This window comes from Coptis chinensis, chromosome 6, assembly GCF_015680905.1.
Source record: "Coptis chinensis isolate HL-2020 chromosome 6, ASM1568090v1, whole genome shotgun sequence".
Lineage (NCBI taxonomy): Eukaryota > Viridiplantae > Streptophyta > Magnoliopsida > Ranunculales > Ranunculaceae > Coptis > Coptis chinensis.
In genome coordinates this window covers 81,390,562-81,507,029 of record NC_141461.1, presented here as the reverse complement: position 1 = coordinate 81,507,029, position 116,468 = coordinate 81,390,562, and the positions used below count along the sequence as shown (strand labels likewise).

At 35.9% G+C, this 116,468-nt stretch overlaps 7 protein-coding genes, 1 long non-coding RNA gene and 4 pseudogenes across 13 annotated transcripts; 7 read left to right on the top strand and 5 right to left on the bottom strand.

Annotated features, from left to right (window-relative positions):
• Nucleotides 1-2,779: 2,779 nt before the first annotated feature.
• On the top strand, nucleotides 2,780-4,688 carry LOC147494783 (uncharacterized). Its single transcript, XR_015200199.1, has 3 exons — nucleotides 2,780-2,911; nucleotides 3,849-4,008; nucleotides 4,484-4,688. It is a non-coding gene; the product is annotated as an uncharacterized LOC147494783 (long non-coding RNA).
• A 2,229-nt stretch (nucleotides 4,689-6,917) lies between these two features.
• Nucleotides 6,918-8,239, top strand: LOC147494782 (hevamine-A-like; annotated as a pseudogene).
• A 1,218-nt stretch (nucleotides 8,240-9,457) lies between these two features.
• LOC147494781 (ribonuclease 3-like protein 2) lies at nucleotides 9,458-10,828 on the bottom strand (annotated as a pseudogene).
• A 9,272-nt stretch (nucleotides 10,829-20,100) lies between these two features.
• On the top strand, nucleotides 20,101-20,884 carry LOC147494780 (putative RNA-binding protein ARP1; annotated as a pseudogene).
• A 7,741-nt stretch (nucleotides 20,885-28,625) lies between these two features.
• On the top strand, nucleotides 28,626-34,781 carry LOC147494779 (uncharacterized). The gene is given in 6 exon segments (XM_086569274.1): nucleotides 28,626-29,282; nucleotides 30,122-30,393; nucleotides 33,057-33,188; nucleotides 33,290-33,406; nucleotides 34,103-34,124; nucleotides 34,127-34,781. Coding segments are annotated over 5 exon segments (867 nt in total). The 5' UTR covers nucleotides 28,626-29,282; nucleotides 30,122-30,126; the 3' UTR covers nucleotides 34,456-34,781.
• Nucleotides 34,782-36,366: 1,585 nt separating this feature from the next.
• On the bottom strand, nucleotides 36,367-37,290 carry LOC147494778 (uncharacterized). The gene is made up of 2 exons (XM_086568241.1): nucleotides 36,765-37,290; nucleotides 36,367-36,626 (listed from the first exon to the last, which is right to left on the bottom strand). The coding sequence occupies exons 1-2, from the start codon at nucleotides 37,288-37,290 to the stop codon at nucleotides 36,367-36,369; spliced, it is 786 nt and encodes a 261-aa protein (XP_086424367.1).
• Nucleotides 37,291-48,681: 11,391 nt separating this feature from the next.
• Nucleotides 48,682-54,629, top strand: LOC147494777 (receptor-like protein EIX2; annotated as a pseudogene). Its single transcript, XR_015199534.1, has 7 exons — nucleotides 48,682-48,730; nucleotides 49,777-50,102; nucleotides 50,145-50,589; nucleotides 50,703-50,826; nucleotides 51,680-51,689; nucleotides 52,407-52,478; nucleotides 52,566-54,629. The product of XR_015199534.1 is annotated as a receptor-like protein EIX2 (transcript).
• Nucleotides 54,544-61,142, bottom strand: LOC147494776 (RNI-like superfamily protein). Of its 4 annotated transcripts, none has more exons than XM_086569271.1 (4): nucleotides 60,880-61,142; nucleotides 60,196-60,373; nucleotides 55,498-55,907; nucleotides 54,544-55,392 (listed from the first exon to the last, which is right to left on the bottom strand). In XM_086569271.1, exons 2-4 carry the CDS (start codon nucleotides 60,229-60,231, stop codon nucleotides 54,834-54,836), a joined length of 1,005 nt encoding a protein of 334 aa, XP_086425397.1. In that variant the 5' UTR covers nucleotides 60,232-60,373; nucleotides 60,880-61,142; the 3' UTR covers nucleotides 54,544-54,833. The 4 variants fall into 4 exon arrangements, with proteins under 4 accessions (XP_086425397.1, XP_086425398.1, XP_086425399.1 ...); XM_086569272.1 differs by having other exon boundaries at nucleotides 60,196-60,366; XM_086569273.1 differs by having other exon boundaries at nucleotides 60,192-60,373; nucleotides 60,880-61,141.
• Nucleotides 61,143-62,569: 1,427 nt separating this feature from the next.
• On the bottom strand, nucleotides 62,570-72,942 carry LOC147494775 (putative DEAD-box ATP-dependent RNA helicase 48). The gene is made up of 11 exons (XM_086569269.1): nucleotides 71,967-72,942; nucleotides 70,294-70,400; nucleotides 68,115-68,170; nucleotides 67,806-68,030; nucleotides 66,808-67,014; nucleotides 66,632-66,718; nucleotides 65,896-65,991; nucleotides 65,569-65,784; nucleotides 63,949-64,131; nucleotides 62,808-63,241; nucleotides 62,570-62,610 (listed from the first exon to the last, which is right to left on the bottom strand). The coding sequence occupies exons 1-10, from the start codon at nucleotides 72,887-72,889 to the stop codon at nucleotides 63,011-63,013; spliced, it is 2,331 nt and encodes a 776-aa protein (XP_086425395.1). The 5' UTR covers nucleotides 72,890-72,942; the 3' UTR covers nucleotides 62,570-62,610; nucleotides 62,808-63,010.
• A 2,820-nt stretch (nucleotides 72,943-75,762) lies between these two features.
• LOC147494774 (NAD(P)-binding Rossmann-fold superfamily protein) lies at nucleotides 75,763-83,459 on the top strand. 2 transcript variants are annotated; one of them, XM_086569268.1, is made up of 6 exons: nucleotides 75,763-75,923; nucleotides 77,381-77,537; nucleotides 78,961-79,148; nucleotides 80,957-81,080; nucleotides 82,209-82,339; nucleotides 83,088-83,459. In XM_086569268.1, exons 1-6 carry the CDS (start codon nucleotides 75,900-75,902, stop codon nucleotides 83,217-83,219), a joined length of 756 nt encoding a protein of 251 aa, XP_086425394.1. In that variant the 5' UTR covers nucleotides 75,763-75,899; the 3' UTR covers nucleotides 83,220-83,459. The 2 variants fall into 2 exon arrangements, with proteins under 2 accessions (XP_086425394.1, XP_086425393.1); XM_086569267.1 differs by lacking the exon at nucleotides 75,763-75,923 and adding an exon at nucleotides 76,991-77,296.
• Nucleotides 83,460-85,905: 2,446 nt separating this feature from the next.
• On the top strand, nucleotides 85,906-94,541 carry LOC147494773 (NAD-dependent malic enzyme 59 kDa isoform, mitochondrial-like). The gene is made up of 19 exons (XM_086569266.1): nucleotides 85,906-86,241; nucleotides 86,743-86,839; nucleotides 87,303-87,421; nucleotides 87,517-87,684; nucleotides 88,799-88,927; nucleotides 89,117-89,177; nucleotides 89,936-90,039; nucleotides 90,131-90,214; nucleotides 90,298-90,404; nucleotides 90,522-90,624; nucleotides 91,338-91,451; nucleotides 91,599-91,664; nucleotides 92,123-92,195; nucleotides 92,320-92,406; nucleotides 92,504-92,558; nucleotides 92,642-92,713; nucleotides 93,185-93,247; nucleotides 93,559-93,673; nucleotides 94,191-94,541. Exons 1-19 carry the CDS (start codon nucleotides 86,083-86,085, stop codon nucleotides 94,266-94,268), a joined length of 1,854 nt encoding a protein of 617 aa, XP_086425392.1. The 5' UTR covers nucleotides 85,906-86,082; the 3' UTR covers nucleotides 94,269-94,541.
• Nucleotides 94,542-97,354: 2,813 nt separating this feature from the next.
• LOC147494772 (transcription factor TCP9-like) lies at nucleotides 97,355-98,944 on the bottom strand. The gene has a single exon (XM_086569265.1). It carries the CDS (start codon nucleotides 98,661-98,663, stop codon nucleotides 97,551-97,553), a length of 1,113 nt encoding a protein of 370 aa, XP_086425391.1. The 5' UTR covers nucleotides 98,664-98,944; the 3' UTR covers nucleotides 97,355-97,550.
• Between the last annotated feature and the right edge of the window lie 17,524 nt (nucleotides 98,945-116,468).

Here is a 116,468-nt window from a genome sequence, read left to right as displayed (position 1 = left end):
TGGAATCTACATATACTTTTGGTAACTTATTAATCACCTTTTCATGGCTTTCCTTTAAAAATTTTGTAGCCACTAACCATAACTTTGCTGAATGATTGACCATAACATGGTCCAGGGATGTACTAACTCATGAAAGTCGTCAACCACTTTTTCTTTCTTTGGGCCTAATGGATGACGTGCTCCAGTAATCTAAGACAAAGGTGAATGTACTAAAAGATTTTAGTCATGGCCCCTGTGCCCCTGTCTCTCCATTCTCTCCAGTTCGATCTGAAAATCTCAGTAAGTTTTGCACCCTCACGTGCATTGAAACCAGTCTGGATTTTAGACTTAGTCATACGAACCTCTTAGTGTAGGCCATAGTCGAAACCCAACCCAACACAACCTCAAATTTACAATCAATGCCAGTTATGTGTTTGACTGTTTGTGGAGGGATCCAAATCACAAAGACAATCCTCGAAATGCAGGGTACCATTTGTGTTAAACTAGTTTTCGAACCCGTCCTACGAATGGGTGTCGTTATATTAAATTATTCTAAAAAATATTAGCAACTATACATAGCTATGAGATATGAAAATTATTTTAATCACTCATTCAAATTAAAAGGGAAGCAGCAGACTTGGGATAGCTATAATTGTGGTTTGATGATTGGGGATAGCTCTTAAACTCCATTTGTACACAAAACCTTGGCTAAAAAATGATTACATTTATTACTAAAAATATGATTCCATATATGTAAAAATGTCTGATAAGTCATCTCATCTCCAAGATCGAACATATAATTACGTAGAGAGAATCATAACTCTACCATTCCCTTTTTATAATTGCATTTAGATAATCAATATCTTCTTTCAGACTCTGAATTTCTTCTTCCTGAATTTGTATGCACTAATTTCTAAGCATGTCGTTCTTTTCTTCAATCTCAAGTTTGTTGCAAATTTCTTCTATTTCTTCGTAGTTATAGTCTACTACTTCAAAGCCTATCTCAACTCAAGCTTGAGAAAAATCAATTGTTTTCTTCGATGCTAAATTTTCCTCAATCTTCTCGAAGTTATTGAATTTCCTTCAATTGGTGATTGTCTTTGATGTTCAAGATTGGAACGCGTCAATTAATATTTGACATCTCAGATTGATTTTCTCCCAATATTTCGTTGGAAAATTCGGGTCGCTATCTTTAATATTTTGGTGCAAGGCATCAAATCGATATCTTTGAATTTTAGAGGGATAAGTTTTTTAAATTGAATTTGCTGCATCAATTTATAGATCAATTTATTGTTAGTAAAACACTTAAAAATTACAATTAACCAAAAAAATATGAATGTTAAATTTGTTTACCTTTTTATTGAATTTGTTGAGACTCGAGTACCGTTCTTTATTCTCCTTGATCATGAGTTTGGTATTGTCTAAAATAATATTTCTAATATCTGTACTGGATATTCCACGACGTGCTTCAATTCTTCCAACCTAAACTTTAAAAAGTTAGTAATATAGAACATATGAAAAATCATATTAAATAAAAAAAAACTTGCCTCTATTCGTTGTTTGATATTCATTGATTTCTCGAGGAATTCGATTCTTTCTTGTTGTTCTTTGAAGAACTTTCGCTTGATTTTCAACTCCTTAAAGTTGTAGTCAACAACTTCGAATTCATTAAATTTTTGTGTAAATTCAATTGCCCGTCTTGCTACAGTGTTTTCAGTCTCTTCAATGGATTTTGATGGTACTCCTTTAAAACTTATGATTTCAGACGCACCTTCCACACCAACTACATCATTTCTCACCATGACGCTTGCATTGTACGTTTCGTTATGTAATGAACTTTCGTAAACAGGTTGATCCAGATTTAGTTTTTTCATTATTTCTTCCAGCATAGGTTTGAATGACACTTCAATCCCTCATGAATATTATTCTGTTCTCATCTCCATAGTGATCCTTTTATGTGTTTTTGTATAAGATAGCCAAGAAAAAATGTTATGTTCACATTGTAGTAAGTAGAAGATTATTTTTTTAATCGAAATAACTAAATGTAGCAATACCTATTCATACAACTATCTGTTCGAATATTTATGCTTAATTCATGGATTAAAATAACACATGTTAACTAATATTATTTAAAAATCTAATAAGATTGAATTTTTTTTATTGGAATGTGTACCTTTTTTTTTTTTAGTAGCTCTGAATCCTTGTTTATGATGATAAGTTTTCTTAAAATTATTTTACTTGTGGCATTATTGTGGTGTATTTATAGGTTTAAATTGATTAGGGTTCCCTATTTGATTAGAAGTTTAGTTTGTGTATTATTCTAACTTCATGTATATCTATAATTGTACTATTCGGCTAATGTCGCAAATATGGTTTGGTGTCTTTAACTTGGGCTTAAGCCCATTATATTTTTCACGTATAGACTTGAGGATTTTCTTTTCTTTTTCATGTTTGAGGTTGGTTATTTCAACATACCACTTGATTTCACGTCTAAATCTCTTAAATTAAATACAAATGTGGATATGGACTGTGCTGCTGGAAACGAAGGTGAAGCTGTTGTATTTGCTTTGTAATTATAACACAGATATGAAATTATTTTTGCCGTTTCTCATCTAGTTGGAACATACCGTAGTGCAATTCTTCGTATTCTATAACATCTAGTGAAACTGTTGAACTCATCGCTAAACTTTAGCAACTTCTAGTACTATGTACTTGTTTAATCTATTTGTGAGATCTTGTTTAACAGTAAGAACAATCTTAAGGTTAGGACAGATGAGTGCATGAGGCATAACTGATATATATATATCATTTTCAGAATTGTTTTTTGGGCATGTCAGGTTGGTGTGATTGGGAATTTGGTCCACTCATCCCCAAACATAAAGAAGGATGTTCTAGTTGCCGGTGCTTTACAAACTGTAATTGGATTACTAAGGTACTTCTTCATTGCTATACAGAGAGACATATTTTCAACATAGATAGGTAACTTGGAATATGGAAAATCACATGTTTAAAGATTCTCTGCTTATGCAGTTATATGCGGAGTGTGATCACATTTTAGTCGTGTATGTGGGCTTACCTTCCTTACTATTGAAATTTTCAGTTAATTTAGTTTGAGTAGTGATATTGAAAATCTTGAAATAACATTGGAACTGCGCATTCATGATTTCTGTCTTAATATCTTGAACTTTGCTATATGAAGTACAATGTATGTCAGCTAAGTTAGCTAGGTCTCTTGGATCTTGCTGTTAGCAATGAGCCCCCTACAAATGTTAATAAAAATAAATAATAATAATAATAATAATATTGGGGAGTTTCAACATATTGATTCACCTTTATAATGTTCTTTTGTTGTTGATTAGATGAAGGTAATTTTCTTTTGCCAAATACTACTGCATCATGTTCTATTAAACTTCATATTAATCATGATCACTATTCAATTTTTAGTTGGTCTTGTTTCTCAAGAGGAGATTTATGTTCTTTGAAGAAGTTTGCATCGCCTGTAAGTGAAATTTATATTAAAAAAGAATTGATATTGATGATTTGATTATTGTACCTTCTGCATGTTACTCTTTGCTTCTTAATTTACTATTCTTACTGATTTTCATGCCTTGATTTTTATTGGTAGCTTTTATTGGCATGACAACAACAAAGTATACCTGAAAAATGTCAACTTGGAGAAATGTTGTATATGTTGTTAGGAATTAATAACCGTGTCTCATGCCTATGAACACCACAAAACATTTAAACCTTCTTGAATGAAACGTCAAAATTTTAATAACTGTTTAGTTTTTAGTTTGTTTTATTTATTATTATTTTAGTTTGAGTTTTATAAAATAAGGAGTCCGCCTTTTTTTTTATTTCATTTGTAGAGGAAAGGGGGTGGCAACCAAAATGGTTTAGGAAGGACAATGTGGATGATTGCTATCGTTATGAAGGTGGATACTGGGAAGCAAGAGAAACAAAGAAATGGCATGATATTCTGGATATATTTGGGCAGAGTAACGATGCTTCTCCATGTGTAGATGAAAAGTAAGAAACCATTTGGCTTGGCACTCTGAAACTTGCTGTGTTTTAGTTGCTTCCCCTGAATTTTTTATCTACATGGTCTGGAGAGTGGTCACTTAGTTGTACGTGAGCTCCCCACATGTAAGCTATCTTGAAGAGATTCTATCAGTAGTAGTAATTATACTTGATGGTCCATTTCTAGATAGTATCTCCTACCACGTGATATTTTGTTACTTTAATGTATTTATTTATTATTCACACACAGTCACAATAAATATAGTTTTCCTCTCCCTCCTAATCAGTGTTTGATGGATATAGAATTTTGTGTTTCCCTGTATTTATTTTATGTTATTTTAGTCTTTAAGCTAATCGTTGTAGGAGTTGGTTTTGTTTTGATCGCGCATGAATTTATTCTTCATATTGTGCTAAACAGGATCACGATTTTCCTTTTCAAAGTTAGATTAGATGCGTAGTCAATTTTTGTTGGTTCCCTTTCAAGGAACAATTTGCTCAGATTTGAGCACCTTTTAATGTGACACCAGTATTATATGCCTGGTTTTCACCCTGGTGGACCAAGGCTACCCCCTCCACAGTTGTATTTTGGCCAAGGTGGTCCTGGCTTTTTGCCTACAACGGCTTATGGCTTCCAGCAACAATTGTTACCTGGGATTGCCCCTAACTATATAGCTCCATACCATCATCAAAGACCAAAGACGGCTGTCTGAGGAGGATGGGTGCGAGGAGAAGTAGAACCTCCCGACAGATGCAACAGGTGAGTTAACTTTTTTGTTTTTGATTATTTTTTTCTTTTTCGTGCTGTCAGTTGTCACAAACTTGTGTGGGGGTTATAGTGTTGTACTGTGACATTGATAGTATTATATGAATTACATTAAAAATTATGAAATAATAAGTTATAAAAACAACTAAATTAGTAAATTACTTACCCGCTAAGCTTTTCCAAACCTTTAACGTTTTGCAAATCCATCATAAGTTCATGCGGCTTGATTTCAAAAACTCTAGCGACAATTTCGGGAAATCGGCGTGTGTATATCCGGGAGCAATCTTGTCAATACATTTTTGAACTTCAGGCCATTTAGGATTGCAAGTAAAAGTTATGAATAGATCGGAGATCCATCCCATCGACAAATCGCAATAGCGTCTTGATAGTTTTGCAGCATATAACGTGGACCTCCGGTGAAAGAAGATGGTAGAACTATTCGCCTTCCAACAAAACCTGGTTTTGAATCTCCAGAAAGTACTGCATCAACTAATCCTTGATAAAGCTCAGCATGAATAGTCTGCTGGTTATTTCTAACCCAATCAACTCTAATATGTTCTACAACACAGTAAGAATCAACAATAAGTTGTTGTTTCAAGCATCCACCAAGAACAATTGTTTTTCCTTCTTTTAGTCTCATTTGCAATCTAAAAGCGTAGAACTCCCTCATGCTTATGTTTGTCCTTTTCCTAACTTTGACATTATTCCGATAAGGGATATCAATCCTGTACCCGTCTTCAGCATGAGGAAACAAAAGAGGATATTGCATGGCCATGAAACTTGGGTGCAATTCATTTATTCTTTTCAAGCCATATCCTTTTTTGTCCACCACAATATCACGGAAATTGCTAAATTCACTCTCTTCCTCAACAATAAGTGCAGCAACTTCAGATGATGTCGGCATGTTATAAAGTCTCCCATCCTTTTGTCTTGTACTAATAAGCTTTATACTGAAATCACCTACTTCAGACTCTTTAAACCTGTCCCTTGCCATTCTATAAGTCTCAGTAAGTTTGTTTGTATTGTTCAACATATCTATCAGTCCCTTCACAATATCTGGATCCAACTCTTCTTTAGATCCGTTTTTCAAAATTTTCTTACTAAGAGAGTACATTCTGTTCACAACTTCATTATCAGTATCATATATGTAAAGTTGGGAAAACTTAGGGCGTAAACCTTCAGGTGGAAGCAAGGTGCCAATTTTGTGGTGGTTTTGGCCTTTTATCTTGTAGACGTAATGACCATGACCATTGTTTATTGATTCTTGAACATCACCTCCTGTTGATGTGAAAGCAAACATGTTGTTATATACTCTGATATTTCTCATAAACTTTTTGGATCACGGAGCGAATTGCGATCCATAAGCTCATTTAAAAAATCAGGTGTATCTTTCAAAAAAGGTAGCTGAACTTTCCCTCCACCGCAACATATAGAAAACTTTGGATTTTTAGGATTTTTCGTTCGGTCATTCCTTTCTTCATACCAAACAATGGCATCACAGTAAGGACACACCGATGTTGGTTCTCCAAAATCCAACGGTTGGAAACAACGCCCTAAATTAAAATGAATATTAAAAATTATAACTAATAATATAAAAAAATAAAATAATATTAAAAACTATAACTAATAATATTAAAAATAAAATAATATTAAAAACTATAACTAATATAATACTAACTTTCATGCAAAACTTCACTTGGTTTCTCATTGGAAACTTCAACTTCCATATGGTCATTGGTATCGTTTTCATCTTCTACTTCTGAATCATTCCCACTTATTTGAGAATTGTAGTCATCGTCACTTTCTCCAACACCGTCTGGTTGATATAGGTGATTTTTTCGGGCATAATGGTTGTCATCACTTGTTTCACCATCACAATTAACATAACCATGAGTTTCAACTGGTTGGATTTCTCTATTACTCAATATACGTCTTCTTTTATATCGGCTATTTTTGGCTTTTTCATTATTTGAATGCGGTCCATCCACTGTATAAGAATAAAACATGTTAAGTACAAATCAAAGCCAAGTAACAATGAACAATGAAGAATGTCTTACCAATTTCATTAGGAAAAGGCTGTGAAGGAAAAAATCCATCAAGTTGATGTTTAATGGATGTAGCATCTGCATCAAAATTAAACAACATTATAATTATAATGGAAGAAGAAAGGATTTTTGGTTACTTGTCCATTAATAATTAAACAAATATTTTTAAAAGAAAAAGACTTATACTTATGGATATTCAATAGTAGATCGTTCTATGTCTTGAATAGAGGTATTGTCATTATGATTTGAACCGTGTTGATCTTTTTGAATTTGATTCGACGGTTCTTGAACCAATTCTTTATGTTATCTTCCGAAATTTGACCATGTACTGACAGCTGAGTTGTCAAAAGTTTGATTTCTTCCTTAGTATAATATAAACTCTTTTGATTAAATGCACTTTCAAGTATGTGAAGGTGCATCGTTGTTGGTGACTATCACTTTCTTGCAAACATAGTTACCTAGTAAGAACTTAGAATCATGTTGGTGTGAAAGAAATAATGTCGTTCATTGTTAATGTGAAGTTGCTAAGAGAACTCGAGATGGTGCTTTCTATATAATGGGGATATATTGAAAGAAGACTTGTATAAATAACACTTAGAATTTCAAGAATTGGTCGCAGCTTTTTTCTCCTGATTTGAAGATTAATATATAAAGGAATCTCCTTATTTGAGGAGTCTCTCGCTGAAAGAAGACTTGTAGAAAGAACTAATTAGGACTCTTCAAATTGTGTATAGATTAGGAAACTAAATTAGAACTCTTCCCTATTAAAAAAAAAAATCTGACAGGTGCTGACATTAAAACTTGTCAAAGCAATGGTATTGAAGTGATTCTTTCTATAGGAGGTGCTTTTGGGAGCTACTCTCTTGCGTCCTCTGATGATGCTAGGCAAGTTGCCACATACCTATGGAACAACTTCTTGGGTGGGCAATCCTCATCCTGCCCAATTGGAGATGTTGTTTTGGATGGAATGGATTTTAACATTGAAGGATGTTCAAACCTATATTGGGATGACCTTGCTAGGTACCTCTCCGGATATAGCAAGAAAGGTAAGTACGTGTATTTGACTGCTGCACCACAATGTCCATTTCCTGATGCTTGGGTTGGGGGTGCCTTGACAACAGGCCTTTTAGATTATGTTTGGGTGCAAATTTTCAACAATCCCCCTTGTCAGTATGCCACAGGAAGTATTACCAATCTTGAAGATGCATGGAAGCAATGTACCACATCCATCCCTGGTGCTCAAATATTCTAAGGACTACCTGCTGCTACTCAGGCAGCTGGCAGTGGATTCATTCCTGTCAACGATCTCACATATTCTGAAGTGCTTCCGGCTATCAAAGGGTCAAGGAAGTATAAAGGCGTCATGTTGTGGTCCAAGTACTATAACGGCAGACCATGGCACAACCTTAATGGCAACAATACTTCCAGATAGGAGTGTAAAAAATAACCGTTGACCCATCATCCGGTAGGGTATCCGGTCTTCACCCGCCACCCAAACCCGCACCGACCCGAAAACAAACCCCCCCCCCCCGCCACCATTTTTACGCGGTCGGGATATGGGTGTAGGTTCTATGCTCAAACCTGACCCGTCAAGCCGCCCGACCCGCACCGTGTCAAAAGTCGTTGACCCAACCCCATTGACCCGCACAATTTCAAGACTCTAACTCTAATATTTTTGTATTTTGTTTATTTTTTCTTTTAACTTTTGTAGGAATTTGGGAGATATGAACACAAACTTATGAGTTCAACATCAATTTCAAATATTCAAGTTTGAATATTGGGCAAATATCAAAAGTTTAAATTCAACTTTCAAATTTTGGAGAAGATTAATCATTCATCTTTGTATTAATTTCGAATTCTTTTAATTTATATTTTATTGTTTTGTACCATAGATTCTCGCTCCCATTTTCATTTTATCATGCTATGGAAAATAATCAATTTATAAATGATAAATCACGAGAAAAAAGTTTCAAATTTACAGATATGGTTTTGGGTTTTAGTTCAAGTTTTAGTTTATTTTTGTTTATTTTTAATTGATTGATTATATTTTTTTTTTCTCTATGTTGTGAATTGGAAATATATTACTTGTAGAATTAAAAAGTTTTTTTCTGGGTGAAATTGGGTTAAAATGATAATTTCCACTCGATCTGGATGACCGCCCAAAACCCCACCCTAAAAGTGACCCAACAGGTCGGGTGATGGTACTAAGACATGATACTTCAACCTGCCCCGCCCCGTTGGTGACCACTGGGTTTGTATCCTCTAGACCTGCCCCAACCCGACCCATCATTATTTGACCCGCGGTTGACCCGGCCCGCCCAGTATTACACCCCTACTTCCAGATGATCAGCCATGTCAAATTTTGAGTGGACATAAATATTTTAAATACTCAGAACGCTCAATTTACACGTTAACCATGCATTATGGACTCTGCCATTAACGACTTTATTATGCAAAATAGAGTTTCGAATATCTTTTACAATTTGTTTCAAATGAGACTTAAGTGTAAGTATCTTTGTTTCCAAAATCTGAGTTTCTTTGTCTCTCATGTGGGCGTCTTTTCCCAGTACTAAAAATTTTGGAAAGTTTTGTGTAACTATTGTGAGCCCCAAATCGTAGCAGATGGGGTAGCCATTTTAGAAAGTCACTGTTAGCTTAGTAGGCTGTGAGATCTGTCAAGTTCCGCTCTTCCCACTTGATCCTGCAAAGCCCGAGGAAGAGCTTTTCGGGGAACTCTTAAAACTTGATTGCAATGTGTGAAGTATGTCATCTGCAAAAGTAAAATAAATAAAATGCAAATACACAGGAGGTGGAATAGGAGGATGAAGGCCATTATCTTTTTAATTAATGAAATAGATCGTGGAAAATGTTTGTACTTATTATCTATGATGGTCCAATATCGTTAATTTTCAAAATCGAATTTACATAATAAGTAGAATGACTCGGAATCTTAAGACCTTAAATTTGTCTACATAATAAACAAACTTGATAGGAAACATTACAATATGATCCTCCTTGTATAAGATCCCATAAGATTCCACTCCCTTTAGCAATTCACAACTGTCGTCAGCCAAAATTAGCATAGACTTGGAAATTAACATTTTTTCCAAAGCTGCTTTTGCTGCACTAAGCTTCGATGTCTCTTTCTGCTCTGAACACGCTGAAGCCAAAAGCTTCCCATCCACCAAAATATTGGTAATATTATTTTCCCCATTCCTCCAATGTTTAATATCAACATTTTTGTCCTGTTTCTGACAAAGCTCATAAAGCATTGTGAGTGGTTGTTGTAGATTTTCAAGCGCAACGATAGGCTCCAACAGTGGACTAAAGACCTACCATAAACATTACATAACTTTATAACTAACAAAAAACAAAAACATCATCTTCAAAAACTCAGAGTAACTTTTTACCTCCCACATAAACTTCAAATCAAATTTGGCATCCACGATATCTGAAGCAAAGAACGGATTCGGACGATATCCGCTAGAACTTTTGGTGTTTTTAACTTTCCTCCATACGCTGAGATCTCGCAAGCTTGTTATTCTTTTTTAATTGCTAAAGAAAATTCATTAACCTACCAAACCAATATACAAACCTGAATATCAGAGCATGATCAAACCAAATATTTAAAGTTTAAAACCAACAGAATATTCTTAGCTTGTGTACCTTTGCATCAAGAGAAGGGCCATTGTGCCTAACAAAATGAAAAAGGCCATGTTGGACTGCAACGCGAGCAAACTTTTCCGTGTTAATATTGGAAGCACAAAGAAGCCAGAGTTAGTCCTGATCAAGATCAGAGTATGTGATATATACGAAATTTGCAAAAGCAAGCCCCAAAGCAGCATCACCAACGAATTCTAAACATTGGTAAGAATGTAAGATGGCGATGAGTCAGTAAAAGAAGAGCGAGTTAATGCTTTTGCCAATAGTGACTTGTCAGAGAACCTATAATTCAGAATCTGCTCAATTGCTTCAATTTCCTGATTTATCATATAGAATGGTGTAGTTTGAATTACTTACATTCCTAAAGAAGCAACCTCCAGTACCATCATAGTTGTATACTTGTTGAGTACTTCCCAGCCCACTGGTCACCAAGTTTCCCTTTACCACTATAGAACCTTGTCCATTCTGCACATTCTTGAGTGCCCAGGGAGACATTCGCGATTGAAGTGTAACTGCCATTTCCTTGGTCAACATTCTCATTGTACAAATAAAAGGGGAGGTTTTGGAATAATCTGGCCTTGTAGATATGAGATGAGAGTTTGGAATCAATGCTGTAGTTAGAGTTAATTGTTTGACTCACAATTTGCAAACTTCCATTTTCTCCCATCTGCATAAAGTTTGTGAAACTGAATTCTTGGAAGGAATGTGTAACTACCTTTCCATGATACGACTCCACCCATCCACTTGAATAGATAGACCTACTTGCCTTAGTCAGGAAAGTCCCATCTAGACCACTAAAGTTTGAAACCAAAGACACCGCAGGAGTTGGACTCTTGTATTCGATCAAATTTCCCTTAGTTTCCACCCTCTTACTGTCCAACCATATATGCAAATTCACGTCAATGTACCACACATCCAAAGCATTTGTAACACCAAATCCAAACTTATGTTCCATTCCATCCAAAATTCTCCCCAGAAAAGGAGTAACTTCAATGTCGTAAGAAGGAAGATCAAATTAAGGATTAACCCCTCCGGTATAGATCACAGTAAAAGGATAAACAACACCAACTGCCTTACCATCAAGACTGATCAAAACTTCTCTAAAAGGTTCATTCCCAGCCAAACCCGTAAGATTATTGGCAACTATATAATCATTTAAGATAATAGATTATAGATGGATTACTACTGCAAATGAAAGAAGAAAAAATCGTCTTCAGAGATGACCTGTTTGGAAGAATGAGAGATGTGGATTTTGGATGGTTTAAGGGTTTAACTTTTTGAGGTCTGCGATAAAATTTGATTTTTCTCTCCTGATTTCTCGTAATCTCCCTGTCGACGTGGACACCTTTAGAATGCCCGAAAAGGGACTGCTATTTTTGAAACAACCATCTCAAGTCCAATGAATCCATTGAAACCAATCACAATTCTTATAAACCTTCTTGTCATTCTGAAATTCCTCTATATTCTTTACCAAAAAAAAAAGTTCCGTTCCATCATCTTCTCTCCTGAAACATCCTCTCGTCTATAAATTTAGCAAATGGTTCCTTCCTCAAGCAGTAAGGGTCGTATCGATGGTGTATGTTCTTAAAAAATGGAGTGTTTTTCGTAATATAACTTCATTATAGCAATTTAACCAAGTTTCCCCAGTGTAGAAGTTTCTCTATATTTTGATGTAAGTTTTGAACACCCGATTAATCTGATTACACGCCTTGAGTTAAAGTGTTCAAACTTCAATATGTGCAATTAAGTAAGGTCACAATTATGTAGTGATGCAAGTTAACCAAAATCCCAATGTAGGAAAAGAAAAGAGTAAGCAAACTTGTTTTTACCTCGTGATTCATGGACACATGACCACCATTATAAAGTTAATTCTCGATAGATTAATCTTCATAGGATGGGAGAGGAAGAAAGATGAAGGGTTTTGGGAAGGAAGAGGTACGGTGGGTTATTTGTATATGATGTTTAATCAAGAATGTTTCTTACTTCCTATTTAGTTTTTTTCACGCAGTTTGTTTCACCATCACTTGCTTCACGCAATTGTCGTCAGTATGAGGAAAATGAGCACAATAACAATCTTAAGTGCCATTTTCTCAGTGAGCATTAAAAACTGAAGCAGAAGTCTAGTGAACAGACAACCAACATAAAATAAATGAAAAAAACATTGACAGATTCATAGATATAAGTACCTTTGTGGCTCATTGCTAAGGCTGAGTAGGTAACGAAGATATCTGATTTTGTCACTTCAAATGATCATATGGTTCAGTACCACCCATAGAAATTAATTAAGGTGGAAGAAAGAAAACATAAGTATATAAGATGAACACACAGAGCTATCAGTTTCATAAGTTCCTTAGCTTGCATAGTATGCATTCTTGCATGACTGACCATGCAAGATATCTTTTTCACATGAATAATAAGTGGTAGTTACTTGTAAGACGCCACTTTCTAGCTTTGGGATGGAAACGCGTCTCACCTTGTGCACAACATGCACCCTGCTTCTTGCAGATTTGAAGTTCAAATTAAATTTGAAAACCCCACTCTTTCTTCCAACATATCCCCATGCACATTATCTATGATGTGTTATCTGAAGGTCAAATGAGTTAAAAACATTATAAGCTTTATAAGAATTGTGGGATGGCTAGAATAGATGTAGTGGCTTGATAATGGTAAAGAAGTATTACAAACTCTGTGTCAAGAAAGGATTCTACTATACACTTATCCAAACACCACAAACTCAGTTTGACAATTTCGAGTACCTCATTTAGCAATATAATATTTAAAAAGGAGAAAGGAGAAAGAAGGTACCTGGTGCTTTGATGAGAAAGATAATAGAGAAAGTGATGAATGAAGTTATAAGTTGCTTAATTATAAAGTTAGATTGTGTAACACATTGATGTTTACCTTTACCTTTGAAGAAGGCGTGAAGAAGATGCAAGATGAGGAGATGGGTGGATTTATATTACACTATAAGAAGAATTACAAATAGTTTAGTTACAAAAATGAATAAAAGAATTTGGGTGTCTTAGAGCTAACAAATCATATATTTGTGGTAGCACATTCTGGGGGTAAGCCTTGAGGGAATCCAACTGCTGTGAGAACCATCCGCTGTTCTTAGACGCTGAGGCAAAGTTTCTATAGGAAGCTGCGAGTTAAATTGATGCTAGGGGTTCGCAGAGAAAGAGAAGAGAGGAGAAAGAGAATAGAGACGTATTTTTCGGGTTCGCGGAGAAAGAGAAGAGAGACGTATTTTTAAGAATAGGCAAACATTAGGTTTCGTTTCAGGGAAGACGAACCGTAGGGAAGAGATGGAGTAAACCCAAAAAATAGTTACGTAGGGTTTAGTGTTTTGTTCGCCTTTATTTCCGGTTTAGTCTCCTGATTTCTCTTAATCCCCCTGTCTACGTGGATGAATTTTTTGGCTCTCCCTATTTTACCATAATTAGTTTTGCCCACATGGACACTCTCAAAACTCTCTCTCAATTGATGAGGGGAGAGCTATCTTTATATATATATAATAGCAGTCCCTTTTGCTGTGCTATGAGGGTGTCCACGTCGGCAAATTTTAAGTACCCTATTTTACTCACGAGAAATTAGGAGAAACCACCGATTTAAACTCCGAAAATTGATCAAACCTAAACCTAAAAAACCCCTTGATTTAAACCAAAAACCCCTCGCCATAAAAAAAAACAATTCCTCACCATAAAAAAAACCTTTCGTATTAGACAAAATCGAATTTAAATACTAAGCGAGAGACTCTCTTCAAATCAGTCTCTTTTTGAAGAAAATCGCTTCATTGAGCTTTCTCTATTTGAGACCCAGGTATTGGTTAATACTCCTCAAGGCATATTAGAGATATCTTCAGGGTTGCTTGGGAGGCACAATATCTACAATATCGTTACTGCTGTAGCAGTTGGAATTGTTGTGGGAGCACCATTGGAAGGCATTGTTCGAGGTATTGAGGAGGTCGATTCAGTTCGGGAAGGTGTGAATTGATAGATGAAGAACATGCATTTGGAGTAATTGTAGACTATCGCATACTCGATGCTTTGTCTAGACTACTTGACACAGTGAGGGGAGTTGAGCCCATTAGTCTATTAATAAGAATATTTTTTGTTTGCAAATCAAAATTTTCAGAGTTGATTAGGACGGAAAGAGGAGCTAATCGATTGGCGGTCTGTGGTTTTGACAATCTCTTGCAAATAGAATAAGGTAAGAAAGATATTGTCGTACAATGTGATTTTCTATGCTTTTGAAATCTTTCATGTGTATTTATATAATGTATTTGATATTTTATTATTTTGGAACATTGTCGTTGAGGTTCATCTATGCAATGGCTTATTATCCATGCTATTTAAGATTTGTGGTCTAAGCCATTGAATGTAGATTAGGGAAGACAAGTAGTTTGGATTAATTTGTTAGATTTGTCACCGTACACATGTTCAACTATAACCAAATTTGTGGAACATGCTTTTTTGTTAAGGTTAGAATTGATATGTGATATCTCAACATATTCACTTGTATAGAAGTACCTGCAATAAGGATACCCATTGAATGCATGCGTTGTTGTTATATTCTCTATTTGTTAATAGCTATGTTACAAGGACTACGCCATATTTTAAAAATAAACTGTGACGGATCCATGTGTCCGTGTTGGACACTTCTCGGACACATTGTATGTGAGATTCCCCAGGTTTTTATATATCACCGTGTGCATATGGACACACCTATCCGTGTCATTCTATCCGTGTCATTGTAACTTCAGTTAATAATAATCTTCAAATTATATCTTACCGTCAAAAGGCAATTCCAACTGCGTGTAAGAAGCAATGCTTTGACATTGAATTTTGATTGATATGTAGTGTCAGTTTCTTTGTTTGTATAACACACATGATAATGCATTGATTCCTTTTCATTGTAAAACCTGCTGCTGATGACAAAAAAACTAACATTGTTTCGTTCTCTTTTATGAGATGCACTTCCAGTCATCATCTTACAAATATGCAGTTGTTGAGCCTGTTTTTGTATCCAAATGGATAGTAAGAAGTTCATGCAGTTGGTTGAAGAGAAAAAGAAGCTCACTTGAAATGGGAACAAAAGCTTGAAGCCGCTGTAAAGGCAAAAGCTGATCGTGAAGCAAAGGACTGATGATGACAGAAGTGACAGCAGTGGTAGGGAAAGAAGGCTGAAGAAAAGGGCCCACAAGAAGTACCGAAAATAGACTCTTCATCCCACTGTGAGAAGGGAAAGGATAAGAAGTCAAGGCGAAAGCTTAAGAAATGCTCATCAAGTTCAGGTAATGACAGCAGCAATGATGGTTATGAGAGTGACTCACAGGAAGGTCAGAGGAGAAAGAAGCGAGTCTGGAAGAAGAGTCACAAAGATCGGGTTTTGAGATCAAACTCCAGCTCTTCGGACTTTCCAAGTGATCATGTTAAAGGCATGACCAAAAATGGTCATGTAGCAAGGCACCAGAAGAGGAAGCACGACATAAGGTCTCAAGATCTGATTCTAGCCCTTCATATTATACCAATAATCATGACGCGGCGGGGATGGGAAAAAGAAAGAGACATGGATCAAGACAAAGACAAAAGAAAAGCAGTCATCGATTCGGACACATCAAGTGATGATGGTGAGGATGTGTCAAGGGATACTCATAGAAGAAGGCATCACAATAGGAGGCAGAAGCACCAGTTTTCTCTTCTTTTCGAGACTTACAGCTGTCGATGGAAGATGGAAAAGGTGGTGGTATTTTGATGAAGGATTTTGTTAGCTGTAATTCATCCAATAATGACGGCTTATAGTTCTTGGCTTCTTAAAAATGGGATTTCTCTCTCTTTGGTTCTTGAAGTTCTCTTTCTCTTGAACTATTAGTGAAGCAGAGTGTTTGTTTGTATGATGTGAAACAGAGAAGCATACATGTTAACACTGCTGCTTTAAGGTAATACAAAGCAAGAATTTGTTGAATGTAACGTGGAATAGGTGCCAGATGGAATTCTCTTCTGGGTCCATTATATAGAGACCCATCATATTATAGGTTTCCTTTTTTCTTTTCTCTTGCATTTTCCTTCTTAATTAGGACATTATTAACTAAAACACAGCCAAATGTATTAGACAGAACATATAAATTTTTATCATTTTTCTTAGAAGTAGTCAAGTAGATAAAGTAATTGGTTTATAATAGGGAACAAGTCAAAAGGAAGAGAATGATCTTTACTAAGGGAAAATAAAGAAAATGATCATCCCAAAATGAAGTGTATTAAGAAATGTTAACTGTGGGCCAACAAATCCCAAGTTACCATGTCTTCCAAGCTATTTATGGTACAAGTCTCCTGTGGGCATGATCTTGATCCGCAGTATCCTAGAAAATGACAGCAATTCGACTCAGCACCCTTCTTTATGTACCATTTGTTTTCTCTATTTTGTAGGCAAATGCCATGCTAAGAAAACTATAACAACAACATTCCTTGATAGTAAAAGAAAACATGAGCTTTGTTGTAAAAATGAACACATCACAGTTGTTAAAACGCTAAAGAAAGTTGGAAATTACTGGAGGCCATATCTTAGGACAACTTCGCATTATTGTCAAGGAATGCGCTTTTGCCAGCTTTAACAGAGATTTTAAGGTGTTTCTCGATAAAGACAATGGACTTAAAAAAGTAAATTAAATAAATGAAAGGTGGATGAGAATCCATATCCAAGTTCTTGCGTATTAGGAATTTCGCATAACAAGATAACAAGTCTAAACTCTTGAAGTTTTAATTGGTGAAATACTGAAATTAACGATGGGTTTATTTCTCTTCTTCACTTCTTCCCCCACAACGAATCTCCGCCACTCCAAACCCTTTTTTATTATTTAGGGGGAAAAAATCAAAAAAATCCCAACAAACAAATAAAATAATTCTACAAGCAACAAGTTTAACATAGCAAACCAAGGCGAACGAAAATGTAAGTTATTTCTATGCGCATTTATCTTTTTCCCGTATTCCTTCAAAACATTTTATCTTTGTATTTTCTCATTTGAATCTATTTTAATTTACTAAAATATAATTGTTAGTCAATAACTTTTTTTTTTTTTTTCAACACAAAAATTGGAAATTTTGTTTATATCTTTGCCAATTAAGAGATAGATTAGTGGAAGAAAATAAAACCATACATACTTCACTTACTAAGCTCATCTGAGTCTGTTTTTGGGTACTGTTTGTTTTCTTTTTGACTTAATTTGCCTATTTTGGAACCAAATATTTACCTTTAATGATTGTCTTATACGTTGGAATCAAGAAAATGTATTATATTCTACTAATTCTGAAACCAAGGCAAATGCAAAGTGTGAGCTTAGTTTGCTCATTCTACTAATTTTCGTAGGTTAATTAATTTGCACCTTGAAATCGTTTTTTAAATTGAATCCAATCTAAATGATATTTTTTTTCTATATCGATTTTTATTGAGCTTTGTGTGATATTTTAAATTGTATGTAAACTTATAGTCATATTTTGATGTAAGGTGTATATATCCAGTTTTATTTTAATAATGTTTTTCGAGACTTTTTTTGGTTTTAGACAAGCTTAAAACTTAATGATATGATTACTTTCACTGATTTTTGTATGTACAGACCATATAGTCAGTTGATTGCAGTAGTGCAACAAGGAACTAATGAGTCAATTGTTAAGTACCCTATTTACTCACGAGAAATCAGGATGGATTAAGAAAAAAACGGAGAAAAAACTAGCGAACAACTTAAAAAGTTTGCAAAACCCACCGAATCTTTGTTTCGTTTTAAAACACCGAAAGAATGATATCAAAAGGACCGGACTGATCAAATAGATTGACCGTAATTCACATACCTTCTTTATCCCATATCTGCAAACGCTTGCTCCTGAAACACCAAAACATCAAATCCCCAATAACATTCTATAAACGTCTCGAGCCACGAAGGATTTTTAGAACCCTAAAAATGTTATTCTCCCTCCCTCTGCAGCGATCACTCCATTTTTCAAGTCTCCCATCTAATCATCTAATCAATGACTATCATTATTTTCAGAGACCTTCTCTAAATTCTTAATCTACCTTGCCGAAGATTGGTTCTGAAAAGGTCGAGAATGAGCTCCATTAGGTACGAATCCATCAAAGTTTTCAGTCCTGTAATACACTATTTTTCACCTTAACTCCTTGACCATTTTCTTCCAATATAACAAGAAGCACAATTTATAACTCCATAATGCCAAGAAGTAAACATGGCTACTTCAAAGCTTGAGTTTCCACCAGTCACCACTTCGTCTCCTTTGAACATCTCAGACTTTGATCACACCCCTTCTTACTGGTAAGCCTTCTTTCTTTTTGCATGTGCGTTTGTTGTCGTTGTTGTTGTTGTATTTTTGAATGCTGGGTTTGGTTTGTTATACAGTGAGGAGAATGTATACATGCTTTGCAAGAAGCTAAGTGAAATTGGTGTGTCAAAAAATGATGGGTTTGACCTCTTTGTTGCTTTTATCTCCAATGATCACAAACAGGTATATGATCTCATCCTCTATATTCCCTGTTTTATTAATATATATATATATATCAATGCCTCAAAGGAAATTGATCATAGACTTAGTACCGGACTTTTTCCTGTGCTTATTAACATCCAATATAGAGAAAGAATTTTTTTTTATGTAAGTCAGCTTTTGAAGTTGGAAATGAAAAACGTAGCCTATTATATTTTCTTATAATTGAGCCTATTACATTTTCTTATAATTGAAAGGATAAGCCTATAATACTTGAAAAGAGAAAGAACGGGTACAAGACCCTTCTTTATATGACTAAAGCGGAAATAAAACTTTCATAGTTTCATGGGGTGAACAAAACAAGAAAACCCACCGAAACTATCTTTTGGGTTTACTCCATCTCTTCCCTTTCGTCTTCTCTGAACCCCTATGTTTAACTCCAATTACCCACCCCTATTTATTCAAAGGAAAAAAAAAACGAAGGGTTTGGCGTTTTAGATTCTCTCCCATTCGATGACAAAGATGAATTTTTTTTTTTTTTTTTTCACACGGTAAACATAATCTTCATAGACTCTCCTAAGCATAGAAGGTTCAAAGAGGTGATATAGAATCAATGGCCCAAGCCTACCAATTTTTGAGAAAGGTACAAAATCTTGCTACAAGTTTTTGAGTTCTTCATAATATAAAAAAAAAACACTGAAATTTCATTTTTCCCTCCCTCGAAGTTGAGTTTTTAGTGGTTGCTTAGTCACTTTGAGTTCCTCTCACATTCAGGTCTACATTATATAATAGCAAATCCCTTTTCAAGCTCTCTCGAGGTCATCCCACATCAGCAAATCTTAAGTAGCCAGGGGGATTAAGTACCCAGGGTTGTTACGAAAAATCTAGACAACTAAATAAGAAAGTGTATTAGCAAAACCCACTAAACCTTCGTTTCAAATATCTCAGGTATGTATCTTAGCTTTCACTTTTTGTTTTAATCGATCTCATAGAAGAATAGCAATCAACAATAAAACAAAACCCAACCTTCATCAAACACTCCAAAGTCTCTCACAAAAAAAACTCTCTGAAGAAGAAAAATCAGTCTCCTCTTCCTGTTATTAATATGGCAAGTTTTTTCTATTGCTTTTGTTTTTGTTTTCGTTTCATGGCTTATCAATCGATTCCAGATCCATCGAGCTCCAGTTCTGGCTTTCATCTCTTCAATTCCCCTTTTGGAGATACAACCTATACCAAGGTCTTTGTTGGGGATTGGCTTGGGAGACCCAGGCGAGACCATGTGTTGTTATTTTGACCCGGTTCAAGACATCCTCGAGGCTGTTGTCATTACTAATAGGATCACTAGAAGATCCAAAGGCTATGGTTTTGTCAGTATTCCTTTGTTTTTATTTTAAACAATTGATTGACTTATTATTCTTCATTTTGCTAAAAAAAATTATTTATTTAGGTGACTTTTCATGATCCCGAAGTTGCCAAGAGAGCCTGTCTTGACCCAAGTCCCTTATTATTGACGAGACGAAAATTGCAATTTGGCTTCACTTGGACCTACCTACCTCCATCCATCTTTTATGGTAATCTTATGTCCTCCTTATTATTTCGTGATTACTAAATGGAAGGCTCAAAAATGTCATTTATGTGTAAAATGTATACGATAGGTGTTTGAGAGTCATCTCAGAACTAATTCTCTTTTTCTATCATTTAATTGCTACCCTTACAGTATGTGTAAAATGTATAGGTACAATAGCTTTTTTTGCATTCCGTGTGGCACGTATAATTTTATGTTTCTGCTATTTCCCCTAGGGCATTTGAGGGCAATGACCCCTTACTTTGCAAGTGGGCAAAGCTCGAGGCCTTACATTGGAAGCCCCAGTTACCACCAACCAGTCACTTACAACTATCAACAAGGGTTTGCACACCCTCAATATGGGTGAGTAGTCTTCTCCAGGATCTCACACTATTCACGATTCACTTTGATGTCAAACCTTGAATAAACAAAGAATGTCTATATTGTACATATATAAATGCATTACACTATATTGTTATCAATAACATCTATATGAACGTATTACATTATATTGTATAGTAAGAAAGGTCAAAACAATAATGGGAAAGGTTAAAAAAGGGTGGGAAAGAAGATATACAGAGATAAGCAATAAGTTATAGGAAAATCTCTTCCTCCAAAAACTCAGGACCAGCACATAACCAATACAATAATAATGTTGAAGCTGTAAAAACACTTCTTTGACATTGTGGTGTCTAATTTATGATCGTAGCCAAAATAAAACAGGCTTATAACCTTGAAGTTTTACTACGTTGAATTGTTGGTCTGAAATCTGATTTACAAAGTTAAATGTTTAGGACAATAGGACTTGCATCGTACCCTGCCTTTATACAAGTTTGTTTGCATTAGAAATTAATTTTCTCTATAGGTTATTTAATGATAGTGGACCTTCATTAAATTTACATAGGGTGGTGTCAATGAGATATGGCTAACAATTTCAAATGTTGATTTCAAGAGGAGCTTAAATGATTTAGAACCGGTTCCTTTAGGAGGTTCTATTATCTGAGTTTCCTTAGCTCGGGCCAAATTAATACCCGACCGAAGTTTTTTAGATAATGAGGTTACCGTGTTTCTATTCCATGAATAATAGTAAGCTTCCTTTTTACTAACTTAATCATTTGATCAGTCTGAGACCTTTTTTTTTACTACATAAAAGTTAGTCGTTTCTTATAAACTAAGATTTGGTTATTCTCGTGGGACTTGGAATTGGTTAGTTTAAGAACCTAATAAAGTATAGGAGAACCTCTCCTGTTTGGGACAATTAATTTGAACCTTGCTAAGGATTTAATGATTTGTTGCTCTCCGCACCATTGTACTTTGATGATCGATATGCTTTTATATACCGTTTTGCATTGAGCTTTACGTGTTATATTAAAATGTCAATTTGGCATCATAAGCTCCATCAATTATTTATCTCAGTATCCCGAGAGCTTAATATAAATATTATTTATCTGTTCGTCGAATGACTTTTAGGAAGTATGTATGTGATTCATGATTGTATGAAAACGGTGGCTACTGAGTGACTAATGTGTTGGGAATCATTTGCATAGTTTTAAGACTTATTGCATCATATTTTAATAGTCAATGTTATTGCAGCTCAAGTCGATGAAGGGATTATTACCTGGGAAGTTATGAACATGATACTGTGCTGATTCCTCAAGGTGGTTTCATGTTTGTCCTGCCATTTATTTTAGGTAGCCTATAATTTGAGTTTTCTTTGATATATTTCAGGCTCAAAAAATCCTTACGATAAGTAGAATTTTGTTTTAAGGTTTTGTTCTAATGAAGTTTCTTTGTTAGTTTTACTTCTATTGGTCTTCTTTTCTTTTGCTTCATCCATCTGTTTTAAAAGCTTATTGAGCACACACTTATAACTTCGATTGGATTGGTACACTTGATAATGATTATAGAAAACAGTGTTTTCATTTGGGTTAAATAGGATTTGACCGCAAAGCATCATAATGAAAAACTTTGTTATCTCAAATCAAACCCTACGCTAATTGATTCCCCACCTCAAATCCTATTGGGGCCATCTGTTGTTTTGTCTCAATCACTGCTTCTGAAAGTACAATAAACTTAATTATCGGTATTAAATTTTCCTATCTTTTTGGTGTTTACCTCGTGCGATTCTTGGATGACAAGGCTATTCGATCACTTTATGCCATAGACATTTTAATTATTTTCTCTTTTACTAATTCTAAATGTAACAGTCTTCATAAACTTGAACAGCTGTCCGTTCTGCAATTCTGGAATTTCGTCGGGAAAAAGAGTTAAGTTCTTGCCGAGAATCAAATAGAAGAAGAGAAAGGTTTGAACAGGTTTGTCCTCTCTTTTTTTTTTGTCTATTTGGTAGTTTGGTTGGTAATGTAGATTATATAGTGGACAATATAATATAGTGGGATGGGATGGGCCAAGTGTGCAATTGCAAATACACCGAAAATATATACAGCAGATAAGTGCCCCCAACTAAGCAAACGGGAACCCCCTCGCCTAAAAAGAAGAAGAATAACAATCAGTTGAAATGAACTCCTAACAAAACACTAGATGCTCAGTTTCATTCTCTTTTGTGCAGGACAAGTTAAGTTGTGGTGATCTCTCAATGTATTTCTCAAGAGGTAAAGGTGTTTAGTTTCCTTTTGTAGTTACTGACAGCGTAGTTATCAATGTATGTTGTTCAGATTTAAGTATGTATGCAGTATGCTTACTTTGTACAAATATCTAAGAGTTGCAAGGACCAAATCTGAGAGAAATGGATTCAGCAACCATAGAGCAATGACCATTAGGTATTTGTTTTGTATAATATTGTAATTTGGTGACATTGTTTGTTCTTTAAAAACTTTTTATTTTGTGATTCATGTAGAGGAGCTTATTCTGTAATAGTAGGAAGTCACGTTAGTTTACTCTCAATCTGGTAAGGACAAGTTCTGTAATGTTAGCTAAGGACAACTTGAGACATTCGTGTGAATTATGAATTTGCTTTCTTTAATTTGGTTGTCACCGTCCAGGTATGCAATCACAAGTGCGTCTATCAATCTGAGGGTCAAATTTTTAGAAGAGTTGATAACATTCTTTATCTTACATTACAATTTAGGAAAACTGATTTTTAGGATGTGGTTGAATGGTAATCACTTCACTTATAATTTAATTAAATTAAATCCTTTCCATCTCATTCAAAGAGTACAGTATATTAAACCCTGTAAATGAGTTATCTAAAGTCAAACATTCTTGAAAAAGGTATGCTATTATGTCTATCACCTTTGATAAGCTTATATTGTCCCATATTCTCCTACGGTAAATGAAGTAAAAAATTATATGTTAGTTCTTTGTTTCTTATGTTACTCCGTTGAAAGGCATCGAATCTCCCTTCTCTATATCTTCATGTCTCCTTGCTTGACTTTTGAATTGAATTTGATGTTTTGAATTGATGGTGTTTAAAATGAAGGTAGCACTCCTCCATGGCTCCATCTCTTCAACCGCCATCATAATCACCATCTTATGTTGAACAACAACTACCAAACCCATTTCTCAATTAAAGGTAATCTTCAATGCCCATTTTTCAAATATTTTAATTAATGTAGTTTCAGTTATTTGAAATATCCGTTCTCCAATGTCATTCCATCTTACTCTAATGTCTCTGTAATCGATCTGTCCCCATAACTAGAGTTTAAACTTATGGTATTCTTGAAAAATCTGATAATGAGAGTTTACTTTGTCGGATTCTTTCATAGGCTTATACATTATTATTTCTAAGGTTTTGTTTAAACCTGAAACAATGAGAAGTGAGACTTGCTAAAACTTATTATATTCAATAGAAATGATAGTAATAATTAAAAAAATCGATAAGAATCTCCACTTAGGCAAAGCCTAGGTGTTTGTGGATAGTCCACCGCCTCACCTTGATAACGCCTTTGACAACATATTTGGGGAGAGGTACTCTCATTTTTATCTATAAAGCTTTTCGGTATATGATTAATTACTGCTAACACAGAGAAACCTCTATTTTTTTATGTGAGTTACCATCTCACTCTTTTTCTTTTAAGAATGGGATACTGGATTAAGATGTTTTGAATAAACTGTGTGTTTGCCTTATAATACAATTTTTTTTGCATCTCTTTTAGTTTTGCTTAACGAGTGGAATGTCTTATTTATATTCTTTTACAAATAGTTTTGGAAGAAGATGATAACTTATTTTGGCGTTGGTTTCAGGTTGCTTGCTCTGTCCACTTCAAGTACAAGTCAAGCTGTTCAAGTACGTACAAGAAGAATGAAGCAATTTCTTGAGCAACTCATCGTCGCTTCTTAGATTCAGGTTTCTTTCGGCAAAGGCTAACTAATCGGGTTCTTCTTCTTCAAAGGTAAACATCTTTTATTTCTTGATATGTTTTTATGCCATTGTCAAAAATATTATCAACTACAAAAAAAAAAAAAGGGCGTGTAGAAAATTAACCATTAGCACAAGGTATAGCTTGAACATAATGAAGTGGAATGTACAATGTTTTTTGATTCGTGAACAGTGAACCCATGATGCATGAGAAGCACAAAATGTAAAAGGTATATACACAGTAATTTATCTTTGGTTTCACTCACTAAGTGTAGATTACACAAGGCCTCTGAGTTGCTTCTCATTGGTCTGTGTAACACAATGTGTTTTCCCTTACTAAGCAAACTTGATGGCGAGGGACTAAGAGCTGAATTTCTGACCAATATAGATATGTTTGACGTATCTCCAACATAAATGGAAGCATTTTCAATTAAAATAAAACTTTTAATAATAACTCTTTAATACACTGCATGTCTTATCTCATCTTATCTCATCTAGACGTATGTGTTGTTATTCAAGTCACTTTAGACTAGGAAAGGTTGCCTCACACCCTAATAGTTTGAGTTGTCCAGTTTTTTTTTTTTTTTTTTAGAGCGTAATTGGATAACTATACACTAATATTTTTTTCTTTAGAGCGTAATTGGATAAGTTACACTGATAGGCTGATATATAGGCTAATACTAGGTTCTTACTTTTGTGCTATATACTTCTCTAATGGATATGGTTCTCTATCAAAGTTTAGGTTCCACTCAACATACGGGCTTGGAAAATTAGAGATAAGCTTTGATAGTCTTTAAGCCAGCAACAAATTGTGTTAGCTATGTTTTAGCCTCTTGCTTGAAGACAACTATCTTAATCTAAAACTTTTCTTTCAATTGTTCGCAGAAGATTGAAGAGTAAGCCCTCTGTTATCACCATTAAAACCTTAATCGCTCTCACTCTCCGATAATCAATTTATCAGGTAATCTATTGAAAAGCTAAGGGTTCATTTACATTTGCTTACAAGGTCCAAGATGTTTTGACTAGAAAGTTTGGAATATTTATTAAACCATATCAAACTATGCTTTCTACACTTTTCGCAGTTTTCTCTTCTACCTTTCGGTCTCTCGACACACCAGTTACACACTCATTTTACAATAAATTAGGTATGGTTTTTTTGAAACCCATATATGTATTTGTCTTTGAGTATTTCAAAGATAATGACAATAAAAAACATAGACATGAACTTGGATTAGGAAAATATTATTATACTTATATTGAAGTAGATTTGCACAAACAGTATTTCAACTTTTTTGATGGTGGTATTTCAACATTTAGTGGTGCTCGAGGATACACAATTGGTTTTCCGCGTAATGTGTCTATTTTGTGGTTAAATAAGAAGTTTGAAAAATCGGGATAACTAAATAAGAAGTTTTTGTACATCTTAGTACTTACCTATCTTTTAGGAATTAAACTCTTTTTGGAAACGGAGAAATCTATACGTATCTTTTAGGAAATAAACTCTTTTTGGAAACGGAAAAACCCACATGAATAGCGACCGAACAAAGAATCAGACAGTTATATGCTTACAAAGAGATCATACCACTGTTTTCTGTAACTCTGTAAGGTATTTTCTAATGCTTCAATATTCAAACGCTCAACTATTTGTAGTCTGAACCATTAGTATTAGTGTTGGTATTATTGATTTCTCTCTCGGACTACCCCACCTTGAAAGCAGCATCTCGAGCTCTGAATGCTCTGTGTTGATATATACTCCTGTGGTCTGTGTTGATTACTGTGGTTTGTGTTGAACACTTAGAATTACTACCACACCTTGAAAGCAGCATCTCGAGCTCTGACTACTAAAAAGTGTAATGAAAGCACCATGTCTTGAAAATCAAGTCTCTGGAGTTAACAACATAGCAAAAATTCAGCCCACATCTAGCTGCATGACAATGAATCATATAAATAAGTATAAACAGGGAGAATGTAACAAAGTAATAGTGTAGCAATCACAACTACAAGTAGTACCTATTGCAATAGAATTTCAGCACTCCAATATGACCCAATTCACGCTCTAGAAATATCTCTAAGGATACAACACGTACTCATACAGTTGATAGTATCAACCTTAATCTAGAAAACCTACATGGTTCCTCAGTAAAAACTGGCTCCAAAAATTTGAGCAAAGCCAATCATGTTTACAAAACAATTCATATTTTTTTTGGTTAATTGTAATTTTCAAGTGTTTTACTAACAATAAATTGATCTATAAATTGATGCAGCGAATCCAATTTCGAAAACTTATCCCTCTAAAATTCAAAGATATGTTAATGCACTGCACCAAAATATTAAAGATAGATTACCCAGAATTTTGCAACGAAATATTGGGAGAAAATCAATACAGATGTCAAATATCAATTGACGTTCCAATCTTTAATTAACATCAAAGACAATCACCAATTCGAAGGAAACTCAACAACTCGAGAAGATTCAGAAAATAAAGCATCAATGAAAGCAATTGATTTTTTGCGAAGTGAGATAGGCTTTGAAGTAGTAGACTATAACTACGAAGAAATAGAAGAAATTTGCAACAAACTTGAGATTGTAGAAAAGAACGACATGCTTAGAAATCAGTGCATACAAATTCAGGAAGAAGAAATTCAAAGTCTGAAAGAAGATATTAATTATCTAAAGGCAATTATAAAGAGGGAATGGTAGAATTATGATTCTCTCTACGTAATTATCTGTTCAGTCTTGGAGATGAGATGACTTATTAGACATTTTTACATATATGAAATTATATCTTTAGTAATTTTTAAATCAAGCAATTTTCTATATGATTTCTTTGTGCGTTGTTACAACTCATTTTTCCCAATCACTTATTTCCCAATTCCTTTACATAAAACCACAATCACTTATTTCCCAATTCCTTTACATAAAACCACCAAATATAGCTGATAATGGATGTAAATTTTAAAAGATTAACACTTTTTTGCTAAACAGCAAGAAACCATTACTAAATGCTCGATCTTAATTTATTCATAATGTAGCCCAGTATCATTCTCTAATAATTAGATTGAAGCAATATTACGTGACAGCTATTTCAACTTAAGGTTACTTCAGCATCTCTTTCTTCAACGTGAGAGATATACTGATTAATGATATTCATAAGAATCACATCAAAAATTTAGTGTAACCCAATATAATATTCATATATTCATATGTCATAGCTATCCACATCAAAAATTAAGTAAAAACTAATATAATATTCATATCTCATAGCTCTACAACTCTACATAGTTACTATAATTTTCATAATAATTTAATATAACGGCACCCGTTCATAGAACGGGTTTGAAAACTAGTAATATATATATAGAGATTGTTAATAAACACTAGTACCATACTACCAATGCTTGTTGACTGAGTTCACTCTTATAAGCGGCCCATTATTCTCGTGTGCAAAATGATCCATTGTAAAAGCCTTTTTACAAAAGCCCATTTCTTTACAAAGAAAGTATCAGTCTGATTTTTACAGTTACCAGCAGAAGTTAAACACTCGACCAATCAAGAAAAAGCCTCACAAACTATCTTGATTCTTTTTTACTGTCTTACTTCATATTTTGAATTACTAATTGGTTATTTAAGTCATTACCATTCTCCAGAACTATATAAATTGGTAAAAGAATCTGCTAATATTTTGTTTCTTGTTACTTATAATAATCAGTGTTTATGATTATTAGAGTTATAACTAATCTTTATTTTATCGAGATTGGAAGGTTCTTGTTTATTTATATGGGAGGTGACTTAAAATAATAAGTGACGTTTTATAGCAGAATGTTTGCTGTTGTTGTCCTTATTTTTATAACTCTTATTGATGTTGTCGCTGTTGGTGACATGCATCATGATCTTGTGTATTAGGAATAAGATATAAGCCTGTTTCTAACTCATCTAGGAATAGGGCTTAGGTTTTGTTTCCTATTTAGAGTTCAATTAGAATTCATATAAAATACATATTAGCGAATATTCTCTCAGTTTTAAGGTTTTTATCTAAACTCCTTTTTATTTTCTATCAAATTGGGGGTTTAATGAATTAGTAGTTGTTCTGTTGATTGCTGATTCCACTTTCTAATCAAATTACACTTCAGTGTGTTTCTTTGTTTCTATCCCATACTTGACTTTTTCCATTAAGATTTGCTGAACAGAGTTCCTGAATCTGAGTAATTTACTAAGTTTTTGGTTATGCCTGATTCGTCTAGCTTTTGTGTACTCATACTTTATCAATTGAGAAGAGTAGATAGCAACAGAGAAAGACTGATCGAAAGTTAATACTTTGTATCAGATCCAACAACATTTTCTTCCGGACGCGGATTAGAGATTCGAAGAGAAGAGAGGGCAGCTGACTGGTGTGGCTTTAAGGAATTTTATCAAACAGCGTAACAATAGGCAAATCAAAGGGCTCTGGGTAAGTCAATATGTGATCAGACTAAATTTTTTGAGTTTTTGCTTTAAATAAAGTAAACCTGCAATGCCTTGTGTAAACTGCATGATAAAAAACCATCCCTGTTCGACTATTTTTCATTTAGTGATGGGATTATCCAACGGTGAAATAAAAAAAATTAAGCCCAGCATATAATTTGAATCTATATACCAATAATTATGGCATTTGTACAGCTATACCACTAACTTGCTTTAGTGGAGAAACACTTATAATATGAACACATGCATTTTGTTAGTTGTTTCCAAATAGAGTTGCCATGTCCTGGGATTTCTGAGAGGACATTTTCCTGGAATTCAGGAAAAACTGGAGTTCTTGAAAGTTCAAACTGACTGAGATATGTACAGTCCACATCACTTAGGAAACCATTCAAACTACCTGGTTTGGTGTCGAAATATGAAAGATGAGCGGCCAAAGTCGCTTACATTATCTTAAAAGCAATATTTTTCCCTCCTCTAATTAGCCAAGAAACAGTGATATTATTAATATCGGCTACCTGAAATGGCTTTCCTAGCTGTTTAAATGGAATGTCGCCACAGCATTTTGTATTCCTGCATCCAGGAAAATATCTGATTGTCAGTTTAAAGGATCCCTTTTTGTATTAATTGAATTTTCCGATGATGAACTTCTTCCTCTTTTAAGTATTTTTTCCAATAGCGAACAACATGTGATCATATATGTGTATTACTGTATGTATGACGTATTAGAGCCCTGTTCTTGCTTGTGCAGTTGAATGATATGTTTTTCTAGTATTCTGAGTCTAGGTTCTCTTCATATTTTGGTACTTGATAGGTAAACCTTTTCAGGTCCGATGGTTTTAGAAGAGAGGCTGAGTAAGTTCCATAAGCAGCAACAGAAATGCATATCAACCCTAACCAGTATCAGAGCTAGGGCAGGTTCCTCCAATGCTGCACAACATCGAATAGAAGCATCTGCAACTATTTCAGATTCTGTTCCTGCGAGATTTAGTCATGCTATTAAATTTTCACATGATACTGCAAGACTTCAACAGATCAACAGCATACGGAAATCCCCTGTGGGGTCTCAGATAAAGCGTGTTATAGCTCTGCTACTGGTGGTATGGAGCTTACTTAACCTCTTTTTGTGAAGTATTCTGATGTTTCTCTCTCTCTCTCTCTCTCTCTCTCTCTTCTCTTTTTTTTTTTTTTTTAAAGTATTCTGATGCTCGTCTTTTCTTCCTTATAACTGCTTTTCCTTTTGCATTTCCCATATCCCTCTTCCTCCACATAACATTGATTTGTAGATGTCCTTACCCAGCATGTACAGTCCCCATCAACCCTTATAGGCTATTAAGTATAACCTACACTCCTCGAGGTCGAGGCATAATCTTGAGCCAAATGGTGATCTGACCACTTTTTTTTTTTTTTTTTTTTTTGGTAAGGTGAAAATAGATTAACAGTAAAAAAGGAAACAAAAGAATTGTTCTAGATCATGCGGAGCACTCTCTCAGTTACAAGCTGTGCCATCCATAGATACATCTATCTAGGAAGACTGACAAAATCTAGAAAATTGTTTTGGATTTTCCCATTTGAACAACCATGGTGGCTTTCCTACAAACAGCATATACTCATCTATAGCTAATCCAGCTCCAGACTTTGTTAATGTTTCCAGAAATGAAAGAAGTCACAGTTGAGCTAGAATCAGATTCAACCCAAAGATGTGTGCACCCTTTAGTAAGAGCAATCCCCATCCCTTCCAACACTGCATGAGCTTCCTTCATCTCTGTCTATAGTTCCATTGTTCAGCCTTTTATAGTAGGTAAAGAGATAAATTTACCTTCAAAGTCTCTGTAACAGACACAATTCCAGATGTACCTGGACTTCCAAAAACCACCAGTTGGAAACCAATAGCATTTTTTTACTTGTGGTAGTTGGTTCAATCTTGGAATGACAGCCCAATTTTGCAGCACTTGCTCCTCCCAGCCAAGGGCGGACCCAAAGCATGGATAACAAGGCCTATAGCCCCCCCCCCCCATGATAGAATACCTATGTTCTAGATGATTCTAGAATACTATTATTAGTAGTTAAGTTATTTCTTAATTTGTGTCAAATTAGAATTAGTATTAGTGGGTGTTTGGTTCTCATTTTTTCAAAAAAGTATTTTTTCTTAAAAAACACTTTTATGAAAAAGTATTTATTCTAAAAACAGTTTTTCAATAAACATGTTTGGTTGTGACTTTTCTTAAAAGCTATTTTATCAAATCAGATTTCACACTATGTTTCTCGATATATTTTGGCATATCATTGGCATAAATCACTAAAGTCTAAAACATCCGGGAGTTCATTTGCCTTTAGCTCCAAAAGTGTTTCCTTCAAAGAAAAATAGTTTTTAACTTAAAAACAAGTTTTACCTAATTATCATAAAACAAGTTTTTGGGACCAAAAAGTGTTTTTTGGATGAAAAACTATTTTTTTTTTAAATAGAAACCAAACACATTTATTTTTTCAAAAAATGTTTTTTCACTAATAAACACTTTTTAGCAATAAATAAATAGGATCCAAACACCCCCTTAGTTTCTATTTTGTATTGCTTAGAGTCCAAGAAACCATATCTATAAATATGGTTTCTCTAGTATTTTTTGAACCAACCCATTATGATTATTATGAATTGAATTACAATCAAGAATTCTCTCAATTGATTTATCTTTGTTTATTATCTATCTTTCTACTCCTACTCTTCGTCTCCTTCTTAGTTATTGTTTTTGTTTGTCTAAATCTCTTATCTTTCTTCTTCACTTCTCTACTAATCAAGATTTCCTAATCTCTTTCTTTCAAATCACTACTTCGTTCTACGTTAACCACCAACTTTCTCGGAGGAAAGGAAAAAAAAAAACTATATCTATACTAATACTACCAAAATTACTATATATACCAACTATGTACTATATATCCTATACTAGCGAGCAGTTTTCTAGTAAAATAAAGAACACGTTTTATGCTAGTGTGTCTCCTCTTTCCTAACCTGACATCCAAGAGTGAAGAAAGAAGAATAGCATTCTCACACGGTAAAAATATATCTTCTAACATTTCATTATCTCTTTTACTGTCTTATTCTCTAGTTCATTCTCAAATATCAAACATGGAAATAAAAAAAATAAATAAAATCTAAACAAACCATATTGTTTGTACTTTGTGTGATATTGTTTTGTTCCCTTAAGAAAAAAAATTCCCTTGAGGTTTAACTTCGAAGTCGCCCTCCCATATCCTGGTTCCGTCCCTGCTCCCATCTAGGGCTAGAACTGCATGCTTTACTGAGATAACTGGTACATAATATTTGAGATTTGACAAATTTCTTGCAGTCCATAAGGTTAGGTAATTTGTTTTCAAAATACACCTTATTTCTCATGGAACACATACTTACCATACCTGCCACCAGTCCAGAGTTCCACATCTGTTGAAGCAAAGGACTCCAACTCTATGAGATTAGTATTGCTTCTTTGAATCCTGAGATATTCTGCTGAGAGAGAAAAGATGTAGATAGCCAGGACCATAGATTCATGGAAAATGGGCACCACTTCAATTTCCATTTTATGAACTGGTGAATACATCAGTGTATAAACCTTTAGGAATCATTTTAGTATGTCTTTTGTAAGATCTGAATCAGTTAATGTTACACCTTGTCTTCATTCCATTAAAGAGTTTTTGCTCAGAAAATGGAAGAGGCTTATTTTGTTCGGATCGGTGAATAGAGAGTTAATAAGCTATATATGGTTCTCTACAGGAAAGGAAAGCATTCACACCTGAGGAAATAAATGAGAGATGCTGTGTCGATGTAAAAGCAAATAAGTCTGTGTTTGAAAGTTTGACGAATAACATTAAAGTGACATATGAGGGAGGGCACTTTTCTTACAAGGTAACTCATCATTTACTACTCATCACACAAGAATATTACTATACTTGTATTCCCTTTCGTATTGGTACATGAGTGCTGATTCTTTCTTTGTCGTGCTTCAGTCCATGCATGATGTGAAGGATAAGGACCAGCTGCTTTCCCTAATACAAGTTTTTCCAGATGGTATACCTGTAGTTGAGCTGAAAGATGCATATTCAACTGTTAAGGAGGACCTAGAGGTATGTTTGCTAGATTTTCATCCAATGCTTTTCTTTTTTCTTATTTTGAAATAATGGATTATCTGTGCTGTGTTGCTGTTGCATTCAAGCAATTGTTTCATGCAATACATCATCCAAGATGACTAAGTAGCCTTGTACCATAGGATGTAGTTTCTTCTACAGGAAAAAAGGCATTAATAATATGTATGTGAGATCCTAAATAATTAGAATTGGTGGACCTTGTAAATGTTTTGTTTTCCTTGGTCGGGGCCTGGGTGTTAGTCTGTTTAGATTCAATGAATATGTATTCAAGGGGCATGGCCTAAGGGGTGTGTTTTAACGGTTTATCTTAGTGTACTGTACATGTTCAGCTGGTTCATCTTCTGAATATTGATGGAGAAATCAGTGGACAGTCTGAACCGCTAAGTTTTTCTTTTCACCAGCTTAGAGAAGTTCATAATGGTGTACATATTCAATGAACCAATTAGTACATGGGTCAAAAGTTTAGCTTAGAGGAATCTCATTGAGGGATAGGGAGGAGTTCACCTAGGTATGCCTACCAATTTCATGACTGTAAGAATTACACCAATCAGATCAAGTCTGATGTTTCCAAATCTTATATATCTTGCATATTTTGGAATCCAGTGGTTCACTGAACAATAGCTCAAAAGCCCTTCACTAGGATATCTCTCACTCTACACCTGGTGTATTTTCCAGGCCCTGAAGGCCACTGGGAAGTTTACTTGCTGAATTTAGATTCACAGTCTGGCATCGTGTACCCAGATGATCCTAAGGTACAAATTGCAGTGGATGATGATCTGATGCTACTTTTTCAAGGAATTGAGCTTCCACGAGACATGATAGACATTGAGAAGGATCTCCAAAAGAATGGAATGAGACCTGCTACCAACACAGCTAGGAGGCGAGCCATTGGAGAGGTTCATGGCATAGCTTCCAAGCCCAAACCCAAACCCAAGAAAAAGAAGCAGGGATTAAGCAAAAGAACCAAATTAACCAATGCACATCTTCCAGAACTCTTCCAAATCCTGAATGACATGCCTGAAGTTTAATCCAGGCTTTTTTTGTACAGATTTCGCTAGCATTTTCTTGCTTTATTTGCATCCCTAGGTGAAAAAAGTTAGTGTCAGATCTGTGAGATCACAAAGAGAAATAACTAACATGTCAAATTTATGGAAGATTTTTTCGCATCTAGTAATATTGCAAAACCATTCAGTAGCCGGGGTTTGTAAGTATGTATATCATTTTTCTTAAGTACGTACTTTCAGCTCGTAATCTCTTTTGTTGGGTAAGACTGTAAGTTTGTAATCTTCGTGAGGCTTTGATGAGCTAATGACTGTGTAGACATCTTTTTTCTGTTATAGAACTTATTACCTGATAGTGCTAAAAATGCACCTGGAATTTGTACTATCTTTCATAAATTTCTATTATAGCTCATCGTGTGTAGACATCTTTTTTCTGTTATAGAACTTATTTCTATCTCTGTTATAGAAATCAGACAGAGATGGAAAGATAGTGCTAAAAATGCACCTGTGCAATATGCCTTTTCTACTGGAATTCCATTTTACTGTTGGAGACCTTTCGAGTTTGGACTATTTCCTTGAGATAGAGAAATGGCTTCCTTCTATCGTGCAGGTTAGGCTTGGGCCATGGAGTGTATGACTTCCTTTTTTCTATGTTTTTTGCACTTAAAAAGTATTGGGTCCTAAAAGCATCTCTAGGTGGTAATAGTATACTCTTCAAATTTGGAGAAAATTTTGGAGAATCTAGTCGCAAATTTCGACCAATTCTAGGTGGTCACAAATATCGATCGCAAAATTGATTGTAGACCCCACCACGCCAAGATCATTAGTAATGTGTTACCAGATTATTGTCGTCACGTCATTGGTAATCGTCATCGCACCAAGATTTAATGTCGCGTACTATCGAGTAGAAAGTCGGGAATTTTACAAATTGTTTCATTCTCACCCAACACTCCAAAACTATCTCCACAATTATGATTTTTTCTTTATTATTGCAAAAAACTAGCCAACATACCGATGTTGGCTAATCAACTCAACAATCATGTTATTTTGATACACTCGATCAAAAGAGATGCCAAATTTGCACCTCAAGAAAACACCTTGCGTTATCATGCAAGTATATGAACAAAAGGTGTCCTAAAGCACCACATTGTCAAGGTTATATGCTCATACATAAAAGTTGTAACGAATATGGTGAAGAATTAAAATTTTTGAAATGCATGTATGATATATGTCCTAGTATGGAATATATATATATGGAGATAGTTTATTAATATGCACGTGTTGTGGCGAGGATGATCATTGGTATAGGTATTGCCCTTATGCAGATATCATGCCCAAATGGTTGTGATGGTGTTAGAGAGCTGAAAAAGTTTGCAAACCTTGAAGGAAAAGGTCTTAATCTATTGAAGTGTTTAGTGTGTAGAAAATGTGAGTGGTTGGGTGCTGTAATGGAAAAGGTTAAGAGTGGCTAATCATTTTATTTTCTATAACTATGTAACTTAATATGTTTTTTTAATATGAATAAACTTTTATTTTATATAAATATATGTTAGTTTAAATTAAGATATATATATATATATATATAAAATAGAAATTGATTAACATTGTTTATTAATGATTAAGAATAAATATGTATCTACGAAATTAAATTACAACAATCAACGTTGGTCACCCTTAATGTTCCATAGATGCTCGACAATGTCATTTTTAAGTCTATCATGCATAGTCTTTGATTGAACTCGTAGAGTCCTCTTAATGTAGTGTTCCCGAGTAGGTAGGATCTGTGGTTGCCCTTCTGGATCAGGAATGTACCTCCTCATTTCATAATTTTTATTCTTAGCTCTAATTATTATATTTTGCAATATAATACATGCTCTCATAACAGTACTCATTGTCTCCACATGCTATAATTTGCAAGGTTTTGCCAAAATCCCAAATTTAGATTGCAAAACCCAAAAGTTCTTTCAATATCTTTTCTTGCAGCTTCTTACATCGTTGCGAACCACTTCGTCTTTTAGCATTAGGGTTTGAAATTGTTTGTATAAATGTCATATAGTCATGATAGATATCATCAGCTAAATAATAACCCATATTATAGCTATGCTGATTTACATCAAAATAAACAGGTGGAGAAGTATCATTGATCACGTGCTCAAATACCAGCGAGTTGTCCAACACGTTGATGTCATTGTATGACCCTGGCATTCCAAAGAAAGAATGTCATATCCACAGGTCTTCAGTTACAACAGTTTCGATAATAATAGATGGTTTTCCAAAACGACCACTGTAAGCACCTTGTCATCCAGTTGGACAATTATGTCATTTCCAATGCATACAATCAATGTTTCCCAATATACCCGGCTCATCCACGTATGGCAAAATGTGCAAGCAAGTGTTCTGTATCTGCATATTTGGTCTTCGCAAGTAGACTGAACCGTACAATTTGATAATTGCATCACATAAATGCCTCAACGCTTGGTTTCCAGTTTGCTCGGAAATGTATAATTGATCGTCAAGTTGATCAGCCACCGTACCATAACAAAAAATACGCAAAACTGCAGCCATCTTGATCAGAGAATCTATACCAGGTTTACCAGCATTGTTCAATTTAGGCTGAAAGTACTTAAAATGAGTCTGAATATCGATGAAGATGTGAAAAAATAAAGATTTTTTCATACAAAAGCGCCGTTTGAAATTCTCTTTCGGAAAAACAGAATAATCAGTGAAGTAGTTGGCCTTCAAGATTTCCAAAGTCAGAGCATAATTTCTATGTTTTATTTTTTGACCCTTCTTTGAACCACCATGTGGTGCCTTCAGAGCACGTACTTGTGCTTGTGCAAGTACAGCCAAAAGGTACGTCATAAGGAGAATGACGTTAACAAATTCTTCATCAAGACTATCTACTAAGTCTTCCGCTGGAGAAAATGAAAAAAAAGACGACGATGAAGATGAAGATGAAGATGAAGATTGAAGGGGAAAATCTCATACACTTCATGATCTATTTTTTGGCAATGTGTGTGTGTTGTTTGTTAAGGATTGATGTGAAATGGTTGAGTTGTTTGATAAAAATGTTTGAGTTAAATATATGTAAAATGAAAAAAAGATGAGTGTAAATATATGGATGTAAAATTCCGACCGTTTTTTTCCCGTTGGAGCACGCGACATTGGCAATGGCGAGCAACATAGAAGTGGCGCGCAGTGCTGGTCAAAGTCAAAAAAACATTTGCAATGGCGCGACATTACCAATATCTCTCCGCATCCGTATCCAAATTGCCAAATTTGCGAACAAGAATGGGAACAAACAAGTGATGCAACCGAATTTGAGGCCACCTAGAGATGGAATTCCGAAAAATTTCAAAGTTTTTCTTCAAATTTGAAAAATTTGACATGTTATACTACCACCTAGAGATGCTCTAATACTTAATTTGCTGCAAAGCATTTTAGTTCCTCACAAGTCATATCCCTTCTCCCCTGTCCCCTCTTCTTTTTTGAGGGTCTTTTCCTGTATCAATATCCTCTTGTGAAGCATTTTGGAGGTAGAAACATGTCAAATGTAGATACGAATTTCTAGTTCAAATTTGTTTTCTATGGTAAACACGCAAGTGCACAACATAAGTTAAGCAGAGTAAAAAAAAATGCGCAACTACATACTTCTGGGAAACCGTTGTGCTTGGTGCTTAGAAGGGTTTGGGTTCAACTTCGAGGAAAAAAGTAAAGAGAGAAGAAAAGGTTCGTATTCATTTATTTCTTACACGGAGAAGTGAGCCTAACAACCCAAGGCTCCGAAGTAGTTTCGTTCCAATATTCGTGCGAAATAGTTTAGATAATTTCTAATTACAATATCAAGTGAAACTGATTAGTGTATTCTCTTGGTCCATTCCCAAAGAGTAAACATCAACACCAGGATTGAATCCAGTAAGGATAGTTGTACAGATTGAGACCGGCAAAAATTCGGTACGGGAATAATTCGAAAATTATTCGGTGATTTAAAAAAATGGTACGGTTAAATATTCGGTCAAATATTCGCAATACGGCAATTATAGCGGTGTTTAATTAATATACATTTTAAACGATTGGTTTTAAAATTTTGAAAGTCAAAAATTCGTTATATTATATTAGTAAATATTAATAATAGTTGTCATTCTTTACAACATAACAAACATATCTAAACAATTTAGCTACAAAAACATTGAAACCAATTGAATAGTCTACATATGTACCTTCATTTATTTGTTCTTGGATTGAAATTAGCGTTCAAATTTTAAAATATACACACCATGGCATGACAATTTAAATATTACCAAAAAAGTATAAAAACAAAACTTTTGGATTAATTTATCACTAAAAATATAAGAATGAGTGATTTAAAGTAAGAGTGAGGACATTAAGTACATAAAAAATAACAAAAACGCAATCAAATTTTTATTCATTTTTTTTTTTTTTCAAAAATTCGTCAAAATCCGTATTATTCGTTTCCAAGGCAAAAAATCGCGAATTATTGTGAATCTTTCAAACATTCGGAAATATTATACGTTTTGCTCTTCAAAAATTCGATTCACAAATAATTCGACAAATTGCTAACAAGGATTATATTGAAAGAATTGAGACATCTCTTAATTCTCTTATGCACAATGTAACTTATTGTATTCCATTGCATGTAAAATTTTTAGAGAGGAGATGAGCCATCTTATGACCATTGAAGAATTGAAGCAACTATATACAGTTTAATATGCACAAGCTGAACAGAAAGTACAACTTATTATATGTTTTTCATTTTTAAACTTCACTAAAGCCAAATATTTGCCCCTATCATGCATGCTGCTGCTGCTAAATTTAATATTCAATGCATGGTGGCGACCATAATATAAAACCAAATTAAATTACTTGTCTTAACATTCTCATAAAAAAAAAACAATGTCTTAACATGTTTTGAGAATGGACTTTTTAGCCAACCCACTTGAAGTTCTTTATTTGGTTACATAAGTCGGTGGCTAAGAGTATCTTTAGGTGAGACACTATCCTAGCATTAAACACCAAATTTTCAATAATTTGGTGTTTTTTTATTTTCAGGAGAGACACATGTTGATGAAAACACCAAAAAACATCAAAGCAAACACCAAATCGATCAAAATTTGGTGTTATATTAAATCTCTCTCGTGGTTTTGGAAAAACCACGTGGTTTTTTGAATACCGCATGGGTTTGAGCTAGAGTGTGGGCTTCAATCACGCGGTTTTGCGAAAACTGCTCGAGAGATTTGAAAATAGAAAAAAGAATAAAGTTTATGTGCGACCATAGTTCGATTTGAATTTTGAAAAACCGAAATCCGAGAAATTTGAAATAGAATTGAATTTGAATCCCTTCGAATTTCGATGATTTCGACACTATATTTAAAATTTTGATTTTTGAAAAACCGAAATTCGATGTTCGGGTTTCGCTCGAATCACGAACTATGTGTGTGTGCGACATCATCGTAAGCTAAAAAACCGTGTGGGTTTGGGCTTCTATGGTAGGCTTCTGTAGCGCGATTTTGCGAAAATGGCGTGGGCTATACGGATGTCAACTATTTGATATCGCTCTTGAAGTTGATTAGTGTATTTTTGGTTTGGTATTTGGTTTGATTCAAATATTTGGTGTTTTTTTAGTTTCTCTCCTAAATATGTTCTAAAACCCCAATTAATTATGCTATCAATCTACGTCAACTCATGTTTTTAAGGCCAGAAGTTCTTCATTTTCTTTAGTGTTGGACTTTAATCTTTCCACATAATAACAAATTAATTTCATATTATCATCATAGGTTAGAACTGAAGACTTTTTAATACGGTTTGTCACTAATAGGTAATATTGACGTCATGGTGGGTATTTGCAAAGAACATTGACTTCTCAATTCTATGATTCTATAATAGTGTCTTTTGTGAAACTTCATTGCAAAAGTCCACCGGCATGTTAACAATTGAACTTGATGCGGTAGATGTAGTGTTTGAACTTTGAAAACACAACTGAAAATTGGGATAAATAAATAGTCCTGAATTATTTTACGTATATATTTACGTTTAATATAGACAATGGTGTGAAACAGAGAAAATATAGAAACAAAATTACAAGAGCAATTATAAATAAATATAGGTATCAACGAATTGAATTCAAATTGTTTAGTAGTGTATATACGTCAAGAGCCAAAGACAAATAAGATCTACTTAATCTCCTACATTAATCTATAAATGATAGATACTTAGCAATTCAGCATATATATGACAAAGATAATTTCTAACATTACAAGAAAAGAAATGTTGATATGGTCGCCACAGTTTAGTGAAATTATTTAGTGAAAAGTTAACCAATAAGCTTGAAAGAATTGAGAAAAGATCAACCACACTAATTAGCTATACATATTAAGTTAGATGCTGTGCAAACAAACTGCAGTGTTTACATTAGTCGATCCAAAATTCATCTGTGTAAGGATGTTAGATATAATTTGTAGAACATCTATCTTGTGGTGTATGCCTATACTTGTGCATATACACGTAAATGGCTTATGTTATTCAATAAAAAGGACTACAATTATGACAAAGAAAATGCTCATATCCTTTCTTAATTCACTTCATATACATCTTAACACCCACAAGTGTACTCACTATACATCAATCAAAACTTACAAAAATCAAAAAATAAAAATCTTATACTATCTTTACCGGTATGATGAACTGCAAAAATCTGTATTTTTCAACTTCAAACTCAATCAATTATGAAGAGGATTTGGCCCCTGGGGAACAAGTCGATCAGAAACTCCGTATATAGGATCATGTTCCCCGTTGTTGCTGCCTTGTGATGATGACTTAGCCGAGTAACGTCTCCAGGAGAATGGTGCTGAGAATTCAGTGTGTAATGTCTGATCATCTTGTTTTAGAGTTCTAGAGCTACAAATAGGAACAGAAAGTTGGTAAAAGATTAGTATGAGTATAAGAATTGTGAAGGGTCGTAAACACTTGTGAGTTTGCATGATTGGAATAATGAGAGAGAAGAAAGTGGAAAGATGTTGAGGTCGCACTAGAGTTGATTAGAGAGGTAAGCAGGTATGGAAGTGTATTAATAATATTGGATCAAGGCAACGTGTGATTGATGACGATAGAGCCAAAGTACTAAAATTTGATTATTTCAAAATGACTTAATTACCCATAAATTAGTCAATGAGCAGAAAATAAAATTGTTTTTAGGATGGTCGGCCGGATTCAGACGCAATAGGTATAAACCAAACTTGATATATCACAGATTGCTGGCCATAGTGGTATAGATTAGTGTATTTCGATTTTTTTTTATATCATTAGAAATAAAGTAGAAACTAGTGATTAGCTCGATCATAACTCAGAATTTCAAATTTCTATCCAATGATATTAATATACTGCATAACAGTGGGGCGTGAGTGGAGAGAAAGAGTAGAGAAGGAGAGAGAGGAGGGGAGAGGGAGAGATTGAGAGGGCGTGGATAGGCAGAGGGAGAGGGACGAAGAGGAGGAATAAGAAATGAGGACAGACATAAACCAACCAAATGAACTTTGGTCTACATACCCCTCTCGGCAGGGCCGGCTCAAGCCAAAGTGTGGCCTTAGGCGAATTCCATGGCGGATTTCTCAGGCCATCTATAATCACCAAAAAAGTTCACTATATATTCACAATTTTATTATAAATTAAGAGTATCATGACTCAAATCGAGCGAAAAAAAAAAGAACGTAACCAAATAAACATCAAAACTATAAATAAATAAAATAATAGATTCATATTGAAATAAAAAACAAAAACAAAACAAATTTCACAAAAAGCGTGAGTATTAGATGATGAATTGATGATTAACTGTTTAGAACTCAAAAGTGAAATTGACAAACGGTTAAACTTGAAATTGGTGAAATAGAACAAGTGAGAGAGAAAAGATTTAATGAGAGAAGTGTAATGACAATTTCTTTAATTAAGACAAGTTAATTAAGATAGAAAGAAGAAAATGCATAGAATGTGGAGATTCTTTCACTAAACGTGGATTTTCCATTTGTTTTATTCTTCCAATGAAACAATTTGATTAAATGAGCACACTCCTACAAAAACTGAAATTACTATGCAAATGTGTAGTCATTGGATTCATATTAATACATCGATGTCATTTGTCATGCGGTGGACTATTGGATTGTATACACTAAAATTCACGTTTAGTGCCCTCCATTTGTAAACAAATTGACTATCATATCCTTTTTGGTATTTTTTTTTTATTTAGGTAAAATAAACAAATATGTGGATAAATTAAAAATATGAGGCCTTTAAATTTGAGGCCTTAAGCGTCACCCTAACAGTATTCACCTTTTATAAAAATAAAAGTCTTTAGGTTTTTTTAATCCAAAAAAAAATGACTGTTCAGAAATCAGAATCACAAGTGAATTAATACATACTTAGGTTGGATAGTTGGAGTGAGTGATCAGAGGAATAACATAGCTTCCAAACAAGTTACACGGACCAGACTGTAGACTACTGGACGTGTACAAATTGCAAACGCATTACTATTAGTAGAAGTTAAATTTTTATGCTAAGTGCACGCCTTTGTTTCACCTAATTGAGATGGTGCGTCTGTAGATTTGTAGAATAAATATGAACAATTTCTTTAGAAGACGGCGTGGTCTACTTAACCAATTCAAATCCACACAGTGATAAGTAGTAAGTCTCTTGGATTGGACATTTTGTTTGGGTACCATTATGGATTGGACTCGGTTGGACGTTTGAAAATGACTTCAGGTTTAAACTTCAGTCAAATTGGATGATCTGATCCGAGTCCAAACCCAGAAATAATTGGATAATTTTTAATTTGAAGGAAATGAATGGGCTAACTTGGAATCGTTGACTTGGATTCTGGCATCTAATACATCATCTTGGCCATTTGGCTTCCATGAATTATGAATGTACCCTTTCTGATTGTTTGGTGAAACTTGCGGTACTTTCTAAGACAAGTGTCTTGAAGATTATTTGAATCCAATAAATGGGCGTTTATCATACGAGAGCGACAATGGAGTAATGAACTATTGGAGGCTTGGAGCAATGAGCTGGGGCATTGACTTTTTTATGTACAAACACCCTAGTCATTTGATGTGAAACATGTTTCATATTTAAAAAGGTGAACTGGGGTAATTTGGTTCCCTAAGTTAGAGTTCCTAATTTTGGCTTATTTTTATGCAAAATCTATAAAAAAAATTGTATTTTGGCAAGAGAGCAGATATTCTGAAGTGTTGGGTCTAGACCTCATGCGCCGATATCAAGCCATTTTGATCATTTTGAATTATGATCATTAACTTCTTCGTGAATGTCTGCCCCGTCAATTTCTTTTTCGTTTACTCTTTTTTTGCCACCATCATTTTTGTTTGCCATTTGAATATAACATAATTAGCACAATCAGATTAATTTGCAACTTAAAAAATAAAATGTAATGTTAGTTGGTTCCTATGGTACATTGGTATATATGTGGGAGGATAGATGTTTTTTTTTTTTGGTTAAGATTTAATCTTTTATTAGATCGAACGTACTTTACATAATCCTAAGACATCATAAAGAACTTGCATATGTACAACCATTGGCGGCTGATGCCACCACACAGATGAGAAAGGCGGAAGGAAAGACAGGTCTCGAGCAGGTCCAGGTGAAAAGTGTACAGTTGATTGCCGTGACAAACGAAAGTTCTTTACTTGATCCGCTGCATGTGATGTCAGGGCGTCTGCAGCACCATTTGCTTCCCGATAAACCCAATTGAAGTGCACTTCTTGGAAGTTACTCAGCACTATCTTAATCTAAGAAATAATTCGAGCTAGTAACCAATGACAGTGCAAGTTCTCATCCTTTAAAACCTTATATAGCAATTGAGAATCTGTTTCTACCTCCACCTTCATATATCCCGCTTTGACCACAATTTGAAGTCCATATAATAGAGCTACAAATTCCGCCTCATTGCTGGTTGCGAAGAAAATTGGTATCGAAGCTCCCATTATAAAACGACCCACAGAATCCCTGAGGATACATCCTCCCCCTGCATGTCCTGGATTCCCAATCGAAGCCCCATCTGTATTCAGTTTAACCCTGCCTTCATTGGGTGGAAACCATTTAATATAAACAAGCATTTTTTCCTTATGCTTCTCTATATGTGTTTCAAGGCTCTGCTGATGTATCGAGATGGATGTAGACGCTTACCTTGAAACCTTGAATCATTTCTCGCGATCCAAATAATCCACAAAACCCCAACAAAATAGCAGCACTGCACTTCCCCGTTTTGCATTGTCCTTATGTATTTTAATAAACTCAGTAACTGGTCCTTAAAACTGCCAACATTCATATTCCTCTGATCCACGAGGCCACTAAAATTTGTTCCACACCAAATAGCTCTAGAAAAGGAACACTCAAAGAAAACATGAGTTTGAGATTCAGGAAAGCTGTCACACATGGTGCATTCTGGATAAACTTGAAAATGATGAGATGCCAAAATATCCGTTGTTGGGACGACACCTTGCAAGCATTGCCATAAGAAAAATCTTTGTTTGAATGAGACTTTTATCTTCCAAACCTGTTTATAAAAATTGTTATCCCGATCCAAAGTATATGTTGCTGTAATCAACTGAATGCAACCATCATACGCAGACTTCACCGAGTATTCACCATTATCCTCCCATTTCCAGATCAAAGTATCCTTCTCATTTGGTGTTAAAGGTATGGAAACAATTCTCTCCACATATTCGACAGGCCAAAATTCATTTAACGACTCCCAATCCCATGTATTAGTATCCATGTCAATGAAGTCAGAAACAAAGTGAAAAGGACAGTCAAGTGGTTTCTGAGTAATTTCAGGCAATTCCTCAGAATGTGGAATCCATTTTTCATCCCATGCCTTAATAGAAGTACCATTCCCCAGCTTCCAGACAGAACCAGCATTGATAATTTTTCGTGTGTCACAGATCCTCTTCCACATAACTGATGAAGTAGATTTGACTTCCGCCTTCAAGAAACTGGAGTTGTGAAAGTACCTCTGTTTCATTTGATGAGCCCATAATGATGTTGGATTCAAGATCCCATCCTTTCTTTGCTAATAAAACATAATTTTGTAACTGCAGTTCTTTGATTCCCAGCCCTCCATTATTCTTTGGCATACATGCTAACTTCCACGGGAAATAATGTAGTTTCCTTGTCTCTGGTGTATGGCCCCATAAAAAGATCTTCGATAATCTCCATTCGATCCAAAGATTCATGCGGGTAAAATTGTACAGACATCATATGAGTAGGCAAATGAAGATAAAAAAATGAATTTACTGTGAGTGAGTCGGCCCTGCCTTTAGATAAACAATTAGCTTTCCATCCGGCCAGTTTCCTTTGAAATCTTTCCAGAAGAGAACTAAACCTGTGAACTCTACCCTTCCCTGTTAAATTTGGCACTCCCAAGTACATTGGCAGGACAAAAGTAGACGGCATCATGAAACTTTTTCTCAAAAAGTAAACGAACCTTCTATGCAATTTGGGGTGATGAATTATTTGCGACTTGGTTATATTGATAGTCTGACCTGAAACTTTACAATACTCCGTTAGCACTTTGCTTAATTTCTCTAGATTTGTGGACTCTGCTGCTCTATACCATCTGCGTACTCCTAGTCTGTTGACTTCTCTTGACCATAACACCTTTTGCCTACTCTAAGTTAGTGAACTCTGTTGGTTCAAGTTATTTCACCCCCATACCATGGACCTTTAGGATCAATAGGCTAGAAATGAGCTATAACAATAGAATTTGTTGTACAGAAAGGGTTAGCCATTCAACTTGTAGCATGCTAGTCCCGTTCTATTTTTGTACGATTTTTATTTTTTATTTTTTGATTGTCAATAAATTATATAATTTTCTTTAAAAATAAATTCTTGTTGCAGTTCCAAATTAACTAATAATTTTCATTCAAATTCACATTTTACTCACAAGTCACAGCACCTTGGTTATTAGAGCGTAAGACTAAATGCAATCCACTCGTCTTAATTGCATATAAATTATCTAATAGTGAAGCCGTCACTCGTTTTCAAATGTAGGTATCCTCTCTTAATCGTAATTTAAATCAATTCTACAGAAGTTTTTATTATTAGATGATTGGAATAGTGCAGTATACAGGACCAACCTAATCATTTTGATGAATGGACATCTAGTCGACACCAATTGCAGTATTGCACGAATAAATACTCTGGTTGTGAAATTGATAGGTAGGCTAATCTTTCTAATTAGATGTTCTGATGATCCCTATTTAACTCCAACTAATTCTAAACAAGCTTCGCCACCAAAAAGTCAAAAACTTGATCGAAGTCATTTTCATCAGTAGTCCCTTTTCTTTGAGAAAATCTCGTAAGTTTCATGTCATTAGCCCAACGTCTCCAAGTTTAATAACAAAATTAGGCCTAAAGACCTATATTGACTAGTAATTTCGGCTGCCCATAGTAATTTCGGTTTTAGGACAAAAATTAGTTGTTATCATTAATAATTTCGGTTTTAGGACATTTTTGGGCAGACCTAGCAAGTTATTTTTGTTTGGATTAACCAATATTACCCCCACTAGATGAGCCAATTAGATTTCCCCACTAAATGGGAAATTAGGATCTCCCCTTTTAATACACAAAAAAAAAAAATCAAAGTGAATTGACCGAATTTTTTTGTATGTATTTAGGAGAAATATCCTAATTTCCCATCTAGTGGGGGAATCCTAATTGGCTCATCTAGTAGGGGGTAACACTACTTCACCCTTTTTGTTTAATACTAATTATTCTAGCAAAAAAAAAACTCTAACTAGAAACTTGTAAATGTTTTTGAGATCTAATTGTTTTCATTTGTGAACTAGTTGATTTGTGTGTTAGGGTTAGTTATTTAAAATATGAGAAATCATCTACTTTTTTCTCCATCTAATAAAAAAAAAAAACTCAAACTAGAAACTTATAAATATTTTTAAGTTCTAGTTGTTTACAACTTTGAACTAGTTGATTTGTATGTGTGTGTGTTGTGATTAATGATTTAAGATATAAGGAATTATCTACCTTTTTCTCCGTCTAGCCAAAAAAAAAACTCCAACTACAAATTTGTAAAAATTTTGAGATCTAATTGTTTTCATCTTTGAGCTAGATGATTTGTGTGTTAGTTGTGATTAGTCATTTAAGATATGATAAAACATCTTATTCTCTCATAGCAAACATTCTTCTCACTTTGCAATCTACTTTTTCACTTTTCAATTCTAAGTTATTGTTAATTGAAGAATAATTGGATTGATTTCGACACTGGTTCAACAAGCAATTGAACAACGATTATTGTGTCACGCAATTAAACCCGACAATTAGATTGGTTTGATTTTGAATTATCAGTCTATGTTGAGTCCATGAACAGATTCAAAGTCGAGCATTGTCCATTAACTGGCTTAGGTCGACTCAAATGCTACTCCGCTCCTCAGAGTCTCAGACATGCCCAGTGCACCAATTTGTAATTGTGTATTTGTGTGTGCTGCACATCAATATTATGTAACTCTGTAAGATGCGTAAAGAAGATCTATGAAGTTCCAGAACACGTAACATGCATAGTCCTTGCCTCTACAATATTCATGTCCAATTTTACAAAACAGCTCCATGACCAACGAATGAGAAAACATAGAAACTAGTAAATGTTAAAACGGGAGAGCATTTTCAAGAGAATAACAGGATCCATTGATAGAAACTGATGCTAGCTAAGGAACGCATGTATCGTATTTATACCATCAATTCGTCAATCATTATATATAAGAAGAGTGATCGAGAGTTCGAGACGATGTTTTAAGAGACGATGGATCGGCAGCTACGTTTTAAGAAACAATGCTCGTGTTTTTACATGGATTTTGTCCAGGATACTAGTTCAACTGTTCAACAAACTCCACAAAACTTGCTATATTCCCCATCCGAATTACATTCTCTGCCACACATGTTTTTCTGCAATTCATTTGGCTACTCGCCTACTCGAGTGAGATTCCACAATGGCAAAGATCTTGATGCTGCTTGAAGATTCAAAATGAATGTATTGAGAAATGGTATACGAGTGTAAAGATTGTTCAAAAATGTGGAAAGACAGGATTCTCTCGCGATTGTTCTTATGACACAGCTAGGCATGCATACAATGATGCATGATTTGGATATGCTTTCTAACGCGAAATGGGTCTTCAGCAGCTTCATTTTTTCTTCAGTGAGTTCAGTGTACATATATAAATGGTTCAGCACCAGATTATTCGATTGATGCTTATTTCTGATGGGAAAAGTAACTTGTTTTGAATCTCAGTACCATTTTGTGATGGTTACAATGATGAAATAACCTGGTCGTGAATCCCATGCAATCACCTTGTACAGAGTAGGCTGTTCTTTAAGCTAATTTTGATACACAAAGCAGAATCTTATCGTTGTCTCATCTTAGGCAAGCAATTCACAACTATTCTAAAATAAGTATTGTGAGGAAGTGCAAAGAAATGGCACAGAAAATTCTCTAACAATCCCAATCACAGTGAATTCTTTGCTCCAATCGTAAAAGACAGACATTTAGTTACTAGAAACACACAAAGCAAAGAGTCTCCAGAGAGCAAGTGAACGAAAACGGACGCTGAAATTATAACAGCCATATTGTAAAAGACCAAAATCATAGACATGCATCACCTATAAACTGGATGAATCTACAATTTTTTTAACAGTGCATGATGGTCTAAACTAAATTAACAATACTTTCAAACTAAAGATTAAATGGCAATACGCTTCCCCCATTTGTTATGGGTTTGAAGCATGCGCCTCAGCGGTGGTTGGCCTTACATTTTATCAAAACTTACCAGTAAACAGAAGCCAAATGAAGCAATGCAGCGGAAAAATTGTTAAGTCTGTATCAGTGCAAAAAGTGACAAAAAATCAGGTGCGAAAGCAGGGCCAAAGATAATTCTCCCTTTGAAAGTGATTGCAGTCTTTGAAAAGTAATTTAGGAGACCTTGTCGATTTGTGTACATGCCTGGATTGACTTGACTTCAAAATAACTTGAGCTCAAGGGATGACTTCAATAAATTTTAAAGTCTAATAAGTTGCTTTGATTTTGTGGATGTTACATGAAGACTTTCAAGTCTATTACTTCTTATTTCTTCTTCATGAGGAGTCGAAGCGCCAACCATACAACTCCCCCGCGTAACGAATTCCTTAATCTTTCTTTCAATAGTTTTGTTGCTCCCATACCTTCTTGGTTGGGTAACTTCCATCAGATTGTCCTTCTCAATCTCCAATTCAATCAGTTCACTGGATAAATTCCAAATTTTCTTGGAAATTCTTCTCAAGTCATAGAAGCTGATTGTTCTGGCCAACTTAAGAATCTGAAGTACTAGTCTCTATCGAGTAATTCTTTTTCTGGTCCAATTCCTAACTCTCTTGGGAGCTTGTCGTCGCTGAGGAAATTAGTTGTCAGTGACAACCAATGGAATGGGAGCATTTCGGAAACTATTGGACAACTTTCAGAGTTAAGAAGTCTATATCTTCCTTCTACTTCCTTAAATGACTTCATAACTGAAGATCACTTCGCCAAACTCTCAAAGCTTGAATTCTTGGATTTGAGGTACAATTCTTTGGTTATGAAAGTAGGATCTCACTGGGGTACCTCCTTTTTCAACTGAAATATCTCTATATGAGATCTTGTGAAGTAAGACTAGAGTTCCTGGCTTCGAACACAATCGGAACTTATCAAACTAGATATTGCCAGCACAAGTATTTCAGATTCCATTCCTGATTGGTTTGGAAACCAAACTTCCAATCTCGCTCTCATGTATCTCTCTGACAATCAAATTCGTGGTCAAGTGCCTAGTTTTTTGTCATCAAGCAGGGTTGAGAAAATAATTTTAATTATGAGTTCCAACAATTTTGAAGGTCCCTTCCCACACTTTCCATCCAACCTATTTGTAATAGATCTCCATAACAACTCATTATCAGGCCCTATACCAAAAACTATAAGTAATATGATGCCTTCATTGCAAGCTCTATATCATTATGTAAACCTTGTTAATGGTAGCATTCCTACCTCAATATGTAAGATGAGAACCTTGATACTTCTTGTTCTCAGGAAACCATTTCTATGGAGAGCTGCCACAATGTTGGACTGATCTACAAAATTTGGGGGTTATGGATTTAACATCCAACAATCTATCAGGGGTTATCTAGAGCACGACAAACCATCTTCATTCACTAACATCGTTGCACTTGAAAAAATACAGTTTTCATTGAGAAATCCCCTCAGCCTTTGAAAAACAACGCTAGGTTGAGTGTTCTTGACCTTGGAGAGAACACGTTGTTTGGAATGTTCCTATATGGATAGGAGAGGACCTATCAGCATTAAAAGTTTTATGGTTAAGGTTCAATAGGTTCAGAGGAAATATAATGTAGATCTTCCTGGCGGAAGCTTCAGTTTAATTAAATCTACACTTTAATTGAAACACAATTAAAAAACGACCTAAAAATTACTCTTTTATTGAATCTCTCAATCACAAATCACACACATAAACACAACTACTGAAATCCTAACTACAAGCCCGTTATTTAAAGTAAACCTAAAAAGCATAAATCAATAGGAACATGACATGTGTCCAACTAACTAATGGACTCGAACTATGAGCTTGGACTCAACTAATGTTCTACATCACTCTCCCCAACCGAAAAAAATTCGTCATCGAATTTCTAATCAACAAAAACTTCAGGTAAAGAGAACCACGTCCACAAGCTTTAGGAAATCGGCCAATACCCCAGCTGAAAGGAATCCGACTATAAATTTTTCCTTTATAGCAGTTTCTCTGGCTTAAAATCAGTAACCCACAACATGCTCTTGCACATAGATTATGAAAACAATAACCAGAAGATGCACAAAAAAATTTCAGTACTAATGGCTCGTCTTAAAAGCTTGTAACTTCACCAACATATGTGACTTTCTTTAAGGAAATCCAAATCTGCAATCGTGCTTTTTTGAAAAACAAATAACATCATTTGTCAAAGTGAGTCACAAAATTTTCCCAAATCGGATCTTCGTACTTATCAAAGATTGGTGGAGCACCCAATAGGGGGGCTTCAACACCTGCCGACAGCCGAGCGGCACCATCATTGAGGGGTACACCCTCACGTTCCTCATTGAAAGGAGGTTCCCTGTTGGTGTTATCTTTCATGTCAACTCTGTTCTCTCCATTGTTTTCTGGATCTGTAGGCGCAAAAGGGTTCAAAAGAGGGATTGAACCATCAACTTGAGATGCATCATCAGTACTAGCCACTGAACTATTATTCTGTGGTAGTGGAGGTAGTTGTTGCACTTCTGTTTGGGCTGGAAACTTTGCTTCCATCAGGTTCTGGAACATCTGTGTCATGTTCTTCATGCTTTCTTCTAAATGAGACATGCGAGTATCCATGGATGGAAGACGACCTCGAGTTGCTTTGTTATTCACCATAATAACACAAAAAAATTTGACTTTTCAAAAAATAAATTGCCGTGAACAGTAACCTGGGTGAACAGTGATGCGGTGAATAGTACCCGATGAACAGTGTTTCGTGAACAGTGTTTTCGGTGAACATTACCGTGAATAGTAACCCCTTGAATTAATCTGCTCTGATACCAAATAATATAGATCTTACTGGCAGAAGCTTCAGTTTAATTGAATCTACACTTTAATTGAAACAGAATTAAAAAATGACCTAAAAATCACTCTTTTATTGAATCTCTCAATTACAAATCACACACATAAACACAACTACTGAAACCCTAACTACAAACCCGTTATTTAAAGTAAACCTAGAAAGCATAAACCAATAGGAACATGACATGTGTCCAACTAACTAATGGACTCGAACCATGGGCTTGGACTCAACTAATGTTCTACATCAAAATATTCCTCAACAACTATGCTATTTAAATAATCTTCGAATTATGGATCTCGCAGAAAATGATTTATCTGGAACCATCCCTCCTTATTTTGGAACTATTAGTGGCATGGTTTTGGGTCAAGGAGAAGGTATATATGATATTGCTGTCAGATTATGTAAGGTACGCAGAGGTATTAGTGGAAATGATGACGGGAAGAGAGCTTGAATACATTAAGATATTGCCAATGCTAACCAACTAGATATTTCAAGTAATAATTTGAAAGGACTGATCCCCAAAGAGCTAGCTCTCCTTTCTGGACTAAAGGGTCTGAATTTATCGAGGAGAAGGTTAACAGGAAGCATACCAGAGAATATAGGTAATTTGATTTCATTGGAATCAATTGATCTTTCTAAGAATGATTTGTCAGGCACGATTCCTCAAAGTCTCTCAGAGTTAACAACTTGCTAGGACGAATTCCATCAGACAACCAACTCCAAACACGTGATACACTGCATCCATCTATAGAGGCAACAGTAAACTCTGCAGACACATACTTGAAAACAAATGCCAAGGAGATGAAGTCGATGAACCCTCTCAAACTAAATTAACTGACATTTATAAAGGGACAGATGGAACAAATGAGTCTGAACTATCTGCATTTTACATCAGCATGGCATCTAGGTTCATCTTCGAGTACTTGGGAGTGGTTTATGTTTTGTTGTTCAAGAAGTCTTGGAGGTATGCCTATTTCAGGTTCATCAATGACACAAGTTGTATGAGGAAATCATGGTGAAGGTAGCTTGGCTGAAAAGGAAGCTACAATGCAACTAAGTTGAAGATTAAGGCATTCATCAAATCAACATACGTATATTAGAATTAGCTTGTGTGTATTGTCTTTGAATCTGAGGGGGTAACTACTTGGTTTATACACAAAGTATTAAGTTTCAACCTATTTCGTTATGCAATTGATATAATTCTGTATATACACAACTACTACAAGTCCAGCCTGGTACTCAATTGAGTAGACACGATAAACCAGTTCTACTTATCAGCGTAACACCACCCTTACCCGTGCCGGTCTCCTTTTCTCCAGCTCTTTCACATTGTACATATTCTCCACTGATATGTTTCTACTGTATCTTTTAATTTTAAAATAGCTAGTTACCCATCGTGAAAAGGGTCCCATGTCGTTTTCTAATCTACTTATTTCATCAGTGAGACTATTCAGCAACTACCCTTAATATGCCTGTCGTCGACATGTTGTATATGGATGAGATTTCCACAGCTCCCATCTATATCAATATATCATTCATGCTCCTGTTTCCAAACAGAGAACTCTATATGCCTTTGTGCAGTGACATTCCTTATCACAGTAAGAGTTTAATTGCATCCTACTCATTTCTATAAGAGAATTATTTTTTACAAAATAAAGTAAATAAATAAAAATAAAAAATAAAAAATGCATGCAAATAAATTTATTGGCTAGCTGTGGCATACATTACTACATTAGGATGCATTCAGCATTCTTCTAGTATTTTTTTATTTTAATTATTATTGTTGTTTATTAATAATTGAATTTTATCGATAGAAGAAAACAGTTACATACTTGAATATACTTGCGATCACACATTGTAATGGTAGCATAGAAAACAAGACAAAAAGCAGAAAAACTACACCAACACCTAGAAGATCCTCCATTCCTCTAATGACTGTATATGATTTCATATGTAACTCCTCTTTTGGGTTCTATATTTATGGGTTCTACACTTCTACATTTTGATTTATAATGTTCCACAAAAGCGGAGTTATGAAATCATATAAGAGAAAAAAGTAAATAGATAAATATGTAAAAGTACCTCTTCTGTGGAACAATATAAATCTGTCTTTAAATTTCCAGGAGAAAAGCTTCTTGTGATCTGAACCATCATATCATACGCTTTCAGTTTATTCCAAGTAATTCCTCCAAAGGTGAACTGGAAGAGTTATTGCTTGTTCCATCTGTTCTCCCTGACATTTTGGTCTTCGAAATGGTTGAAGAAACATAGAAATAACAATGTAAGTAGAAGGGTAAAACTAAAGCAAAGACTATGACGAAGACTGGTAGAGAGAGTCCACTGTACAGTTGTTATCTTCTTAAAGTCAAGTCAGTATTATTTCTGGAACTGCCACGATAATCTAAGAGGTGCCAAAGGCTTGTCGATAATTTACTAGTATTGTGGAAAAACTAATTTATTTCACTCTTATAGCCAAACAATTTAATGCTGGAAAAGATATACATATTGTACATTGACAGAAAGACTAAAACTCAGCGTGAATACTTGGCAAAAAAGATCCATCAACCACACATTTCTAACATAGGCCTTGGAGATTTAAGAGATCCATCAACAAAATGAAGATTCTAAAACTAGTTGCGGAATTACAGTATATAGGATATTATTGAACCTACATAACCTTGAGATCTTGTAAGCTATCTTATTCTGAGAAGCGCAACAGCATGGTGACATCAAGACGCAAGGGAGCTCACTTCATCTTTGCGCCACAACCCCTCCTCACACTTGTACCATCTCAAGTGACCATCATCAATGATCATACGCTGACAAAGAACACAGGAGTCTTCCTGACAAGTAAAGAACTCTCGCAACCGCAAAGCCTTTACAAGGATTGACTTACTAAGTTCTCTCGAAAGTTTTCTAGGAGCAGGAGGTGGAGGTATTTCTATGAACAAACAATGTGATATATTTAATACCTCTAGGTGTTCCAAACTCTCCAAAATGAGATCCAATGCTTCCTTGCACAACAATGAGCACCGAAGGCTTAAGACCTTAAGCTTGGGAAGAAAAGTAGCTATAGTTGATGCAAAAAGGACATTAAAAGGGCCCATGACCTTCAGTTGTGTGAAGTTCTTGCAATTCATACCAATTACCTCCAAAATATATGGAGGGTCTCTGATGCTAGGCATTGTCAAGGACTCCAGCTCTTCCCATTTGCAGACTGCCTGACAGATACAAGACTTTGTAATCCTATTCCAAGCCGGTAGAACAAGTCGTTTAAGGTGAGGACACCTGAAAAAGCAAAAAGCATTAGGTAATAATGAAAAATACACTATCCAAAAACAACCTCGGAGAGAGCCTATTACGACTGAAATTTGATTAGGATTTGTCCAATACCTTTCAGCAATGTAAATCAATTGATCATCCTTTACGTATAGATCGAGATGGAATATTAAGCATCTGACGCTTTCATGGCTAAGACCCAATGCAATCTTCAAAACTTTCAAGAAGTTGTTGTCAGAACTATTTGCCACCCATATATACGGTGACGCTGGAATCTTAATAAACTTGGACTGCACAACCCCAAAGTCAATAGTTTTCCAAAGGATAGGATCACAAGAAGCAATGCGCCAAGAACTGCAAACTCGAGAAACACCAGAAGTCAACTCTATGACGTTGAATGACAGGAAAATCTTCACAAGCACATCAGTATTGATATCCTCCCATCTCCTTGCTGTAGAGTTAGTATTATCCATCTCTGTTAATTTCCCAAAGTTCTGAAAAGCAAATCTAGCACACTGTACTTCCTGCATATACAAATAGCATAATCAACATGAAGAAAAAAGAGGAAAAAGCAAAAAGAAAATTCTTTCAACCAACATCATCCAGCAAAGTGCAGTTCTATAAAGCTAATAAGAAGAGCTAAAATTGACAAACTCAAAACTACATAGATCCTTTATATCATATTCTTCCAATCAGTCAAGCAAGTTAGCAGTTTCTACTTCCAAACCACCAAGATTCTAGTTTCGCTCTTAATGTGACATGGAAACTCTATATATATGAAATAACTCCTGAACAATTTCTGTTTCAGAATTATCACCTAAGGTCGCCTCTAGGACCAACGTGACCTAAGCATCCTCAACAGTTCTACTTGAACAAGTATTATTTATTGGAGTGAAAAACTGAAAATCCATGTAGTGTATTAGGAAAAAAAATTGAATCAAATTACTTCTAGTTTCTAGGTGCAATACCAAAACTCTCTGTGAATATTTTTCCTCCCAATATTATCTGTGAACTACTTAATAATACTCCCTCCCATTCAACAGCTTATACAATATTTTCTACAAGATAACACAGTAAATGTTCAATCTAGTCTGAATCGATTTTAATGCTTGAAATGAATCGCTTTTGAACTTTTCTTTTATGAAGCTAGAAAAAGTTCGTACCATGTAGGTTGAAACATCCTACTACACAATAAATGAGGATAACCAGAAGGACGCCATGACACAAAAATCACACCATATAAACCCTTTCTTACAGCAGACTCCAAAGAGAATGCAAAACACTTGAAAGTAGCTTCCTTGTACACTCTCCACTGCCTGGTCCAAAGGTACAGCCCTTTGATGCCCAGAATCCTCTGTGATACACTATGACCCTGGTTCTCGATATGCCTCTCTGGCTCCGCTTCCACCAATTATAGAACCCTCTGATTCTACTAGATGAAACTTAGTGGATTAATTTCTTTGGTAAAAACAAAGGTTGTAGGTTTAATGTTGGAACAGATGAGGCCCAGGAAGTGTTTTTGCAGAAAATGGAATGCAACAGAGGTGTGTATGAGGTATATGGTCTGACTACCCAGTTAAATATAAAAAACTAAGGTATGTAACCTTCAATATACCATATCCCACATTGCCACTATTTGTGAGTTCATGCATTTGACAAGGCTTTTATAAAAAATATATGGTGTGTCACTGATAAGTGGAGAGGCCCAAAACCTTATATATTTCAATGCAAGGCTTAACATCTCTACACACGCCCCCTCACGTGTGGCATTACTTGAGCCTAACATGTGGATTAACATATTAGGTGACGTGGCGGGGAAACAGGCCCAAAGGGCCAACAACAATAGCCCGCTCTGATACCATGAAGAAGATGAGCATCTAACTTAAAATCAATTGGTGATTAGTGGAGGCTGTGGAGAGGCCTAGAAACTTATGTATTTCAAAGAATTGCTTAACATATCCCATGTAGGACTAAACATCTCTCAACAATCATGATTGATTTAATCTCTAAGCACTGGAAAAATAACCAATTCTAGAAAATGAAGACATCTTTGCATTGCAGCACATCCTAAAAGGCTACTTTCAATATAAGAACAACAGTAATGTGTCCTATGCTGTATATTGCACTGCTTATGCTCTATAATTTAAGATTTATCCACCTCTCCCTCTTTAATCTCTATTCCTACTCCAAACTTCCGGTCACTGACTTAAAAACAGCCCTGGACTGTAGTTCTATCCACAATCAAGTACAACATCTTTATTTTATTGCTTTAAGTAAGAATATGTAAAAGTTAATGTCAAACATTGCATGTACTCTCCAAACCTCAGTTTTAGTTTTTACTATATGAGCTACAAAACCCAATGGATAATCTCCTAAGCTTTCATTACCACTTCTCTAGGATACGACACTGGTACTGGTATGATACTGGTTTTATATGTACCCCTCACCAACCATGAGAAAACGAGGAGAAAGAAGATAAATCAGAAGAGACTATTTATATTTTATTCAGTTTTCTAGCTTTACCCCCCCAGAACTTAGGCCAATTAGCTTTACCCCACCCCACCCCTTTTTATCTAGAGGTTTAACCCCCACCCAAGTTCATCTTAAATCAACTTCTTTTTTTTATCAATTTGTAAAAAGACTTCATTGCCTTTTGTCTTTTTAATAGTTTTCTAGCTTTACCCTCTCCCCCCCAGAACTTAGGCGAATTAGCTTTATCCTCCCAGTTCTTTCATCTAGAGGTTTACCCCCTAGAACTTAGGCCAATTAGCTTTACGCCCCTAGTTTTTTCATTTAGAAATTTACCCCCCCAAGACCACAACACATCCAAGTCAACTGAGTTTGACCGTAATGTTTTTGGTCAAGACAAATGAAAAGACTCTAATGCTCTTTTCTAGATATAATTACATAAATACCCTGTGACTTTATTCAAATCATCTATGACACATGTCATGATCTTGTGAACTCTATCCGACAGCCATACACCACTCTAAGGGTGTGGATGTCATTTGATAAGGATTGGTATATAACAAAATATATAAAATATATTATTATTATTATTTTTTTTTGTATAAAATATTATATAAAATCATAAACTAATAATATAAAATTGTAATAACAAAATAATAATAATAAATGATAAATATATATATTTTATACTAGTTTTTATAGTGGTAAAATGAATTATTCAAAGCAAATAAAATTTTAATTAATTTTAATTTTCGGATCGGATAAATTATCCGATATCCGATTTGGATATCCGAAATCGGATTCGGATACGGGTATAAATTTTCGGATTCGGATTCGGATACGGGTATAAATTTTCGGATTCGATATATCGATTCTGGATATAATCCTAATCCCTATCCGCTTGCACCCCTAGATGGTAGTGATGGTGTATAGCTGTCGGATATAGTTTACAAGATCGTGACATGTGTTATAGATGATTTGAATTCCAATTTTGTATTTGCCAAAGTCACAGGGTATTTATGTAATTATATCTAGAAAAGGGCATTAGAGTATTTTAATTTGTCTTGACCAAAAACAGTACGGTCAAACTCAGTTGACTTGGATGTGTTGTGGTCTTGTGGGGGGGTAAACCTCTAAATGAAAAAACTAGGGGGGTAAAGCTAATTGGCCTAAGTTCTTGGGGTAAACCTCATTTTACATGATGAAAAAAAGAACTGGGGACAAAAACCTAATTGGGGAGATAAAGCTAATTGGCCAAAGTTCTGGTGGGGTAAAGCTAGAAAACTATTAAAAGGGCAAAGGGCAATGAAGTCATTTTACATGTATTGACCAAAAAGATAACAGTTGAGTTGAATGTGGTGTGATCTTGGGGGATAAACCTCTAGATGAAAGAACTGGGGGAGATAAAGCTAATTGGCCTAAGTTGTGGTGGGGTAAAGCTAGAAAACTGTATTTTATTAGACTGTTCTTGTGGTCACTTTTAGGCCCACAATATAACGTTTAAATCCAGTCACTACGATAACTTACGTTAGGCACTAAAACAATTACTACGTTAACTAACAACCTAATAATAAAAATATAATACCAGTAGGCATACCGTGTCCCCGCATTTCTAAGGCTATGTCTTGTACACGTTCTTGTCCCTGTGTCTGTACCTATGTCCAAATTATAGGATAGATTGATATATAGTGACCTAAGAAAACCTAAGAATGCATTCCCTACGAAATGCCCCAAACTCCATATCATCCAGTTCATTTATGCAAAGAAGTCTAGAAAGACCCCTGCTGGGTAAATGCACCAGTATAAACTCAAAATCAATTTCTACCAAGTACTCCAAGCACTTGGGAAATTGAATATGAAATAAATCACTCAAGCAGAAAACAGATCAGTCTTAATATGATTCATCAGTCAGATTCATGGCTCTTACCATAAATATTACCCAAAAGTGCTAAAATTGCTAACTTTCTTCCACAATAGACTTAAAAATCAAAACTGGAATAGCTTATTATCATGAACTCTTCCACAATGGTTTCAAATTTTCAGCAGCTCCATCAACCATAAAGAATAGATCTATTCTGAAAATTGAGATCCTATACATTCGGGATATGATCTTTCCTCTTGTTCAATTTGCGAGAGAGACTCAAGGGCTATCTAACAAGTTCTTGTATAACATTTCATAATTGAAACAAACTAACCATTTAAACATTAAACTTTCTCTATATTAATTTTACCTCCCTAATGAGTATATTTATTATTATTTTTTTCTATTATTATTATTTTTAACTAAGTGACATCATAACTGTCCTAAACTTCCTAACATAGAAAATCATAACACGTACCTACAATTTCAGGCGAATTTTCAAATCCACACATCCTCATACTTTACAAACAACGTTGCGTTGTTTCCTGTATGCATTCTGACTATTACACAATATATCTCTAATCTTCCTCTATGACTCTCTCCTTTCCTTCCTAACCATCAACGCAAGCACACTACTTCCAAGACCACCTGACCTGTTCTCTATTTACAACCAAAATAAATTATCGATCAATCCTCAAATCTTGATTTCTAATCTTTCAAAAACTATCCAAACTACTTTAATCACTATCTTATTCAAGTAACCACTATTGCATCTCAGAACCTATAATTTGCCTAACCAACAAAATTTCATAAATCTGTACAATCCCTTGATCAAAGCTCAAGTAACCATACTTAAACTCTTTTTTACTCAAAACTAAACAAAGGATCGCACCTAAAACTACCAAACTAATGAAAATTAGCAAACTCAAATCTCCTCCAGAACACTCAAATTCTACCAAAACTTCAACAACTTTGGACTAGATCAATTTCTCAATCTGGGCAATCAAAATTAGTGTTAAAAAAACAATATTTAGAACAAACCAAGTGAAATTTGATTGATAATTACAACTATGCAACACAAAATTCACTAAAATTATCAAAAAGAAAGGTAAAAAAAAAATAGTAGTCAAAATGAGAAATGAGAAAATTGGAAAGAAAAAGGTTACCTCTAATTCATCTTTGATTTCAACTCTTTTGTCTAAATCCATCTTCTTCCTCGTTTTCTAGTTTTTTCTTACCAGATCAGAAGAGAAGAAATGGCCATTGAACACTTGTTAAGTTGTTATGAACAAAAATATGATCTGGTACTCTTGGGAGACGTTTTTACTTAGTATATTTAGCGTTGTCGACTTACACGTGTCATAACGGTTCTATGTAAGTTGATGAGGTGAAACGTGGAGTATAAGACCGACTGATGATAGTTAGTCGTTCTGATACATGGAGTAGGATAAAAGGTCTGGAAAAAAAAACTGTTAACGGCTTCAATTAGTAGTTTTAGTACTATTTCTTCTAGTTGGAAATTGGAAATAGGAAGTTGGAACATGAACATCACATTATTATATGCGATTTAATTTGCAAAAATTTGTGCATGTATGTGATGCAAAAGTGGTACCTAAGTTTATGGAAAATTATGATGGATGCCTAGACGGGGGTGTGTGTAGAAGTCACATAATGTATAATTTGTTATAGAAATGGCTAGACTATAATTTACAGAAGCTCCACTACCACACTTCCTAGTTCAATTATTGGATTGCATATAATACTCTTGCACCCCATACATTAAATCCTGGTTCCGTCTTTGGATGGATGTAAAGCATTTGAAGAAGAGGCAACTATCTACTTAGGTTGTTGTTATACGCAAAGTTGGGATCACCTTCTACACAGTTGATGAGTTTATGAGTCAATTGCCTCAATTTACGAAATACCAAAGGTGCATGTTTTGAGATAAGCTTGAGCATGGAACTATGGAAGTTTTAAATTTTCTTGGTTGTTGTTGGTTGTTGTTTTGTATTTTGTATTTTGTATCAGTGATGGAACCAGGGGTCCTCCCCTCTAGTCCTTGCACTTATTATACTAGATTTATTGCTATGTAGTGGGTGTGAGGATAGTGGAGGTGGAGAAGAGAGAGGGAGAAAAAGAAGTTGAGTATGGTAAAGAAAAAGTACAGAAAGGGTGAGGGGGGAGGTTACGGAGGTATACATAGACAATATAGAAAGGAAGTGAATATTAGCGAAGTTTTTGGAGACCCACATCAAGAGTTCGCTAACGACGGACTAGTAACTAGATATAAGGATTGACACCCTCTGAGTTTTAAGAAAAATGATACTACAGCGAACCCAAGCTTAGATTATTTTGGTTTTGTCCCTAGCTAGTTTGTGTTACCTGATTGTTTGAGTTACAACTGGGAATCTGGGATTATTTCTCGTCTCAGACATACATTGAGTGGTGACTTGGTGACAGGTGAATATATAGGATTTTAAAAAAAGAGAGAAATCTAATCAGGGACAGACAATGGTCGTCGCTCATTGAAAGAAAGAAGTTTCCCACGCCATTAGTCCTTTAGATAGATATATCGGTTCATTAGAGAATGCTGCTGATGGACAAGAAGTTTATGGATTATATATGAAAGCCCTGGGGACTCGTTTACGGCGTCCCAGAAATATATGAATAAAACTATTGATTACTTTTTTAGAAGCGCAGGGTTCCATATAATCCCAAACTAGAAATGGAGACTGCATGTGCCAAAAACTAGCGTCAGAGAAGGGTCCTTTGCTATCCAGATGCGGGTATGGGCATCCTCAATCCACATTCAACAAAGCAAGTTACACAGAGAACAAAAGGAAGATTACTATTAAATGAAGAACCGAAAATAAACTGGTATAACTTTCTAATATAATGTAGGGTTAACTAGTATTACCCCCCCTAGATGGGAAATTAGGGTCTCCCCCCTAAATACACACAAAAAAAAAGTCAAAATGGGTTGACCGAATTTTTTTTGTGTGTATTTAGAGGGGAGACCCTAATTTCCCATCTAGTGGAGGGGAAATCCTAATTGGCTCATCTAGTGGGGGGTAATACTAGTTCACCCTATAATGTAATGTGTAGGTACAGAAGTGAACTGACATGAGAAACGTGCTTTAAGCTCCAAAAGCAACTAAATTACAACATATTTCACATTTCTCTAGAACAAGATGTATTGAAAAGAGAGGGAAAAAAAATAGCGCCGGACTACATCTTGAAAATATAAATAGCGCCAGACTCCTGTCAGTGAGGTCTGAATGGTTGATTGTACACATTCTACTTTCTTATTCGGATGCCAGGGATGTCTCTCAAACCCATCTTGACTGCCGTTTTCCTGAAAAGTGCAGGAGGCTTATGCAGGCCAATTGAGTCACAGAAACGACTCGCCAGTTCTACTAGTGTAGTTTTATCACGTCCTATCTCCTTAATTGAATTGTAGTATCCAAGCCAAGCGTGATATGCAGCTTCCTTGATGCTACAATCCATATTCACCAATGCATCCTTGACCTGCATGTACAAGCAGGTTCAACAAACTAGAAATCAACTTGGACATGCCCACATCTCTCTTATCAAAGTAAACCAAATGACAATTAATGACTGATGGAAAAGGATGGCATTATTGCTATGTAATGTGAAATTCATTTCGGAGTGGATCGGGGGAGGGGGTAGATATTTTCATGTGCTTTCGAGGTTGCTACAAGACCTCAAATACCTATTACATCGACAAAAATAACATGCTCCTTTTTTTCATCAAACCCATAACAAATTAGTATGTTAACTATAGGAGTAGGAAGTTATACTTGAAAATTAGAATGCCTGAAAAATAGAATAAAATAAATATACTTTAATAAAAATAAATTTTTCCAGAACAACTTTCAAAAAGCTAAATAGACTATTATTCATGTTGATTAGAAGTTGTTATGTTTGCCATCTGCCCATCTGTAATTAAGTGAAAAGTGACTATTGTAAGTTGCAAAAACCTGATAGCATCTATTCTTTTATGAACCCATGTGCATGGAAAAGTGAAAACTGTTTAAACGCATGAAAATGACCTAGAGATGAACCTTGAGTACTCATCTAAAGCTAATTATATATACAAGACTACAATTGCAAAATAACCTACCTGCAGAAATTTTATAATGCAAGCAAAGAGTAGAAAATTTTGGAACTTCCATAATGGCAAGTAAAAAGGTAAAAATGAGCTAAAAATGAACCTTCAGCTTTATATCTGAGTCCAACTGCATTAATGAGCATTTCTCAATTGGGAGATCTTTGATCTCATCTAAGATATAATCTTCCCAAGGTGCAAGCAATAGTACACCTTTTCCTTCTTTGCCTTCACGCCCTGTCCTTCCAAGACGATGTATGTATTGTTCTCTATCAGTAGGAGTACCGACCTGATCAACGCCAATGTCCCATGTTATGTACATTAGGAAAACATTACATTAATGTAATGGCAACACACACACACACACACACAAGAGCACCCACACACACGCAAGCACACACACAGACACACCTACAGATAGAGAGAGAGAGAGAGAGTTGTACCAGTTGCTTGAACATTATTAGTTCCACTTCTAAAAGGATTACTAAATATTCAGTAAATAAAACCTGGCGTCATATTCTTCTTTTATCAGAAAAAGATGACACATATCTCAATAAGACAGAGGTTCCTTGGCATCTGTATTGATACTACGTACGATAGCCTAGCTAGGTTGAAACCACTTATTAACCCTCATCCCTGCCTTCCCACCACCTGTCACCTTAGAAAGGAACTAAAAGACTTGCTAAATATTCAGTATTTAAAATCTGGCTTCATATTCTTCTTTTATCCGGAGAAGGTGACACATGACACATAATCTCTAAAAGAGATGGGTTCCCATGCATCTGCATGGACAATAAAAAAACATAACTAGGTTGACACCTCTTAGCATTCATCCTTACCATCCTACCTCCTTGCACCTTAGCAAAGGCAGTGCTCCAAAAGTCGGCCTAGGAGGTACCCAACCGACTCGCCTAGGTCTAAATTCAGTGAGAAAATCGATGGGATGATTAGTTGGGGCAAGGCGGGACAAGCAAGCATGCTAGGTGGCCCAGGCGGGCCCATTTTTTCTTTCATTCATGTTTTTTAAGAGGATCTGCCAAAAAACAAAAGCCAGAGATTGAAATATAAAGCTATAAGCCAGTATAGAACCCCTATGGGTTAAAAGTTTGAAATAAATATTTTTTATTAAAAAGCCCATTCCAGAAGGATCTATCAGATCAAAATAGATTGTGTTTCTCTGTTCTCTCAGTCTCTCTACTCACTCACCGATTGGTCAAGTGGATTGCTTCATAGCTTAACCTTTTTGTTTTATGAGAAATGTTTGGTTGGAAAACTTTCATGCCATTTTAAGAAGTACTTTTGTTTGTGTTCAATATTTAACTTATGACTAGTGTTTGGTTAGATAACTAATACATTTGATTTCTTCATTTCTTGCATATATTTATTTTATTTTAAAAAAAACACAACGCTGTGCGCATAGCCCGCCTAGGTTGCTGCTGGCGCTACCCCACCACCCGACTACCGCCAAGCGCTTTTTAAAACCGTGTGCAAGTGCAACGGACTAAATTTTCCCAGTACATCCTAAACTACAATAAGAGGAAGCCCACACAACAAAAGAAATGCATGATACTATGGCGAGTGCTGTTTAGAGATTTTGGGTGAGGCAACTGCCATAATACAATCATACTGTCATTTGGCTTGCAAAAATTAGTTTGTACTACTTTAAATATTAAAAAGATAAATAATATTTCAGAATAAGGGAATTTGTGAGAATGAGCAATCATACCTGAATCACCAGAGTAACATCAGGATAATTCATTCCCCGAGCTGAAACATCAGATGTAACAAGAATCAACCGCTTCGACTCCCGAAACTCATCAGAAATACGAGTTCGATATAGTTGAGGTTTTCTAGAATGCATTTCCCTGACATTCATTTTCATCTCTTGGAGCAGTAGAAACATAAGTGATGTCACCATCGAAGTTGTACAGAAAATAATAACCTGAAGGCAGCTAGAACTATGAGACATTTGTAAAACAAAGACAGCAGACAACTACTGCTAGAGTGTACAATGTATATTTCGTGAAAAAAACTATAATTTAGAATCTCAAACCTTGTAATCCACCACTTGTGAAACATGCTCCTTCAATAGCTGATAAACTATTTGAAAATGCAATTCATGTGGAGCAACATAATATATTTGCTTAACCTGCAAATGTCAAACACAAAGTGATGGCCCACTGAATGAAAAACAAATGAGAACCATATTTTAAAATAAACAACAGTAATTGCTTAAATGATCTAACTGTAACTGTGGTAAATACATTCAGGATAAAGATATGAATGAATAAACTATGTTTCAGATATCTAATTCTTCCAATGCATCCATTACCTCAGAACTCCAAACTAATGGGAAGCCAAAACACTCAAGTATTAGTTAACATTATTAGCATACAAAAACAATAGGGCTTGACCAAATATGCTTGTACTCTTTCTGTTCTTTTCTTTTTATTGGGAAATGGGCAAACTAAGATTGCATTACTAGTGCAAAACATGAATCAACTATAACCAGTGCAGATACGAAGTATTGGACAAATAATCGGGACTATTTTTCAAATGCACACATGACATAGCAGAAAATCACAGTGCTAGATTATTGATTACAACACCTTTACTTTCTGATAAATAGTAGCCAAAACCTGAAGACTAAATTATCAGCGGATCAATTCATTATTGTCATTCTTAAAAGCGTGGTCATTTTTACTACACGAACGGCTGCATCACCCTCAGTAGTATAACTAAGCAAAAAACCTACCAAAAATCACAAAGTTTTTACTGGGTACTCATACCTTATCATGAGTCTCCACACGACCTAGACCTACTGTATCAATAAAAGCATGTTCTCTCTTCAGAACAAGCTGTGAAACTCTGCGAACCTGCACATTTTTAATTCTTACTTATTAGAATATAAACAGTTGACAAAGATGCATCTCTAAACAAAGACAAGGAAACAGAAAAAATAAACCTCTTTTGGAATCGTAGCAGAAAACAACACGGACTGCCTTTGACGTGGCACACAATCAACAACTTTCTCTATATCCTTTCGGAATCCCAAATCTAGTAAATGATCAGCTTCATCAAGTATAAGCATCTTCAAGTGCATTAAACGAACAGAGAATCCTGATTTATTCTCAATATGGTCCAGCAACCTACCAGGGGTCGCAACTATAATCTGCAAATGATTTATGAGAGTATACAAAAATCTGTCAGATAAATGTGTTAAGATAGCCAGCATCATACCCAGAAACAGATGCCTTTTCATGCTATGTCACAATGATTCTATAATACTATAATAGTAAAAATAATAAGAACAACAACAACAAACAACAACAACAATAATAATAAGGTCCAAATAATATCCAATCTGAATCGCCATAATTCTTCATAAATTAAAAATCACAGGAGTTTTTTTTTTTTTTAAATGACGTGGTACACTGCCAATTTCAATTTGCAAAAAGTGGAATGACAATGTAGAATGAGCTATCCTTCTAAAAAAGTGGAAAACAAAATACATTAAATAAGACACCATCCACATATCATCGGCAAAGTATTACATTGGTATAATTGAGGGCAAGTAGCAAGCTCCTTTTATAAGGAAAATACATCAACACCCAAAGACTAACCAAAGATAGTTTCCAGGACTAAAGTACCCTTCCCCATGAACCCGTTCCGAAATTACACCCTAAATACAATACACAAAACATTTTTTGAAAAAAGAAAGAAAAGAAGACAGAAGCTCAAAAATCACCACCAAACTTCCACTATCCCACACCCAGACCACCACCCTGAATACAATACAATCTGTAAATCACATACATCATCGGCAAACTAAAAGCCTCTAAATTTTAGAGAGCGTGACTACAGATAAGCAAGAGATATACAAGTTTTTTAATATGCTTTAGGAACCTGGAAACCTTGACGTGAGTATGTGACTATACAAGAACTTGATCACAATTGACAAACCTGGCATGGATCTGATTCTAGACGTTTCAGATCAACCTTGAAACGAGTACCGCCAATCAGAGTCTGGACACCAATACCATCATGGTACTTTAACATGACATTAGCTTCTGCAGCAATTTGACTAGCTAGCTCCCTTGTGGGGCAAAGAATGAGAACTACTATTGGTGGCGTCCGTTGATTTGTTTTTGCGCTGCTAGCCTTTACAGCTGCTTCAATTGCAGGAAGCTGTTTTTGTTGAACATTGCAACCAAAATAATGGAAATATAAAATATCTAATTTTCAATAAAAGAAATGGCAAATAGGTTGTACCAAAAAAGCAGCGCTTTTTCCTGTCCCAGTTTTAGCTTTGACTAAAGCATCCATGCCTGCTCCAGATATGAAATATAATGATCAGTTGTTATTCATTAAAAGAAACAATATTAATTGAGTGTGGCTCGCTATAATATCTTGTTGAAGTATATAAAAAGAAAAGGAAAAGAAGGAGATATCGTACAATGATAAAAACATCACTACAATAATAATAATAATAATACGAACACAGCAACAACAACAACAAAAATAATAGTAAAAACAACACAAAGATAAAAACAACTATTATTATTATTAAAAGATAAGATGTACAAAAACATAGTAGCATACACATAATCAACTCCAGCATTTGCCAAGATAGTAGCTTCTACTTTGCATAACAGAAATGCTAGCAACTGTGAATTTGTCAGGTTGACGATGAGTCGTTAAGCTCATTGATTGTCTTTAAAGAATAAAGAGGTTAACGAGCTGGGTTTATTTGATTCAATCTCATAGAGCAGTAGTTTGTTTTGTGAAAAGTTACATAAGACCTGCCTTTTTAACCACCAACACATAACTCAATTCGAGTCGGACCTCTAAAGTGGAGTGAGAAATGTGGCTTGGTTGAATCAAAGGAAGTTGAATACTTGTATGATCAACTACACTCACTAGAGCTGAACTTTATGCAACAAAACAATAAATTCATCGCATAAGGGTAGCAAAGACAGATACTTTGAGATGGACAAGATCAGTGACTGACATAAGATCAATAAACAAAGTAACTAGTCAAGAAATTTACACTAACGAAGCTTCAAAAATTCCTAATCAGAACCAGGTGAATGGAACGATAAATATCGCTCCAAAAATCATGAAGAGACAGGAGCATAATTAAGAGGCTAGATAAAGGGGGGGGGAGAGAAGGAAGAGAAAGTTGGAACAGACACCGCACATGAAAGAGGAAGACTTGAAGAAATGTCCGAAGCGTTTCCAAACATGATTCAAGGGAGCACCATAGGAAAGACTAAAGCAGTAGATGATGATAGCGTTGGAAGAGGAGGGGAATAGTGTTGAAGATGACAACGACATTAGGCGTCAGGTGGAGAGAAGGTATAGGCAACGGAAAGGAGGCAGTGGTGATGATGTCAACAGCTTATAAGAGATTGTTCAAAGTGTGGAAGGGTAAACAAGTAATCGAGGATTAAGATTTACAGTTGCTGGAATTCAGGAATCACTGGGAAATCGACGTTAAGGCGAATAGAGGAAGATACTGGAAATGTTTGATGAAAGAGAGAGGAGGAGCCTAGAAGGATCGTAGATGAGAATGAAAGGGAAGGAATGTGGACAGAGGCAAGCAAGGAGTGGGATGATTACGCTCACGAGGATGACCTGGCTAAACCGAATCTGGGACATTAAGGAGAGAAGTTCAAGGAAGAGGAGGGAGGATCTCAAGAGGATTGATGAGGATAAGTCAGAATGGTTACAGGGTAGGAGGTGGGAAGCTAAACATCCTTCATCCTGGAGGTGGGAATGTGGTGCATTGCCATTTGCCTGGTGGAAGTACTTGGGCATTATTCTCTTTTCAGTTTCTGCTTTTTTACTTTTTTAGTCTTCTGTAATTATGTATTTCAACAGACTTTCGTTTCTGCAGAGTATGGTACTAGGGTTATGGGCGTACTGAGATTCTTTTGCATGGTCGTTGGAGTCTTGGAGATTAGTCTCGCTAATTGTTGTAGGTGTTGGTGTAATTTTGACTATATCAAAACTATTATCTTCTACCAAAAATAAAATAAAAAATAAATGAATGAATAAATAAATCAACTAATAAAGAAAATGTCTTCAATACAACAACAGCACAAAGTTATAAATTTGCCGCTATTTTCAAAATGCATATCAATGGTAACTTCACGATAACGAAAGTGCTGATTAAGTTTTTGTCCAAGCACGTATAAGATATTTAGAGGTAATAGTCTAATAGATGAACTAGTGTAGAAATCTTGAGGATGCATAGATTATTTTAAGTATACAAGTATGGCAATTTACATGATAATTCATTTTTCCAATTGACCCCGTAATTTGAGCCAAAATGACAAGAGCACATTTTGGAAAAATAATCATGATTACTGTCTCAAAATTGATGAGAACCATATGACTGGGAAATGGATCAAATGAAATAATAGTAATGATAAGTTTGCTCTCTTACCATCAAGGCAAACAGAAAGAGTAGCCTCTTGTACTTTGGTCATTTGTAGATATCCTGCTGATGTAAGTGCCTTAATTGTCAATGGAGAAATGTTACTTTCATCAAACCTGAGAAACAGACGTAGCATGTTAGCCAAATAGCATGTAAGTAATGAAGAAGGGAACCCAAAAACTTCACACTGAACAACATAAAATAATTTAGAAATGCGCTCTTACATATCCTATGAAACTACTTTCACAGACTACCTTCATATTGTGATAGTTGTGTCAAAGAAATTGATTTTTTTCATTACTAAAACCTACCCTAATTTAACCCTAGAAATTGATCAATATGGGCAGCTCCAAACAAGCCACTATACACCTTCAAAGAAGTTAGAGTAAGCTCTAAGGTGGATACAAGCTCGTGAATCTGATGCTTGAATGTATCTAAATTCCTACTTCTCCCTCAATGTGATCAATATTTTATATCATAAATGCAACTTCCAAATACCAAACATACGTAGCTAGCTACCATTGCTCAAAATTAAGTCCTCTCAAGCAACTTTCCAAACCGGTTGAGTAAGTCCTCGCATGCAACTCAACAACTAGACAGGTGGTTTCAGTCCTTTTAATGAATTAATGTGTTGAAAAGGGTGTCAGAGTAAAAAGTAGAGGGGAATGATTGGAGGGAGAAAAGATGGACAAAGAAATTGGTAAAACAAGCTTCTGGCGACAGGAAGAGTTGTGGGACAGTACACTCTGCTTCCTGCAACCTTCATCTAACCTGAAATAGCTTCTAGTGTTGTAACTCCACATAAATCTCTAATTTTAACACACATTTGATCTTAGATAGTCCCATGGCCCCCTGACATTAGCTTTTCGCACAGGAGATACTCATAGAGACTTCTCTACAATAATTTGGAGGTTAACAATGACTAGAAAATCCAATTCTATATCCCTTAGATAAAGTTCCAATATAACTATCCAAAAACTACCAGACATGTTATATAGAGAACAATACTACAAATTGAACACCTTTTGTGACTGAGAAGTGAATCCTCCTAGATCTAAATGTCTGGGAGTTCATATATATGATTTAGGAGCTTACTAGTGTAGCTACCTTTGTTCAAATGTGCAGCTTCCTAAATGGCTAAATCAGAATACAGGGTCTTTGGATATCTCATAGTGATTTGCAGAACATAAACACAAACAAAACAAAATGAACTTATTGGTCAAGTTGATTGCTGTCACAGTTCAACAGCTTACCAGTAGGTCCCTTTTTTAAAGTTTGTCATATAGAGTCAGAGAACTTGAAAAAAGTATTTGGGTATAATAAAGGGAAGACTACACTGCGAAATTAGTTTCTGGTGACAGGGGGGGGGGTAATATATCTTATGGCACAACCTCTGCTGCTGGGCACCTTCATTTAATCTTAAATACGTTTTAACATAAAAAATACCACAATCCATTCTAAATTTCTACTGGACAAATCTTAAATTCGCATTGGACCATTAGATGCCTTCTGTACAATAATTTGTAGATTATAATGCGCACTTACAAATCATTTTTCCAGAATATTAATGCCACCCTGATCCAAGTTTCTTCCAAATATCTTGGATACGCAAAATATGTTATAACCATCCAAAGACAACTACACACGATATGACATTAATCATAATGCTACATATTGAATACCTTTTCTGACTGAGAATTGATTCTTCTTGATGTTGTTCCACTTCTTCTACCCTTGACCTCCTCCTATTCAACTCTTCTCGAATCAACTGAACTTCCTCAGACAAACATTCTTCCTCAAACACCTTTGGCCCTATCCTAGTTTTCTTCCTATCATATTTCCCCAAAGAAGCTCTACTCATTACATCATTCACACTTTTCCCACCTCTCGAATCCATCTCTTCCTCTGAATCCTCTTCGGTAAATCTAAACTTCGGAAACTTCACCTTCCCACTATCTTTCCTACTCACAGAAGACTCCACCAAACCTTCCTCCGACGACCAATAATCCGAATCCTCATCATCGTCACTCGCCGCATTCCCATTCCTCTTAAACTTAATCCTGGGCGGTTTATCCCTTCGTCCATTATTAGCCTGAACTGAATAATATCTCGGCCTAACACCCCCATTCCAAAAACTCAAACCTTCTATATCATTCCTCCCATCATGAACAATTTTCCTCAAATCAATATTCGAATCAAACCTCCGAGGCTGTCTAGCCATCGGGGCCGATTTCACCGGCCCATCATCTTCATTCCATAAATCTTCAGCCCCTTCTTTCATAAACCGGTTCGCTAACGCCTTAACTTGATCTTGAGCACTCATTGCAGTGTAATCAGAATTTGAATTTGATGTACCATTTTCTTCTTGAAATTGTTCACCAGCAACTTTAGCACGTATTTGTGTACGTATTCTTGCATGGTAAAGTTGTTTTTCTTGGTCTAGAAGTTTACGTTCTTTTTCTTTGGCTTTTTTTTCGTGTAAACGTTTCCATTGCCATTTATTTAGTCCACCTGGGAATGTTCTTGGTCCTCCACCCATATAACGGAAGATTGTGAAATTTGATAGGAGATTAGTAATGGGTTTCTTTTGGAGAAATGAGTGCATGGCTGGGTTTTTTTTTTTTTTTTTTAAGTTTCAGGGTTTAGGGTTTTAGAGTGAGTTAAGAAGAACTGAAAACGGGTCGGGTTTTAAATCCGATCCAAGAAAACTCAAGTCAAATTGACTGATTATTTGACTGATTTGACTCTTTCCAAATATTCTTCTTACATCATTCTGGCCCCACCTTCTTTTGCAACATCTAAACCGTTCGAGCCACTGCCTAGATATGTAAGTGAGAAGAACCACCACCTTGTGCAGTTGTGGATCACTAATGAAGAAAAAGATGGAGTACTCGTTTTCAAAGGTACGTATATTTTTTTGTCATTCACTCATTCAACCCCCAAACTTTAGTGAGTGCTGCTACACTGACACATAAAATTGACACATTTATCTGACACAGTGATGTGGCAGATGATACATGTCTTGTATCATCGTACTACACGTCATATATCATTGTGTAAGAGGTTGACACATGTCATATATCACAATGATACATGACATATATCATCTGCCACGTCACTGTGTTGGATGAATGTGTCAAGTTTTTCTATCATTGTAGAATTATTGAGACTTTAGTATATATATACTATTTGTAATATATATAGGACAGACCTTAAAAAGATATTTATACTATTTTTTTCCCCCGATGAAGGCTCTTCTTCTTATATTAAACATAAATAAAGTTGTTTACACCATTCAGAGTCTAACAAGGAGGGGGACATATGGCTGCATAATTTAAAGCCCATTTGCTTAATTCATCTGCCTCCCTATTATGAGCTATCCTAAACCAATAGAACAACAAATTACAACTGAACATGAAATAAGATTGTTTAAATAAAACGTCAATTCGTGAGATGAAATCATCTTGCTCCAATCCAACTCCATTGCTTCTAAGAATCAGCATCAAGTCTCTGCAACCCCATTATCAACACTTTGTCAAGTTTCAATTTGTACAATGTACAACAGGATTGCAGTTAGCTCCGCACCATGACGCTCCGCTTCATAAGGAGTTTATACGCGAAACCTTCTATACACTGACCCCAACAATTTGCCATGTGCATCTCTGCATATTCTGTTGCTCTTCCTTTTCTAGTCATCCTATCAAAAGCTCCGTCAAAACTTATCTTGGGCCAGGAACTATAGAAATCAATACCTAGGTTGTTCAAAGGCATATGGTATTCAATGAGATTATTTTCCTTATAATATGGGAGTTTACTATTTTTGCATTCTTATAGATTGATGAGATTTTGTAAGAAAGCCGCAGATGAGACTTTTGCACTTTAACTAATGGAGATTATCACGTTGCAAACGTTCCTGATATGCGTGGAATGAAGTGTATTGCATCATGTTATGTTATGGTTGGTTAATATTGGAGAGTTATTAATCCCATTTCTTCAAAAAGATTCCATTGCCATAATTATTACATACTTCGGATGATTGTGGTGTTTTATCGTATCCCCCAAGTGATCCCAACTGCATGTGTTGTAGTGCTTGCTAGCAAGGAGAAAAACTCCTATGTGTTTTTGTTGAATTGGTGATAGCAAATGGATTGAAAAAGAGTTAATTAGTATTTGAAAATGAAGGCCATATATTCAAACCAGTTCCCTGGTCTGAAATAAGTTGCAAAGGAAAGGTATACCTTTTATTTTTTGAAAGGATGGTTGTCTCATGAAATATAGCACGGTATTGGCACCCCTATAAATGAGACTAGCACCCTTTTGACCAATTCAACGGTATTAGCACCCCTTCATTAAATACACACAAAATACTAACGGCAATTAGCTACCGCGGGATCGCACAATTCCACGACATCGGGTTGCCGTGAGATCCCATATCCCACAGAAGGTGGTTGTTGTGGGTCATTTTTTTTATTATTGTTTTTAATAGCCACCGTAAAAAAAGTTAGTTGTTGCGAGAAGATTTTGTTTACTAAAATAGAGTATTTGCTTGCGTTAATTATCAAAACTCTTATTCATTAGTTTGATCACAAAATTTTCTTATAGCATATGCAAATATTTGTCGTGAGATAACAAAATTATGATTCGATTATATATTTTTTTTGTCATGGTTTTGGTGTTGTTATTGGAGTGTATAGAGAAAACTTTAAAGAAGAAAATAAAGTATTCATATGTCGTGTATGTTTAATACGCAAAATTTGAAGTGAAAAAAAAAAAAAAAAAAAAACAAAAAAAAAAAAATGAAAGAATCTTAGTGGGATATGGGATATCGCGACAACCCAATGCTGTGGATTGTGCGATCTCGCAGTAGTTATCTGCCGTGGATTGTGCGATCTCACAGCAACTGCCTGCCGTAGAACTATGGATATATAGAGTGTAAAAAGACATATAAAGAATAACCATTATTATTTTACTTTTTGTCAAAAGGGTGCTAATCCCATTTATGGGGGTGCCAATACCGCAACTCTTTTTCCAAAGAACTATATGACATGCTTAAGAATATTCCAGAGCCCATGATTTCTTTGCCTCCTCCGTGTGTTATAACACTTAAAAAAAATTCACCTCGGAATATGTACAACACAATTAAGACATTTGATGGATATCTAACTTCTTTAAATAAAATGGGGCTCTACAGTAATTTCATCACATTATTAATTTTGTTTTTCTATTTTGCCCCAGGCCAAAACCAATATTACAATTCATATTATTTTTTGTTTTATTTTTTATTTTGTCTTTTAGGGATAAAATTGTAATTTCGTAACTAAAGGAAAAAAAAATCGGTTGGCCCATCATGTTAGGATTAATTAGGTGACAGAGACTTACAAAGAGGCTAGTATCTATAAAATGGTTTGGGTTAAGGTGGAGAACTTGGGTGACCGGATTTTCTTGTTATTCTACGATTCTATATCAGTTTCTGCAACTGAATTAGGAATTAAAGGCAATTGCATATATTTCACCTGTTCTACAAGGTTGTATAGATTTGATATGGATGATGGAACTGCAACAATTAATTACTCTGCCCTGTCCAACAAAATTTATTGCCTGAGGGACCTTTTTGGATGGTGCCAATGTGCAAACTGCAGGTATTTTGTCTATTTACTTCTCATTGTCATTTTTATTTTTATTTTTTTATGTTTCTTCTGTTCTCTAGTGGTTCGCTTCGTATTAACATTTACTTTTAATTTCGACATATTATTTCATCTCTCTGTTGTTGTTTTTCATTACTATACGTAGCTGAGTATTTTTTTTTTGTCGATTTTTTTTTTTATTGGGTTAGGCCAGATCTGGGATGTAACTTTTGACATCCTCAAATTGTTCATCCCAAGGAGGAACAAGATAGTCAACATGGTTTACATATTACAAATTTAGCTAGCTAAGTCAGCTACTAAGAAAAGTGTTGTTTCTTAGTCATACTGCATCTGTACTGCTGCCAGCAGAATTAAAAGGGATAGAGAATAGGATCTATTTCCCTAGGTTCCATGGAAAGGATAATGTCTTCTACTCGTTATCGTCAGGCAATTACCACTGTTTTGGGAGAAAATATTCTCAAGAAGACTGGACAGATACATCTGTAAACTGTCAGTGGATATGGATTTAATCCATTATATAACAATTAATTGGCTTGCTATTTGACTTGGGTGTTTTACTAGTCTATTTCAGTATTTTGTGTTAAAAAGGAAGGCTCCTCCTCAAATATTTTGGCCTATACATTGTTTTAACAGGGGTGTTGGATTAATAGATTACTCATGTGGAAACGTTTCTGAATTATTCTTAAAGAAAGATCTCAACTATTCATCCAAAGTTCATCTTTCCAGGAGATGGTAGTGTCGCCTCCATGTTTCTTCTCAAACAACTTAAACTACCTACAAAGTACAAACAACCAGAACAACCACAATAATGTCGTTCAATATTGTCCCTGCCCAGTTTGAAATTCATGAATGCCATCACAGCATCACTATCATAATAAATATAATCTATTAAGTTCACATTGCAACAGAAAACACAACGTAACAGCATCGTCAGGGTCAAGTTTTACTTCGAAAAACAGCTCATATATTTCTCAGTGTTCGAAATGTCGACACAAGAGACTCCGAAATACCAGTATATCGCAACATATCGATCAAATACAATGTATAATATATCGTGATTTTCGCGATATATCGGCAGCATTTTGTAACGGTAATATAAAAGATGACTTCTCCAACCGTCCAATCCTCAAAAAACAATGGAGAAAAAGAAAATATTACTTGTAGGAGGAACAGGCTACTTAGGCCAACATCTTTTACAAGAATTTTCTCAATCTCATTCCAACACTCAATACAATATAGCATTCACTCATCACTCTTCTCCACCACCTCAACTTCTCCTCAACTCCATCTCTCCTACATTTCTTGCATTCCAAGTTGATCTTCAAACTGGTCATGGACTTGATACCATTTCCAATAATTTTGGTCAAGTAAGGTTCTTTATACATTTCCTTTTGTTGGGCATTCATTATTAGTTTTTGTTTTTTTATTACTAGTGTTTGTTTGTAATACAGCCTGATTTGATAGTAAATTGTGCTGCTCAATCTGTACCACGTGTTTGTGAAATGGACCCAAGTACTGCAATGGCTACTAATGTACCTTGTTCTCTTGTTAAGTGGTTGGCAAGTTTTCAAGAACCTGCTCTTTTGATTCATTTGTCAACTGATCAAGGTATATATATTTGTTCTTTTGGCAAATTTATATGATTTGGAAACTTGGGACTTTTTATAATTCTTACAAATTGTTATATGAAGAAAGTTAGAGGAATAGGAATTAAGATTGAAGAAGATGAAGAATTATAAGAAAAGGGAAATAGGGTTTTGAGAGATTTGATACTAGATTGATAAGTTGATTTGAACCCTACAATGGGCTCCTTATATAGATAACCTCCAATTTAATGAACTAGAAACAAGACTAAAGGAAACTACTAAATCTGCTTACTAATTAATCCTAAAATTAGTAAAAATACAAGTATACTGCAAAGCAGTGGGGAGTGAGAGAGAGACAGGGGGAGTTAGGGCTTTGGGTGGGTGAAGAAGAAGGAGAGAAAAAGAGTTAGGAAGGGTTATTGAGATTGGAGAGAAAGAGTGAGTTTGGGCGAAGAAGAAAAGAAGATAGATTGAGGACAGTCAGACGAAAACCGCGTCATTTGACATTCTGGGCCACTCAAAAAAAGTCGGCCCAAGATACTCAGTAACAAACCTGCGTAAGGTGAAATTGAAGAATGACTCAACCAATAGCCCTCAGATACTACACGACAGGCAAAAAACTAACTAGTATAACTGCTAGCAGTGGGGAGTGAGCGGAGAGTGAAGGAGGGAGAGGGAAGGTGAGTTTGGGCCTTTGGGGTGAAGAAGAAGAGAAGAGAGACTGAGGACAGTCAGACAGAAACCAACGAAACAACATTTTGGGCCACAATGCCACATACCCCCCCTAGCCCAGAACGTTCACTCCGCTCACTTGAATATACTAATTAATAATTGCTAAAATGGTTGTTCCCATCCTACATCATGAAAGTCATTACATTCTCTTGAAATAATATTTTGGAGTAAAAGTTTACAGTTATGAATTCAACATTTGAAGAGTGCAATGTGGTCTTAGGTACGAGTTCAAAAGGAAAAAAGCGCTTTAGTATTTCAGCAATGCCAAAAGCAGCCTATTTTTAATTAATTACCACACTATTCTAGTTTAGACTATGACAAACATGCTTGTCTTAGGAAAGATGGTGACTAAGTTGTTGAGCTTAGGTTCGTAGCTTGTAATCAGAAACTTTATAGATTAGAATTATAAATTGTTAAGGGTCGTCGACTGCAGAACAAGACACTCTATTTTTGTTTGATACAGATACATCTCTAAGTGTATTTTAACTATTTTTATAGAATAATTCTTGTGTGTCCTCATTTTTTATGTTCTTAACTTTTACTATTACTTGATCTGGGATTCAATGAAGAAAGTTATGTTTAATTGATTCGCTGTGTCACTTAAGTCACATCATTTCTCTTGTGCTTCGGCCTGCTATACTAAATTTGTGTCTCTTAGGCTATTAATTTTTTCTCACAAAATATTCATTTTTATGTAATTTGTATACTACCAGTTTATGAAGGATTAAAGTCCTTTTATAAGGAAGATGATGAAACAGTTCCAGTAAATGTGTATGGGAAATCAAAAGTGGCTGCTGAGCAGTTCATTGTTTCTAACTGCACCAACTTTGCAATTTTGAGAAGCAGTATCATCTACGGACCACAGACTGTTTCGCCTGTCACAAAGTCTCTGCCAATCCAGGTGCATTTTATGATATGCTTGTTTTTCTGTTTAAGTATCCTGGCAACTATTCTAGAGGTTGCACATTAACAATAAAATTTATGTGAGAATTAGTGAGGCATTGTGCTTCCAGTATGTGCCAAGCCATGAACCTCTCCCACATGACCAGAAACTGGTAGGGACTATCGGCTTGGTGATTTCTGCATTTAAATAAAGCCTGGGTAAGATTGGTTAGCCTACCCATGCCTCAGTAAATACATGAGCTTCTGAAGGCATTTATCTTGACTAGATGCATAGTTCTACCTTGTATTGCAATGGTCTTTCTGAATGGATTAGGTTTCAATGTCAAACATGTCTCAGTTCATATTCTTATTTGCATTCTGTAACAGATTTTTGTTCTCCGCCTTACCGCAAGATATATCTAGCATTTACTGTAGATTACTGGGTTATACCATTTTAACTAAAAATGTTCACTGTGACAGATATGGAGACAAACGTAAGGATAAGTGGATAACAGTAGAAGCTTGTTTATTAATATATGAGAATTTTAGTAGTGCCATACCATATTGATTTAATGTCTTTCTTTCTAAGTTAAATAGAATTTAGTGTCTAGTCCATGGACTCTATTAATCAAGGTTTGCAAAGTTAAGGACTTCATCTTGGCTTAAAAGCCCCATTGGCCCTTTTCACTACAACAATGTTTTGTGCGAATTTTATTGCACTAACCCAATTTATGGTTCAAAACTTCATATGTATTATCTCTATCTGGTGGTTTTTTCTTTTTTCCCAATGCCTAGCTTGTATTTTAGAATGAATGAGTTAAAAGAGCACAGATCTGATTCAATAATATACTATGGGGCAGTACTGTTGTAGTACGACATAGTGATATACAGACTATATTCATTGCAGGCTATGTTACATGGACACACCATATTTTTGAAAATTATCTGTGTCAGATACGTGTCCATGTCGGACACATATTGTATTCGGGGTTAGTTAGGGATACCCCCTCATTATTAGTTGCAATTAGGGATACCCCCATTTTCAAAACTATTAGTGATACCCCATTTCAAGAACCAACGGTAATGCTTCTTCATGTGAAAAAAAAACTTAATTTCGTAGCTGGTTGGATCTTGCAGCTAGGGGGTATTTGATATACCTCAACTTTTGATATTTCGCCATGTCAGACACTTCGTATCCATGTCAATGTGACTTAGATTGTAGGACTAGTTAATGTAAGAACAAAGATATTGTGCAAACCATGCTTATTTATGTCAGTCATGCACTCATCTAGTCATCTGAATCAAAGTATATTACTGAGTTGTATCCTCTTGCGCTGTTGATAAGTTGAGAAGTATCCGAACTGTTTTTACCATCATAAAGTGAGGATGACCTGGGATACTTTTGGTAACTTATATTTGTATTATTGGTTTTCTGATTCAGACTTACAATGATATGTAGTTAAAATTAAATTAACTGGTAAATCTTAATAGCAAATTTGTCTTGATTAGAATGAAACCAGCAGAACTGAAGACTAAATAGTAAAATAGTTGCAGTAAAATTATGTTATTGCTAATGAAGAAGAAAGTTGAGAGAGAATGGAGAGAGAGAAAAGAGAGTACGGCTTAATTAGTTTCGGCCTTCTCTCATACTTCTTATATGGAGAATAGTCCCACCTATCTAATGACTTATGCAGAACTCTAACAGATACAAACATTTTTTTGTTTATTTTTAATATTGATAAATCAGTGACTTTGTTACCTACTGTAATTGAGTTCTTAGACAAACCTAATTTCAGTTGTCAGCTTAATCTATATTTTTCTATGCAGTGGATTGACGGTGTCCTTTCCAAAGGTGTCAAAGTTGACTTCTTTTATGATGAGTTCCGATGCCCAGTGTATGTCAAAGATGTTGTAGCTATCATACTAGCTTTGATTAAGATGTGGATACTGGGTAAGATTTTCATTACGTATTGCACTTGGATGATACGTCACTCTGTACAAAAGCAATTCATTTCATCATTGTTCCATTCCCTAAAATATCTTTGTTTAAGGCTTAAAGGCCGTTATCACAAAGATGCCCCGTGTATGTCAAAGATGTTGTAGCTATCATACTAGCTTTGACTAACATGTGGATACTGAATAAGATTTTCATTATGTATTGCACTTGGATGATATGTCACTCTGCACAAAAGCAATTCATTTCATCATTGTTCCATGGCCTAAAATATCTCTGTTTAGGGATTAAAGGAACTGTTATCTCAACAACATTGGTTCCTTTATGCTCTCTGGGGGCTGGGCTCCCTAGGAATTAAATTATGGATGCTAGTATAGTTTTGAGGGACTGATTGGTTCTTATAGTCAAGGGTGATGGAATGTCACTGTCTCATTATTGCTTAGCTCCTCTGACTTTGCTGAAATTACTCTGGGTAGAAGCTCTTCATTATCCCTGTGAATTTAATTCTGAAGTTCAAAAGAGGATCTGATGGGAAAGGCAAGAAAGCTGCTAGCATCTGTCAAATAGTAACAACTTAAAGACATAGCAACAAATACGTTTTCGATGCGAAGTAACTGAACTTTAGTGACATCATTCATTTTCTTGCCTTGAATTACTATTATGTATAGCCACCGCTCAGTTACTTTTTAAAGGACTGTAAATGTTGTTTCATCACTTCACCGTTAAATAAGTAAAGCTGAAAGAAGTGGTTGTCAGAATTGAATCGATAGCTTTGGATGATATTCCAACCACTGGCTTGCTCTTGGTGGTTTTAGAATGAGGCATTGAACACTCGTCTCATAGGTCTTCAGTGACCTAATGTTGTAACATGTTCAAAATGTGCTTAATCCAAATCCAAAGAGTTCTATCATCATTCATTCCGGTTTTGTATTGGTCCTATAACACCATGATGCATCAACCTGTAAACTAATTTTGTATCAATCCTTGTGATAACAACATCTTGGTCAAAAGAAATATTCAGAGGATACCATTGTCTTAAAACAACGTCTCCTTTGAATCTTCCTTTTTCTCTGTTCATAGTTTTTTGTTCTTAACTTCTTATGCTATTCCTGGTGCTCATCTCAGATGGGAAGCAAATGCAGTTGCTCTATAATGTTTGTGGACCAGATAGGTTATCTCGTGCACAGATGGCAGAGGCTGTGGCATCTGTTCGAGGATACAATACATCATTAATTAACCCTGTGTCTGCATCATCAGTAAGTGTTGCTTTTGCTACAATCCTTGAAAATAGTTATTTTGCTTGGACATCTACTTGACTCGGCCATCCTACCATGAGTAGCTTGATACAGACAAGAAAAAGAAATTGTTTTTCAACACATGGTGTACACTGTACAGGGCACCCATTGTTTTTCAGTTTTTCGTCAATACAATTGAGGTGGTTAACTTAAGACAAGCCTTGAATAAAGTATCTGCAGTTTGTCAATTTTTGACATAGCCTATTAGTTTAAATACTATTGACTTGTGTCGTCCGGGGAGATTTTATAAAAGTGGAGCTTCAGTTTACTTGAGGATGTCAAACGATAATAATAATAATAATAATAATAATAATAATAATAATAATAATAATAATAATAATAATAATAATAATAATATAAATAAAATAAAATCCATAGCAATCTTTTGAGTAGTAGTTGCAGTGATTAGTAGATAATTGTTCAAGGGAAACCATGAAAAGTGGCAACATGATTTTAAGGATTGAAACCAGCAAACGAAAACAAAATTATGTCACTAAAGTAGAAACAAGCAATATCGATAACCAAATAAAAATCTTCAGTAAAGGATTTCCATTTGTCATGGTTTTATGTTTATTCTGCATTGATGCATTGGTAGGCTACTAGAAAATGTACCTCCTCTCCTGTACTTGTTGAAAAGTGATTCTCAGATTGCTTGCATGCTTTTCCTTGTACAGTAATTTTATAACTTTTCACCATTTTGATTTTTCAGGTCAATCGTGGCGTTCAATCGCCATCTGACATATCCATGGACATTAGTAGATTGGTTCAACAACTTGGTGTTGCTCCTATTTCATACAAAGGAGGTGTTAAATTAACCCTTGAAATTGAAGATGGTTTGTGATTGTGAAAAGAAGTTGGCTTCAAATTATATACAATATTGATTTTTGTCTCAAGCGTGGATTTCACCAGATATTATCAACGTTCTCAATCTTCAATCTTCCAAGACCTGTATTACGGTAGTGTTCTGAACTTTCATCATTTCTATTACAAAATATCTTGAGATTTATGTGATGAGATTTGAAAGTATAAGTGACGATAATGATTTCTATTACATTGTTTCTAATGGTAATCGATTTTAATAGTTGTAAGGTTTCGTCACTCTTTAGTGCAGTTAGTCTGCTATACTCGTCAAAGGGAAACTAAGTACATTTATAAATGTTCTGTATTTCTTTCTACCCCCCGACGTTTTCAGAACTGTCAGCTACTCTTACCTCTTCCTCCTCATGTAGCTCTGCTTTCATTTCCTCATACAATCCTTGTTACTTGTCAACATTTACTTCAGTACAATGGTTTCTTTTAGCAATTCCCAAATTCGCTTCAGCTACATGTCCATAAGCTCATGTTGGACAGGCTAGCCAGAAGTATGTTATGTCTGGATACAATCCTTTATGTTATCTTAAATCACTTGATAGTGTCCCCCTGCTAAAAAAAATGAGTAGGGAAAAATTGTGTACTTGCTTAGGTGAATTACGATATTTTCCAGTTGAATTACTCTGGGAAATTATCCCATGATGCTTTGTCCGCCAACACAATAGATGGAACTACTATAAAGTATAATTGTAACTAGCATCTAACCCTCATCCGGAAATATTTCATGTATTTGATCACAAAGCTTAAGAGTTTTTTATGCTAAACTTTTTCTTAGAACCATATCCAATGATTTTTTCACATAATATGCATATTCTAGATAGTATTACTGGTCAATGCCTATAACATTAACAAATGAAGATTTCTGTATACCAAATGCGCTGGCGAATTTAGACTTGATGCTTTACTTGCTTAAAATATATTATTATACACTGAACTTTTCTAAGGAATGAAAAAACAAGTCACACTTTAAGAATCAGAAAAATCCTGGCAAATTGCCTTTTACAGGAGAATAACTAATCCGTGTGCTCATGTTTTAATGCTTAAGGGATTACTACGACTTTACTTTTACTTTCATCTGTTTCAAGAATTTCATGTGCTTTTTTTCTGCAATAAGAGAAAGTATAATTCTGCTATGGATTTCATGTTCAATCCTTCAAGGTTTTACCTCTTTAGCTAGGCAATAATTGATTGTGGAAGGGTTCTACCACCAATGATTTCAGTCTTGCAACTTTTCTACTTATTCCCAGTATCATTTATTGCATGAAAAAAGGATTGTTGGTCTTGTTTTATAGCTCACCACACATTTCGACTGTGAGTCTGTAATGAGCGTATGTTATGAAAGCATATTTGCCTCAAGCAAATAATACTGTGAAGCGGGGAGATTTGAGCTACATTTTCCAACTGCAAGACCAGTCTTTTATTAATTACTGCATATTTTGGCATAAAGAATGGTGTGCACTTGTTCCTTAAGTTTTAAGCAATCTCTAAAAATTCGATTCTTAAGAGCAAAAAAGTTTTGAACTTGTGTTGTCGGGTATCAAATATCAATCTCTAAAGGAAGGCTTGAACTTGTTAGAACTACTTGAAGTAATGGACAACTTCGTTTTCGTTTTTTACCAAAAATTACATGGATGGTTTGTGGGGGGAATGGAGGATTAATGTGAACAAATTTGTTCTTTAACAGTTGGAGAAAAGTTGTGTTTCAACTTTCAACAGCAACCAAAAATGAAATCTATTTTTGTGAAAGGAATCATTGTCCTTGCTATTTACAGATTGTGGGTTGTTCACCCACTTGATACATTTTGTGGACCTCTAATTGTTCACCAGGGTCCAAAGTTCCAAACTATCAAAAGCATCCGATATAAATCAACCCATTGGACAATGCACTTTCCAAAAAACCATGAAATATTTTCGAACAATGTATAAAATTTCAGATATAATTATGGGCAAATTGTGTACCATTTTTTATCGGGATGATATGGACATGATAATTAGCAAGCCGAGATTTTAATGGGCGGCAGGCATGTTTCATAATAGTCATCCGTTTTTCGGTTGTGTTGGGACTAGGATTGGGTCAATGGATCGGTTTGGATTGGGTTTTGGAAAATCCAAATCCGAACATAAAAAAATTGGGAATCGGAAACCCGAACCGATAAGATATATTATAAATTAAAACCAAACCGAAAACTATAAAATCATAAATTAAATCAATTAATTTCAACTACACAATTAATAAATATATTCAAAATTAATCATAAATATTACTAAAATGTTAATTTATCGGTTTGAATTCATATTGGTGTATTCAAAACCAAACTAATATCTTATTAATTCGGTGTGGTTTTAGTTTGATAGAAGACAAACTAAATTATCAAAACTCAAACCGTTTTTTATAGATTTGATTTGGGTCGTTATTGAAACCTATTGACAGCCTGGTTGGACTTGGGACTGATATGCAAACGAGAGTGTTGAAAAGGAATTACTTGAAGAAACAGAAAACTCAGTTTAGGAAATCCAGCACGCACGTGGTAACAAAAATAGAATACTGACCGAACGGGCAGTGAAGTCAGCTTGTTTGGCCTCGACCAAATCTGCCCGAAATTCCTGGGGGCAGCGAAATGGAAGAATAACAACTGTGCCAGGAAAAAGTGCACAATAAAGTCACTCGTACGAGTTGCCTCAAACACACTAAACGACAAACTAGAATGAAAAAGCTAACTTTAGGAACTTCCTAAATTCCAACAACGTAGCAGAGTTTGACACTTCCTATTTTCTCCTCCCTCGTATATAAATAAATTCCAAAACAGCAGCATTAGTTCTTGGGTGAGGCAACAATGTTGAAGATTGTTAGAAAAGCTGCTACTACTGCGAAGAAGTTGCACGTGCAGAATCGTTGGTTGTCGTTTACAGCTTCGAGTGCATGTGGGATTAGAGGTCCATGTATTATTGAGAAGCGTGGTATTGATATTATTCATGACCCTTGGTTCAATAAGGTTTGTTTTCATTCAACGTAACATTTTCTTGTTGATTTTGGACTTTTTACATTGTTGGTTTCTTATATACAAACTTATCTAAGGTCACTTTTGTCGATTTTGATATCAATGGTTTTGCACCAAGACGTTAAACATTGGGCTGCCTAGGTTGTTACTATCGTGTAAGTGGTCGTTTATTGCTAAGAATCAGTTGGGTCTGTGTCGCGATTGAATCATACTCTGTAGCTTGATATCCTTGAAAGGAAGCTTGACTGATAGAAAGGGGGAGAGAGAGAATCTTTAAGTCTATGGGAAAGTGGCTGAAACATGTGATCTGATCATAATGTTTTCGGCCAAATTGTGCTAATTGTTTTATTTACTAATCTGATTAAAAAGACAATCCTTGCAGCTGACTAGGTGGCATTGCCTGCTAGCACTTGTCATACTTTCTTTTTCTTGTCATATGATTGAAATTTACTGACTTCTTCTGATCAGATTAGTAGACTTTTTCTCTGCGTGTAGGACACTGCTTTCCCACCAACAGAAAGAGATCGACTTGGTCTTCGAGGCCTTCTCCCTCCTCGCATCCTAACATTTGAGCAGCAATATGATCGTTTTAGTGAGTTTTCAAATTCCAAATACGCTCCTCTCAGATTTTACTGCTACTTACACTTCCGTATTCTGAGTTGTACCATTTGTCCTTTATTTTTTTATGGATAGCATCATGTAAACTTTACTTTTGACTATAATTAATTTGGAACATACAATAGCACATGCTAATTAAATAGTAACGGGAAACCACTTGCCTATTGGTTCACCTGACATGCTAACAGCTATTATGCCCCCCAAAAAAAAATGTTGAAATGTTCTATACAAGATTTGCAAGTTAGCATGTGTTTTTATTATTTTTGTAAATACAGCTTTTTAGACCACTGCAAATCTTTCATTATCATATGTTTTTGCTTAAGTTGTAACTATACAATAGATGTAACTATGCGATAAAACTCTTCAACTGATGCATAACGAAATCTTCTTTACTACATGGTAATTTGAGAGCACTGTTCTTTTTTATGAAATCACAGTGGATGCATATCGATCTCTGGAGAAGAATACTTCTAACGACTCTGAGAGAGTGGTATCTTTAGCGAAATGGAGGATGCTGAACAGACTGCACGACAGAAATGAGACATTGTATTACAGAGTAGGTTTTGTGGCCGAAGGCTTGAATGTTTAGATTAAGATTGTCCTTTAGTTTTGAGAAACTGAAGTTTCTAATCCTTAAGTTGGTGCATCCAGGTCCTTATTGATAACATTAAAGAGTTTGCTCCAGTAATATACACTCCAACAGTTGGATTGGTATGTCAAAATTACGGTGGCTTATTCAGACGGCCACGTGGGATGTATTTTAGTGCAAAGGACAAAGGAGAGATGATGTCGATGATATACAACTGGCCAGCCAAACAGGTATTACTTGAATTTCTGGAAGTGCTAAAGTCACTTGTTTTTTTGTGTTCTACACTTCTTCTTTGACCTTTGATATTGCGTTATCAAATGATACGTTACATGTTCATATATGTTGAACATTTCTGAGCCTTGTTGCTAAAAGTCACACTATTGTAACTTTAGTATTCGTCTTGGCTTTTTATTGTCTTGCTTAAAATCTGGTGCATGAAGTTATTTTCTTTTCTTACACGATACTGAATTCTGTCATTCAAGAATATGTACTACGTTTAAGCTATGGAACCTTGGTAGGTAAATCCGGAACGCTTTGTTGGCTCCACTATACAACTAGATAGCAATAACATGCTTACAATTGCAGTTCGCATGTAAATTATCCATTGCACCATTTCTTCAACTTACTTGATACCATCTCATTAGTCCCACTACGCTTAATGCTTGTTTCCGTAGATTATGTTCTGTTTACTCTTAATTTTATGTATAACTTGTACTTGGATCATCACAAATTACTGAACTCGTGGCAACCTGCCATATATTATTTTAACCTTGAATTAGATTTCTTAAGAGCAATATAATGCAAAGGTTTCATGTTCTTCGTTTCTCATTATGGGAGTTCTATGCTAATGTTCTGGCATTCCTTGAGAAAACTTATATGGAAGAGACGAAAATTCCTTTATCTAAAAAGCAAATAAACAAGCATTTTGAATAAGCTTATATACTCAATAGTCGTTCTGTTTTGTGAATTAACTTGTGCTTTGGCCACAATTGCCTAATTGACTAAAACTATGAATTGGATATCTTTTTTGAAAAAAATTATATTACTTAGTTAAACATAGTACACAGTGTTTCTGTTGTCTGGACTCCGCCCCAATTTGATTTTAATGTAGTTCCGCTGGAACCAATCTTATGATACAAAGACATGGAGATCTATATGAGTGTCGCACACCTGATCATTTTAAACTTATAAAGCATGCATTGTGTCCAAAATGCTGGATATGGCGTGGAACTTCCTAGAAAATGATTTTTTTTTGTTATATGTAGCTAATGGTATAAGGACCTTATATATTCCCTAAAGAATGAAGATGGTTCATGTCATTCGCTCTTCTTCCTCTTATGACAGGTAGACATGATTGTTCTGACAGATGGTAGCCGAATTCTTGGCCTTGGCGATCTAGGAGTTCAAGGAATTGCAATACCCATTGGGAAGCTTGATATGTATGTTGCTGCTGCTGGCATGAACCCACAGAGAGTACGTATTCGGTATTTCTGTATTGGCATCATTCAAATACTTTGTCGCTCACTCTGTAATTTCTCTCTATGTACTCCTTGATATTGTTCTATCTCCGTGTTATATTGTTTATCCTTTACATAACAAGTTTTACTTGATATATTTTTCTCGAAAATAGTATTGGCCAATCTCAGTTTTATTTTATTACAGATACTTCCAGTTATGCTGGATGTGGGCACCAACAATCAAGTGCTGCTTGAAGACCCTCTTTGTGAGTAGAAATTACTTTCTGTCCTGTATATACGTAGTAATATTTCCAGAATATTAGCTTAGATATTTGGGAGCTGCGAGGAAAGAAATGGCTGGATGACCCAAACTATATTTTGATTTATTAGCACCTTTCCCTATGTGCATGGTACTTACTTTCTGTTTCTGTATATATTTAGTAGGATTCGCAGAATCTTTGCTTAGATACTTGGGAGTTGCGAGGAAAGAAATAAATTAATGAACCATCATATATGTTGATTTATGAGCAATTTTTCAGGGGGAAGGGGTTACATTCTCTTTTTTTCTACACTAAATACAAAGTCACCCCTTTCCCAATGTGATTTGTGTGTGGTCCTGGTTAAGTGGAGAGGATTGTTCTTCAAGGAACCTTCTTAATTTCGTATGTTCTCAACATTAGCATCAGTGTCATAGTAACTTGTGAAGTTGCCAATAACTCTATAAGCTCAAACTTGCAGAGGAAGGCTACAACAATGTATTCCAAGGGCCCGAGACCTAGTAGGCACATACCATGCCATATACATGGGATGGACTCTCATAACACTCCCACAAAAATGGAGTGAACTTGTTAATAATCCCCCTCAATGGGATCACGTGTCTTAACAGCCGACAACGTCACTGTTATCTGATGACACTATACATTTTTGTTTTCTTTATTCATGTATCCCAATTCTACCATCTAAGAACTTTTAGTTTGAATACATTATATCACAAAGCTTTCTACCGCTCAATTTTGCTTCACAGACTTAGGACTGCGGCAACCAAGGTTGGAAGGAGAAGAGTACTTATCTGTTGTTGATGAATTCATGGAAGCTGTACATGCACGTTGGCCCAAGGCTATTATCCAGGTACCTCTTTCAAAAGTATGATTCACTGTACACATATTGTTGTCATCCCCCGCAATGATGGTAATATGGCATCGATGTGTTTTTTTACCAGTTTGAAGATTTTCAAATGAAGTGGGCTTTTGAAACTCTGCGACGTTATCGAAAAAAGTTTTGCATGTTTAATGATGATATACAGGTAAGGGTCTCATGTTCCTTGGCTGATTAATTGAGGTGGTGCTATGGTTAAATTTTTAGTATGTACTTCCATTACTACTGTAGGGTACTGCTGGGGTTGCACTTGCTGGACTTCTGGGAGCAACAAGAGCACAGGGTCGACCAGTATGTGACTTTGCAAAGCAAAAGATAGTTATAGCAGGGGCAGGGAGGTAATTGCTAAATCCAACTAAGTTAACGGCTTTCTTTTTCTATCTGTTTATGGCTGAGCGTAACAGACTTTCATTTGCTTCATACTTCATCAACTAATGTTTACATTTAAAATACAGTGCAGGAATAGGTGTTCTTAACATGGCAAAACAGGCGTTCTTGAGGATGGTCGAAAACTGTGGGATGGTAGACAACAATCAGTTCTGGCTACTAGACAAAGATGTGTGGGTCTACCATTAGTCATACTTTATTTTCTAGTCTCTAGCATAACTATTTCCAAACCCCACATCCCTGCAACTGAGTCTTGAGAGATATTGAGTCTATTCATCGTAATATTTAGTTGCTCCATCTCAACTTCACATGTGTTCACTGCCTATAATACCAATTTGTGGAAGCCTCACACACAACATCCCTTTAGGCAAGGGGGTGAGTGGGAGGTTGCCTTTTGGTCAAGTCCCGCGCATTTTATATATGCATATAAAATATCAACTAATTAAGCTGGCATCTTTCATAAGCCGTCCCTTCCATCATAAAGTTATAACTTAACTGAGAGAATGAAACAATACTGATAGGCCAATGACACTACTAATATCTCAACTGGAAGGTTTATTTACAGTATTGACGTATTGTGGTCTTCCCATAATAGAACTTGATGTCGGTAAGTTGGAGATTCTGAAGTGTTGAACTATATTGTTTAGAGATTATAATAAATGGAAAATGGTTACGAGGGACCAAAGGAGCTCTACTTTCTACATGACTTTTTCTGGCCGTCCAATACATGACCTACCTAAAACTCCTTGCAATACAGTTGCAAGTTAACAGAAAATGAGGATAGCATTATGGTATTTAATAAAAACATACCATTTCACTTCGAGGAGTGCAGGATTGATCATCCATTCAAATTTTCACTTGATATATGTTTTACTTGGGTGCAGGGTCTCGTCACGACGGACAGAAAGAATATAGATCCAGCTGCAGCACCTTTTGCAAGAGGCCATGGTCAGGGAGAGATTGAAGGACTGAGGGAGGGAGCTAGTCTTCATGAAGTGGTAAGGTTTGCAGAATGCTTGTATATTTTATGAGTGATGTGGGATGATTAAGCCTCTTATTTAAGCATTCCATGTTTCTGTGGTTTAGATGTCATTTTTTTGGTATTGATAGCTTAACTTTAATGTTTAATGTTTAATGTTTTCCAGGTAGCAAAGGTGAACCCTCATGTGCTTCTTGGCCTCTCGGGAGTTGGCGGTATATTTACCGAAGAGGTGAGCGCCGCTATCTAATATTTACATGTCAGATATCACCTATTGTCTGTGGGAAGAATATGCTTCAGAAGGTGGTTTTCTCTGTTTAAGCTGGACCCAGTGACTAAATGTGTGTATGACTGACCTGCCAACTCATTGCTGCATGGCTTGACAAGTTATTGCTGTTCTAAATCTGGACTGATCCATCCAATATTTCCACACCTAGAAAACTAGATTAATCCACAGGGATCTATCTCACCTGAGACAGAAATCTGGAGTTGGACCTAGGTTGATCCAAGGACCTTCTGCAGCGACCTGGAGCCCCAGAGAATGCCAAAGTCTTCCATCTCAAACCAATTTCTCACATTCTCCTACCTTACCCTGTTTTATAGGACATAATAGTCTGATACTTGAAAACTTGAAAATGGTAAAATACACCCAATGTTTGCTTTACATGAATTTACTGCTCAATTATTCAGGTACTTAAGGCCATGCGAAAATCAGACTCTAGCAGACCTGCTATATTTGCCATGTCAAATCCTACAATAAAAGGTTCATTTCATCCTTGAAGTCCTTTATAATTTTTCTAGTGGAAGTCTCTTTGTTATCCTGATCTTCGTTTCAATTTCTTATGTCTCTGTTTGGATACTTATTGTTTTCTGTTCATATGAAACAGCTGAATGCACAGCTGCTAATGCCTTCGAATATGCGGGAGAAAACACAGTTTTTGCTAGTGGGAGCCCTTTCGAGAATGTCAATCTTGGTTAGCATCTGTTCTATCTCCTTATGGGAGAGGTCTGAGTAAAATCTAGGTTTTACGTGAAAATATATAATTTACTACATTGGTTATGGTAATACAGGCAATGGAAAAGTAGGCCATGTTAATCAAGCAAATAACATGTATCTGTTCCCTGGGTAAGAAGAGATTCTCCACGCAGATTTAGCTATCAGAAAGTTTAGTGAAGATATCTACTAATTAAATGTTACTTTTGATTCAGAATTGGTCTGGGAGCTCTTCTTTCGGGTGCTCGTGTAATCACAGATGGCATGTTGCAAGCTGCTGCTGAATGGTAAGAACTTACGGATTTGTAAAACAACACAGTCATGCTATTGTGTTACTTATCCATGTAAAACTAAAACCAACTTTGGTAAGTGTTTGTGCAAGTTAAATAGCTTAACACGGAGAGATCATTGACCGAGTGACAGTCCAATGCGAAAGTGCAGGAAAGCTAATCATATTCGATTATGGTTTCAGAGAATTGAGTACTAAATGACTTTATGTGATAGTTGACCAGTGTTTTTGACTAAAATTTACTCGTCCATTGGGAAAGCTTGTAGGAGTTGAGAAGCACCCTTCCCTTCCCATAAGAGAAATAAAAAACACTAGATACATATTTTGACTTCTATGATGTACATTTTTAACAGTCCTATGAGATGGAGTGAATCTCTATGGAAGCCATGGAAATTTGACCATATTTATGAGATATTTAGAATTCATTACTGTTGCTAAATTATTGATATTTCTCTATTTTGATGTCCAGCCTTGCATCATATATGACAGATGAACAAGTCCAGAGCGGCATGTTGTACCCTTCTATTTCAAGGTAAATAATCTTAACTCCTGAGTCTTCCAGATCAAAATCTTATTACAAGAATTAAGATCCTGATCTAATTTAAGTCACTAATAGAGCATGCAAATCATTCTGTGTGAGTCTAGCCAAATTTTCTAGGATGTATAATTAAGTTATTTCATAATATCTTTCAGCTTGTTTCTTGGAAACTTTCATTCATTGTTGATGTAACTAAACGAGGAAGCTGTCATGTGAATGTTCAGAGCGTAGTTAGTTTTACAAAATTAACAAGTATACTTGTTATAACCTCTTTATTATTATTAAAATTACAAAAATATGTGCAGTATCCGACATATTACAACGGAGGTTGGAGCTGCTGTTCTGCGAGCTGCCTTAGCTGAAGAGCTTGCTCAAGGACACGGTGACGTAGGACCTAAAGAGCTTATGCACATGTCTAAGGTATAAAAGGATTAAATTTCTTATTCTATGTACTTCCTGAGCAAATATGGATGTCAGAGCCAATCAAACAAAAATATGGATGTCAGAGGTCGAAGATAAAACCTTGATAAACTGGTGTAAAGTCTAGAAAGTGACTTGCCTATGCCATATAGTTTTCTTGATTTCAACGCCGGGTTCAGTTTGAGAAGGTAGAATCTAACTATATATATCTAAGGACAGTTTGGTTGGTGCTGAACCTGGAAAAGCAAACCTGCCTTATTAGTTCCAGTCCTGCATCTTTCTATCTTGCAGACTGAATTTTGGTTGACTAATCACGACCTAGCTTGCTGTGTGTCCTGATCAGTTGAACCAGACCATTAATATTCTGCTTGATTTTAGCATGTCCTGCAAGTTGCCCAACAAAAAATTGATCATAACGTTCATCTGTTTCTTTTTCATTTGGTGGATTACTGTTTCATGAAGCATTATTAATTTTTACCAATGTTATATGTGATTATTTATCCTTTTTTTTGGGCAGGAGGATACAGTGGAATATGTAGCAAGCAATATGTGGTTCCCTGGTTATAGCCCTCTTGTCCAGAAGAAGTTTTTTTAATCCTCACATGTGAATTTTTTTGCTGACGCATATTTCACGGATTTCAAGCAGTCACCAGTCGATTGTTTCTGACTATACAGATGATATAACAAGGAACCAGATAGAAAGAAAAAGATTAGGAAATAAATCTGTAACTTCAAGCTTATATGATAGAACAAGAAGGCACCGGCAGCATCAGATAATGCCAAAATTTTGTGGACAGTGCTAGTCTTCTTTTTTTTTTAATGTCAATGTAACCTTTTGTATACTCAAATATATTTTAACATTTTCTCACCTGCTACTTAAAATTCTTCTGTTAGTTATGATTATTCATTCTTCTGAAGCTGGCAATAATTATCCAAAAAAAAATTTAACTTGTGTTTGTCTCGTAGATTTGTCCTTAGTTTCTCAGCCAACCGCTCTTGCAGAACAGCGAGAAGAAAAAGTCAGAACTCAGAACCACCGAGGAGAGAGAGAGAGAGAGAGAGAGAGAGAGAGAGGGGAGGGGGCGGATGTTAAGAAGTTGGCAGGTGATGTCGTAAACATGCTGATAATGCTCTGCCGGGACAAAGTATCGTTGTGCCTTCGTGATTATTTCTAAATGTGTATGCCAAGTCTTAGGACAAGGCACTGTTGCGCAAGTGTAACTGTGAGGAGTAAGAGTACCACAGAGGCCATTTGGCACCAAAAATACCTTAGTCAGCCGTCTAGGCCACCTAGAAGGATCACTGGTTATGGCACCAAGGCCAAACAAAGGAATCATTCTCTTGGGCACAGAGGGCGAACAAAGGATCACGATTCAGAAGCAGCCTTCTCGTTGGCCAGTTTCAGTTTTCACGGATCACACACCTCTTCCTTCCAGTTACTATTTAGTAGTAGTAGTAGTAGTGCTTTGTATAAAAAAACTGATTGATTGCTTCTCTGTGACACACTGACAGCATAAGGTAACTGAAGGGAAGAGCAGCATGTTAAGAACGAACAAGTAACAAGCTTTGAAATTTTGAAAGAGGCTGTAAGAGTGTAAGGTAAATATCCTAGAAAAATGCTACAAACGATTGACATATTATTATCCAAGAAGTACAGAAACTTGACTCAAATTTTCGGTTTCTTGCTTACTACTCAAGGTTGTTGCAGTACTTGGAGATTGTATCTCCATCTGTTTGTAGCATCTTATCAATGAAAATATAGGCATTTCAACAGCAAGACTCTTCCTCTTGAAAGGACCGGATCAGTTTTCAGAAATGAATGCATGTCTTGGGTCCGTTTTGGATTTCAGGATTGTAGTCCAATAGATTATGAACTACGCCGGATTCATCTACCCCATTACCGGGTCCACACTGCCATAGAAGAGGTTGGTGAGAAGCTGCCATACTGCCATTCCTTGGAGTTGGTCCACCACTTGTTTGCTAATGTGGTCTATTGGGCCCATGGCTTGACCTCTTTGATCAACACCACCAGCCTAGTACGAATGTCAAATCAAACTGGTATAATGCAAAGCATCTGTCACTAATTTAATTTTTGGGTTTTGATTATGGTCCATCACCAAAACGTTGTAATGGGTTTTGCTGGGTGGAAAAGGTTAGGTGCCCCTACAATATCATATAATGTTGTGATAAGCATCAAGAATTGAATAAATAAGCACCACTGAAACGTCTGAAACCCTTTCAGTAACTTGTGGAGTGAGTCAACATGGTTATTAAAATGAGACCATGGTGCACTGCTGCATCTAAATTGATTACCTACCCGCAACAGGGCCCAATCTAACACGCAGTACCGTGTCGACACGTGTATACCGACCAGCCTAGTTAAAAAAATCTACAAAAAGTAAACTAGAAGGTTAAGGGGGGACCACCACGTGGCAAAGTATCGAGAGATGGGTAAGAAACTGTTGGCCCACTCACCAATCCTAAAGGCCCGCTTCCTGTATCACATGAATGCTTTCTGATGGACCCACCTGCAACCACTCAGTATGCTCCACGGATCTCCTTTCCTTTACCTATATTAATTAATTAACCCTACATTTGAGTGGACCAAGGGAGTATGGACCCACATTTTCATCTCTTCCCCGCCTAAGCCGACCCCATATTATATCTGCTGTAGTCTGGAAATGGCATCTTTAATATATAAAAAAATGAGAGGCTAAGTGAATAGTGATTGGTATGGATGTAGGGGTATTTTGGTAATTTTATAATTATTTTTGTTTTTTTGGGGGCAAAACTGTATTTTCACAATTACCAAATTTGTTTTCTAGCAAAAAAAATAGACTTGGTGGGCTCTGGGATGAGAAAAATGATTGCCCATAGATAAAATAGTAATTCACTTCTATTGTAAATTTAAAATTAAAAAAAATAATAATAGTGGGGCTTGAGATGGTTCCACGTGATAGGCACGTGGCATGAGGCTAGTATGGTTAAGTATTACATGTCCAAGTGTCCAACTAGCCATGGTGTTCACTGTTTAGTGTTAACTATTTGAACCCAAGTTTGCAAATTGTGGCTGCATCTCCAGGTTTGCAACCGACAATTAGAACTGATAATACAATTAGAACTAGACAAAGAATGATTACTATATATTGTGACCACACTTATTTATATATGATATGACTGGAGAGACAAAAGTTACAAGGTCTCAATTGTTTCTAAATTGTGTGGAATAACACACTTTTAATTAAAGCCGTTTTACACATCCCCATCAACGGTGGAGGTGTTTCTTAGCAAGGGAGCTGTATGAATTAACACTAAAAATATGGCGTGATGGTCGTAGCAAATCTAAACTACAGACAATGGTTGGTTTCGTTAGTTATTCAGAAAATCATCTAGTTGTTATGGTGAATTGCTATGTTTTGCGGTTGAAAGACAGGAACATACATCCATGGAATTGTTTCTTCCATGTTCTATGCTAGTCTGGTAATCTGGTACCATGCCTCAACAAGGCAATGGTTCAAAAAAGAGTATAAAATGCCAGGAAAAATTGGTAACGTAAAGGCCAAAACCCAAGGCCCGTAAGGCCGTAATCATATTGGACCAATTTCTATTCATTTCAGATTATTCCAACAAGAACCAAAAAAAAAACAGAATTTCTTCAACAATAATTTCTTGCCGAGAAAGTCATTAACTCATCACTTCTAGAGAATATTATTGCACGAAAAATGATATTACATAACAAATATATAAAATTTTCCTTCAACCCAAGTTAATAAATCTTGGTTTCCTAGAGTCTCAAGGATTCTACCTAATTTCAATGAAATGAATTGCATTGATCGAGTTAGGACTAAAATTACAGAGTTACATATGGACTTTCATTTCAAGACTTTGAAACAGTTGAATGATCCCGTTGTTGTCGATTTTTCGAAGTCCTAAGCTCTTGTTTATCACAAATTTGTAAGGAAAAATCTCTAAGTAGCTGAGTAGTAGTAGTTGAGCTAAAATTAGGAGCCGTGGTTGTTGATGTCTTGGAGGTTTTGGAAGATTTCGCAACTCCAACAGAATTAGTTACACTGTTTGCAACTGAATGAATTTGAGTTGGAGGTTGAACATCAATAGAAGTTGCAATAGTTACACCAGCTGGCTGAATAGCAGAGAAGCTCATAACAGGAGTCATAGACATAGTTGGTGGAAAAGCCCATAACTGAGGCTGATTTGAAGAAGGTCCAGCAGCAGCAGCTATGGAAGTAGTTGAAGTTTGAGGAATCATCCAAAAAGCACCAGTTGGAACTGATGGTATAAGTCTTCCATCACTTGTAACACCCCACATAGGTACAAATCCTTGTGGACTTATACCTCCAGTTGCAATTGGTGCTAAACCTCCTGACATTGAATGAGAATAATCAACGACGACCTTCTTTTGATTATTCTCATTCGATACTTCATCGCTTTGTTTTCTTTTCTTCTTCGTCGTCGTTGTTTTTGTTGTGGTCGTTGATGCTGTTTCGTTTTCTGGAATATGAGTTGTGGAGGGAGTTGTTGTTGTTGTGCTATTGAGTGAGCCTTGAACGGATAAGGAAGAAGCTGGGACTGTACCCGTTCCAGTAGCGGCGATTATAGAAGTTTCAGCATTTTCAAGGAGCCATCTAACGGTTTCGCCGTCAGATTTATGGCCTAACTCGCGCGTTAACTGAAAGATTCTTGCTGCACATATTGCTGGAATTCGTATCCGTCTACCCCTTCCTTCGACTTTTGCATGTCTATCTCTCGAAGCTCTTTTTGCTGCTGCTGTTGTTGGACTTACAGCTGTTTTTCTTACTTGTACCTGCTTCGACATAGGCATCGGCATCTGCATAGCTGATATTGGTACTGCTCCTATTGGTGGTTGAGGTGGTGTTTGTTGTAGTTCTGGGTCTTGGTCTGGGTCTGGGTCTGTTTCTTTTGGTTCTTCTTTAAAAGAAACTATTGGAACTTCTTGTGATGGTTTTGCCATTAGAGAATCTAAAAGAAGATGAAACAAATCTATTAAAACTAAAGCTGGAAAGCAGACAATCTAATTATAATCTTAGACACTGTTTTCTGGGTCTGAAACCGATGAAAAATGAATGAAAGGAAAGTAAAATGGAAAGGCAGCTAACCAAATAACAAACTCCCCTTGCTGGAACTCTTTAATATGGTTTATCTTTTCTCTTGACTGTTACCTCAAAAACTAAAGTTGGCCTGCTTTCTTTCCACAGGGCAGGGTCCAGGTTTTTTAATCTGGTCCACTTGTTTCAGTGGGGGAGTTGGAGAGAATGGACCACCTGCCAATATAGTGGTGTCAATGGGGCAGGCTTGGCCCATGATTGGATAAAAAAAATCTATTGGGGTTTTTTATTGGGGTGGTCGATTGACTGATTGAGTATTAACCACACATCTTTGAACGAAGCATCTTCTATAACCGACTGAACAAGTGACTCATGCTGCGGGGTATATAGAACGATTTAGCCAAAGCCGAATAATGCTTCAGTATTAACAAGTTCAATTTGGTTAGTATATTGTAGCTGGGACAGTGGGGGTAGTCCGGTAGTGCATGCACTATACATAATCCAGATAAGATGAAAGCTCTGTCCTAACTAGGGGTGTTAGCTTGGCCCTCAAACCATAAAAGCCTTCGTGACTGACTGAGGGCTGGACTAGCCCGCCCCTAATGTGTGTTGAGCAGGGTCATGATATAAATACGCAAGTCTTTATCCGCCCTTCGGCCCTTAATTTTGAAGGCTAAATGAGGGCCAGGCCGGTCCCAGTTGAATTATACACTACTAATTTATTATTATTATTATTTTTATGGTTTTAATTATTTTTATTGTACTTTTGATTATGTATATCAGTTTCAACTAAAGATATAAAACTTATTCTTATACCTTTAGAAAATGAGATATAGAAATGGTGGAAGAGATGATAGCCTTACATTTTCAATACTTAACCATGTTACTACGTTAGAATTGCAAGTTAATTTTGCCTTTATATGACCTATATACATATCTCTCATTTAATTACAAAAAATATATATGTTATGTTATAATCTGCTCCTAATTGAATACTAATTGTAGTGGCAAAAGTCGATATAACCTAGATAATTAAGTTAGAAAAAAAAAAAAAATATATATATATATATATATCTTACTATCTTAGAAAAATATGGGGGTCGATGAACAGTTTGTTCACGTACGTCACAGGGGTATCATCGTCATTTTGCTGTCTAATGTTGGCACATAACCGTCATTTCGTAAAAGATATAACAGAAAAAAGACAAATCTAGAGAAGGAGAGAGAGTACGAAGGGAAGAAACCCAACTCTCTCTTCTCGCCTGGCCTGCTATAAAAAAAAAAAAAAACCCCCAACATCTTCTAGACCACTTGACTGCTAACATACAAAAGGCATGACTTGGAATTGGGTTTCTCGCTTATAGGAGTTCCTCCTCCGTATTGTTGCCTTATGATCTGAGAACCATATTGGTGAATTTGCTCTTATATCCTATCTAGAGATCATCTTTATCAAATGGAATATATGGACTTTCGTACAGGTACAGAACTGAAAGTGTAATTGTTCATTAGGGATGCTCACTTATATATATTCGATCTTGACAATCTACTTAGCTCAATTTTAAAACTTAATGCTATGAACTCAGAATCGTAGGGAAAATAGTGCCGATATTACTCTTTCATGTCTGCACATAAATGACATGTAATTAATTCATGCAATTTTTACATGCGATTGTTCAAGGTGCATTACTTATTAGTTCGAATGTCATACAAGTAAGCCTTATCTATATACTTAGACCATTACACACATCATAGAAAGGAAACTGATAGTTGATTGTTTTTTTTACATTGGAATGTTTAAGAATTGTCATGAATTACCAATGTCAGAACCTAATCACTCAAGTAGGAACATTTCGTTTTACATATAATACCTATTTACACATAATGCTTAGCAAGTTGTTTCGTGAGACTAATCTCTTTATGCTATATATTCACTTATCCAGGAAGTAGATATGACAAATCTGGGACTTTCAAGAGGAGGCGGAAAAGAAACTAACACTATTGCAAGATTGAGCTAAGGTAATTTTCTATAGGCTTAAGATTTTGTGATTTTTCTAGGACCGTGTATTTAATTGCTATCCCCTACCTCAGTCAATTTACCGACTTTTCCTTCTTGCATTTTTTGGGAGAAAACAGTGTTAAACCATCAAGAATTTTAACAGTGTTATTTTGTTTTTTCTATTGTTGTCAATTTTATCTCAACGTTTGTACTGTTGTCTCAGTTTTAGCTCCATAAATGAATAAATTGCATGACTGTAAGCAGGGTACATAAATGGAAAAGGGTGCATCACATTAGGGATTCTAAGTGGTGATGGGTAGTGGTGAAGAGGAGAGGAACATATAGGACTCACGGTAGTGTTTCCATGATGAAAACTCATATTCACCGACCAAGGACCAATGACAGAATGGAGAATGGACCAGAGGGATGCTGATGTTTAGTGCCAAATGAGCCACGTGGCGTGGCATGAGATGAGCTGAATGGAGCTGCAGATGCATAATTTCTTATAGGGTGTGTCTCTTATATTTTCTGGCCCGAGACCAAGGAGATTCCCTATCGATTTTTCTTATAGGGTGTGTCTCTTATATTTTCTGACAGGAGATTCCCTATCATATTGCTCATCTTTTGGAGCATCACTAGAAGGGGAATCACTTTCAGTTTTGATGCTCTCATGCTAGACTTGATTCTCATTGTTCTCAGGCACAAGCATTCCCAAGTCCAGGGACACTATCTCAGAAGGTTTACCTCCTATTTCACCATTTGGATGACCATCTTCTTCTCTCGGCAAGAACTTCATTTTTGTTTTTTATGTGAAATGAGGTATCTGGAATAGAGCTTTCAGACTTATCTTCTTTCTTTTATATCTCTGTGTTTGCAGATACAATAGTTTCCTTTGCTTCATTTACTTCCACTTCAAATTTTCCAACAACATGCATAGAAATTCCAGGGTTCCATTTTCTGAATTTCTGACCTGCATCTTAGCTATAGTTCCGGGGGGAGCCAGTGCTACTTCTTTGTAAGAAGGTGATTTTCCAAGACTAACTATTGAATTGCTCTGTGCTGGAGCTACTTCATGAGGCGAATAAGTTTGGAATGGTTCTGAGGAAGGATTAGATAGTGCACTTTCATTTCTAGAGTTATCCACTGGTTTGCTACACAAGGAACTGACTTCACCCTGTACGTTACAGCCTTGACAACTTTTCGGCTGAATTTAGGACCCAACACTGGACTCTTGGAGGGTTGGTAGTCAGATCCATTTTAAATGTAAGATCCATTTTTTTTTTGCTAATCTTTCTTAGCAGGTCAGATTATTCTCTAAACATCAACTAAAAGTTGGCTCAAAACGTGCGTGAGCACGTGCATGATGCTAGTATATATATATATAATGTAAAATAACAAAAAAAATTATGAGGGTCCAAGTGAGGGCTAGTGATGGCCTAATGAGAGTCGGGCTCATGTTCCTAAACCTATGCCCTAGTCCGCCCCTCATAGACATGAAGGTCGGGCTGGCCCACCCCTCAAATCTATGAGGGTAAGTTTTTGATCGAGGGCTTTTCCAAGCATTTTTTAGGGTCAGATTGGGACGGACGGGTTGAGGGCCCTGAGGGCTGAATTATCACCCCTAGTCCTAACTTATCACTCATTTTCTCTACTATTTCCAAATATCGTGTGTTTTCAGGTGATGTGACCAATTTTGTGGTGTTGTTTCATTTTAAGTTGTTTGGTTATGGTTGTTCTTAGTTAGAAATATCTCAAGTTGTTCTTGGTTCAATTACTGTTTGTGTGCACCTATTTTCTTTTTCAAAATTAGAGAGCTACGCCAAATTGCTAAACTTTTAAGTTGTCACAAAATGAAAATGAGATGAGTAATATTGGTGTTAGGTTAGGTCTAAAAGAAGAGGATCTTTCACAGTGTCCCCTAAAGCCCCTAACCTTCACAAAAGCGTGCCAATGTTCAATGAAGAAAAAAAAAAAAAAAAACAACAACGGGCCAATTCACTATTTTATTATTTTAACGTACTATCAACGATTAAGACTGCATAGTTTGTGTTGATTCTTCGTTAGGACACATAAAATCTACTTAAGTGTCGCATATAAAATCTACTAAGAATTGGTTACACAATGTGGTCATTACAATACCCTACCATGTCACATAGGAATAGGGCCAATGCATGGTTACACAATGCATTCAAGATTTATATGGGTTATAGGGCCAACCTGAATTCTAATGGGCCCTATGCAAACCTCTTTAAAAATGGGTTTTTTTTTGATTTTTTTTTTAGTGGAGTGGGCTTTTGTAATGGATTTATGTTGGCTTTTTTTTTTACCACTTATAGTGGGCTTTTCTAAGTATAACAGGACACTTGATTTCAGTTTATTGTTGGGGCCCAATGTAAGGGCAGAAGAATTACATTTTATTTAATGTAAAACAAAACATGTGCGAGTGTGCCGAACAATTTGTGTGAGGAAGAAGATGAGAAACCTGGGGCAGAAGTGAGACAATTTGTGTGTCTCACTAGAAAACGGTGACATACTAGTGTGGAGCGGGACACATGTTGGGCGTCTCATTAGAAACATAGTTCAAGATTTTGGAATTTCTAGAATTCCGACAAATTCAAAAATTGGAATTCCGGCTCTTATTTCTGAGTACATTCCGAAATTCAAGTTATTTTTATTCTTGATCGGAAATTCTGAAAATTCCATTGAAATCACGAACTATGATTAGAAGACAGTATGGGGTTGAATGTTAAAAAGAACGAAAATATATATCGGTTTTTTAGGGTTCCGATAAATCGGTCGACAATGAACCAGAGAGTACGTGATTGAATCCACCACAATAATTCAAAACAAGTATGCAAACCTTGCTACGCATCGGTTTTTTTTCAGTCTTGAAACCCGTCCCTCGAGATCGATAGTTAGCATGGTTTATTTGGATTATAATTGTAAATTGTAATTGTAATTATATAGGAGAGACTCATTTATTAATTTTTTTAAAACAAAATGAGAGATAATTATGTTATTTAAGTGATATTAGGGAGGTTCTTTTAAATTATCAATAATAAAATAGGTCTTGTTTTAATTTTAATGTTGGAAATGGGGGTAATTATTTAATTTAAGTGACCATTAGAGAGGTGTTTTTAAATTATTAATAAAAAAAAGATTTTATTCAAATTATATTAATAAAAGTGGGACTTATTCTAAATTTAGTGAGAGAGGTGTTTCTAAATTAAGTAAATAAGGATATTTAAATTTGCCTACTCGAAAGTTGAGGAGGCTTTCGGAATACCCGACTATCATATAATGTAGAGATCTAAAAGTAGACCAATCAGAGCCGTCCATCCCACACAAATCTTCCCTAGTCAGCTTTTTAATTTTCTCATTTTCTTTTTTCAATTTTTTATTGACAACAGCCAAAAGAAGAAAGAGGAACGAAAAAATTGAGGCAGGCGGAAAATATAATTATAAAATAAATCAGAAGCAAATAGTAATAATTTCAAAATAAATGGTGTAACGAGAGTCTCAAACTAATAATAATAAGAATAATTCTAGGACCACCAGAAGAGAAGAAGAAGAAGCGCCAGGGGGGATAAAGGAAGACATGACCACATCGCGTTTTACGGTACAAGTATCTCGCTGTTAAGAATTTGATTAATGGCATTATCTTCTTCTTTTTATTTATATTTTTTGAGTCCGGTTCCTCTATAACCGGGTACAGAACCGGATATCTCTGTACCCGGTACTCAAAAAATATAGATAAAAAGAGGAAGATAATGCCATTGATCTCTGTACCACACACACACACATCTCGTATCTCGGCACACACACACACACACATCTCGGAGCACACACACAGGTATCGAGGCACACACACACCTCTCGGATTCGGATCAACGGCGAGATAACACGGTTACAGAGATGATCTCTGTACCCGGTTGTAGAGATCTTGATTCCATATTTTTTTTAGTGAGTGGGGACTCAATGGCTTGGGGTAATTTTGGTTTTGCTGTCTGTCACATTATAAGAAGGGTCGGTGGATGCTCAGCCATGTCAGTGCTTTAATTTTTTATTATCTTTTTTAAATAGAAATATTTTTTAAGTTTTTCCCTCCTTAATTCAATAAATCTTCATTTAAATATGTGTTATGGAAATAAAGCAGCGGAAGGTTGTTTAGAGAAAGGGTGCGAGACCTGTTGAAAGCTCTTCTCATCCTGAGGAGGTTAGTTAGTTTTGTAGGCTCTGTTTGGCCACAGAAGATTTTGTATTGCTTAACAATGATTAGGTGTTCCAATTCTACATATGTATTACATAAAGATGATTAATCTGGAAGCTGTTTGGTCCTCAATTATTCTGTCACGGTTTTAACCTGTCCTGTGTTTGGTTGACACAGTAATTTGTTTATGATGAACAACATATTAGCAGTAAGTTATTCTTTCTTCATTTTACATGTATACTTCAAATAAATATGAAATGAAATGCACAGGATAAGAAAAGTCTAAATAAATATAAATCTAAACAAACAAAAGCACTTTGCGATATAAGTCATTCAAAATAAGTAAAACACCTAATAATCCCAACAAAATATATATTTTCAACACCATACAAAATAGATCACCACATTAGTCCCCACGTTCTAAATCTCACTTATAAAAACTAAAGCACCTAATGATCCCCAACAAAATACACGTACATTTTCAGCAACATACATAAAAATGGATCACCACTTTAGTTCCTACGTCCTAAATTAGTTTTTCTGAAGATGAAATAGCAACCATTCCCTTCGCCTCTCCACCCTTAATCCCATGAACACCCTTGTTTTTCTCATCCTCAAGAAGCTCTAAAGCTTGCATGAAAGCTAAGTTATCAAGCCCAGGCACATTTTCTAATTCAGTAATCAACTTTACTTCTTGTGTAAGTTCAACACTAGAATCAAAAACTTCTTTCTTCTTATTACGAGCCATTTCAGTAATTGCAGTTGCCATGCCATGAATTGCCTCTACCATACCTTCTCCAGTGGTTTTTTTGTGGTTTTTTAGCATTATGAGAGCTTGATGGCGTTGTTGATCGACTTCTTTTGGGTGGTTTGGGAGTTTTAACTTCATTATCTAAGTCTATAGGTTCTTGAGTATCAAAACCTAGACCACCACCAGCAAGAATTGGACTTTGAGACCCTTCTCCATTCAAATTTTCCTCATTCGTCGCACTAGATTTTTCATCGGTCACATCTTTCTCTTCAAGCGCACGACTGTACTTTCCAGTGGCACCTCCATCACCAAAAATAATGCATAAGTCCTCGTAGCCAGACATAGATTTAGTTCTCCACATATTAAATTCTGGGTGGGCCTGCATAATAATAAGTATATAAGGGTCTCTAATTATATTTTTGCTAAAAACAAATAGTAAGTTCTTATATTGAATTAAAGGACCAGGAAAGTACCTTGATATAATCATCCCAAGCATGATCATGATCAGCATAAACCATTTCTCTCTTATTAACCCAACCAAATCCACTCTCACTTAGAAGAGTCTTTATACAATTGTAGTTCTTCTTCAATGCTCGATAATGATTCTTTAGAAGTTCAGTTGTAAAAGAAGGTCCAAATTTAGCTTTAAACTTCTCCTCCATTTGCCTCCAAGCATGTTTGCTAAATTGACCATCAAGGTATTGCCCATCGTGCACTTGATCCACCATCATCAACTTAACAAAATATCGATCCATTGGTGCTGTCCAATTGGTCCTCTTACTTGAAGGGACTTGAACATTCTTCATCTCATTTTCCATTTGTTCTAAATGAAAGAAATATTTATCATATTCATAACTCCATAAACCAAAATCAATTTGAGTACAAGATGCGACATTTACGATAAAAATGAGTGAACCGCCAATAAGTTATAGTAGAATCAACAACTAACTAAAGTAGTAAGCAAGTTATTAGTCAAAAAGGATCCTAGTTATTGTTTGATTGTTGATTCATAGATTGAGAAAGAATAAAAACAACACTCACAGAACCACATTCCTAATTAAATAGTATGATTTTTTTTTTGAAAAAAATCCATGGATTACGGACCTAACAGCTACAGCCCAAGTGCAATACTGGTATACACATATCACTTGAGAAGTCGGGTCTATGGTATTCAGGGAAGCTAGGTCTATGAACTCAGCCCTTTTAGCCAATCATAGTCCGAATCTGTTAAAGAATCAGGAACCTTTGTGCGCTTCTTTATATCTACTTATAGCAAATGGTTATCTGTTGGGTGTTCTTACTTCTGGAGGGGTTTATGAAAAGATATGAATGTGAACAATGTCCCTGTTTAATGATCCTTAGCTTTCATTCAATTACAAACATATTACTATAGAAGAATGTAAACACATAGATAATCTCCACTCACTTACTATCAGTTGTTTATCAATCCTGTCTCTGAAACAGAAACCCAATAGCACCCATACATTCTACGATATCAGACACGTTCTAGAATGTTCCGTCTGAACTCTGAACTAGTCTGACAGGGCATCTATGGATTCCTGGGGTATTTAATATGTTGATATCATTGTGAATTCTAGAAGACAAGGAATTGGTGGCCTGCACACCATACTAGTCGTGCTTCAGTTGCTAAATTCAAAGCAAAAGTTTTAAACAGAGCAAATCTTTACATGGATGGATTATCTGAACAAAATTATGACACGTTTACACAAGTAGGAACTATATCCATGTAAAAAAAAAAGTTAATCCATACAAGTACACAACTATGAAAACTACTTACGAGTTCAGATAAGAATGAGGATAGACCCATCAAATGTTATTACAATGTGAGCATCTCAACCCTATAACTAATTATCTATGACCCCCCAAACCTAAGAGACTGTTGATTTTGTGATGACATGCAAGACATGAAAGAGAGGAAAAGATGGAGAAATAGAGAGAGTATATATAGAAATAAAAGAGTTTACCTGAGAGGATAAAGTTGCAAAAGATGAGCAGTTGGCAGTGTGGAGAAGACGACTAGAGCAAGGTTTCTACTTTCCAGCAAAAGCCTTTTGGTTTCTTTTTATTTTTTTGCTATTTTAGTTTCTCTCTCCTAGTTAGGGAAACAAGATTAGCCGTATCTCTCCTATCCCCTTTGATTCTCGTATACCCGCTTTTGTGTTCGCGCAATACACTGGGTTATATATGGTATTCAAGTTGTGTTACCAACCAAACACTAGATAACTAAAACATGTATACCACGTCACCTATTCACGGATAGGGACTCTTTGTCCACATTGCCAAACAGAGCCGTAGTGTTCTTGTTGTACTTAATACGAGTACCGCTTATTCTTGGGAAAAGGCATATACATATGATACCTGTTAAATAAGTGTAGATAAAAAAAACGTTTTTCTCTTTCTGGTGTTGAGGGCGCGCCCGCACTCTATATATGCTTGGACAAGGCGTACGACGCGCTCATGCCTTTGGCAACCTCCAGTACTTTAGGCGTGACCAAGGTGCGACCCGCGCTCGACTTTGCCTGGTCAAGGGCGCGCCCCACGCTCCATCATTTTCAACATGAAATTCACAGTTTCGGAAGTTTTTTGAAACAATATAAATATAAGTGAGCAATTCTTTGTGAGTGAATTGAGAGACTTGTAATCTGTTACTCCGGACATTTAGTAAAGCTTGGAACTCGCAGTGTGGATGTAGGCAAATTGCCGAATCACGATATATCTCGTTTTGTGGTTTGTTCTTCTTTTACATTAATTGTTTTACTTTAGATACTTGTTTATTTGATATTAAGATGTGTTGAGAATACTTTGGAGGGTGTTGAAGTCTTGTCTAGTAAGAAGGATCGATCTTTGTGTAGGATTGATCTATTTGTTGTGGATAACGTTGTTTCTATATTGTACTATTCCCAATAATTGGTATCAGAGCGTAGGTTTACGACCTAGGATTTTGAGTTTTGGTAAAGAACCATAGTGCTCGAAATTTGTGTAGACAAGGTGTTTGATAAAATTCCGAAGTGAAATTATTTTTTTGGGTTATTGTGTGTAACTTGAAAGATGACTCCCAAGATGTTAAATGCTAAGTTTGAAGTAGAGAAGTTTAATGGGAAGAATAATTTTGGGATTTGGAGGATCTAAGTTAGGGACATTCTCATCCAACAAGGTTTACATAAGGCTGCGAGTATAAGTAATGATGATTGGGAAGAGTTCGATCTTCAGGCTTGTTTATCAATCCGGTTGTGTCTTGCTAATGAGGTCATGTATAGTGTGATGGGAGAAAATACCGCTACTGGTATTTAGCTTAAACTAGAGTCTATGTATATTACCAAGAGCATGACGAACAAGATATACCTTAAGAAGCATTTTTATTGGTATATGATGGTCGATGGTTCAACGATGCAAGAGCACGTTAGTGAGTTCTATCGACGACTAGCGGATTATTTGAATGTTGGCATGAAGATGGATGATGAGGATCAAGCGGCATGTTTAATATTCTCCTTGCCAGAAAGTTATGAGCATCTAATGACTACATTTATGAATAGAAAACGTTGATCTTGATGAAGTTCAGAGTGCACTTCTTTCTTATGAGTTGATGAAGAAGACGTGTGTAGAGAATATCAATGTTGCAGGTCAGGGGCTAGTGGCAAGGGGAAGGTCGCATGAAAAGGCTTCTACAAGCAATGAGAAGTCTACGTTTAAGTCAAAGAAGCCTTTGACACATGTGAAGTGCTACAATTGCAATGAAAAGGGACATTACACAAGTAATTGTCCTCACCCGAAGAAAGAGAACAAGAGAGATGGTAAGAAGAAGAAAGGTAAGGCAAAAATTGAGGCAAGTTATGGTTCATGCTCTAAAGGGGACGAGTTAAGTCTCTGTTTGTCAACACAAGACTATATGGCCGAAAGGTGGATTCTTGATTCCGAATGTTCCTACCATATGTGCCCGAATAGAAAGTGGTTTACTTTTTATGAGAGCATTGATGGTGGTTCCGTTTTGATGGGTAATGATGTTGCTTGTAAGATGGTAGGAATTGGAACTATACGGATCAAGATGCATGATGGTGTAGTGAGGACTTTAACTGATGTGAGGCATGTTCCTGAGCTAAAGAAAAACCTTATTTCTCTTGGTACCTTAGATTCCACACAAGTTTGTGGGCAAAGGTGGAGTCCTAAATATTGTCAGTGGCTCTTTAACTATTATGAAGGGTGAAAGACATAAAACCTTGTATACTTTGATGGGTAGTACGGTGATAGGCGATGTAGCAGTGGTTGCATGTAGTGATGATTTTGAGTGCACTAAGATGGGGCATATGCGACTATGGCATATGAGTGAAAAGGGTTTGTCTGAGTTGTGCAAGCGAGGGTTCTTGAAGGACTTAAAGAAGCCAAGTATGGGGTTCTATGAGCATTGCATCTATGGGAAGCAGTGCAGAGTCAAGTTCAAGTCAAGCAAGCACACGACAACATGCATCCTTGACTATGTGCATACGGATGTTTGGGGACCCTCCAGAGTGGCTTCAAAAGGAGGTAACCGTTATTATGTCTTATTCATTGATGATCATACCTGCTATGTGTGGGTGTATATGATGAAAACAAAAGATGAAGTGTTTGAGACATTTAAGAAGTGGAAGGCAAGGGTTGAGAATCGCACAGATTGGAAGGTAAAGACACTACGGTCTGACAATGGTACTGAGTATACCTATGGGCCTTTCCAAGAGTTTTGTGCGCAACAGGGAATTGCCAGACACTGGACAGTTAGGGACATGCCTCAGCAGAATGGAATGGCAGAGAGGATGAATAGAGCCTTGCTTGAAAGAGCGAGATGTTTGTTGTCTAATGCTAGTCTAGGCAAAGAAAGTATTGGGCGGATCACGGTGTCCATGGCGTGTTACACCGTATAATAGGTCACCGCCCAAATTATAGATTGCAAGACACCTTATGAGGTGTGGTTAGGTAACCCAACTGATTATAATATTTTGCGAGTGTTTGGATTGACTACTTACTACCATGTGAGGGAGAGCAAGCTAGATCCTAGAGCTAAGAAAGCCATATTCTTAGGTTTTGCAAATGGAGTAAAGGGATACAGATTGTGTTGTCTAGAAGACCACAAGTTCCTGGTCAGCAGAGATGTTACCTTTGATAAGACTTCCGTGTTATTTTTCAGTAAGCCGAAAAGAGCTGGGCAGAATGGTGAGTTTATAGAAGTTCAAGCTACTGAGCTTGAGTTGTCTGATGCAGCAGATGACTGGGGTTGGTTCATGATGAGGTACCAAATCATGAAGCCACACAACAACAGGAAGAAGAGCAAGAGCATCCACAACTTGTAGTGGCTGACCCTAGGCCAAAAAGACAAGTTAAAGAAGTGCACAAGTATGGGCACGAGAAGCCGGTGAAACACTATGGTCAGGTAGATTTAGTGGCATATGCACTGAATATCGAAGATGATGAGCTAGATAGTTATAAGGAAGCTGTTAGAGATGCTTATTATAGAGATTGGTTGGTTGCTATACAAGAAGAGATGGAGTCTCTTGATAAAAATCACACATGGGACCTAGTTTTATTGCCAAAGGGCAAAAGGACTATCGGCAGTAAATGGGTGTTCAGAAAGAACGAGGTCTTTCCTGAATCCGACAATACTGGGTACAAGGCAAAAGTGGTAGCAAAGGGTTTCTCACAGAAGAAAGGAGTCGACTATAATGAGGTATTTTCCTCGGTGGTCAAACATACTTCCATTCGTGTGTTATTGAGTTTAGTTGCTCACTTCGACTTGGAGTTAGAGAAACTTGATGTGAAAACTGCTTTCTTGCATGGGGACTTAGAGGAAGAGATCTATATGAGACAACTTGAAGGGTTTGTTGTTGCTGAGAAAGAAAATCATGTATGCAAATTGAATCGGTCACTGTATGGGTTAAAGCAATCGCAATCGCCCAGGCAATGGTACAAGCGCTTTGATATATTCATGATGCAACATGAGTACATCCGAAGTAAGTATGACTGTTGTGTTTACTTTTGTAAGCTTCGTGGTAATGACTTCATCTATCTCCTGCTTTATATGGATGACATGCTTATTGCTTCCAAAAGCATGGTGGAGATAGACAAGTTGAAATCTCAACTTAGCTTTGAGTTTGAGATGAAAGACTTAGGTGGAGCCAAGAAGATCTTGGGCATAGAGATTGACATAGATAGGAAGGAGCGATGAATAGTTGTATTTCAGAAGAAATACCTTCACAAAGTAATTTCTCATTTTGGTATGGAGAATGCAAAGTCGGTTTCTACACCTTTAGCTGGGCATTTTAGGCTTTCCGCTAAGTTCTCTCCTAGTTCGGTGGAGGAACAAAAGCATATGGCTAATGTTCCTTATGCTAGTGCAGTGAGCAGTTTGATGTATGCTATGGTGTGCACATGCCCAGACATTTCCGCAGCGATTAGTGTTGTAAAGCGGTATATGGCAAATCACAGGAAGCGGCATTGGGAAAGCGATGAAATGGGTACTAAAAGGTACTTGAAGGGTTCCTTGGATGTGGGATTAGTTTATGGTGGAGGCACTTGTTATGTCAGTAGGTATGTGGATTCAGATTATGCAGGTGATCTAGATAGACGACGATCGACTACTGGTTATGTGTTTATGATGCATGGTGCACTGGTTAGTTGGAGGTCTATGCTACAGGCTACAATTGCTCTATCTACTACAAAGGCAGAGTATATGGCAGTGGTAGAGGCAGTGAAAGAGGCACTATGGCTTCGAGGTCTTCTGGATGATATGGGTATTGAGCAGAACAGTGTTGCTTTGTATTGTGATAGTCATAGTGTTATTCATTTGGCGAAGAACCAGGTTTATCATGCTCGGACCAAGCATATTGATGTCCGTTATCACTTTATACGGGATGTCGTTGAGGATGGTGATGTAGCACTTGAGAAAGTGGACACCCATGACAATCTTGCTGATATGTTGACAAAGGTTGTCACCGGAGTTAAGTTCCAACACTGTTTGGACTTGCTCCGAATCCTACATGCTTGAAAAAGCACTTTGTGGGCATGGCCCTTCGGGCGGTTGACTGCGAGTTCTGGATGGATGTTTTCTTACTAGATGTGTTCGGCTCGGTTTTATGTGTTAAAATCTCACCGAGGTGGACAATGTAGAGAAAAAAGATGTTTTTCTCTTTAGGGTGTTGAGGGCGCCCCGCGCTCTATGTATGCCTGGACAAGGCGTGCTCATGCCTTTGGCAACCTCCAGTACTTTAGGCGTGACCAAGGCGCGACCCGCGCTCGACTTTGCCTGGTTGAGGGCGCTCCCTGCGCTCTACCATTTTCAGCACGAAATTCACTGTTTCGAAAGTTTTTTGAAACAGTATAAATATAGGTTTTTTCTGTAGAAACCTAACTTAACCAAAACCAAGAAAGAGAGAGATTATAAGTGAGCAATTCTTTGTGAGTTGAGTGTTCGTTCTTTGTGAGTGAATTGAGAGACTTGTAATCTGTTACTCCGGACATCTAGTAAAGCTTGGAACTCGCAGTGTGGACGTAGGCAAATTGCCGAAGCACGATATATCTAGTCTTGTGGTTTGTTCTTCTTTTACATTAATTATTTTACTTTAGATACTTGTTTATTTGATATTGAGAAGTGTTGGGAATACTTTGGAGGGTGTTGAAGTCTTGTCCAGTAAGAATGATCGATCTTTGTGTAGAATTGATCTATTTGTTGTGGGTAACGTTGTTTCCGTATTGTACTATTCCCAACAATCAAAGTGTAGTCTGTTATGTATTAGTTTGCCAAATTGTTAATGCCTACTTGATGTAGTCAATTTGGTATGGAGCTGACCTTGTATTTTCTTCTAATGACTCTATGTAGTACCTAATGACTCTATCTTATGTTTCTTTTAAAGTGCTCCTTAATGGCTTTCTCTTGGAATAGTTCTTTTCTCAAAGGAAATTGAGACAAGGGGATCATTTATCTCCTTATCTCTTTATTTTTATTTCTGAGGCTCTCTCTCGCATGATTAATAAAGCTGAAAATGATCAAGCTATATATGACATTAAAATTAGAAAGTATGCTCCCCGTTTGCTCATTTACTATATGCTGATGATTTACTGCTTTTCACTAAAACTTCTTTAAGTGAAGCAGGTGTTCTTAAAGATATTTTGCATGAGTATTGTATGGCCTTCGGCCAAAAGATCAATTTTGATAAATCTAGTATCTATTTTAGTAGGAATGTGCATGCTAAATATAGGAAAATTTTGAGAAAATACTGGCACATGAGAGAATTTTCAAATAAAGATAAGTACTTAGGGATACCTATTTTACTCACGAGCAGTAAGAAAGCTGATTTTGATTACTTGGTGGATATTGTACATAGTAAGATAAAAGGTTGGAGAGCCAGACTTTTATCCCAAGCTGGCAGAACAATTTTGATCCAAGCTGTAGCTCAAGCTACACCCCTTTATCCCATGACCTTGTATTCCCTCCCTATATCTGTTTGTGACAATATGGATAAAGTGTGTAGGGAATTCTGGTGGCATGGGCATGATGCATCTAAAAGTATCCACACTATTGAGTGGGATAAACTTTGTAAACCTAAGTCCCTTGGAGGACTAGGTTTTAGGAAATTTTCTGATATTAACAAAGCTCTGTTAGCCAAACAAAGTTGGAGAGCTTTAAAGGATGAGAATTCCATCTGGTTTAAAACTTTTGATGCAGCTTATGGAAAAAAAGGTATGGGGACAGAACAGAAGTTACCACATAATGCCTCTCACTTCTGGAGAGGGGTTAATCAAACTTTTGATATGGTGCATAAAGGGTCTATCTGGACCATCGGGGATGGTGCTCGTGTCTCGGTGTTCAATGATCCTTGGCTTATGCTCCATGATCATCTTATACTAATAAAGGATTTGCACCCACCAGTGGGGATCTAGAAATACTGGAAAGTAAAAAATCTCATGAATAAGGAAGGATCAGCATGGAATGATCAACTTATTGACGAAGTTTTTGATCCTATAGTAGCAGGGCTTATAAAAGGAACACACATCAGACCACATGATGGTGAGGAGGATGAGTTAACTTGGTGGCCCGCTACTAAAGAAAAATTCTCTGTCAAATCTGCTTTTCATATGCTCAAAGCAAAGGATTGGGAGGGAAGTGACTCTACTTTTCAAGCAAAAAATATCAAAAGAATTTGGAGAGCTCGTCTAGCAGTTAGGGAACAAGTTTTTATGTGGAAATTATACATGGACATATTGCCAATTGGAGAGAAGATACAGAAGAGGATTAAGAACAATGATACTATGTGTTGATTTTGCTTCAGGCAAAAAGAAACGGTGGAACACATCTTTTTTGAATGTGATTGGGCTAAAGCTTTGTGGCTTCGCCACTGGGTTTACAAACAGAGGTCAACAGAGAATGGTCCATTAGAAGATGGGTGGATGAGATCATGGAATGGTGTGAAAACAAGGTCCCTGACATAGCAAATTTGGGTGTGTATGCATGCACCCTAATGCAAACTATGTGGGATAATAGGAATCTAGAGAAGTTTGATAAAGGAGCAGCGGATATGGGGTCTATACTAATAGCTAATGTGATTTAATGGGAAAGAAGACTCAAAGCTTTTGACAGGGAGAATCCAAACCTTACTTCTTCTGTTAATACTACACTTAGGAATATAAATTCAAACCATAGCCCACATGCTTCAACATCTACAAGTAACAATAATAATATATCTACTTTGCATTATCATATAAGTAACACTGCTCACATGCCTGATTCTGTAAATATTAGGTTTGACACTGCTTTCAATAAGAGATCTCTGTCAGGATCTGCTGCTGCTATGGCTTGGAATCAAGAAGGAGCTTTACTTGTTGTTGCAGTGAGGAGATTCACAACAAAGTTAGCAGAAGAGAGTGAACTTCTTGCAGCTGAGGTAGCAATGAAGCTGGCGTAACACTTAGGAGAAGGAATTTTTTTTTGAGGGGGCCAACATCAACATTATCAACAGTTTGAGCTCCCAGGAGTCTAGTATTGCTTGGTCTTTACAAAGCATTATAAAAGCAATTATCAGAATTACTAATAAATTTAATTTTTCATGTTTTAGATGGTTAAGAAGATGTTTTAATGATGAGGCTCATGATCTAGCTAAATGGGCTTATAGTTCCTCTGACATGAGTACTTTACCAAAATGTTGCTCAGACTTTCAGTGTACCCCTTTAATTCTATAATATATAAATGTGGGATTTGTAGGGAAAAAAAAAATTCATTGATTTTGTCTTTTATCATTCTTTTACACGGTTTTCTTTGTTATGTGTGCAGTTTGACAATTGTGAGGGAATAATATCCACGTCCAATGGATATTCCAGCACAATAAAACTACCAACCGACCTCATATCTTTGTCCTCCGAGCTCACTCTATAGTGACTCGACTCAAGGCAAGCAACCTATGCAACTCGCGCTCAGAGCGATGTCACCAACAACCGATCTCAGGTACTCGTCCTGCAAGCTCGCTTCAAAGTGACTCAAGTAGGGTAGACGATCTCACTCAGAAGCGATCTCATTAGTACTCACTCTCCCCATCCCACAACGGATAGTAACGTATGTCTTTATGACTGTCATCAAGACCTGAGCTTCAGGTACGCATCACAGTAAATACCCATAACTCGCCTTCATGGCTCACAAGTGACCTGAAGACTTGGATCTGACCTGACGCATGAGAGCGGGAGGCGCAAGCACCTTGCCTATATAAAGAGGATGAGGAACT

Bases quoted from the DNA above. Each gene is read 5' to 3' on its own strand.
- LOC147494773 (XM_086569266.1), top strand. From the start codon at position 86,083: ATGTTGAAGATTGTTAGAAAAGCTGCTACTACTGCGAAGAAGTTGCAC. The intron at 92,196-92,319 runs GTTCATTTCATC...CATATGAAACAG, and splicing joins GTCAAATCCTACAATAAAAG to CTGAATGCACAGCTGCTAAT. The intron at 92,714-93,184 runs GTAAGAACTTAC...TTTGATGTCCAG, and splicing joins TTGCAAGCTGCTGCTGAATG to CCTTGCATCATATATGACAG.
- LOC147494772 (XM_086569265.1), bottom strand. From the start codon at position 98,663: ATGGCAAAACCATCACAAGAAGTTCCAATAGTTTCTTTTAAAGAAGAA.
- LOC147494778 (XM_086568241.1), bottom strand. From the start codon at position 37,290: ATGACGTACCTTTTGGCTGTACTTGCACAAGCACAAGTACGTGCTCTG. The intron at 36,627-36,764 runs GTATGCATTGGA...TTGGAATGCCAG, and splicing joins TATATTGGGAAACATTGATT to GGTCATACAATGACATCAAC.
- LOC147494775 (XM_086569269.1), bottom strand. From the start codon at position 72,889: ATGCACTCATTTCTCCAAAAGAAACCCATTACTAATCTCCTATCAAAT. The intron at 68,031-68,114 runs GTACAACCTATT...CAACAAAAACAG, and splicing joins GAAAAAGCGCTGCTTTTTTG to CTTCCTGCAATTGAAGCAGC. The intron at 63,242-63,948 runs GTTCATTTTTAG...TTGTACATGCAG, and splicing joins ACTCAGATATAAAGCTGAAG to GTCAAGGATGCATTGGTGAA.
- LOC147494776 (XM_086569270.1), bottom strand. From the start codon at position 60,921: ATGGATTTAGACAAAAGAGTTGAAATCAAAGATGAATTAGAG. The intron at 55,908-60,879 runs GTAACCTTTTTC...TTGTATATGCAG, and splicing joins AAATCAAAGATGAATTAGAG to GAAGTACAGTGTGCTAGATT. The intron at 55,393-55,497 runs GTATTGGACAAA...TTGCTTTTTCAG, and splicing joins TTGATTTACATTGCTGAAAG to GTGTCCTCACCTTAAACGAC.
- LOC147494774 (XM_086569267.1), top strand. From the start codon at position 77,066: ATGGAGAAAAAGAAAATATTACTTGTAGGAGGAACAGGCTACTTAGGC. The intron at 77,297-77,380 runs GTAAGGTTCTTT...TTTGTAATACAG, and splicing joins TTTCCAATAATTTTGGTCAA to CCTGATTTGATAGTAAATTG. The intron at 77,538-78,960 runs GTATATATATTT...GTATACTACCAG, and splicing joins TCATTTGTCAACTGATCAAG to TTTATGAAGGATTAAAGTCC.